At 44.1% G+C, this 142,089-nt stretch overlaps 5 protein-coding genes and 1 long non-coding RNA gene across 12 annotated transcripts in view; 3 read left to right on the top strand and 3 right to left on the bottom strand.

The window, feature by feature from the left end:
- Positions 1-24,844: 24,844 nt before the first annotated feature.
- Positions 24,845-28,851, bottom strand: LOC134513851 (uncharacterized). Its single transcript, XR_010070523.1, has 3 exons — positions 28,775-28,851; positions 28,036-28,127; positions 24,845-25,369 (listed from the first exon to the last, which is right to left on the bottom strand). It is a non-coding gene; the product is annotated as an uncharacterized LOC134513851 (long non-coding RNA).
- Positions 28,852-55,192: 26,341 nt separating this feature from the next.
- On the bottom strand, positions 55,193-73,206 carry URB2 (URB2 ribosome biogenesis homolog). 2 transcript variants are annotated; one of them, XM_063329054.1, is made up of 10 exons: positions 73,005-73,206; positions 72,608-72,775; positions 71,203-71,379; positions 66,778-70,144; positions 64,866-65,026; positions 63,556-63,666; positions 62,403-62,645; positions 61,271-61,361; positions 59,484-59,623; positions 55,193-55,933 (listed from the first exon to the last, which is right to left on the bottom strand). In XM_063329054.1, the coding sequence occupies exons 1-10, from the start codon at positions 73,122-73,124 to the stop codon at positions 55,736-55,738; spliced, it is 4,776 nt and encodes a 1,591-aa protein (XP_063185124.1). In that variant the 5' UTR covers positions 73,125-73,206; the 3' UTR covers positions 55,193-55,735. The 2 variants fall into 2 exon arrangements, with proteins under 2 accessions (XP_063185124.1, XP_063185125.1); XM_063329055.1 differs by having other exon boundaries at positions 73,018-73,112.
- Positions 73,207-73,279: 73 nt separating this feature from the next.
- Positions 73,280-94,601, top strand: TAF5L (TATA-box binding protein associated factor 5 like). 3 transcript variants are annotated; one of them, XM_063329058.1, is made up of 5 exons: positions 73,280-73,434; positions 78,326-78,470; positions 83,346-83,450; positions 86,256-86,980; positions 92,656-94,601. In XM_063329058.1, the coding sequence occupies exons 2-5, from the start codon at positions 78,329-78,331 to the stop codon at positions 93,451-93,453; spliced, it is 1,770 nt and encodes a 589-aa protein (XP_063185128.1). In that variant the 5' UTR covers positions 73,280-73,434; positions 78,326-78,328; the 3' UTR covers positions 93,454-94,601. The 3 variants fall into 3 exon arrangements, with proteins under 3 accessions (XP_063185128.1, XP_063185127.1, XP_063185129.1); XM_063329057.1 differs by lacking the exon at positions 73,280-73,434 and adding an exon at positions 74,057-74,267; XM_063329059.1 differs by lacking the exon at positions 73,280-73,434 and adding an exon at positions 74,296-75,839.
- Positions 94,602-102,877: 8,276 nt separating this feature from the next.
- ABCB10 (ATP binding cassette subfamily B member 10) lies at positions 102,878-130,729 on the top strand. 3 transcript variants are annotated; one of them, XM_063329053.1, is made up of 13 exons: positions 102,878-103,311; positions 114,004-114,204; positions 114,547-114,749; positions 116,022-116,156; positions 117,781-117,927; positions 118,579-118,714; positions 121,189-121,284; positions 124,478-124,687; positions 124,972-125,051; positions 126,368-126,548; positions 126,793-126,836; positions 128,307-128,341; positions 128,938-130,728. In XM_063329053.1, exons 1-13 carry the CDS (start codon positions 103,098-103,100, stop codon positions 129,227-129,229), a joined length of 1,974 nt encoding a protein of 657 aa, XP_063185123.1. In that variant the 5' UTR covers positions 102,878-103,097; the 3' UTR covers positions 129,230-130,728. The 3 variants fall into 3 exon arrangements, with proteins under 3 accessions (XP_063185123.1, XP_063185122.1, XP_063185121.1); XM_063329052.1 differs by lacking the exon at positions 102,878-103,311 and adding an exon at positions 103,384-103,846; XM_063329051.1 differs by lacking the exon at positions 102,878-103,311 and adding an exon at positions 103,620-104,079 and having other exon boundaries at positions 128,938-130,729.
- Positions 130,730-134,110: 3,381 nt separating this feature from the next.
- Positions 134,111-135,758, bottom strand: LOC134513039 (uncharacterized). 2 transcript variants are annotated; one of them, XR_010070302.1, is made up of 2 exons: positions 135,463-135,600; positions 134,111-134,523 (listed from the first exon to the last, which is right to left on the bottom strand). XR_010070302.1 is itself a non-coding variant. In XM_063329050.1 (2 exons), exons 1-2 carry the CDS (start codon positions 135,756-135,758, stop codon positions 134,334-134,336), a joined length of 648 nt encoding a protein of 215 aa, XP_063185120.1. In that variant the 3' UTR covers positions 134,111-134,333. The 2 variants fall into 2 exon arrangements, 1 of the variants encoding a protein (XP_063185120.1); XM_063329050.1 differs by having other exon boundaries at positions 135,301-135,758.
- Positions 135,693-142,089, top strand: part of NUP133 (nucleoporin 133) — a 36,159-nt gene continuing 29,762 nt past the window's right edge. The window contains exons 1-4 of the mRNA XM_063329049.1: positions 135,693-136,002; positions 138,562-138,680; positions 139,497-139,600; positions 140,673-140,780. Of these exons, the coding sequence (XP_063185119.1) occupies positions 135,818-136,002; positions 138,562-138,680; positions 139,497-139,600; positions 140,673-140,780 (516 nt within the window). The 5' untranslated portion in view covers positions 135,693-135,817. The remainder of the gene's footprint in view (positions 136,003-138,561; positions 138,681-139,496; positions 139,601-140,672; positions 140,781-142,089) is intronic.

Genomic DNA, 142,089 nt, shown 5'->3' with positions numbered 1-142,089 from the left:
AGGGTACCATGCTAGCTAGTATTAAACAATTTGTTTCCCTTAAGCCTAAACCGATTACTGTTAAGTATAGTTCTTTTTTTGCCTTGTTGTTAACGAAATTGCATTATTTTTCTCAGGCTCACTGTCTATGTCAGGCTGATATGCCTATAATTACCAATATCTGTATCTTCTGTTTCTCCAGGCAAGCAAGTCTTTCTAGCGTTCCCATGATTTACCAACTTTAATAGCCCACACATCTCCTCATTCAGCTCTTTAAAGCTCTTGCTGCAGCCAGACCTACTGGTTAAAAACAGCCAGCTTATTAGCTCTTGCTTCGCATATTGCCAAGTTACTGTTGGAAGGGAACAGATTTCATCTTCGCCCTCGGTGAATTCTTCATGCAGACTTTTCAAAAAAATGCTTGGAACAACAAGATATATTGAAACTATTTGCCACTTCTACATTAAAAACATGTTTTTACAGACTAGTATCATTGTTAGGATTTTTTGTATTAAAAGACATATAAAAACTTTGGTTTACTGCCATTCGCTGTCTTGCCTTGGGTTTTTCCCTTGTGTCCTGTCACTTCAGTAAGACATTTTCTGGTTTTCCACCCTCCTAATTTATATTCATTACTATCTCTTTTTCCTCTCTCTGTGTGTGTGCATTTGTATTCAGCTACATTTGCCTATTTCAAGCCAGCCGGGTTCTTTTTACTGACGCAACTTTTTTCTCTTACTCAGGCAGCTGTGGGGCTCTGGGGCATGCAATAAGGGATTGTATAAAATTCCCAATTACACTTCCCATTTTAAGACCATGAGAATGGCTGGACAGGGTGCGATCAAAGGCCCATCCAGTGACCCTCCAGCCATGAAGGTGCCTGGAGTACCAACAACTGAGCAGCACAAACACAGCCCATACCTCCTCTCCGCCCCCCATCCCCAGCCCCTACATGTGCCCCAGAGTGCTCCGAGCTGGCGGCGAGGGCCTTTGCATCCCTTTGCAGGGCTTACTGGATCTTTCTTCCATTCTTTTGCCCAGTCACTTTTGGAATCCATATGGACTTTTAGCAGCCACCCAGCCCACGTGACAGGAAACACACGAGTTTGATTAGAGGACAGATAAAGAAGCGTCTCTTTTCGTTCATTCTGTCTTTTCATTCAATGCCTCCTCCTCGTTGAACTCAGTTATTGCCATTCACCTTTTCTTCACCATTGTCAGTTGTATTCTGTCACCTTCCCTCCTCAATTAACTCCTTTCCAAGCTGACGAAGTCTAGTCTATTTAATCACTCCTTGAATGAAATTATTTTCACTGTATGTATGATCACTCTTCTTATCCTGCTCTGAACCTTTCTACTTCTCCTATACCCTTTTCGAGATGCAGGGAAACAAAACTACACGTACTGCTGTGACGCCTTGCACTTTAAACTTTTCTCGAGGACGAGTTGGCTTTTAATAGTTTTCAACTTCATGAAACCGGGCTTTTAAAACACAAAGTTTTTCTGTGTTGCTGACTCGGACTTTAGCTTCTTTGAACATAATAGAGATGCCCGAGCCACCATCATTGCCTTCCAGCAACCGGCAAGTTTCAGCTCCATGCCCAACGCACCCTTCTTGCTGAGTTGATGCCTAATTCAGAGCTAAGCAAGGCTGGATGCAGTGCCCAGGCAGCGAATTGCCAGCTATGGGTTTTGGCAATTCTAAGGAAATTTTGTGTCTGCCTCTTAACAGCAAAAAACCAGAAAAGGTTCAGACAGAAGCTGCAAGAATACTCTGAGATGGGACAGCCTGGCTGTATAGTAAAAGACCAACAAAGCCTAACGTTTCTAGCTTATTTGAGAGAAGATGAAAGGTGACTTGATCCTTATGTACAACAACCATTGTGAAGAGGATTTCTGGCAGTAGATGAATCTGTAATCTGGTGGTGTAAAGGCGTAATAAGATCCTGTGGCTGAAAGCTGAAGCAGGAGAAATTCAGATTAGGAACAAGACAAAAATGTTAGCAACAAGGGCAATTATCCAAACAGCTTAAAGGGATGTACCGGACTCTGTAACACATGATGTTTTCAAATCATAATTAGCTGTTTTTTTAAAAGATGTACTGTTGCTCAAGCAGAAATTATGGTCTCCATGCAGAAACAATGAGAAGAGAGGTTTTAGCCTGTATTAAGCTAGAGGTCAGCCTAGATGATCTTAATGACCCCCTTGGCCTTAAGATCCGTGAATCTAGAAAAGTGGGGATAATGGCATGTATTTAACTATCTTGTATTTTGAATGAGCAAAGTGGGGAGAATTGTTCACAGTGAATAAGTGATTCTATAAATTTAGGCCAATTTTTTGCTCATAACATATCTGGGAACGGACCATTAACTCCTCAAATCTATTTTTCAAATGTGATGGACAGCTATCTTGCCCAATATTTTACTTAGAATTTGTGAGCTGTGCTGCCTAATTGGCTAGCTAACGGGTAATGTGCCAGTTCACCTCTGTGATTGATTAGCATGAAGGCAAAGCAGACAGGCATATTTAAACATCTCAAATTCTGTTTGAGTGAACATGTGTACGAACAAGATTTTGAAATCCATGTTCCTTTAATCAAGCTCCACCATGTCACGGCTACTGAGGAGTAGGCAGAAAACCTGCATAAGCATCACTAAAGCAGATTCATTTATTTTAAATGCCAAGTTCTAATCAAACCATAGTCACAACATTATTTTGCTCATCAGTCATCTGGGTCTAGGTCTAAGGGTGCATTTTGTTTTGAAAATGAACAAACTCCCTAGCCATTTGCTTATGCAGTAGGTAGTCCAGTGAGTCCTTCTAGGGGCTAATGCAATCGAAACAGCAAATACTCAAGATACTGGGTATTAAAAAAGGACTGCTTTCACTTAATGCAGGTCAATATCCATGGGAGGAAGTACAGCATTCTGGGAGACAAAACAAGAGCAGGGGCAACTCACTTATGTTGCAGCTAAATATTACAAAACCAAGACTGGAGTATTAAGACAGGATAACTACAAAGAGCAACATCTGTTAAAGAAAAAAAATGTCTTTCAGAGCAGATCCTCTTTTGCTAGTGAAACCAATTTGAATGATGTTAGGATCGTGGAATGACATCCCTGGTGATGATGAGGAGCATCTGAGAGTGACCCATTGTGGAAAGAAGAGGGCTCCTCCAGGACGGCAGAGCCAGCAAGTCATGCCTGTGACACCGGACTGCAAAGGGAAGGCATTGCAAAAGCAAAGAGGTGGCTGTTCTTTAGGAACACATAGCACACAATGCACTTATTGAACAAGGCTTTTCCTACCAAGCTTTGGCAACCTGTGCTGGTTACCCGCCTGCCTCTCCCCATCCAGCGTGCACAGCTGCACCCACCTCCATCTGCAGGGCTCATCCCACATCAGATCCTGGGCAGCGAGGCCAGGAGTGCTCCCTCCTGGACAAACTCCAAGGGTCGTGCTGGCAACCAGGCCCTCAGCCCACCATTCTGCATCACCGTGAACCAAAAAGACGGTTGCCCTCCAAGCGCTTTCTGTCTCAGGCACATCCACCCCCACTGCCAAGAGGTGTGACTGTCGCACATGCAGACACAACCGAGCTGGTCGTGGTCAGTCGTGAAAGCGCGGGGAGGCACCCGGACTGCCAGCAGGCTTTGACAGCCCACAGTGAAGCCTGTGCTTCTGCAGCATCAGATTTTGCAGCCCAGCCTGGATTACAAGCGGGCTGGGTATTGCAACACGTACTTCCATGCTGTATTCCAGGTGCAGCATGGAGATACCCCACGTAGGAGCCGAACGCCTGCAGACGATTACAGAAGCACAGTCGAGCGCAATTAACAGCCGTTTGGCCTGCAGTGAGCTTACGAAATGAGTACAGTTTAATTGCACAGAGACGTCAGGGAGCAGCAGGGAAGGCTGTGACAGGCAGGAGGGAGTAGCTGCCTGTGTCAGGGGCCACTTCATTTGTCACCTGTGAGATGGCTTCCCTATTACATCTCCAGCCTGGCGTGGAAATTACGCTTGTTCTGTGCCTCTGGTTCAACACCAAATCGGAGGAAATATATGGCTGCCCTACTTCAATGCATTTTCTCACAGGAGGTGTGAACATCAGTTATAAAACTGCTCGGTACTGCCAGCACCTGCGGGGAGTGGTACACCCCTCATGCTCAATAAAAATGTGACGTTTTGGACCAGACTTATCAGTATCAAGAGCTGTAAGAGCATCTGTACTCCTGGAGACACGCCGTGGTATGCAAACAAGGAATAATGCAATAACTTCCCTTTTCCCCGCCCATGAAAACAAACTTCTGAGTCATCAAACCTTTGAGATAACTGAGAAATACACGCGGAGGGCAGTGCTCAGCTCTCCAGTCGAGCACACACCTTCTGCTGCCCTGCCTCGCAGGCAGGCAGGCTGCCTTCTCCACTCCCCAGGGACGGTGGCACACAGGACACACATCTCAGCTGCTTCCTGGTGTTCGGGAGACGCAACATTCAGGTGTCTGAGCCCTCGCTGCGGGAGCCTGTTTCTGCCCTTGCAGAAGGAGACTGCTTTTACTCCCACAGAAAGCCACCCATGCTGGCAAAGTCCCTCCTGTCGTCTCCGGTGGCAGCGTGAGGGCAGACGTGGACCCCCGTGAAAGGCCTGGCTTCCAATTCTTCCTCAGCAAGGAGAGCACTTACTGGCACGTGTGCAGCCTGTTCACTACCCACACGTGCTTGCAGCTCTGGCTAGTAAATGGCCGGGCTGTCAGGCCATACGTCGTTTTATTGCGGTCTGAGCAGCCCGGACAAAAACAACTGCCTCCACGGTGAGGTTCCAGCCAGCAAAGCTGCTCTTCTCTTCCCTTCTGGATTTGGTGTTTGAATTAAGTGGAAGCTGGGTTAATCGCAGCTCTGGATGCTGAGCCACTAAAAAACTGTTTCCTTGCCAAGAATGATGGTCAGGGTTTAAAACGCTTCAAAAGCGCCTGCTCTGCTTTCGGCGGTAGTGGAACAGTGCTAGATTTCTTAAAATGGGCTCAGTCCTAGTCATGACCGGGACTAACCTGTGTAATGAGGCCTCTAAGAAAACAGTCTCGCTTTTCCCCAGCTGTGAGCTAAGCTCACAGGGGGCTGCAGATGTGGGGGGATTTGCGTGATGGGGAGGGAGGACTGGGTGCCTCCATCCTCAGAATGGGGCAGGGGTGGTTTACGGCAGGCAGAAATTCAGGTTCATGCCTAGTCTAGGTCCATTACAGCAACTCCTACCAGTTCTCCCTCTGCATTCATGAGGTTAATGTGGGTTGTCTAATAGGCCAGAAATGGGCTCCGGAAAAAGGCCGCCTCTCCCTCCCTGCCTGCCTCCCTCCCTTCCCCTGTGCTGACTCAGACCTTCAAAGCCAGCCCTCAGCCTTTTCTCTACCACAAGCCTGGGGAGAGCTGGCGGTTTGAAAACATGTGGAAGTTCATGGCTTCATTTTAGGGATTTCGCAGGCTTGTTGCACTTCAGTGAGCTGACAGAGATGCTCAGGCGTAGGTAACTTGGGATCTGTTTATCTACAAAAACAATCAAGCTATTCCCACCAGCTGCCACGTGAAGGCCGAGGAGACAAGAGATACGAACGTGAGACCTGTTCTTTGATTAGTGTGGTTTGTACATCAAGGTTTTATTAGATTTTACTGCCCTACTGACTGCTGCTTGCAATTGCTTCACGCTCGCCTCTTCCCTAACAGCTCCTCTGCTCTCTCTGCTTTCCTTCCCACCACCTTTATGTGGACCTCTTTATTGTCAGCTCCAGTGAGATGACCAAATTTGGCATCTGTTGCTCGACACTTCAGGTTTATTAAATCTGTTTGTTAAAAAAAATCTTTAACTCTGTAACGTGCGCTGGGCTGGGTAGCGGCGGGGAAGCAGAAGGGGCAGCCCCGGGGTCCCTGTGCACACAGAGTTTAGGCTGGCTCAGTTCTGGGCACTGGGGGGCAATTCCCGGGGGTGGGAGCAAGGAGGAGGGGCAGGGAGGTGATTTATGGGCTGGCTGTACACACACACGCATCCATCCCCCTACCCGCCCATGTGTACGGGCCATGTCCGCAGATGCACGCTCCAGATATGCATGCTCACCCCAGAGATTTGTGTGTCTTACTTAATGCCCATGCCTCCTCTTAAGTGTTATTAGTCAATGTACTACTCTCATCTTAGTCACCTTCCCAAAGACTTTGAAAGGCCAAGGTTAAGGTAAGCACTAGGTCACCTCTGTGGTTTCTTCTTTTCCCTTTCTTCTAACCACAAGCAGCTCTTAGTCCACTGTCTGTGAGCTCTGAGGACTCCAGGAGGTTTCTTGCCTTCTCCTTGTTAGTCTCACATTGAGCTTTTTTTCTTGCCTGCCTGCACTTAGACTTCTGCCTTCTGCTGAGCTGCAGAGAGCTCTCAGCTCTCCTCCGCAGGGGTCTGCCTCGCCTTGCTGGATGCGCAGGACCTCACCACCTGACTGCGTTAAATGCTTAAATAAATACCTCCAATATCTGCCTGTTGCAGCTCTTGGACCTTTTTTTCCACAGCCTCCTTCAAAAAGGTATGCGTAGAGCGATTTTCTAATGTGGGAAATAAACATTTTTTTCCTCCTCTTTTCCTCTCCAGCAACTAAAACCTGGAAGAACTGGGATGTTTCGCTCCAGTGTTCCCCGAAATTTGCTACTGAGCTGAAAAGCTGCATGAAACTTTTCACACTAGGAAAAGCTTGTGCTCTAAAAAGTCATGAGAATGTGGAAACGATAATCACAGAAAGTGCTTAAAACTTCACACAGAGTGGTCACTGTCGGCAATTTGCATAATAACCCTGGGAAATAAGCTATTATGCTTCATGACGGCAGTAATAATTAAATGCCAGAGCTGGTCATTACGAGAGTTAACCACTGATTAATTAGTCTGTTTATATTAAAAAACAAGGTTGGCTACACTAACTAATAAATTGCCTGTGTACAGCTGTTACCAAAAAGATCAGTTGTTAGATAATTGCTTAAGTAATTTTTAAATTGTTTTAATTAAGTTTCAGTAATTGGACTCCCCCCAGTTTATTTTCCCTTTTTTATGGAATGGGGAAGAAATAAACAGACACTGTGTGTGTGTAGGTAATATGAGGCAACAGAAGCGTGATTGGAAATCTATACGAAAACAAATACCTGTTGTGACCCTCTTGTCCTCCCAAAGGCTTGTAGGAATCTAGCGAAAATTAGGTTTTAATTTTATTTTATTTACTTCGCCTCATGGAGACTTGGCTCCTACCTCACTCCGCTTGGTGAATTCACAACAGGGACAGAGATGCTCAAGTCAGTAAATCTTTCTGTGCTCATTCAATTTATTATGCATGGTGTTAGCCAGCCAATGGCTATGTTGCAGGGGGCTGTTTATGGCCTGATGATAAAGCCTCACTTAAAGCTTCATAGGGCCAGGTTGTCTCTGGAAACTCACGGTTTGCCTTTCTCTGCCTGTCCTCCAAGGAGGGCTCAGCCCACCCCTGACCCGAGCCTGGGGGGAGGCAAGGGCGGGGGCAGCCGTGCCCAGGGCGAGAGGCAAAAGGGAACCAGCGCCCATGGTGACAGCAACAGGGCTGCCTTCCCCGAACCAGCCTCCTGACATTGCTAACGCGTCAGGTCAAACAAGCCTTGGCACAAGACAGAAAAAAGTTCTTTTGTTCCTGGAAATTCAATTATAGGGGGGTTGCCGTAAAGGGCCTCTTTAATATGTTGCCGCTCTCCACATTACCAGTCATTACTGTATAGCCTGCTCTTAAAGAATACTCTTGGGCATCATTGCACAGGGCCTCTGCATTGTCTCTCCTATCCATAAGGTCGCTTTGTTAATGACTTCATTGATCCATACCTTTGCGTGTTCAATATGCTATTTTCTGCCATGCTATTTCAATGGCGTGGAGCTTAGCTTTGGGGACACAGTCATCCAGGCATGACACTGTTTTGCTGAAATACAGGTGTTTGACAGCTTACTGGCTAAGGTTCAATGTTGAACATATTTGCAGGCTCCAAGTTCAGAATAGGGGTAGGGTAATAAGGCCAGAAAAGAAGGAATAATCACATTCGGTTATCACTTAGAGTTAACTACCTGCACCACACCTAAAATATATATATATACACACACCTCCCTTGCCCAGTACACAAATGAAGCTACCTGATCCATAAATTCACATCAAAAGTTTCCTCCCATACAGAACATTCAATTACATTCAATTTATACCTGTAATCCACCTGTGTGGCTCTACTAATATTAGTCCTTAGAACCATTTTTCTTTCCTCTTAAGAAAATGTGATTGCTTTTTAATTGAGAAACAGTCTCATTGGGGAATGGCAAACACAGAGTTATATTCCCCGGAGATTTCAAAGCAGGCAATACAATCACCAGTGGTGTGAGCAGTGTAAATGTTGAGAGAGCTCCCTGCTAATCCCTGCTTTTTTCAGCAGGTTGGCGTACCCACACTCACACCTCCCAGATGAAGCACCCTTGAATAGAACAACTACGACTACATCAGAAAAACCACAGTTGGGTTTGGAGTGAGAAGGGAGGGAGAATTCAGGAGAAGATCTGAAGGGGCCAGGTACTCGCTCTCCTGCATGAGGAAAATCCCCGCTTACCCTTTACCAGCGAGTGACTCCTGCTCTTTATATTCACCTCGGCAATTAGCGCTGGTGAGAAGCCCCTCGTTCTGGTGATCCCATGCCTGACAAGACTTTTTTTTCTGTTGGACCCAGCCCTTGCCTCCTGGCCTGAGCTGTGACTGCTAGTATGCCGGGGTGTGTTTGGAGGTGAATTTGATGCAATGTCTCATTAGTAATCTTGCTGCGGTTGCTTTCACCTTGTGTGTCCAGCGCATCCTGCCCTAGCAGCAGCCTGAGCCCCTAAGGATCAAAGGAAGAACACTCACTGGTAATGTTATCTTCCCCATCCTACCAGCAGAAGAGAAAAAACAGGAAGGGGGAGAGGCAGGTGACACGGTGCCGCCGTGATCCATGACTGCATCGACAGACCAGTGGGGGAAGTGCGGGGACAAGGGTACAGGTGCGACCGGGTGATCCTGCTGTCCCGCAGAGCACTCCATGTCCCTTGCACAGCAAAACTGCTAACATGGGTAGCCAAGCCCCTCGCAGGACTCCCTCACCCAGTGCCCCCGCTTCTTGACAGACGCTTTTGCCCTCCCTCAGGGTGCTGGTTGTCCTTCTGTTCACAGCACCGTGACTAATCTGTGTCTCATTTCTCCTTCTTTACCAAGCTGCCTTGCCAATGCTCATTCTTACCATTCCTGTTTCCCAGGTCTTTTGCTGACACCCCTGCCTCCAGCAGCCCTGTAGACCTCACACAGAAGCTGTCTAGACAAATTCATGATGATTCGGGAAGCACTTGGATGCCACCACAAAAGGTTAGGCAGGAAAGTTAATGAGGAAATTGCCATCCATTTCCTCCACAGCACAGTTTGAATCACGGATTGTAAATAAGGCGTGAGACGCACTCTGAATAATGAGGAGAAATGACGAAAAGTATGAAATAGCTGATCATGAGATCACAATTTATTTTGGACGGTGAATGTAGGAGAGGTTCCCAGGGAAAAATTAGTATGCAAGTACGTAGGTTCGAGATGAAAGATGGTATCATAATACATATGGAAATGGGAATCAAATGAATATTGCCCAGACAATCCTAAGTCTAACCATTCTTATATTCCAAGAGCTTAATTTTACCGTTTTAAAATCCTCTTACATTCAGAGGATCAAGGCCTTATTTTGTTAATCACTTATATGGAAATGCTTCCAACACGGAAAAGGAATTCAGTGACCAATAAAACAGCTTTTGATGGTTTTTTCTTTTTATTGAAGTTTGACTTGTCTGTATATTGAAGTGTGGGGTTTCAGCCATTTCTTTACTTAAGAGAAAAAGAGCTTTGCTGAGCAAGAAAAAAAAAAATCCCAGGAAAAAAAACCTAGTCACATAAAAACTGTTCTTTACTTTTGGTATATTCAGCACTTTTCCTGAGTAAAGTTCACAGAACACTCACATGAATAAAGCATTTTTTTTTGTTGTTTAATTGGATTGAGCCTGGAGAGAGAGGAAACCAAATAAATCTTTAAGTAGGGGCAGGGAAGGATAGGGGAAAATACTTCAAGGTAAAGTGAGAAATAGGTAACACTCTCGCAGAAATTTCCTGAGGCAGAGTATTATTTAATGCTGGGTTATTTTCCTGGACTCACAGATTTAAAGGCAGAAGGTGCCTGCTCTCATTCATAACACAGGTCAGAGCATTTCATCCAGCTGGTCCTGCTTTGGGACCACGCCTGAGAGTGGTGAGCTGATCACAGGCAAGCTTTGCTCCAGCGGTCCAGAGCAGTGGGATGTGGAGGATCCTGGGGCAGGCGGCAGGACTTCCACAGGGCACATTTTCACATGGCATCCTGGGTTCTAAGCTACCACGATTTTATTGCCGGTCATGTACAAATGAGCTGCATTAAGACTAGCTCCACTCTACCTGTGATGGCTGCGATTACAGTCCAGTAGCTTGAGTAGCTTTGCAACGATCCCTTTTGCTCCTTTAGGTTAGCAACGAGAAGGAATAGATACCTGCTCTGAGTAGCCTTTCTCCATGCTGTCTCACAGCTCAACCTCATTCAAGTGCGTTAAGGAGAGCTGGAGAACGGCAGCCCAGTGCGTAGTTTATGGGCTGGATGTTAAGCAGTCCCACACTCCCATATTTCTTTTTGCCAATTCATTTCAGGGCTATTGACTTCTGTGGGGATTTAACTGCAGGGTCAACACAAGAGCTGGTTGAAAGAAACATTCCTGTTGGTGTGCTCCTGTGCAGGGCTGGGGAAGGAGACGAGACGCTTTAGCGACAGCGAATATCGTGACAGTGTTGGCAAACCCTGCCAGTCAGCAGGCAGCTTTTGGCCCCAAATGGAGCAGGGGGAGTGAGTGTGACTGCAACACTTGCTCGAGTGCTTCTGCACCTTTTAGTTACCACCTGCGAACGAGCTGGTAGCTCTTGCAGACTGGTGTCCTCATTACAAGGATCAGAAGCTGCTGGTGTACATATCATGTTGGTAATCCCGGGAGAGAAATCAGAAACCCAGCTGGAATGAAAACTGCTCTCCTCCGCAAGGGTGGATCCTCCACAGCGGGGTGGAAATACACCAATGGCATGCTGTGATTTGACACAGAAGACACAACCACTGCCCAGGCTGGACGTGAGCTGTGGTTGAAACGGAAGTCAGGATGTGCACTTGTTAATCTGGCGTGTCTCAAAAGCACCATAAAAATAGGCTGGGAGATAGTTTATTTACAAATGAGATGTTACTTTTAGCACTGGGGAGAAAGGAAGTGCAGAACACCGTGACACTGTTCTTCACACTTGTTCATTTACCCAGGCTTCCCCCAGAGAGACCAGCAGCCAACACAGCCTAGTAGAGAAGGTTTGCAGTAGGAGATCCAGTTTGCACAGTTTGCTTATGGAAAGAAGGCCTTTTGTGGCACGCAGTGCAGCACAAAACATGTTGTTCTTCAGTATGGGGTGAGCTATCTCAGGCAAATGCTACCTATTCAACAAGGAGATGAAGAGGACCAGATGGAAAGATGAATTTCCTTTTCTAGGATCCAAGAGAGTGGGCTGATGCTGTTGCAAGCGGAGATGAAGGCTGAGTTGGAGAGTAAGGATCTGGCTGCAGATCTAAAATTTGCTGGGTGGAGGGGGAGAGAAACACTGGGCCAAATGTTCACGGAGAAACAGTAGGATGAAGAAAACTAAAGGTACTTTTAGTGTAGCTCTGCCCTTCAGCACAGTAACACCTGCCTTCCATCTGCAGGTTTCTTAAGCCAAGATACTCATGCCTTAAAAAAACGGGAACACCCCACCTCACATTATGGTGAGAGGATGGTATTTACTTATTGACCATGGCAGTCCAGCTGTCAGAAGAACATCTCCCTGCCAGCACCCAGGCCCATCCTCTCCAACCGCACCTGTCCCTCAGGGGAGGAAAATCACAGCTTACAGCCACACCAGCCTTTGATTTGCCTGTGATGTCCCTTTCTCCCCATCCCTATCTCCTCCAATACACCAGATCTTCCAACCCTGTCTGAAACCCTTGTCCCTCTCCACCAGTGACTTCTCCTTGCCTCTGCACCCTCCTGACATAAGTGCATCCTCGAAATCTTTCCTCGCCAGCTCCTGTGTCCCACTGTGTCCCCACAGGGTCATTCCTATCACTCCTCCCCGGATGAGAAGCATTTCACTCCACTCTCCTACCGACAGGTAGTGTGTCCATGCTGCCCACTGCTCAGCACCGACACAGGTTGGTCTGCTCCCTTCCCCCTCTCCTGAAATAGCTGGGTTTCAGAGGCAGCTGTACATCTTTTTATAGATGGGACTTAATGTCACTTGATGGACCACAGTGCTATTTTTGTGCCAAGTTAACACAGGCTTAGTATTCTGCGTGTGTGAGTGCTTCACCCAAGACTAGTTGCTGAAATATAAATACCACCCAACCAAAGTTATTTAGAACTTCGGTTGGATCGACCTGATCTGAGCCAATTATTTTCCCCGACAGAATTAATTAGACTGCATATAAAGTGAGTGAGATGTGAAAGACAGGTCTGCAGAATTACTTATTCCATTAACAGTTGGTTTGGAAAAAAAAGAAGAGTCTCTGTCCTTGACTTGGCTTTGCCATGGCCTCGTCAAGAAGAAGGGAATCAGGGTTTTCACATGGGAAGCTGCTCTGCTGGCAACCACAGTTCACTTGATGTTAGTTTGCATCAACAAGCTCCCTGCTCTCTTACATTCATGATGATAAGGGCTGGCTGTTTAAACGCTGTCGCAGAATCCAGACTCTCTTCCTGCTCAGAACAACTATTGCTCAGACCTCCTCTGCGGAGCAAATTTATTGCCAAAGAGAGCGAAATGTAAATAGTTTGCAGCAGGTACGTGAGCAGGCCTTTCTTTACCGAGAATTACTTGGAGAAGAGCCAGTTGCTGCCTGTACACAGAGCTGGGGGGAGCAGCTTTTCAAGCATGGGAGTAAAGTAGGACTGGCTTCAAAAGCGATGATTATTTTATGGGAATAACTCCAGTAAGGTGGGGAGAGATAGAGAAACTCATTTTTTCAAGCTCAAAACTCATACTCAGGTTTCCTTGGGACTCCTTTCTCCTCCAGAGCTCAAAACAAAGCGAGAGCAGCTCTGCAGCTCCAGTCCTATGTGAATACTTGATTCTGGGGTGGCATACATCCAGTATCTTAGGACAGACAAAGCCTATTTTTCTTTTAAACACAGACCATGAGTAAAAAGTGCAACTGAGACATGGGGCTGGGGCCAGCTTCCTGTCCTCTGCATGGGGAGAGGAGTTCACGCCGTCCCCCTGAGCCTCCCTGTGCCCATGCCATGGCTGCTCCAGTGCAGCACCTTTCACGCAAGATCACAGGTCTGCTGGCATCCAGGTTTGTAGGGCCTGGGGAACAACCCCCAGCCTCAAGAGCTAACAATTTACACCTCACAGTCAATAAACACTGGCCCTCTGCATTCACCATCCTCTCTGACAAAATCCACCTGGGCCATTCCTGCACAAAACACCATTCCCGATGCTACAGTCAGACATGGGGATTGTCTCCAGCGGCAGATGAGTTGCTTGCACCCTCTTCTTTTCCAAGACCAGCTTCTTTCTGATCTCGGAGCCTAAGTGTCCAGCCTTGTGGGAAGGGAGGCTGGGAAGCCAGTGAAGTCACCGCCTTGTCCCTGCAAACACCTTCACCTTCGACGCAGTTTTGTCCCAGCATGATTCTTCCTCCACCTGCTCTTTGGATGTAACTCCTCATGGGCAGGTTAAAATGAACAAAGCAGCGACCTACAGAGCATCTGATGGTTATAAAACATATTGCGCATAACCCTGCAACACCCGTGTCCAGACTGCAGGGCAGACCCCATCACAGCACAGGGCTGCCACTGCCACCTCTGCCAGGGACAGACAGAGCCTGGGAATTTGCTGTGGCACAGTAGAAATGAAAAGCGTTACTTCCTGTTTTCTGGGGTTATTTTAAGCACCGTTATCTGGTTTCCTGAATCACGCTAATGCTTTGTAGCTAACCGTGCTTTGCGGAGGAGAAATGGACTATACTGTCTCCCAAAATCTCTCCCCAATCCCACGGCCTAGCTTGAGGAGATCAGCTGGATACTGCAAGGTGTTTGACCCCATCCCCTACACCCTCTCGCCTGCTCTGGAAGGCTTTCAGTGAAGGTGATTCTGCAATATCCTTCACACACACCCCACCCCGGTCCAGGGTTGACAGCCTCTTACAGGATTTTTTTACACCCTATCTAAGGATACGTTGCTGTATATTACAGTAACTATTTCTCATCTTACCTGTAGGAGAAGAAGAGGAAAGTAAAAACCAGTTCTCTCTATACTGAAGGTTTGCGATTCCCCTCAGTCATCTGCTTTCTAGACAAAAACAAAGTCCCACTTATCTCGTGCTTTCTGAAACCTTTCCTATTTTTGCTGCTTTGCCCAGATTGTCTCCGACATGATATCCAAATCTGGACACATTGCACCAGGTGGGATCTCAGCAGCGCTGGGTGGAGTGGCATAAGTAGCTCTCATACTGTCTGCCTGCTAACACCTCCTACCCAAAGATTCACCTTTTTCAAAACACCAACATATTATTGGCTTGCTCAGTTTGCGGTACGCCAAAACCCCAGCTCCTGTTCTTCAGTACTGCTGTCTCAGCACTTATTGTGCAATCTGTTTTTATGCATTTGATTTCTATATGCAATACTTCCAACTTGTCTCAAAATAATTCCATCTCACTGGGTCCAGATCATTTCTCCAGCTCATCGAGATCACTCTTTTTCTGATTATGTCCTCCAAACTCATTATAGCTCCTTCCCAGCTTGATGTCTGCAGCACACGAAGTCTTTTCCATCATGCACCCTGATAATGAAGACAGTGAACAGAAATAGTCCCAAGGAAAAAATTCCCCTGTAGAATCCAACTTGAAATGCCTTCTTATTTTGACAAGAGACCATTGCAAACCAGCCAGTACATTTTTTCAACTATGTGAATGCGACTTCATGACAATTTCTTTTCTAATGAAGATTCACCCAGAAAAATCATTGAATACTTCAAACATCTCTTCGTCATGTTTATTTGTTCTCTGTGTCCATTAAGTAGTGGAGTTGCTACTCCCTTTGCTTTACTCCTGCTCCTCATGCATTCAGAAGAACTATTTATGTTGCCTCGTTGCCTTGTTTTTACTCTTTGCAAGATTCCTTTTTTGGATTTCAAGTAATGAAGTGCTCCTGGTGCAGCTATATAGGGTTTACTGTAAACTCTATGGCTTGTCTGCACTGAGACAAGTTGCTGATTTGCTTGTAATACAGCCACCAGCTCTCTGCACTCCACGTAGAATTTCTTCCCAAGAGACTCTGACTAATGCCTTCCGAACTTGCTGAAATCTGCTTTTTTTTAAGTCCAGGTCTTCATTCTGGCACCCTTAGCTCCTGAAATAGCCAGTGATTTGTTCCCCGTCCCCAGTTTCAGCAGAAAATGAAGCAGACACAGAGAATGTCCAATTCTCATTTCATAAATCGGCCTCCTCCGGGACTGAGATGGATGGGCAAGATAATCTGAAAACTGCTGCTCTCTTTGCTGTGCTTGATCTGTAGGTAAAGGACTTTGACTTTAAGAGTTGTAAATCTAGTGGCCTTAGGGAGCACAACAACAAAAGGGGAAAAAAGTCCTATCAATCAAGGGGGTGGGGAACGGAAAGATATAAGGTCTTAGTAGACGTATGAGAGAGTTGCGTTTTAATTTGTTCTTTGAGAGATGGACATGACTAGCAGCAATTTAGGTTTACTGGCTAACTTGGGCAGCTGCCAGGAAGGACAGAACATAATTTGGTACATCCAAATCGGCTATTAAAGGACAGGAAGTTGGAATTAATCTAGTGGGATCAGAAATCATCCAGAGACTTTAACATTACATGAGAAGCATTTATTCTAACATAGGACTAAAATCAGGAATGAAAACTGCAAAGCAAATCAGGAAATTCACTGACCAAGTCCCCTTCAGCTAACTTTTTGGATGAGTGAGCTGAGAGGAGGAGGCACTTAGCTTTTGGTGCCTGATAACGTATCACTGTCATTGCGACAGTGAGAGAAGCTATTTGTTTGGGACGTCAGGGGAACAAGGGAAATGTTGGCTTTTTCTTAACAAATAAGGGTTAAATACTGCAAAAAGAGGTTTAGAAATATTTCAAAACTAATTATAGTATTTTATCAACTTATAGAGGAAAAATTACATACGTGACTTTCTCAGAAATGCTGGCAATGAGCCACATCACAAAAATACTTCTTTGCACATATATCAAGAAGAGACCAAGTGCCTTTATGACACATAAATTCATCCTAGATACCACAGCCACTGCTTAAGTGAGGATCACAAGCCTGACCCTGAAAGCTGTTGGGTACCTACCAATAACTTCAACAAACTTCAAGAAGAAATTTAGACGGTCAGTGACTTAACTATGTTACCTGGGAATTTTTACAACCACTTAGGCACCTGGACACCTTTATAAATCTAGACCTCTTTCTCCATACCTGTAGCACCCAGCTTTGTTCAGATGAGGGTCTCAAACAGCTGATCGGAGAAGGGCTGTTGCACTTGAGGGAGGATTTCAGTGAGTGGAAATCCTCCAGGTTTGGAAATTGCTGCTTCAGTGGTGACAGAGCACCTTTAGCAAACCTATCGGCTAAGCTACAAAGACGTTTGTCAGGTTTTTTCCAAGCAGCTGTACTAATTTGGAGTAAGGAGTAACCTGGCTTTCTGAAGTAATTGCTTTTCTGTTCTCTCTCGCTATCTCTTTTCCAGAGGCCAGGTTTGCAAGCAGCCTGGCCTGTTTCTCATTTTCATGCCAAATTGCTTCTTCAGGTCCATCCCCTCCCCCAGGCTGAGAGAGGAGTATGTGGAGGAGACCCTCAGGCTGATGTTTTCTGCCAGCCCTACACAGCATAGGGCTGGGGGCTTATTGACTGCTTTCGAAGGAAAACAAAGCCCAGCCAAGGCTGCCTTTCAACCAAAAGCCCTGCCTGAAGAGGCTGCCTGCCCAAAGGATTGGGTAGAGCAGAACTGGATCCAGCGTCAGCCTGCTGCTTCCCTTCAATTCACACACTTAACCAGAGCAACACCGGGGGTAAGGAGCTGCAAAAGCTCAGGCCAAACCCAAACCATTCAGTCTGGCTGGGGTTAGGTTGGGCAGCAAGACGTTCCTTCAGCCCAGCTCCTCAAGGGCTGCCCAGAGCCAGACAGCAAGTGGACAGGAGGACGCGCTGCTCAGGGCTGGTTTGAGCGTGCCCTTGGCTACGCTTGCTGCTGGACCGTGCTCGGTCACCAGCCCTGCTAAACTGACTGCCAGCCACACTCAGCCACCATTTCATTTATAATATAGGCAAGGCCACATACACCATCAATGCACACCGTGAGCTACAGTTTTATATTTCGACGACATTCGCAGTGGGTTAGTCTGAGGGCACGGATCCCTGGAGAAGATGTCAACCCATAAGATCACAAGTGACGTTACAGTCATGCGCATGCTTTCAGACTCTGTCTAATGTGAGGTATTTACCTCGCCTTCCTCTCGCCACAGAGTAATGACGTGAATGTGGATTATGACCATAAAGTAACTGATAGGCTTTAAGTTGACTCTCCGGCTTGTTCCCTGGTAGGATGCTTATTTGCCCTTATCCTCTGGGTTCTTGATTTTGGCGGTTGTTCATCTTGTAGAGTAATTCGAATTTTGGTATACATTTTTGAGAGAGAATAATAGCTTTTTACATGTATAAATGACTGTAAAGTACACCAGGGAAGGGAGAATTAGACCCTTATCTTTTGAAAGAATATAAAAAAAACCAGAGGAAACTTTGGACTTGAGCCAAAGGATATTTCCTCATTTTGAATCTAAAATACTAAGAGAACTGTATTAAAAAACGTAATTATGGAAGCAAAAAGCTTTAGCTAAGGTTGTGTTGCTAAATATTCAAAATCTCCTTCTGCACAAAATCCTACCCCTTCAAAAATCCTCCAAAATTAAGATAATATATTCATTACAGCACTCAAAAGACTTCCATTTCAATTTATTGTCAAGGTTGAGAGATTCTGAATAGGACTCCTGGGGAAAAGGGCAACTTTACTATTAAAAAGATAGCACTTTGCTGCCTGAAAGTGATTTCCAAACACTGACTAATTCAGCCACAGAATAACACAGTGGCACAGGACAGCTGTGATTCCCCTTGTGATTCCCATTTCATAGCTGGGAAGCTGAGGAAGTCTTGAATACTTTCTTCAAAGCAACAGTCAATGACAAGTCCTGTCCAAGACTTGGACAGCATTCCTGTACTCCAAGTATGAGCATGTTATGAAGACTCCACACAAGTTATCAAGAACTTTCCTAAATGCCTCCCATGCAGTCAGAACAATCCTTCTGCCTTCTGGTAGTGAAAGGGTGACTAACTGTCTCGGGGGAGGAAGAACGGGTTCTTCATGACTCATATGGACCATTTGGACTCAAGTAGTTTTATTTATTTTTTCGCATTAAGGAAAAAAAATAGTCACCCACACAAAAGCTGTAGATGCCCAAAGAATCCATTTGACTGGCTGCAGTACCCATTGCCTCCCGTCCACTCATGGAGAATACTCAGCCTAGCCCCTGACCAGAGGTTTCTGTGCAATAAACTGTGACTCCTCCTGCGTCTTTGAGCCTAGAAGTGCCAACGGAATGAAGACTGTGGCTCCAAAGGCAGTTCTGTGAGGAGAAAAGGTTGTGAACAGCAGCTCTGGAAGCTGCTGGCTCAGTCCCCTGAGCGCTGGACAATGTGGAGGATGCAATGGAAGTCAGTTTGTCCAAGAATCACACGATTACAGAGCTTTGAGAACAAAACCAATGTACAGATAAGGAAAATATGATATCCTTCAAAACAAGACCTACTATTTCAGGTCAAGACAAAGTTGTGGGACATGTATGAACGTGGTTTCGCCATGTAACCCTCTGGTTGAGGCAAGTCATTTATCTCAGTTCAACTGTTCCTACATCAAGCTGAGGAGGGGAAAAGCCCAAGAGATCCCTCACCAATCTTTAACAATAAAGGACACTTCTGCAAGTGACTGTCCCTAGGGAACAGACTCTGGGTTTTCTTCAGAAACAGGGAGGAGTTTTGAATAAAAACTTCTCATTCTTGATAGATCTGAACCGCAAACAGTGGAGGATGTTGATCTGAGCCAAGGGGATGTCTTACATTGTCTTACTTACGGAGAGGAAGAAAGGGGTTTTCCATCAGCTCCTAGAGTTTAAGGTTGGAAGGGACTCTTCCAGCTGAACCACCTGCACATTGTGGCTATGGATTCTGGCCAGTTCCCCTCTGCTGAGCCTGACCATGTATGTGTGACAGGGTAGGCTGTGTCCAGGTAAGGCTTCAGTTGACTTTTGACATGAAGGAACTATCTAGACAGGCCAGATTTCCAGTTTTCTAGAGGTAAAATGTTGGGAGACACACCCATAGCCTAAATCAGCAGAGACTCACCAGCCTCTGAGATAAAAGTCTGCTAAGAAAATGGCTATAAACCATCAGGACTGGAACACACTGAACTGTGTTTCCACAGATATTATTGTTTAGTCAGATACAATCTGACTTTATAAGTCACCGCCACTTCCATTGTGCAAACAAATGTCCAAGTAGAGCTCTTGTAGAAGTGGATGCAATTCCAATGGCTTCACTGAGGTGAAACCTACCTACCCCAGACCTGGATTTGACTAAGTGCATGAAACATTAATGAGTGTCCTACAAAGAAAATGCTCAGCAGCATTAAATTGTTCTGTCAGATCTATGATGAGCACTCGATCAGAGTTGTGCATGCTTAAAAAAATCCATTGAAAGAATGTTCCCTAACAGGTAGATAGTGCATTAATGAAAGAAAGCATTTTCCTCAAATTATGCCAAAGGAGAAATTAATTACTGGGGGAATGGGGGAAGAAAAGGATCTCCACCTTCTGCAATCTCAGAGTACTGTGCTATTTTTACCTCTTGAAATCTAATTTCCATGAAACATTTCTGCAGAGTGCATATTTTCTGCACATGAATTCCTTAGCAGCCTTGCTAATATAAACACTGTAATTCCAGAATAAAGAGACAGTGCACTGCTCCAAAGGCCTTTGATTGGGAAAGGTTGTATTTCAAAGGGAACCTACAGCTCGTGCCACAGCATTGTAAGTAACCACTGCCCAAGTGGGAGTCAGACTGACAAGAGGGAGGCTTAAACTCCCCGAAGGTAGGTCATGGGGAGGGTGTATATTATCTCCAGTGGTATAGGCTTAGTTCATACCCAGAATATAAATACAAATCCACTTTGATTTTAATGTCCCCTGCTGACTCATGCTTATGCCACATTCTGTTGTAACATCGTGAACGGCATTTTCTTGTATCTGGTTTCAGTCGGCGGAGTTTACAATAATAGTGACGTAACTTGCAGTGTTCCTAGAAGTATGTGTATGCTCTGAGCAGTGCTGCTTGAATGCTTCCTGCTTCTTCAACTCCCCTTCAGTATCCTTTTTATCCCATCTGCAACACTCTTCCGAGCCCTGGCCACCCAAGAGATATCAGAAAAACATTTGCACTTTTCCCAACCAACCCCATGTTCAGAAGAACGAGTGTTTCAGATTGACACACGGAGATAGGGTCAGCCCCAGTGAAACATCCGCCTGAATGTGCTGTGAACACTACCCCTGCAGGTGGGCTGCAGGTGAAATTCTGCCGCTGGGAAGTGGGACCCCGGCTCAGTGTCTGCCCCTGAGACCTCCACAACTGTTGATATGGGAGATACTGCCTCCCACCCCAGTGTATCTATGGAGTGGGCTTGCACACAGACACCCTGCCTTTGCCCCAGGAGGATTGCTGCTAGATATCTGCAGTGAAGAGCAAATCTCCCAGGGATTTTATCATTGCCATCTGAAGACAGAGGGAGATGCATAGCAGAACGCTGTTTCTAGCACTTGTTTTGGGGGGATTTGAACTCATGGTCCTGTCCCACATCATCATCTTGTGGTGCCATCCTATGCCTTCTGCCTTAGGAACGGAGGGGAAGCCAGCACAGGGGAACTGGTATGTGCTTGAGAAAACATCTGCTCATCACCCCGTCATCCCTCACCTTTTTAATGCAGCACTTAAGGCCAGATTGGATGGGGCTTTGAGCAACCTGGTCTAGGGGGAGGTGTCCATGTCCATGAAAGGGGGGTGGGAACTGGATGATCTTTAAGATTCCTTCCAACTTGAACCATTCTAAGATTCTACATGAGGTTTGGGCCTGTCAGCATCAGACCATCTTCTCCCCAGGGGTGGAAGCCCTTCTCCTGGCATGCACAGTATGGCAAGGGGTATGTCAGAGGTGCCAATTTCCACATCAGAAAAGAGAGGCAGCCCTCAGTCATGCCTCAGTCTCTGAAGAGCCATTGGCCAAAGGAGAGAGGAAGGAAAGCCCTCTCCATTGCTACTGCAGGAGCAAGAAGAAAACAGAATTTGGTGGTGCTTGTCCTCTGTGGTTGGTATTACCCCTAGCATGAGCAATCAGCCAAAACTAAGGGCCCTGCAGGTTGTTTCTGTTCTTAGGGGAAGCTGTCGCAGTCTCCTGTGTCTTTGATGGATCCCTGCTCGTCAACTAAGGCCACAGAAATGTCTGGTTTTCCTGGACACCGTAAGACTCAAAAGAGAGGAGACTGTCCTTTGCCCACAGCCTTGATTGAGAAAGTCCCTCGCCTCTGGCATTTCTTTTGGTGCCATGCTCCCAGCACCTTTTCAAGCAATGCTGAAGACTTTCTTTGCTGCCTCCCCTCCTGGTTTCCATAGGCTACTGCTCTCTTCTCCCAGGCACACAAACTCCTCTTGCTCTCACTGTACCCTGAGCGTGCCCTCCATTTTGGGCAATGAATGACCACTGTTATTTCATCTCCTTGACTGTGAAGAGGCATTACCCTCTCCATCAAGCTCTTGGAAGGAACACCTTATGCTCCTTATGCCAGAAGAAACTGTGAAATATTACATACATTGAGTTATTACCTCAGAGGCTCATTCACAGCCTTATTGTAACTGCGTAGTGGTAACCTTCATGTACACAGCAGCACAACTGTCACCATGGGCTATACTGTGCTAAACTTTGCAAATGCAGCAGTTTTCTCACTCTCCTTGACGCATAAACCAACAGTCTCTGTGCAGAACAAACTCAGAGGTAGTGTGCATGGCTGTACCCCAGAGCGCTGCCTCTTTTCTCCCTTGGGGTCAGGGGAGGGAAAACATGCAATAAAGGGAATTACCTGTCCAGATTCATCCGGCCAGTGTGCCACGCCCTCAGAAGCAGCCTCCCACCAGGCTGTGCCAGCAATGTCCTACCTGGTTCCACATTGCTTGTGACCAGGATGAGTCACCAGGCCCTTTGCAGGCACGTTTCCACCCTGTCAGCCAGCCACGGCTCAGGCTCTCCTTAGCACAGAACATTCCCGGGTTCACAACCCTCAGCGTGCAACACCACTTCCTCCCTTTGGGAACAAATAACTCGGTGTGTAGGTTCAAAGTAGGACACTTAAAGGCCCTTCAGTGACTCCTCACATGGCAGGACTGAGCCTGGCAGCTCTAACTCACAAGCAGGACGGTGCAGTAGGTTTTGCGCTCAGACTTTTGCTTTGCTTCTCACTGGGAGGTCCCTGTCCCCACTGCAGATATCTCAGGTGGCCCTGAGGTGGGTCCTAGGCCACTGTAGCCCACACACAAAAACATGAAGGAGAAACAAAATGGGCATCAGAGTGTAAATTGAGTAGGAACCTCCTTGGAGAGGACTGTGGTGGAAGGTGAGAGAGAACCAGATGTCCCGAGGACACTGTCCTCACTCACAGGTCAGGGCCCTCGCTGAGAGCAGAAGTGATAGCAAGGCCCCTGTGAAACACTCACAACATTTCTAGTCTTCAAATGTTACACTTTCACAGTTCAGTTTCCTGCAAACAACCTCATTTGGAGGCATGAATTGTAAAGCACCAGAGGAAGGTTGTTGGAAAATAGGATTTTTGAATTTCAATGGACTTTCAAAGCAGACTTACTGTTCAAGCCAAACTCACACCTTTTCTCCACTGAAAGTTAAATTAGAATGAAATCCTGTTGTCAGACAGGCAAGTTGGGGTGAAAATCCCCTCAAACCCAGAAAGCTAGCCCTTAGCATCGAAACTGCCCACAAAAGTACTTTTATTTTTCTTTTCTTTATTGTTTATCTCAGCTATTAACATTCTGCTGGTACCTCCAATTAGCATATGGACTGACCGTGTCCCTTCTTTTAAATCTCTCTGCAGAAACAAAAGAGATACTCTTGCTCTTGGTAAATACAGCAGTGCAGGTGCTCCTTGCAGATAAGGTAAAAAAGCAACTTCAAACATTAGTAACAACTTATGAAGGCCATGGCTGAATTTTTAGTGGCTGAGTACCAGAAAGTCCTGGGATATGAGTACATGTTTCATATTTGCCTTTATTTGAGCACAAAAATCCGGGTTCAGAGACAGGTTAAATGGAGGGATTTCTGTATTGTAAGAAAAGATGGTACTGAGGTTATGTTCGGGTCTGTCGGATGTGAGCATCTGGTTTGTTTCGTGTTACAAGATCAAACAATATCAAAGGAGATGTCCATTTTGGGGCTAGCAGATGAATTCCAGCAATGGCAATAGGCCACCAGAGAACAGTCTCATTTCTGAGAAGACATAAAAATTATTGCTCTGAATCACTCAATACCTTGACCGAGGCAACGACCTGTGGCAGGCTACAGGGATGCCACAGCCACCAGCCAGATCACATGCGCCCGGCGCGGAGGAGCAGCACCAAAACCACCCTGCTCCCCCATCCCACCTCCTCCCCACCAGATAAGACAAACCCCAGTATCCGCAATCTCACTGGCAGCGCTTTGCCGCATGACGTGAGCGCTGCCGAGGCTTATTCCCACTCTGAAGGCGGGTTCTGCAAGGGGGAGAGCCAGACCCTGGCCCCTCGTAGCCAAGCTCTTCCCACAGCACCGGTGTGGGTCTCCACTTCCCAAATTGCTCAGCGTCCAAGTGTGGTAGGCCACACACAGAGCTGGCGGCTCGCGCAGTCTTAGCCCTCCAGGAAAACCCCTCAGTTTTTCAGAAATGATGCTGTTGTGGAAACCTGGCTCTCAAACCCGACATCCCTCTTTCCCACATCTGGGGGAAGGTGAGGGGCAGAGAGGCTCATTAGGTGGTTTGGGGGGATACAGAAGTTTAGTGGGTTACAGAAGTTTAGTGCAAAGACATCTGCTTTGAAATGTCTCCCTCAGGGCGACCAGGAAAGCTATCCCATGAATGACTACAGCACTGCTTCCCAGTCCGGTCCCTAAAGGCACGTGACCAGGAATTTTTAAAACTAATTAGCTATGATTAAGTGTTCCACATTTGTGTCAGCCCCACACATTGAATTATAGTTTCCCAGATCTTTTATGTGTTGCAGTTGAATTTCTTTTTCAATATCAAAGACTGCATTCTTTCTCTTCGTAATATATTTTTAAGAGTGACGAGAGATCGATAAAAACATGTAATTTAGGGATCCATAAAACCCACACAATTTAGCTTCATATACCATGCTTTAATAAAACAAGACAGACCAGCCAGTCGGTTTGCGTGCAGGTATATACATCTATGTCCCTGGTTTGGTTTACGTTAGGCTTTGTGCTTTTAAGCTCTGACAGCTATTTAACACTTTATTAGGAAAACCAAAACACAATTAAAATATTGTAATGTGAGTCTCCTCTCCTCAGCTTAAATTAAAAATAACGGCCTGCCCCAATTTTTCGCATGGGAAAGAAAGAAAAGGAAGTGTTCATCATTCCCCATCCTTTGCATTTTTTTATGGGCATTTGTTGCACTTAAACAAACGAGCAGTGTTTTTCTATAGACTTTCCTCTATAGACCCAGATGACTATGACAGACAGTCAGCAATCAGCTTCAATTATAAATAACTTTTGGTTACTTAACATGACCCTGCATGGAAAAGGGAAAGCTGTGAAGCAGGCAGCCCCGGTGCTCTCCACGGGGATCTCCTTCCCCACATAAAGGACAGAGCCGCCAGCTAGACAGAGAGCTCCGAGCTCGACAGTGACTCCGTGTGAAGAATCACCTGGCCACACGAATATGTCCCTCGATCGCAGCCACAGTCACACCAGGCCAGTGGAAGAAGCCAGGAGAAAACTTTCCTTCTGTAAAAGTGAGTGGCAAGCTGCTGAATCACTCTGGCAGGCAGGAGTCAGCATGTCTAGGGGAAGGGAAAGTCAATGTCTCCTGGAGGGAATATTAATAATAAAAACCAAAGCAAGGACATTCAGGACTCAAAAGGATCTTTACATTTAGTAAAAAAACATTCCAACAGTGGCTCCATGCACAAATTAATATTTCAGGAACCATAAAACAATATTCATTTTATATTTATGATACAACATTATTCATCCACCAGGGTTTCGAAGTATTTTACAGCCGAGAACTAAGAAAGCATCTCATTTGCTGTGAAAAGCAGCCACCTTGTCAGAGGAGCACAGCAGCTGACAGGACTGTCTAGGGCACAAGGGAAAAAACGCTGCCATCAAGGGAATTTGACAGAGCTCAGCACTGCTGCTCCTCTTGTTTAAATCTAGGATGGGCCTACGTATTTGCAGGAGCTGGGCTTAGGGAGACAAGACAAGTGGAAAAATTAGGTACAGCAACCACAGTTGAATAGAGAAGTTTTAGACAACTCCTTGGTGAAATCTGAGTGGTCCAATGCAGGTAAATAAAGACGTCATAACTTCTGCAAAACAAATTTTATTATGCTTCCTCCCAGTCAGGTCATAGCAGAAACTAGCAAGGTTTGTCAGGAGCAACTCGTGTTTTGTAACCCAGGGCAAATCCACAGGAGCCACCACCACTGCAGCAAGCGAACCACCGGTGATCCCCTCCCTGCTGAGCCTCATCCTATCCTCAAAAATTGGATGGGGTAGCCCTCCGTTTCTTCTTCACTCCATCCCTGGCAGCCTTCCCCCAGCAGAGGAAAAGGGATGCAAATTTAACCTTTTGTTTACTGGGGACATTCAGAATTCACCAGCCCATATGTATACCCACCCTATAGATTGAATTTATGTGAACAGTTGACTTAGAGAGTTACAACCAGTAATACCCTTCAGAAGAAAAAATGCAGAATGCAACACCTCTGCCACCAAGCTAAATAATCCTCTGTGCATAAATCTTCTTGAAATACAGAATTTGTATCAGAAGCAACAGAAATTGTGATATGGGATGTGTTTTGTTACAGTCTGGTGTAGATTAAAAGTCAAATAATGCACTCTCAGAGACAGACACGGCCTCAAATCTAATTTTCCTCTCAAAATAGAAGTACAATGAATAAAATAGGCAGCCAAACCCATCTACGTAACTCCAAGCAGTGCCGTGTGCTCGTTTTTTTGTGTGTTTAGATATATATAAACATACATACCCATGTACATATACGCACAGTTAAAATATGAATTTATATTTACTCAGAGACGGCGTTTGCTTTTGGTCTCTCTATGAAGGTTGAGCATTTCTAAAATAGCCATGAGAAATCAAGAGAGAAAGGAAAGGGATAAAAGCCTTCAATTTTCATTTGGAAAATGCTTCTGTTTATTGGTAGGGCTTCTCTTTGTTAAAAATTTGCTAAGAAAAAGAGGAAAGAAAATGTTGTCTGCAGCTTACCTAGTGCAAACGCAAGCACAATTTGATGGAAATGTATGTTAACGGACATCGAGGACTGTTGATTCAGAGCATGGCAAAGAGCACACAACCTCCTACAGCTCTTTGAAAAGACGATGACAACCAACATGAGCCACCAGAGGGTTTTCAACTGAGGTACGCAGTATTTTACACAAGCCTTTGTAGCTGCGTATGATATCTCAGTCAGCACTTGTAGCTTCTCGAGACAGACCCCAGAGCCCCCTAGGACAGCAAGTCAGGTGCTAGGTGTTTTACAAGCTGGGGGAAGGAGGCTCCATGGAAGGACTTGTCTTGACAAAGCCTCTCAGCAGGACCCTGCCAGTGCTGGGGTCAGTAACCTGCTCTCCCAAATCCCTCCTCCTCCAGTCTAAGCATTGCCATGGGCTTGCTGCCCCCCTCACGCCTGAAACAGCTCGTAATTTTGTGCCACTGCTTCTTTCTTTAAACGTATACTCAACACACACTTTCCGAAAATGTCTCCCCTTACACCTCTGTGTACACTGGAGTATCAATCATGCGAGCGCTCTGCAAATGCTTGCAGAGCACAGTGGAGTATTTGGTGTAAAAATATTTAAGAGTCCAAAGGTGAGTTAGAAATATATCAGACAAGCAATCCAGGGGAAGAGGCTAATTCAACAGAGCTTAACTGGGACTGTGCAAGCATCAGAGAGAGATTCCAGTTGTATCTGAGCTCCTGGCAGGATTAACTACTTAGTCGTATCATATTGCCCCAGCAAATTTCCATTGGCTACTCATGCCTCAGAACTTAATATTATTTCCAGTTTTATGGGAAAATAGTAGTTTTGGTGGGTGACAAACAGTAAAACTTGTGTGTATGAGAAAAAGGATCGGGAATGGTCTAGCCCATTTTTTATTCCCAGTCCCAGAACCTCTGATAAATAATAGGAACATGCATTTTCCAGCTCAGCGCTGTGATACTCTGTTACCTGGATGCATACATTGTCATGACACACACATATCCAGGCACCTTTTGTAAGATGGGTCTTTTGATTCAAACATGAAAAATCTTTTAAAAGCAAGCCACTTCCACTCTATTATAATAGTGTTCTCTGCTAGTGAATCTAAGACAAGGACTCTGGGGACAGTGAACACCTTAATGTTCTTGGAAAGTCATTTAACATCTGTCTTTTTCTATTTAAACCCCGCTGATCACTCCATGGACTTAATTTTCCCAGCCATAAAATGAGCCAACAAGATCTACTTACCTGGTCTGTGGATAGAGACGTTTGCAGTAAAGGACTTGAAGAGAGAAGTAATTAATGAAGATGACCTTCCTGTCTGCCACAGGGTTCACCATCTGTGTGAGGACATGGTGTGAAGATCAAGTTGAGCAGCTGAGATATCCGACAGACTGATTTACACAGACAACTAAGTCAACTGCAGGCACAAGGCTGCTGTCGAAAGGCACGGCGAGTCAAGGGGACATCCGTGCACTGTGTGCGACAAAAGGATGAGGCGGATGGGATGCAGTGGTGGGAACAGCCCCTCTCTGCAGCACCAGCACTAGGGCTTGGGAGAAGGCTTGATTCAGGACAAGGCCCCCGACAGGGAAGCAGACCAGAAGTTAGTGTTGAAGGACAAATCATTCCCCTGTCTCAAGACAGTCAAAGCTTACACCAACATGAAAAATGCCTCCATCCCACGCTCCCTGGTCAAGTTGCAACACAAGCACCATAATCCAACCACTAAGCATCTCTCTACTGCAGCTGCTCTCAGGGCAGGGGTGTCTCTCTCCTGTGTCTCCTGGGGTAAGGGCAGGAGCAGGTCTGTGCTGCTCCCCTGACCATCACAGAGCCAATTAAGGACTGCCTTTCAGTGCCACAACTCACGCAAAAATCAAGAGGCCACATTTCACTCTAAGTACCTAATTGTCTTTTCCTTACATGGTGCTTAATTATCAGTAATTACAGGAATAAAACATTAGAAAGGACAGCTCTGGCATACCCAAAGAGCTCTCTGCTCTGGTGTCAGTACACCAGTCCTTTGCCATTCCCTCTCCTTGTTCAAGCTGTCACCCCTTCCTTTAGGGCACAGAACCTCACACACCCTTATCCTCCACTGCCCAGAGCTGCTCCTGAGCCTGGTCCACACAGCCACCAACACAGGCGGCAGCCTGCATCATTGCTGGGCTTTCTAAAACCTCCCCCTCAAGCACAGGACGAGTGCAGCTCAGCTAACTCATGCCCCTGCCGAGGCACCGGATGCCATCCACCAGCGTTTATACACTCTTCAGAGGAGGGAGAAGGCCGTGTAGAATGGGCCAGGATCCCAGGTAGGTTTGGTGTGGGACTGGTCACGTGCAGGGCCAGATGGCACCACAGGACTCTTTGCAAACATAGATCCCCGCACAGACTTTCTGGTTATCCAACAAATAATTACCATGTCCCTTTAGGACGTGTATAGCATGTGGCAGCCCAATTACAACACATGGAGCAGGAGGGGCCGGTGCCATAAAACAGCAGTCAATAATGAAAATTAGCCTGCGGGGGGGCAGGGAGGGAGAGACCTTAACTCTTCCTTTTCTTTTTTCCTTTCCCTGTCTTTAGTTCCTTTCACTTCCTCTCCCTTGGTTTCTTTTGTTGTTTTTTTTTTTCAATCATTGCACAATTTTTTCACAGTCAAATATTTTCAGTGTTTTCAGTTCTTGATGGGTGCAGGCTTCTCCTTCTGCCAGGCAGGGACAGAAAGGCTCGAGGGCAGAAGCGCTGCCCCCTTCAAGCCAGTCACCCATGAAGACAGCTCCAGATGACCCACAAGCTCTACAAACCCAGCCCCATCTTGGAGCCTCATGCTCTTGTAAGGCTGCTTATGGTAACAGAAACCCAGCATTCACTATGAATAATCACAGATCTTATTTATAGTGACAAAACGAGAGGGCCTTTTATGCAATATTCACTCAGGTTACCCAGGTCAATAGCAGCCTAGTCATAGTGACTCATACTGTGGAATTAAATATTTTAAACATAGCACAGTTACAGTCTGAGCATGGCTTGCCTTCAGTAACTGCCTTGATCTCATTTTCTCCCTTTCCTCCCCAAAACAGACTAGAGAATTCAAAGTATCCCATGCAATACAGCACCTGGTTCTTCTTATCCTGTGTCAGACATGAGTCAGTCATCAAAGACACAGAAATGGGTGCTCACGCTGCCTCTTGGAAGACTTTTGCCCAGTGATATGTAGGAAACAGGGGCACGTGTGTGGGATGGGGCACCTCAGAGGCTCCCAGCTTTGGTGCCAGGGCACCATCCTTGCAGGGTCAGGTAGTTGCTGCTCTTACAGTATGGTCACTGGAGGACCCAGGCAGGCAAGCGGTACATGCAAGGTCATTGAGAAAACCAAATGAAAGAGCTGGGGATGGAATTTTAAAGCTCCGAGTCCAAGGTCCCACCAGGAAATTGCCTGCAAGTTTTTACAATTTGGACAACTGCAGGGAGAGCGCTGCTTGCTGAAGCCCTTTGCCCTCCCTTGACACACAATAAAGGACTTGTGCCTTTGGTCCAGGCACAGCTCCTGCTATCCCAGCATAGCTTCAAAGGAGATGTGCGAAAACATCCCCCACTGAAGGTGCAAGTTTGTCCAAGGACTACCCTAAAGCCAAGGCTAGAATAGAAGCATCAGAGAAATAGCACTGTTTGGGCTGGAGGGCTTTCCCCACCTCGGACCTGAGAGTTCTGCCATGAAAAGCTCAGGCCAGTCGTCAGGGAGGATTTGAGCTCTGTAGGATCAAAACCCCTAAAAGCAACTTCAGTGAACTGCAGAGCACTGGTGTGTCCCCAGTCCTGGGAAGATGCACCCAGCCTTGCCCACTAGGTAGGAACAGAGAGGAACCACTGCCTAAATCCACCAGAAATGCCAGGAAAGAAGGAATGTAATGGGGGACACAATTATTTGTGATTATAAATTACCTTCTCTACAAGCTTTCATGCAAAGAAAAATTCCCTTATTTTTTATCTTACGGGGTGAACTTTGGCTCTCACTGAGTACGTGGACCCAAACTACAGGCCTGAAACACCTTGTGAGTCAGGGTAAATTGGGAATGACTCTGCTGGAGGCAACAACCCTGCTGGAGGCCGCAGTGCCGTGACTCGCTGGAAGGCAATGCAGACTCTGGTTGCCTCGCATCGCGTTGGGTTATTGACTCACCCCTGCGCTGCCAGCACACCAACCGCTCTCTGGCACAACAGGCACCTGGGCAGAAAGCTCAGTGGCCACATCAGCCCCGGGAGGTGACGTGTGCTCTGCTACTAGTTTTTAAATATGCCGTTCAGAAGGACTCCCGAGACCACGCAGCGTGCAAGGTGCTGCCATTTTTCACATCAACGTATTTTCAGGGTGTCTTTTATTTTTCCCCACAATAAAACTGGCCAGAAGAGAAACTACACAGAAACGCTAAATCACTTTGATTCAAGCCTTTCCCATTTGGACGGGGCTTTATCAGAACAATGGATATAATAAAGTGATGCTTGTTTACATGACTTTTCCATTAGTAAAGGAGAATTTGTGGGAGGTGTAAACTTTTCCAGACATTCAATTTGAGCTGTTTAATGAAACATTTTAACTAAAGCATCAGGGTATAAAAGGATGATTTACCACAGCTTATTGCTGTTAGAGTAGAGGAGAACATTTTAAGGAAATGTGAGTAAGAGATCGAGCCTGGAGTCTCTTTATACACATCACAGCACTTAACAGCACATGCGAACTTCTCTGTGTTAACACCCAGTTACAAGCCCAGACCACGGTCACTATTTCCACTGTGTCCACAGCAGCCCCACTAAGTGTGCGCAGGGAAGGAAAGGCTTCACTCAGCAGCATCCAGTTACAGGGCTGGGTCCTTCAAGGGCAGCAGTGTCTGTGCTGGTGAAGGCACCATTGCTATTTGTCACGTAGCATCTTTGGCCTGAGCAATGGAAACTCTTTTACTAAAAAAACACCAAATGTTCAGCTAAAGACTGAGGTAATCCCTTCCCTCTCCAGCACAGACACTTCACCAGCACGGAGGTGCAAAAGGACTACCTGTTTACTCTGCAGCCGAGATGTTGTTTACCTCTGAAGGAGCAACAACTCCCTACAGCTGTCCTAAATGTGGCCAAAGGGGTGTAAAAACCAAACTTTGGTTTAAGACTTGAACCACAACCTGTCACCCGCCGTCCAGGGACAGGGATTTATTGTGCTCTCTTCTGTCCAGCCAGACCTGTTTGGCTACTGGGTAAAGAGCATATTTGGGGTGGATGTAATAGCAGGAAACAGCTCTCTCCTACAGCAACAGCAGTCGTCTTACCAGGCATGACTGCTTTCATTGTAGGGAAGGATGCAAAAAGCCAGAGGATGTTGTGGTTTCACCACATTGATAAACCTGTTGACAAGCCAGCATGTTCTAGAGGAGCACAGTGCAAATGGAAACGGAGGTTGGAGTTGGTAAGGACGCTTCCCTAATGGTCTGAGTATCAGAAAGCACTGTGCTGCCACGTGAAAGCATCAATTGCTCTACATCGGTTATTGATCTTTCGTACAGCCCTTTCCTGTGTAATTATGTCTCTAGAGAAGATAGGGGAGAAAAATAACTTAGGAAACAAAAAGTATCAATAGCTGCAGCTGAGGTTCTGAAGAGTTTTATGGATTCTGGATGCTGGAACAAGGACCACGAGCTTCCCTAGTAGAGAAATGACATTCTTACACACAAAAAAAAACCCCACCTTGGATTCAGGTTATGGTAACTGCCACTTCAAATGGAGTTACGAAAGGGAGGGATTTGTACCCTGGAGTTCAGCCTTTGGACATATCTTTATAAATAACAAGCTCTGCTGGGGATATACTGGGCACAGCTGCCCATGGCTGGCCCTGGTCTCCCAGGAAGGGCAAAGGTGCTCTGCTCTAGCACTAGCAAATATTTTGGACTCTCCAAGCAAAAGTTCTAGGGCCTCTCTCAGTCTCCACTATTGTAACGCACTTCTAATAATGAACTTGCACTACATCATCACCAGGCTGAAAAAGTGTGCATTTCTATCCTAAAAACCCCTGCTCTTCCACACCAGTAGGCCAGCAGCACTAATAGCTTGCATTAGCTGATAGCACTTGGAGCATCTTTATGGATCAGCTGTGAGTTTCTGCATGACATCCATACATGAGGAAAGAAGCTCCCTGTACATGAAATTGTTTCTAAAAAATGTGAAAAAGAAAACAACACTGGAGAGAAGACAAATACGAGAAATACAAGTGATTAAATGACACCAACATGGCCAACGCAGTACTCGCAATTTTAAAGGACCTAGTGACCCCACAGTTCTTACATTTGGCGTTACAAAACAGAGAAACTCTGCCACAGGAAAAAATCTTAAATGCAGTAAGATGTCCTCGGAGTAAATGTATGAATAGCTTGATTTGTCCTGATGGATGGATAGACATTGTCACAGTTCACTTCATCTGACAGGACTAAGACTGATACTTGGTACGAATTGATTCAGAAAAGAGAAGAGTGACACGCGCTATTACTGTTACATTTGATCATAACAACTATGTACTATAAACAGATTTCAATGCATGGCTGCTCCAAGGGAAAAACTGAAGAGAAGACCAGCGTATCTTGTACAAAACAAGAATCAAAAACTCTCTTGAGCACGCTCCCCTTGATAGAAGACGTTGGAGGGTGGGAAGAGTCAAGTTCAATCCTGTCCTGCTTTCCCCCCTTTGTCCTCCCCATCCACCCCATCATCGCTTCACTTGATGCTCCTAAAGGATTTGCTAAAGGCAAGGGAAGGAAGGAGCTCTATCTGCCCTGCGTGTGGCTTCCTGATGTTGAATCTAAGCACTCTTACAGCTGTTAATTCTTCTTCTCCTGCCCCGTTTACAGGAGAAACCCTGGTTTTGTTTATGCTGCTGTCACGCACAAGCAGGACTTTAGGATTCCTGCACGCTCCAGCCACTTGTCACAGTTTCACTGCCTGGACATACAGAATGTCTGCGTCTCTGAGAAAGGGGAATTTAAATGAGAAGAGGTATCGCTGAAGAGTTAATGTAAAGCAGTTAACCCTTCTCTTGAATACAAAATTTAAAAAAAAAAAAGAAAAATAGACAGTGATAATGCAGAGGCCTAGGTGGCATCCTCTGTTTCCTTACACACCGTGCAGCACAACAGAGGCTGGACAAAACATTCCCCAAGTCCTGTAGCCAGCGATGCCAGCTCGCTGCCGGGACATTCTCCAGCCAGATCAGGAGAAGTGCCCATCCTGGCACGCAGACCCCTGCGCTGTGCCCGAGGAGAGAGGACTCTGTCCCCTGCCCTGCCCAGCACTTGCAATGCAAGCTGATCCTGGCTGCATCAGTGCCTGGCCCTTCGCCAGCAGGAGAGCAGCCTCCCATGAGGAATGGGGGCAAAAAAGATGCATTTGTTTACATGTGATCAGTCACTGAATATATTTGCTTTTTTTGTTTTGTTTTTTTTTTCATGGATGGCTCTTATTTCTTCTCGGGTACTTCCTGCCAACAAGAGGAGAAGGGAAAAAAGATACAATCCGGGCGATAGCAAAAGTCACCCTTTGCAACCAGAAAAGCACTGAACATCTTCCTTTTCTTTTTTCTTCCTTTTCTTTTATAAAGAAAACAATCAAATGCAATCCACCAGGGAGAGTGATTCATCATAAAATCTCGCTGTCTAATCAGCATGCCAAAGAAGATTTTTGTCTTCTTATAATTGCGAGGAGCACAGAAGTTTTCAGGAGCGCTCCTTCCCAACGTAAACGAACCGGGCGAGAAATCCCTTGGAGTCCCACAGCCCCTTATCTGATGGGCAGCCTCGTTCTCTGCTCACAAAGCAGAAGTTAAAATTGGTTTCATTACTGTCAAGGGCAACCAGTATGATACCAGATTATCACACTTCTTCCCACTTCCTTCTCCTCTCCTCACCCCAGCACTGGTGGGCACAGGCACGTGCGCGTTCGCACACACTTAGCCCGATTTCCTTACCCGTGTGGCATATCACCGGCGGATTTTGACAGCTATACAGGTAGGGGCTGTGAGCTGGGTATCTTTACCGAGAAAAAATATTTAGCTGTAGCACGGCAAGCTAGAAGGCAGGGGAATTGGAAGGACATAATGAAGAGAGAGGCAGCAAATGAAAAGATGGAGAGGATAAGTAAAGAAGAAAGAACCTTTAACAAAAACGCACAACAAATAGAGGAATGCGAAAGATTGTTTCTATGGCAATGTAAGAAAGACTGCAAAACTGCTGTCTGCAAGCAAATGTATTTAAAATGAAACATGAGGTAACTGAGGTAACAGAGTCTGTGCCACTAATGGCAAAGCAATTTCACAGCATTGAGTCTCCAGCGTCCCCCACCCCCTTCACCACCAGTTGCAACGTGAGAGCACTGCCCCAGACCTTGGTGTCAGGGACATTTTTTGGGGGGGGTGTAGTGTCCCCCTTCAGTGGCCACAGCCGGGGACCACCACTCAGGCGGCAGGGCCGCCCCTCCCTGCCAACGCATGGCCACCCAACGCAGGAGGCCTCGGGGAGCAGAGCAGAGATCCTTGCCAAAAAAAGCCACCCTTGCCCGGCTCCCGCTTCTCCCCAGCAGAGCCCTGGAGGTCCCCATGGCCTCCAGCTGCACAGGGGTACTGGGGGTGTCAACTTGGCAGCTTCAGCCAGGTCTGTCTGCCCTCCTTCCCCGCCGTCTCCATCCACCACACGGGACAGCCAGTCCTGCAGGTGGGACCCGGGCTCCTCTCAGGACTAACTGGTGGCCTCCTGGCCAATGACAGATTTTTTGTCAGGAAGGTGTGAATCTGGGGAGGGGATCTGGAAAGGGTTCAGCTGGACCAAGGAGGGGGAACGAGCTGCCATATCCCCCTTCAGAAGCCTTTTGAAGCACTGACCTTAAGAGGAGGCAGGGGATAGGATGAGGTTTGCCTGCGCCGAACTGGGGACATGGTGGGGAGGCAGTGACGCTCGCGGTGGCGTTTCTCAGGCAGAGGAGGCACTGAGGCGGCTGCAGGAACAGACAGGAGCGAGGTCTGGGCTCGGCTTGCTCAGGAGCACCCTGCTCCCGCAGGACCCGCAGCGGGTCCTGTGCACGTCAGGTAATGGTCACCTGCTCTGCCAACCATCTGCAGAGGCAGGCAAGGGAAACGAGTCTCCTCACACAGAAGCCAGGCTCATGGCTTGGTCCAGCTACACCACCTTGAGTGCTCCCTTCCTGCACAGGTTTTGGGCAATCTTAAAAATTGAGCGTTTTAGACACATGCTGAACTGTGTGATGGAGCTTGCATCATCCTGGTTTGAGCAACACAGGACTAATTTCTCTTCTAATGCTTGGGAAAATTGCACTTTTAGAAGACTCTACCATCTGAATTTGTGGAAATAGTTACTTTATAGCCAGCTATGGTGCACAGGTTTCAAGGTCTCAGTGTTTTTGAGCTCACCTGGTACGGGGATGAGGAGAAGCGAGACCCGGACACTTGACCCAAGCCGGCCAACAGGATTTTTTCATACCATGAATGTCAAGTTAAATATAAATTAGAAAGTTTGCTGAGGAGTTCTCTCTCTCCCTTGATGGCTGAGAACAACAACATGATCCTGAGAACTCCGTGCCCCAGTGCCTGACCCCTGAGCCCTTCCCTTCCTCCCGAAGCCGTAGTGCTCGCAGCGTCTGACATTTGCTGTCCCCTGCTGGGAGCGCACAGCTTCCTGCTGATAGAGTGGGATAAGTATAATCCTGTATATTTTATATTGGTATTGGGATCAATACTGGTTCTTTAGTGTTATTCGTGTTAATTATTTAGTAGTATTCTATTAAATCTGTTGTATATTTCAACCCTCAGGTTTCCTTGTTTTTTCCTGATTCCCCTTCCCAGGCGGAGAAGGGCCATCGGGTGATAGAATAATTGTCTAAATGTCAATAAATTGTTGTGGGTTCCTCAAACCATAACAATCCTCCTGCCCCCTGTTTCAGCCAGACCGCTGCCTGCGCCCTGCCCTCGGGGCCAGGGAGACTTTTTGGAAAGCCAGCCCCGTCACAGACACAAGATGCCTCCCCTGTCACGACACCAGTGTCATCAGCTCGCCCGTGCCCTGTTGGGCCCTCCCTTTAGCCTGCCTTAGGTCGGTGATGAGAGCTTGTTGAAGATCTTGAAGCTGTATGCTTATAATATACCATAAAGCAAAACGCTCTACTTCATATATGGTAAATTAGAACTAATTTTTAGGTCAAATAGAGTGAAATGAAAGCTTAAAATAGAGGGGAAATGAACTCAAATACAGCTACCTGGCTAATGAGCCTGTTCCTAATCTGTTTGCCGCAGATTAGGTGAGATTATTAAAAGGCAAGATTATTAAAAAAGGAACCAGACCTTTCTTAGACACCTGGCTGCTCTCTCCTGGAGATGTACCAGACCTTCCTTTCCAAACCAGGACTCGAATGAGAAACCGTCCAGGCACCTGCCACCCTGTGGAGGCAGGTGGCCAGCTGCCAGCAGCCCCAGCTCTCCCAGCCTGGGAGACCAGCCCCTGTGGCTCAGCCCCAGCAAGCCATCTGCGTTATACCAACGTGAGAAGCAACAGGCCAAAGATGACAGGTACGCTTGTCTAAATTAAATGTTGCTGAGTGGTTCTCAAGCAAAGGGCTCACGGCAAAGCGCAAGATGTAAATTGATGTGCAAAGAGATTGCTTCAACATACGTTCTTATCAGCTTTGCTGCTAGATACCCCTCTTTCAGCTATGTGGCATTTCAGTTCCCTAACTCTATTATGCCCTATTTATTTCCATCTTCTGAACAGTAAAAGCTGTAACTTAGCACCTCAGGCACTGGGCTGAGGCTTTGGAGAGTTGGGTCTGGCTTGGCACCATGCATGCAGCCATGGCAATGCCTTTATTGAAAAAACAGGGATAATACATCCATGCTGCAACTAAATCCAGGGTATAAGAGACTCATATGAGGGCCTGTTAAGTGCTGAGGGCTTATGCTGCTACACGTATTGCCTTTGAATGAAACTGGGCTTTTTTTGCCAACGTAAGACAGATTATTTACTCTTAGTGCTTTTATTTGTACTATGGCACTGCCATTTATCAAAATGTAGTTGGTGGCAGCTATATTTCTCTGCTGTCAACCTGAGCAAAACAGCAGTGAATGAGGCCCTTTCCCTTTAATTAGCCACCTTTGTTCCCCCAAAAAGCTGTATCTGGATACGGTTGCCACTATATTAACCAAGTGGTACAGAACCTTCCCACTGCAGCCCCTCTCTCCGAGACAATGCATGGACACCACTAAGTCATTTAATTCTGGCTGTCCCTTTTCTGCTAGTTACAGGAGCATGCCCATGACCAGCGGCGAGTTATGTATGCAAGGCAGGGAAGTCACGCTGCTGCCCGAAATGCTCTCAGGTCACGATACCTGCTTTTATTTCTCAGTGATCCAGACTTCACTTCACCTGTACTCTTCCCTCCCACCTTAAAAGGCAAAGCTACCCTCAGCCTGCTCCTTAGACGGGCTGAAAGGCACCTTTCCTGTTTACAACAAACACCCCAAAGTCTCCCTTTTCCTCTCCCCTTCAAGTTCAAGGCTTGTTTTGGTGGTTGGTTGGGTTTTTGGGGGTTTTTTTTGTAAAAACAGTCCTTGTGGAAGCAGCCTGCCTTGACAGCCCTGCTGGCTAAAATCTGCTGTTTATCCACAGAGCGGGAACGGTTTGTGCTGCCGAAGCTTTCTTATTCTCATCACCTACATGCTGCTAGTCTGCTTTGAAGAAGCACCTCTAGGGGTGAAAGCATACTTCTGTCTCTAAGCTAAATTCAATCCCTGATCTCTTTGCAGAGACTAACAACAAGGGAGACATTTGGCATGATTGATGGTAGCCAAATGAATAATTCATGGCAGATCATTTATTTTGATGAATTTTAGCCTCTTTTTCTGTTTGCAAATTGTCTGCAAGTAGCTTATGAACATCTCAAATGTATATGGGATTTGAAATTAACTGCTGGATACTTTCCGCAAATAACTCCTAGCCTGTGGATTGCTCACGAACCATTCAGCGGAAGCATTTGAAATTCCAAATTCCAGCCACGTCGATTAGCTTTGATTGCTCTCATGAGCCAGAAGCTCATCTTACAACGCTGGTGTAAATGCAGAGGAACTCCACGGACGGTGCTGGGGTATGACTCCAGGTTGACTTTGGTGTTACCAGCCTCAGAATCTGCCCAGAATACATTTCTTTTCTCTAAGCAGGTAGGTAACATTTTAAATCAGGTGTCGTCAGTGACCGGGAGAGGAGAAAGTAAAACAAAATAATTTTATGTTTACCTTTATTTTCCATGAATCATAAAATTTTTTGTTTCAGTAACTCTCCCTGCCAGTAAACACCCATATCTTTAATGTGCCTGGCTATCAGTCAGTAACCTGACATTTCTTACCTGATGCATTCCCATCAGTTACCATGACATTCCTGCTTCTAGAAATCCATTAAATGAGTTTACTAAAGCAAATGCAGGACCAGACTCATCATCAGGCTGTCTCTGCTCCGTGCCAGTGTTGCTCCACTGAAGTTAGTAGTATAAAACTGGTGGGATACAACAGAGGAAAGCAACTTTTGTTTTCATATTTTAACAACACTCTTTCTAGTAAAGCAGACCAAGAGAGGGCTTTAGGTGATGGGATGCTATTTTTGAGAAACAGATGAGGGATGTCACCTTGGACTTGATAAATCTGGATACACGCCCATTTAGTGAACGCTTAAGTGGTATCCGCCTGCGCCCAGTGGTCCTTGTGCTGAATTCCTGCTGGCTTTTTCTAGGGACCACCATGCCTAATTTACACAAGGCCACAAATGGCGAAGCAGCTGGTACAGCCTGTCACGCTCTTTGCGTGGAGTACATCTGAACAAATGCCCCAGAAGTGAAAGACCAAGTCACCAGCCCCTAGACCTGCAGTTGTCAGCTAAGCAGGCAGATAGATAAGAGTCTGTCTTAACTTAAAGCTGAAAATCTGACTGAAAATCCTCTCTGATCAGGCTCCCTGGCGTCAGCAAGACCCCAGCTACTCAAAAGTCAAGACACACTATTGCAAATATCAAGACACAACTCGTCCGAGCTCTGAGTGACAGCAGGATATTGGTTTTCTCCAAACTACTCTGTCTGCAAACAGCTGCAAAGCACAGTGAGGGAAACTGGGAACTCTTCTTCAACGTGAACTAGCAGCTGATGTGGCTCCTTCTTTACCTTTCCACACCCCTGCCCCTGAAACCCCCGATATCAGACCTGCCCCCAGCCTTCCAATGCTCTTTCCGTTTGCCACGGCTGTGCTTCGCCAGGCCTGCTGCATCAAACTTATTTTCTCACTCCGGTCCTATTGCATCAGAAAGCCCGGGACGGAGGAGGAAGCAGGATGACAAACACGAGCATCCCTTGCTGCAACACCAACGGAGGCGGAGGAAAGTGCCGTGCCAGGGTTGGGGGGGGGGGGGGGAGAGGGGGGGATGGCATTTCCTCGGGGCAGAGTGTAAATTGTGTGGCACTCCCAGCCCACCCCACATTTGTGTCAGCCTTTTGCTTGAAATACTTGTAAGCCTGTCATTGCTGAAGTCTTTTTGGCAGCCGAGTCTTTAAATATAGACTCTAATCACAACTGCACATGTTGTACAATCAGCCTAAAAACTGATTAACTTTTATATAAGCTTATGTTCAAGGGGCAATTCAAGATGTGGGAGCTGGCACCAGCTCAGGGTCTGAGTCTGTGTCTCTTTGCCGTGCATACCATAAAAACAGTGTATGGCGTACTAAAAGAGAATTTCCAATTATATATAATTGGAAATTAAGAGGAAGAACCATGGAACAGCCCTCATAAATTAGGTGGACCATCAGGCTATATTACATATACGTATACATATAATCCAATGGAATGAACTGCTGTGAAAATGCTTATTTTACTGAAGAGTCTTCACATGTTTTATTATTCAGCAGTTTTATTTCATCAACAGGGGGGTTTTCATTTCATTTTGAGAAAAGTGCAGAGGGAAAAAAATAAACCACTCCAGCTCACATCATCTCTGTAGAAGGAGAGGGACGGTGTGGGAAAAGGAGGTATTTGTCAGCGTACGTATCCAAACCCATCACTGAGGTACGCTGTGAGTTCAGTTCAAACACATTATGGTAGATGTCCATAACACAGTTAATGTCATTTGGGACAGCTGTCATACCTCAGGACGTAAGCTAATCTACAGCAAGGTCTACCGCTGAGGTACAGAAAAAAAAAAATTCTACCTCTGAAATTGAACTCCAGAGAAGACTACACCTTTGCTTGGAAGATTCAGCCCTCACCGTGCTGGAAGGCACAGAGTTTGACTTGGTGGCCCTTTGATCTTTCCTGGTCCTTAAATTGCACACAGTGAGTTTCTGAGCAACTGGACATTATTTTCCATGCAACCTTTCCCTACAAAAATAATCCCTTTATTGGTCCGTAGTCCCTACTGGTCATATTTCATATCCCAAGTTCCCAGTGCTTCTCACTGACTCCTGGTGCACCGAAAGTGAACTGTAAAGCAGCTAGTGTTTGAACAGCTGCCAGGAAGTGCTCCTACTCGCAGGGCTACTGGCTTGCTTTCCCAGGCAGTGGGTGCTTCGTCTTTAAAATCAATCTGATGCACTGGCACAAGCCCAGAGAGTGTTAGTCCATCTGCTGCCTAACTCTCCCAGTTTGTTTGCAGAGTCTTGCCATCAGCTGTTCAAATCCCTCTTTTTTTCCCCCCCTCCAAGGAACTTCCTTTTTTTCCTCCCCTAGCCTCCACCAGGATCCCAATAATCCCCACTTTATCTATCTTAATCAGCCTCCAGAAAGCCATGGAAAGAAGCTTAGGAGCACACAGTGCAATTAACACTACTTCTCATTTAGCTGGCATGGCAAGCACTGTACAATGGGGTAGGTGAGGCGGGAGGAACTCGGGTTTCCGAGGCAGTGTTCGGCACAGCCAGTCCCCAAGCCAAACACCATTTCCCTGTAGGGCTAGAGAACAGGATTCTACTTTCCACCCTTTCCTCCCGCCTGTTGTGGTCAACAGCAGACTGCAAATCACTCCTGGTAAGAGGCCAGAAGACCCCACCAGTCACCTGCTGCCTGGTGGTGGTCTCAGACAAACTCCCACCGCTTTGGTACTTGTGATCAGAAGTACGACTACTGCAGTCAGCAAGGAGGTTGGGGACTGTGGGGAAGATAACACTGCTGGTGGCCACAGCAACTTGTTCTGTGGCTGCTAGCCGGCAGTCTGAGGGGACATGATTTTGGCAGCCCGGTCGGGGCACGGAGTCCCTTGGAAAGAGGCTTTCCAAGCCCCATCCCTCTGCAAAGAGTGTTAAGCTGAATGACAGATTCAGTGCTAAGCCTGCCCCAACAAAGTCTGGAGGGGGATCCCATCCACCACCTAACAGCTGCCTGAACTTGGGTGTCTGCTAGAGGAACAGGGCTCTGCACCACCCTTCACACTCTGTCTCCACCTCCACCCTCCTCACCACCTTCTGAAGGCCTCATCTATGGAGGAGGCCCTGTCCCAGCCAGGTAAGATTTAGGGCTGTTCGTTCTCTTGTGTGGAGCCGCAGCTAGGTGCGGGAGCAGGGTGGCACCTTGTGCATGGCCTGGGTTGCTCCTGCCTGACCCCCCACAATAGTCCTCTGGGAAGAGCAGCAGCCAACCCATCCTCCTCTTCTCAGTGCAGAGGTGAACGCCAGCACGACAGGCACTGATTGTAATCCCATGGGACAGCCACTTGAGGATGGCACCATTTTCCCTTTAGGGCTTCCCAGGGTCGCTGAATACCTCCCCCGGGACCCGAGGAGAGACAGGGTAGGCTTTACCAGCACTCTCTCCCCCTCCCCTCTCGTGCTTGTGGCCACACTGTACGACACAGTGCTTCGGTCCCGACTTGCAGGGCTCCGGCTGCTCCAGCCCCGAACAAAGACGGCCATTCAGCCCAGACCGCGCAGCGGTTTAATGCTACAGATGAACATCTACTATTGTTGCCAGCACTGCAGCCCAGAGAAATTAAATGCAGATTGCCTTTGTTCCCGAGCACAGACCCCCATTTCTTCAGCCCCAGGAGCCAAACAAACCCCCTCTGTGCTCCCCATTTGTTCTCCGCGTATCACCTGCTTGTCAGCTAATACCCGGCGAGGCTGCAGGATTTAGCCTTGGGCCTGCTTGTGTGCAACAGCATACAGATAATCTTTTAGGGCTGTAGCTACGCATATATCTTGTATAGTGGGATGCATTTCCAAATAAAACCATCAAAGATCAGTCAGTGGGTCAGCAGGCAACACAGCGGGTTTCCCGCTCATAAGGGAAAGGCATCACCGTGTCGATGCCTGGCCATCCACAACTCCTCCACAGCTGGGGCAACAGCGATACCGTGCCTCCAAACCTTGCTGCAAGAAAACCTGCTTCGCCTGCCATTGTCCCTTGTATTCAGGAATAAGAGGATAAGACTGAGCCAACGAAAGTCAGGCTTGAGATGAAAGGAAAACTTCCATGACATTAATCTTTAAAGGTAAGAAATAACTTCCCGAGGATACTGAGAAAGCTCCATTGTTTGGAGTGCTTAATCCTAAGACAGAAGAAAACAAACAGCATGAAGAAAACCTCAACTTTTTGACAGTACAGGTGACACACCATGTAATTTAGTGAGCTTTGTTTGCCAAGACACTTCTAACATAGTACAGGCACCCATCCTGTGAGGCCCCTAAATATACAAGTCCCTGGACCACCACCCCCCTGCCCCCCCCAGAGCTCCGCTATGGTCAACTAGATTTCCTGCAAACACAGTCCAAAGCCCTGACTGCTGCAGCTTTGTCTCCTTCTTGTGGGTGGACTGCAAACACAACTGAGACAGTTCGGTCTCGTGATAACAAAGATTGGCCCCTCAGCTCACAGTTCAGATACTTGATCAGTTGCCGCAGCTCAAGAAGACGTCGCTTACCTGCCGAGGTGCAGCGGCAGACTGCGCACACACTTAGCCTATCACAAAAGTGAGATAAAAAGGTATTTGCTTAAATCTTTTTCATTGCGGCTTGTGCAAATACACTTTGGTCACAGTGCACTTGCCTGCCTGAGCCTCCAGCTCGTAGCAGGTTGTGCTTTTAGATCCACAAATCCCAGGTTCAAGCCTAGATGACGATGATGCCGCCGCCTATGGCCATGATGTTATATCAACACAGAATAAGAGATCTGCAGAGACCTGTCGGCAAGACTAAGGTTTGTGTTTTATATCAGGCTTATCACCATGGTATCTGATCAGCTCTATACGCTACCAGCCATCACTTACCTCCGTAAAGCAACAACATTCAGGTCACCAGCTTTGCAATTTGTGAGCAACGAGGCAGACAAATCTCCGATTTCAAATAGATGACCCTCTAATTGGCTGAGGCATAAAATGAGAAGCTTTATTTAAAATAGCCAAATATGGGTTTTCCCCCCACATTTAGAAATCTTCATCATCCGCACATTAGCTCACTAGCTTCCTCAAACACACACACATATTCACTCTACCAACACACTGAGGGAAAACTCCATTTCCATGAGTCAGTTCCTGGTAGAGAGCACAGAGAGCTGGATAGTCCTCTGCCAAGAGGAAATGATTAAAGCCACAAATCAGTCAAAACCATATGGCAACAAAACGTTGGGGTTCCCTTCCCTCCCCATAAGGGCAGAGCAATGTTCTTGCAGATGTTAAGAATTTTCCTTGTCCCACAAAATGCAGATGAGCCCATTTGATCAATTCTTAGCTGTGGAAACACCCAACCCAAGACAGGAGGAGCAAAGGGATCCACACAGTAGCATGGCTTCACACAGACAGCACGTAAAAGAAAAGCAGTAATCAGACTGACAAGTGGCAGCGCTTATGATTTTCATGCTGTTGCAGAAGACCCCTGGAAACTGTTGTCAGCAGAACCGGAGAAAAAGAAGGCATTTCAGAAGATGTGCATTGAAAATGAGAGTTGAAAAGAGTTGAAACGTTTAGAGCAGGTGAAGCTGGTCAGTGGTCCACTACAGAGGCTGGCTTCCCCTCAAGTGGTCTTACACACCACATTCATTTCTCAGACCAGTTTAACATCTCAGAAGCCTGAGAATTACGGGCAGAGTTACCACATCTGACTGGGGGAATATTTCACACTCAGTACTGAGCTGCAGCTCTGCTTTTCTTTAACAATCACAATAATAGCCTGCATTTCTGGAACATAAGGAATGTTGTACAGCAGGCAAAAATTATTTCTGTAATCGCTACGCAAACAGAGGAAGTGCACGAAGGGGTGAAATACTGCAGATGCTGGGATACAGCACTTAGCAAGGAGAATAAGCAGCTTGGCAGAGGTAACCCTGCCCAGAACCAAGGATTAGAACCTGGGCAAGATGAAGGCTCATGACCCTAGGTCAAAAGCTGAGCACAAAGCCACCTCAACCTTTGATCAGTCAAAGGGCAGTGGAAGGCATAACCTTATATAAAGGCTACAACACAAGGACCCCACACTTACCACATCCCAGTTCATGCTGCCACTGCCAACAGGACACGGTTGGGTAGGGCTCACATCCAATACTGAACACCTTGACAGGGAAGAGTAGTGTGTCCTGTAGGAATCCAAGGCAAACAGAACCAGCCAGCCACCCTGTAACACCTACACGTGTAGTCTTCAAGACCTGCTTTTTAAAGCTCTGGAAATCCACCGCTCCAGCTAACATCCGTCAGCTGCAAGAAATTAGCCTCATTTGGCATTGCTCACCTGCAGTCTACATTGGCTCCAAAAGAAAAGGAAGAAGGTGCTACCATAGCTGTGCTTTTTTGTTTTAACCTGTCCTGTTGCACGCTGCAATTCCCATCCCAGCTGTCTCTTGTAATAACAAAATAAACACATTCTTGAAGTACTATAAATAGAAACAGCGGGGCAGTCCTTGCTTTGAACTGAGTTGCACTGGGGATTTATACTTTGCTGTCTTCCTGCATGCTTTCCACTTGAATGCTTCCTACTAGCTTTGAAACAACACCCCAAAACAGGCTTGCATCTGAACTTGGGAACGTTTCATTTTAAGATTGTCCCAAAAGGATGGACTCCCAACCTTTTTGGTTCCCAAACAACAGGGTGTTGTCATTGCACCTGAAAGTAATGAAGCCTTAGGGACTCATCTTCTTCTCATTCACTGAGCCAGGCTGAAAGCTCCGTTCTGACTACAGAGAGGAAACTGCATCACAAGCCCTGCGACCATAAACTTCCCTCCAGTCCAGTTTCCCTCCCTCCTTTCTCTCTCTTGCTGCAGAGTCTAAACAACTCCCATGCTGCCATAAGAAAGAGAATCCATTCTTGTGCTGAAGCCCAAGACAATGTTTTAAAGCCACGGCATGTCTGCTTTGCCATTAGAGATATGACTGCAGTGCTTCTGGCTGTGCTTTGGCCAGCAAGGTAGTTGTGATGGCAGTCACCTGTGGTGCCAGGGTAATACAGGCTAAAGGGAAGACAGCATCCCCACCCAAGGCCAGGTAACCAGGATCGAAGCCTGACTTTTGAGCTTTGGCCCCTGTGGGAAACCAGCCGAGAGCTAGTTTGTTTGGTGGTGCTGTGAGCGCCTCCATGTGCAGCACGGCCACACCACTGGGCAGGCTGGGAAGTTCAGGATGGGGCTGAGCTTCACCCTGAGTGTGCAGGACCAGCAGTGCCCTGGGACTTCAGGAGCAACTCTGTCAGAATTAGTTGCTTCCCTTTCAGGTACTACCTTGAGCGTCACCAGCCATATTTGTCCTGCCTGTGTGCCGAGACCACTGCCCCACAGCAGGGAACGGCGAGAGCAGAAGTGAGTTGGCTCCTCAGCAACTTGCTATTTTATTTTAAAGCGTCCTCCCCAGCGGTTTGGGGTAATGGATCAGGCTGGGAGTCGCAGGGTCCGAGGTGAGGCCGCAGCACTGCTCCACCAATGCTGCTGTGGGGAAAGTATCCTCCAACAGGGTGCAGGTAGATTGGCAAGGCCCTACACTGCTGCAGTGAAACCAGCTGAAGCTCCTCCATCCAAGGGCAGTGAGAAGTGACTGCCAGCGGTGGTGTTGGTCGCTGCTCCTCTGGCAGCAAATAAACTCTGGTCACTTCTCAGGGCACCCTTTCGTCTCCCCCGCTCCCTTTGCAGCCTGCAGGCAGACCGTGGCAACCTCTTACACAGCCAAAGGTGCCACAGGGAAAAGATGAGCTCCTCTGACAACTAGGCAGGTGGTTAAGAAAGATCCTTCCATTCCTATGACACTGTCCTGTCACAAACGCTTCTATTTTAAGTCAAGGTTTTCTTCCTTCAATATTTCAGACTAGGTTAGCTTTTTCAGTAAAAGAGGATGCTGACAAACACCTTCCTGGTCTAACAGAGCTCGAGCAAGGCTGTGGGAGTGTCAAATCCACATTAGCTGAAAGAATTCTTACCAAAAAAAAAAAAAAAAAAGTATTTGCTCCATTTGGCAAGCCACTTTTCACCGAAGTCGCACAAGCAGACTACTTGAACCTTAAATTGGGAATTAAGAGATATAAGAACAGGGCTGATTCTCCATGTTTAATAAAATCTACATTTCAGACTCATAGCATTTATCCTGTGTGCCATGAGCTGTAACATTTTACTCCCTTCCTGCTGTATGGAGCTCAAGAACATAACTATTTGCAACTTACCCCAAATCTGTGCTGCTGGAGAACAGCTCTTAGCTGTGTTGGGTCTTTTTTGTTACAACCTCCTCCGCTGCATTAAAGAGCCTTCCCGATACCTGTTCTATTGCCCTGCAGAAGTATTTGCATACTGGAATTGAAAAACCACCTCTCAGTCTCCCTTCTAAAGGCTACAGTTCATATATAGTGGCTGGCTTCACAGTTTTTAAAAAAAAAAAATCTTTGCGAGCGTAACCAATAAAATATTAATAGATTTCATTATAATTAACATTATTGGTATTACCCTTTTTGTTGTTTTTCTTGGTGTTGGTGTCGGTTTAATAACACTGCTGAGAAGCTCTACTTAAAGCATGGATAGAACATAACTCCTGCCCTGAAGAGCTTAATGTCAAAAATTTGGCTTTGTGGAAGATATGTTGCAACTACCCACAGGTTATTGGACTTGCTTCAGCAGTAACTATATCAAGCTCAATGGACTGTGATGTGATACGCAAGAGGTCTGGTCAGATGATCTAGTAGTCCTTCCTGGTCTTAAGCCCCTGAATCTAAATAAACAAGACAGGAAGAAGACAGAGGTGAAATCACTTAGCAAGCGGCAGAGCACTGCCTAAGATGCAAATCACTAAACTCACAGTGCAGCCTCCCAGCCACTAAGTTACCGAGTCTCAGAGCTTTTTTGGGGGTGTGTCCTTATTCCGAGCAAACATTTTATGTCTTTCCACCAACATCTACTGCAAGAGCAGGAGCAAAACAGCATACATACGGCAGCATCCATAGCCCATGTTATTTGTGTGTGCTTTGAGGGCACAACAGACAATGCTTGAGCGGTAAAGATGGAGAAGGAAATAAAGATTTCATTTGCTTTAGAATAAAGTTTTCAGTGCCTTAAACCCCCTGACACAGTCTTTCATGACCTTCCTCCACCTCCTGGGTCCTGCAACTTACCCCCTATGAAATACTCTGCTAGATTATACTGGTTCTCATAAAAACTCCTAAGACGTTGCACGCGTCCGTAAAAGCCAAACTTTCATTATAGGCTCTCTTCACCTTGCAATTGCAAGCTATTCTCCCATTCTCCTTTCCTGCAGGTCGCAGTCATCCACGACCTCCTTTTATTTTGCATTTGTGTGTGCTAGCATAAATATTGCATAGATGTGCAATTACACGTAGCTTCGAGGAGACAGAAGCAACCAAGGCTGCACAGCTGCCAGCTGGGAGTCGCAGGGGTAGGTGGAGATACACCTAGAATGAAATTGCTCCCCTCCTTTCATAGTGCAGCTTTATTTACCTCGGTCTCCTGTTCTTCTCATCATTCCTGTTCCCTTTCATGTCTTTGCTATTAAAGTTATTAGGAAAATTATTCATTCAATTGCTTGTAGAAGCTGCCCAAAGATAAATACATTCAGCTTAATAAACCTTGTTAGCAGGAAGGAAGGGGAGAATGCCTAATTAATGCATTAATGATTATAATGCACTTTGAAGATGAAAAGTGCCATGAGCTCTAAGGGCACGTTTCTGCCCTCCGAAGTCCCTAGGAATCATGTGCAGAAGCTAATTCTAAACATTACTGCTACCACAGTGTGGCAGGGGAAAAGATGCACGTACCACAACTACTCCTTGATGCCCTGGATCTGCACGGAGAGGTTGATCCATATTCCAGATACCGCCTGCGTTGAGGCAACGCAGCTACACATTCTCCTGCAAAACCAGGAATGGAGGAGAGCCAGGAAGAACCACTTAATGCAGCTCATCCATGCTCTGTGGATACGCTGCCCTGCCAAAATACCATTACGCTTACCTAGAAAGAACAAATTGAAACTTCACACCTTGGAAGTTAAACACTACCATTTCTCACCACTCACACTAATGGGTTTTCCCAACCCTTAGTATGCTAAGAGTCCCCCTTCACACAAGAGCTGCTGGGACAGTCCCCTTGCTAATAGACGGGATGCAACAGGTCTGGTGATGCTTTTAGAGAAATAGCAGCTTAGGGCAGAAGTGCGGGCAGAAATACCTTGACAGATGATAATCCCTAGCTACTGCAGTGAAAGGGCACGTGGGTCGAAGGAGATTTCCGGCTGGTGGAGTTTCCATGGCTCAGGAACAAAAGTATTTCTCCTCTCCAGGTTTCTCCTCATCCAGCACAGGCTGCAATCTGAAGAACAGATTTGCCGCTTGCTGCAGTAAGAATTCTGCCTTTACAGCAAGGGAAAATAAGTTGCTTAGAAAGTCTCTTAGATGTCACTGCATAAACAAAATACGAGCTGCTAATAACAGGTTTCTTAGACGCACATTTCCTTTGCATGTGGTGCCAGGAGGCACATACTCTAGGCTCTTGTTACTATGGGCTTAGGTTATGAAAACTTTAATGAACATATTTTAAAATGTCAGTCTGAAGAAATCAGGTACCAGTAGCTCACATTTGCATAGCTCTCTCCTGAAAACACTGAACAGTCTCAACAAATCCTAGAAAATAAGAAAAATACACACTAAACCAATAGCAAGTTTCACATACGTCTGGTGGGAGGACAAAAGGGGTGGAAATTATGCTGTCAGTCTACATACTTTCTGGCTATCACTTGAGATATTGTGAATAAATTGTATCGCTCACCTCCGTAACATTAAAAAAAAAAAAAATCTCAATTCACGTAGGTACCCACAGAGCATTAAACATTCTGCAAACTTCATGAATCCCCTACGGGGAAGACTCAAGTCTGTGTCAGAGGCCAAAGAAGGTAAAGCCTCAGCAACGCGAAGCACACAGGTGACCTGCGGCAGACGCAGGAACAAAGCCCCACCAAAGCCCCCAGTGTCACTCCCAGCCGGGGGGGGGGGTCCAGAATCAACCGCGCCCCTGCAGCAGCCGCTTGCACTCGGACAGACCAGCAGTGCTCAAGTGGCAACGTTTTTTGCCGGGCTAAAATCAGCCTCTGTTTGTTCTAGCGTCTCTTCTCAAGTGATAAGCACGGATGGCCACCTCCCCTTCAGGGGATTACGGGCTGACAATGACTGACTGGATGAAGAGTAATAAATCAGCCTTCCCCCCACGAGTTAATACACCGTCCGATAAAGCTGAGGCTTTGTTTGCACGGGTCACATAATTTACTGATGGCGGTAGTTGATCAAATTGTCTTTTTTTGGATTGATCCATTTGTGCCCCAACATGAAAATTTCACTTTTTTTTGTAACGTGGTCATTTACTCGTCCTTTCTTTTCCTGGGATATTAACAAAACCCAAAACCAACAATACTATTCTGTGAGGTTACTGAAGGTAACTCCCACAGGCTGCTCTAAAACTGGCATGAAAAACTAACCACAAATCAATCACTTCTCCCTGCAATGTTGCTTCTTCTCCCACCCACCGTCTCTCACACCTGGCAGTGTGTTAGGACAGCAAGTGCCCCCTCACAGTTCACGCTGCTGCACACATGGAGCACCGAAAGAGGTTTCTAGGTGCTTGTAGTACACCAGATAAAGCAACGGATTTTTAAGGTGCACTGAAAACCAGGAACAGCCTGGTTTTCAAAGCTGCTCTGCTTTCAGCTACCAGGAGCTTCTTCCCTTCTTGTAAGCTGCTGATTCCCACTTATTAACAAAGTCACCTCTCATCACTGGCCATGGTCTGACTCTATCCCAGACCTCCATTCCTGCTCTTTTTCTTCTCTCCTTTCCTACAGCAGAAGCAGCCGATGGTCTGAATCCTCAGGACAGCAATGCTCAGTTTTGTGCGCGTTCCTGAGAAGCCCCAGCACAGCTCTGGGAAAGCCTGCAGAACCAAGCCCTCGGGCGGAGGCCGTAGAAATAAAAGCAGAGGTGCCTGAACCTAACCGGAAACCCTGCTCCTGAATGAATTAACAGGGGATGTGTTCCCGATTTCCCTCTCCTTTTATTCTTTACTCGCTTTCCAAACCCTCCCCACCAGCTACCAGCAGAAAGATACACATCATCTGTTTGTGGGGAAGAGCTGAAAGGCATTATAATGACTTGCCTGCTGGAAAAAGAGGGCTCAGGCTCTGTGTGGCAGCCTCTGCGAGATGATGTCTAGTTCAGAGCAGATCATCTGTGGAAATTCTCCCTTCAAGAAGCAATTCTGAACCCAGCTCCCACAAAAAGTAATCAAATCAGTGCCAATTGCTTTGGGGCAGCGGTTGGTCTCCACCAATCTTAAAAGCCCCAGAACTACGTGTCAGAATAAGGCTCTTCTGACACAACTCTACCTAGAGAGGACTGAGCAGTCCAACCTTAGGCTGGACATTAGGAAAAAATTCTTCACAGAAAGAGTGGTCAGACACTGGAAGAGGTTGCCCAGGGAGGTGGTGGAGTCACCATCCCTGAATGTGTTTAAGACTCGTTTAGATGTAGTGCTAAGGGATATGGTGTAAGGGAGAACTTTGTAGAGTGGAGATGATGGTTGGACTCGATGATCCCATGGGTCTTTTCCAACGTAAATGATTCTATGATTCTATCCTGTTGGCTTTCTTAGCCACTGCAGCACACTCTCTGCTCACATTGAGCTTGTCCACCAGGATCCCCAGGTCCCTTTCCACAGAGCTGCTCCCCAGCCGGGTAGATCCCAGCCTGTGCTGCATTCCTGGATTACGTTTTCCTTGTATTTGTCGTTGTTGGACTTCCTAAGGTTCTTGTCAGCCCACTGTTCCAGCCTATCCAGGTCTTCCTGCTGGGTGGCTCTGCCTTCCCAAGTGTCCGCTTCCCTACTTAGTTTGATATCATCGGCAAACTATTATCACTGTAGGCATTTAATGGTTCAGTAATAATGATATAGGAATCTCTCAAAGTACTCCTTTATTCATGCTGTTACGTTTTAACCCACAAAGGAAGCTTTGGAAGGAGCCTTCTGTTATCCAGCAGCACTGGGCCCACATCAAGAAGCAAACAAATAGGAAGTTACTCATCCGTTTCAAACTCAAAGGAAAGTACTCAGTACGTTGTCTCCTCCCAGCAGGTAAAAACAGGAAAAATAACTTCTTGCTAAACTAGAAAAATAATTTCTACCGTCTCACACCATCATCTTTTTTGGCATTTCTATCCGCAACAACAAGATAAATCAAACATCAAGCCCCACCCCCAGCCAAGTAGAAAAATCAGCTGGTTTTCACAGCAGCTACACAAAAACAAGGGATAAATAAAAGCAACCTGATCTTTGCTAGACATGACTGTTCTTCTTGCCCACCCTGTCTCTTACTTTGTATTTGAGCTAGTCTTGGCACGGCGGACTTGGGCAGTGCCTGGGCACCAATAACTACCACCACACCCAGCGTCACAGGCTGAGCCTGCGGCACAGCCAGCAGGACCCTGACATCCCAGCCTGCGAGCTCTGCCTACGGGAGGTATTTCTGCTAGTGCAGCAGCAGCAGCGAGAGGAGCCCTCGGAAAAGATGCGCTGCATCAACGCTTGGAAACCTGGCCCGGATTAACTGTTGCAGAAGCCTGCAAGGACTGTGCTTTTAGCTTCACTCGCACGAAGCTAATGCTCAAGTGAAACAAAGGTTGCAATCCTGTCCTTTAGCCCTGAGATGGTGCTTCTTCCAAACCCTTTACCTTCCTGGTGCTCAGAGCTCACAAGCTGACCCAGCCTAGGAGAAAGGACTCCGGAACTCCGACTGCAGGTAGTGCTCTTGTACCCTTGCAGGATGGCGCCATCGTGTGACAAGAGAGGAACACTGCACCCACGTGGGAATGTACTCAATAAAACAAAGCCTGCTTTCTCAGCAGGTGGTCTGCTGCCAGTGACTTAATTTATTCTAGCTAAAAAAACCCAGAGCAGTTCTTGGACAAAGACCTAGGATTAGCAAGTGAAACACAGCCTTCTTTTTAACCCCTTTGTAACTTCTACACAGAAATGCTGCTTTGCGTTTCAGAACTCCGCTGCTTAGCCTGGAGAAGGGGAGGGCTGTGGGGTAAGTGGCAGTTGCACAGCATACTTGAAATAAAGATTTAACTGTGGCAGGGTTTCAGTTTTTCATTCATTCAAGCACTGTATCCTTTTCATAGTAGGAATTTGTTATGTCCCTCATCCCTCTCCATGTAAGTCAGCTACACGTTTTCATTTCCAAGCCAAGAAGTTAAAATTGATAAAATTTTAAAAGTTATTATTAATGAAATAAAATTGTTACCAACTCAAGTAGTTTACCTCCTTTAAAGCGATGCGTAAGATGTTATTTACTTTGTGGTCTACACCCAGAAGCTTTTGAGCTATGCGTGGGGCTTACAAGCATATAGCTACATCAGGAGAACCTTCACACTTACACGCCAGAGATGCTACCTCACTTCCACCCCTGCTCCAAACCTAGCTCTCCTTTTTTCACTGTTCTTTCCAGATCTTCTCCGAACACTTACAACCTTCCTTCGTTTTACCAACGTATTGACTGTCTTCACCCTGGAGACCTCATCCCTTTGGTGCGCATTTGGCTGCACCCAGCTCATACACGTTTCCCTTCTGGGACCTACCAGGCACTTGAGCGAAGCACAGCCTGGTGGGGCAGCAGTAATTGCCCTTCCGAACGCTGGGCCACATCAGCTTTTCACCTTTGAATACAGAAATGGCACAGTTGTGTACAGGGTCCAGCTTGGATGGAGTTACCTGGCTTCACAGCAGCCCATATCGTGCTGTGCTTTGCACCTGTGGCTAGAAGAGTGTTGATAACATACCCCTGTTGTGGCTACTTCTGCACAGCGCTTGCACAGGATCAAAGCTTTCTCTCCAAGCTTCTTGTTCAGGACATGAGGATCACCTCCAGTCCAAAGGACAAAGTTTAGCCAGCACAGGAGGCTCCACAGGGCAAAGATGGAGAAGGTGAGCACACATCAGCATGAGTTGCGGAGGCAGCAGCCCCAGGGCCAGGGGTAGGCACCTGGCACCACATCCTAGTCACCGTCCCAGCGGAGGTCTGTGATGTGCCAGAAGTGCCCTGCCAGGGCCACAGCCAGTGGGGCAGTGCAGGAGGAGCAGGAAGGCCTTTATGTCAGACAGCGGCTGCCATGCCATACCCCTGCCCTGCCTACCTTGAGGTCCAGCTCCACCTGCCTCAGCTCCCCCACAGCCCTGCTCACCTCCGCGGAGTCTCCCGCCCCAGCCAAACTTCATCCTTTGGGCCTTGCTACGAGGCAGATGGACCCACTAGAAGTAGTAAGCCACATTCCAGTCTTCCTCTGCCCACCCCCTATCTGTAGATTAAAGCAGATAATCACGTGAGAGTGTCGAGTTCTTACTATTAACTGCATGCATGTGTGAAGATTGTTTTACCACTTTTGTAGAAGTTTGGATCTTTAGTCTCTATCATTTTCAACAAAATAAACTGCTGTAGTTTGGCTAATGAAAGGAGCTATTTGATAAAGCTTCTTACAGGCTCAAATATGATTAATTTACCACAGCTTATTAAATTACTGTCAGCTGAGCTGCAATAAGTCCAGGGCTTGCTCTTAACCTACAGTGAACGCAAAGCACCAAGGCTCAGCTTAGACCAAAGAGGTCTCGGATAGGTCTTGGTACTTAGCATTTGTCACAAGATAAAAATGTACACTGAGAGCAATCACAGCTCAGATGACTAAGTGTAATTGCTTAATGACAGTAAATCGACCAGAGCTCTAAGTAGTCAGAGTTTTTGATTATCATGAGATCACAGGATAATTCAGTTGGGAAGGAAATTCAATAGGTCAGACCAGGTTGCCCAGGGCTGGACTCAAGAGCAAAACCAACCATGCAAAGAGATACAAACTTTAATATTTTTTACTGTATTTCCACAGTTTTGCACAGTAGCCTACCACACAGCTGTGTAACAAATTTCTTCAGTAACAAAATGTAAAATAACAGGGTACAAAAATAAGCATTTTAACTGCTTTAGTTCTGCTTACCACGTAAGCAAGAGTACGAGTTATAACCTTCACTGGGTTTTACACCAGGCTATTGCTTCCACAGAAAAGCATCATGACATGCCAAAGCCTGAAGCCCGACATCTGCTGCCAGACTGCAGCGAGCTCCCCGGGGCTCCCAGTGAGTTCACTGGGGCCAGCACAGGTGCAGCAATTCTGCCATTTGTGGCACACAGCAGGACCAGGCCTAACAGCACATCCTCCCTTCCCGTTCCCCTTTTCCCCATTATGAAAGCTGGTTGTATAGAGATAGATGCAATCCATGTTTAGAGCACCCTCTTCAGATTTGATCTTACTGGTCATCCCAAACCAAACAGCAACTGAGGATTTTCTGAGCACTGCAAGATCAATTCACCTGCAGGATTCATCACGCAGTATACTTTTCCTCCCCCTGTTTTTTTGCTTTGTGATAGTGGTTGTAATCATTATACAGATCCTTAAAGACCTCCCTTACACCTGCTGGTAGCGACGTATTTAAGAACTTGATGTCCCGTTCAATGCAAAGGTCAAGGATGCGATATATCCCTTCTGTGAGATGTTTCTTAACAGCCGGGTGCAAAGTGACCTACGAGAAGAACAAAATAGCATTTAACTTGAAGACAAAAAGGCAAGAAAACACCATTTCCACAGTCAGCATACATTAAATGCTGACAACGTGTTATCCAGTGCATCAGACTACCTGGAACAGTCCATTACATAAAATCCAAGATTTTTATTTGTGCAATATTTTCCTGATTTTTGCGAACGCGTTTTGCAGAACAAGCACTCCCCTTGCAATAAAATGCACAAGAGTGCTGCTATACACATTGCTATGGAGGCAAAAACAATGATAGTCTTGGAATCACATGAAAATTCCTCAGAAGAAAAACTGCAGTTAAAAAACCCTAAAATACTTGCCCTGGATTACACATTTCAGTAGATTCTATATGTCTCACATTAGTTGTATGCTACTAAGTCTCATTTTCAAATGAGCACTTCCTTTAAGCTACTCTCTAATTTACATGGGGCAGTCAATCAATTTTACCTTATCACTTAACAACTTGATATTTACCTAACAATTTGTATCTGAGGACTTCAAAGTATAAGCCTTAATAAAAGAGGCCTTCAAAAAGCTCAGGAGATGTGCATTTCCTTGATCTGTTTTAACATCATAAATCAGGCAGCTTGCCTGAAGCCATGAAGGAAGCTGAAAGAATACAATGAATGACCCAGGACTCAGTGCCCTGCTCCTGCCATTACCCTTGCTCAACCCCACAAGTGGCAGAAGCACCATTACAACCAGGAACATCAGTCCTCTGGAGTCCTCAGGTGCTTCAGGCTAACTGGAATGTGTCCCGTGCTCACAATCACTTGCTAAATACTTCACTGCCTGAGGGGGTGCTGGCCTCTGGCATAATCACATTATTTTTGCCGCAGAACCATGTCTTATCTTTGCTGAATCCCAAAATTAGCTTTATGCCTCCAGACCTAAGTCTCTGCACTCCAGGCCTAATGAAAATTACATAAAAAGCTGTCATTAAAATTCAGACTTCTTTCTTCCTGAGGCAACTAATAAACTTTCCACTAATGAAGTGCACTCCTAATCACTGTGACAGGCTCCTGCTCTCTTTCTGCCCTAAATGTGAAACAGCTAATATATTTTATTAGACCTGCTAACATAGCTGGGAAAAACATAGAGCAGGCATTAAGGCACATAAGCCTTTATTTGGAGCTGTCATCCTGATGAGTTTGCACGTCCAAAAATTTGTCGGTTTTCCCCTCTATGTCGGTCTATCTATTGGCTGGTTTAAAATGCTATTTTAAACCGTGTTTAAATGATGTTATTTCTCCCTACACCATGCACTAAAGTAACAGAACAATTGAGCATCACAGCTCCCAGTGAATGCACTGGGCTGGCCTCTCCTAGGGCAGAGAAATGACTTCAGAGAACAAGGACAGGAAAACCCACAGCTATTGACAAGATGGACCAGATGCCTCACTTGGGATAAGCAGATACCTCAGATAATGGAACTCAATCCCTTACATCACAAATTAATCTGGACCCACGCCTTATTTGTACCATTCTTGCTTTGCAGTGCAGTTTCCTATAAACATCCTCCATTAACACTATGGGAAGCAGAACCAAAGATTTAAACAGCTGCCACTACTGGTTGGCAGTTAATTATGCCTGTAAGTGTTTTATGGTCTATATAGTTAGCACAACCAATTTGTCAAGCATTACGGAGCTCTTGATGTGAGACATTAAATGTGTGAAGAGGTATTTTACTACTGCTGAATTAAGCAACGGCTCATAGACAACAAGGGAAAAGCACTGTCAACAGCATGAAAGAGGTTATAGATGCCACCCACTTCAGCAAGGAATCTTTCTAGATTAACACAAAATAATTCACAAGGATATTTTATTTCCTGGATGAAAAGGAAGCACCGAGGGAACTGTTACACAACTACTTTAGGAGTAAGTGACTGTTTAGACCAGTACCTTTCATCAGTTCTAGTCTGCAGACCCTTAAAAGTGTGCCAGTAAGTGTGCAGATGCCCATATAAAGATTTAAATCTACCAACATGTTTTTCTCGGTTACCTTTGACAGACCCCCAGGGTCTTCAGATCACAGCCTGAAAGCCACTGATCTGGACTCAGAAGAGATGAATGGTTAAAGGAGTTTTTCTCTCCCTCTGCAGAGCAACATGAAAGATGTGTACGTGCCCCCTTAAGACAGGCATGCTGGGGCCTCCCCCTTCCTCCGATATCCATCAATTCTCACCAGCAAATGAGCAAATAAATCATCACCTACTTGTGATCTATCTATTCTGTCAGACAGAAAACGCCCCTTTGTCACAGCGTCTGGTGGCTCACTACACCAATTCCCCTTTCCACGCCCAAAGGTTCCATGCATACATTACTGATCTGTGGTTTCTGCTATCATCCATCACTTTCTATTTCCCAGTGATAAGTATTGCACAAAACTTTCCTAGAAGTCTCATGAGACTCTGTACACTGCTAATACCGTGTAAGTGTCCTTTTAACTTGGAAAGGTCATTTGACAATTCAAGTCAGGCTTTCTGAGTAAAGGCTCTACATCCAGCAATGAACAGATTTCAGAGATAGTTCAGCAAATACTAGGGACAAATTACTGTTAAGACTACTGCTGCTCTATTTAACTACTATGTTTACTGTATAAACAACAACCAGCTTACCGGGAACATTAAATAACATGGCTAAAAAATTACATATCCCATTGTTTTGCCCCCAAACCTTGGAAAAAAGCTGGGCAATAGAGAAAGACCTGAGTTTAATAAGCTATGTAACAACCTTCATGGTTGGTTACATTGGTTACGTCATAATCCTTCAGATTACTGGTTAGGGTATTTTTGTGGTAAGAGCGCCTAAAATCAGAGACTAAAATTCCTTTTTGTATTTCATCCCATGCCCAGGCCAGAGCCACAAATAATCAATATGCAGGTACTTGCAACACAAGCTGCATTCAAACCCTGGTGAAATCTAAATCCATTAGGCTGAACAGAATGACAATTTTAACTTAGGTCTGGATGTGAGAAACTACTGACCTAGCTCTGGCATTCATAATAGTAGCAGTAGATGTTTTCAGGAGGATCGGAATGATAGTTTTGGTATGGAAGGAGAATTACTGAAAAGCTAATAATTGCCTTGGTAACATTTTCTTGATTCACTTAGTCATTTAGACAAGAATGAAATTCTATGGGAATTTTTCTCCATTACTTTGCCAGATGGGGCTCTAACTGCTATCAACCCTGGGCAACTGAGACTAGCTGTGAGAAGAACCTAACTACCACATGAAGAAAAAACAACACCCAATGTGACAGAAAAGCAAAGTAGTTCTGTAAACAGGCATTGCATTGTTTTGCCTTAAAACCACAGCCCACACCTTTAGAAAGTTTTCAGGAGCTGGGTAAGAAAGATTCTCTGGAACTCTTGCTCAAAATAACAGAGAGTCTGGATCAAACCTCTATCCCCATGAGGCACAGCAACTTTTATAACTTCACATATTTTACAAAACTTAACACAGCTGCCTTTGGAACAGGAACTCCCAAGACAGCACAATATCATGGCACTTTCAAGATGGCTGAGAACACATTACCTTCTGCAACTCAGTCACATACTGAGCCACAATGAAAGCAGAAAACACAGTGAAGTCCTCCATTTCTGCAGTGATATGAGTATACATCCGTTCCACTAAGCGTGCACACTTCAGTATAACTTCAAACTCATCTGTGTTGCCTAAAACAGAAAGTGAGATACGGTCTGGCATTTAAGGCTTAAAAAACACTAGGAAAAAAAACAAAGAATCACCCAGTCTTCCATATGATTCTTGAACTACGTGAAGCCAACACCAGCTTGTCCGTTTTATCTTCTTTTCTTATCAAGCCACAGCTGAGAGGCCCCCCAGATCCCCACAACACCATATGCCTGTCTTCCAATGGTTATTTTGTAAGAACACACTGATTCCCACCCCACATGCACTGCAAGGCAAAAAGTATTGGTTATATACGCTGAAGTGCTAGAAGCTGCAGATACGGTCCCTTCCATGATTCAGTCCCAACTAGCACCGCGGAGGAGAAAACCAGGAGACTGGAAAATTAAATTCTCTACCTACAGAAAGTCAGAAGAAATCTCTTACAAACAGCATAGTAAGAAAGCCTTCTGATGAGATTTATTACATGGAATACAGCAGCAGAAGCCACAGCATTGGAGATATTTAAAGTGAGACTGCAGAGATCAACCTGAGAATTTAACCTTCCAGTAGGCAGTGAATGAAGAGAACTAACACAAACAAGGGAAGGGAAATCTAAAAATTACTTTCATGTTATCTGTTATGAAAATGAAACAATCCTGCAAAGATAAACATCATGTTTTTAAACTTTAGGACACCATGTACCCATAAGTTTCCTGTGACCTTTGCCTTACGTAAACATATTACAGAAGCTAGTAAATTCTCAAAGTTTGGCATCAGTTTAACATACCTTTTCCACTAATATTGAGATTTTGTTAGTATATTCCTCCATGATGCATACACACACTGACATTTGCCCACAGCTGTGCGCAACATATCAGCTGAGATAATCTGAACACGGAATAAACTGTAGGACATCAGTGGAAAGCTGGGAAGCAAGCCCATTAAGTCAATTTGTCTCAAAAAGTCACCACTATTAATGACAGGGTATTTGTGTCCTGACCAGCATAAAGCACAGGAGGATTACCTGAATCACTGTGAACATCTTTGACTTGGCTACTTTGACAATGCAAATTCTTCAGTAACTTCCAGTAATATATCTTTTTTTTTTCCTTCCTTTTGAGATACTTAACTACACTAATTCCAAATCCTTGACCATACAGAGACATCATCTAATCTCGATGCTTTAGATACGTGTAATGTTCTGGCTTTATGCTTAGCACAGAATGATGACAATTCCAAGTCCGTAGTAAACATAGTTCCAATCTCACGAAGCTCGATTTAGTAGGATCTATTTGGGTCTATAGCTCAGACATATTAGCATGTATGACCAGAGTTCACAACCACCATGCTTTCAGGCACAGGGGTTGATAGGAAAAGCAGAAACTGGGCACAGCAAGCCTTACCAGTTCCTGTCTACTTGCCAGCCAGTCAGTGAAGGCTCTATTCACCTAAAGCAGTGCTGTCTGGATGCAGCTCCACAGAAGCCCCTGTTATCTTCACAAGCCCACAACACTACAAAGCTCATCCTCAATTTTACATAAACGATAGATAGAGCTAATGGTTTCAATGCCACAGATAAATTTTGAGGACTTTGCTTCTGCTGTCAGACTGCCCTGTTCTGCATCTCCTCTTCTAGAATACACGAAATTACAGTGTGTACATATCATGCAAAAGTGGAAAAGATATGGTACCTTTGTCTCCTTTCTGACGTCCTTCATGCATCACAGAAACAACCAGACGATGGAAACTGTTCAGAAAAGACGGTGCTGCTTTCAACAGCACCTGCAAAGACGTGAAATAAAAACATCTGAGATTATGTAGTAAAGGGAGTGGAGAGGGTAGAGGTGCACCATCCCATAGTCTGAGGGAAGTCAGTTCCTGTGAAGGAAACTATATAGCTTATACAGCTGTCAGGAGCAAAGACTATTTTTCATTCTGCATCCATACAGTATCTAGCACACGAGAATCGAATCCTGGAGCAAGACTGCAGTCCTGGCCATATTCAAATATAAATAACAAGTAAACATCATAATAGAGTTACTCCAACTCTCCAAAGCAGCATTTGACTTAGTACCCTAATGTCTAGGGAATTTCTTCTTGCTGGTAGAGAACCTGTGTAGCCAGACAGATTCACAGAACGCACGGTCCAGTAACACTACAGATCACTGTGTGAAAACAGCCTGGATTAGGCAGCTTTCTACCATTTTAGCAATGTGTACTGCCTTGGTTTTAGAATTTGCCATATCCCCATCTTTAACTTTCTTCACTCTCAGTCCTAATACAAATTCATGAGGCCTCTCCTTTTTTCTTCGACCTCTGCCTACACACTCCATGTAGGAGTACCTCCAACCCTGTGCAAGTCCTGGCACATCTTCACCTTCCCCTGCCAGAAGGCTGACAAGAACACCAGGATGGTACAATGTTTGAAGGTCACCAACTCCTAATGTCTAAGCCCTGATTTCAAAGGACTGCAGAATCTTGATCTCCAGTGAGAATGATGTCCTAGCATCTGAGTCATTTGTGCTTCTAGAAACCAATCATAAAAAAGGGAAAGTTTTATTCTAATCTAGCATCAGATGTTGATAAGCAAGCTGCTGCCAAAGACCAACAATGCAGGCATAAAACAAAGCAGGAGAGTAACTGAAATGATGTGATTTTGAGATTCCCAGCCTTTTAAATAACAAGTGGTAGGTAGAAAGCACTTCCATACTATCAGGACAAATTATTTCAAAACCACTATTAAAACAAAAATTTCTCATCACTGGCCTCTGCATTGGTTCCTTCTACCTTTTTTCCCCTCCTCCCACCCCCTCACAGATATACCTTTGGATGACATTGCACAATAGAGAAGAGCACTTCATGGACTCCCAGGAAGATACTGCGATAGTCTTCTGTCTTCAGATGATCCAGAGGAACCGTTAGGAGAATGCTGAAAGCCAATGCCACATGGTGTGGATTCAAAATAACCCCTTCTCCTTGCCTTAGCAGAGCTGCTACGGTCTCTAGAATAGGTACAACTATGGTGGGAATCAGTGACTGGTCCTGACAGGCCTCTTTGGTTTGCATCTACAAGAAGACAGGAAATAGATAAGGAGGAGTACACCAGCGACCTATCACTAGCATTCGCACACCAGAGAACCATAGTGCTCTGACTTGAGTCAATGGAACTGGACTGGTACAAGTTGGACTGGCAGGGAGACTCCTGCACTTTAGCCACTTTGGTGCAACTGCACCCTGGGCAATATCATGCATTTCAAGCAAGCACTGCTGTGAATGTGGAATTGTAACTACTCCCCAGTCCCCTGACAACCAGCACCTCTTTGCACCTCCTCATATGAATGCATTGATGCAGTTCTTTCCTTTACAAGCATGCAGACATACCAACCAAAAAGGCAGAAATTGCATGCTCGCAATCCCCAGACACTGCAGAGCCAACATGGGACAAATTCTGGTCTAGCGACACCATCACCATAAGAGAAGAAAAACCTATAATACTAAGGTTTGTATGCTGTACAAACAAAGGACAGGAAACTTGGGTTTGGTCACTTTCAGTTAAGTTTCCCATTCATAATTCAGTGAATTTATATTATTATTTTTTCAATATGAGCACTTTTCTATTTTTGTTCTGCTGCTGTTAACTTCTACTGTGACATGTGGTTGACAGGAGGAAGGGCAGGAGACTCAGACTCTCTTCTCTGCAACCTAACAAGCTTCTCCCAAGCTCCAGAATACATGCTGCAGTCCCAGAAAATTACTGATAATCAGAAATGGATGACCTACACACTGCACTCACAGGAGATTTACTTGAGGAAGGAGAAGAAAAAGGGTCTAGACAAAAAAGTGCAGGTGAATCTGGTATGGATTCATCTAGTATCCACAATTTTTTTGTTTCTGTATGCCTCTGTTAGATGTAACCACTACAGACTCCAACAAATAAAGGGGACAGGTAATGAAGTTACAATAAAGAGATACTTACAGCTAAAGCTGTGATTATCTGTGGGCTGGCAAACCAGAAAGCTTTCTCTTTGTCTCCACGTAATGGGCAGCTGAGCAACAATTTCATTAGCGTAACAGCCGACAATACTTCCTGCAGAAAGCAGATTGATGATCAGTCGCTGGTACAAGATGCACTGGCTCCTTTCAAGTACAGAAGAGCTCTTTCAAGGGCAGTGGCAGTTTTGAGCATTACCAGAGCCCTGACACATGAAAGTCCTCCCACCAACAGATCTCTCTGGAAATTGTGAAGTAAGCAGCAGCACAATAAAATTCAGTATGCTGAGCAGCACTGGCCCAAATGTACTGCACGCTACATTTATTTTAGAATCAAATTACTATACAAAAAGGCTTATGTGATTTTTAAGAAAGGAAAGTCTTCTCCTTCAACTGTCACTAGAAAACAGGGGGAAGCAGGGGGAATACAGGGACACCAGTACACTATACGCCAAGAATGCTGGATTTGGCAGCAGGGGTTTTTGTCCACTTGCTGGCTGTTATAACAGACTGATTAAAGAAAGATCTTACAAGCTATACTCCGGTGGCAGGAATTATAAGCATAAAGACATATCAAGAATTGATGCAGCATATCCATGTCTATTTCTGAGAAATAAGACAGAGCCAGAAAAACCTCCAAGTTTCATTCTCAAGTTATTGAGCTTTCTATGGAGGGTACAGCTGGCTTTTTTGACTAAAGTGTTCCATATGCCACCACTGCTGCTTAAGCTGCTCTGAAGAAAGGCATAGTATATAAAAAGCTCCTGAGTGGTATCTGATTATTAGAGTAAAACTCTTTATACTGACAAATACCAAAAGCACAGATGCAGTTTCAGTTTTACTTAAAAATGCCACCATTTTAAAAAGTGCCTTTAACCCTGTTAAGAAGAGCCACAGAGAATCAGTGGTTAAGCTCACTGACTGCTAGTGTCTGCCGTGCAAGAGCTCTGATTGGCAAGCAGAAAAAAAAAATTCAGCACAGCCTGTACCATCACAGCTGTGTGGTTTCTGTTGACAGCACATGGAATTAAGACTGCTGAGTCTATGTCCCTAAACTGGATCTAAAGTTTTTTCCAGTAGGATTCCATGATCTTTCCACCTCTCTCAATTTATGTCCAGGACATATCTCAGCACAGTCACCAAGCCCTTAACCGTGTAAATTAATTTGACCCAACCATTCAACATAAAGCAGGGAGAGGTAAAAACACTTATCAGATGCCATTCAGCTAACCAATCTTTTTCAAGATACAGAAAATTGGAGGAAGAAGTTGGCAACAAACTAAGTTCCTTCCTTACTTTAGCCTTCTGTTGCCAAATGTTCTTCATTTCCAGTCCTTGCAGCACAAGCCTCATTATGGTATAAAACTCCTCAGCAGAGCAGCTTCCCAGCAGCTGGACAAGTACCTCTGTCAGCTCCGTCTCCACACTTTGGATCACCTGGGTTGTGACTGCAGCACCTGCATAATCAAGAGACACAAGCATGTCTTAATCAATGCCCAAGACAGGGACTTCCACAGGTAAGGACAGGGCGAATCAAACCTTAAAACAGCTCTGTGGGTGGGTACCTTTTTAACACTCAAATGCAAAGAGGGCCCCATGCTTTCCCTTTACCCACACCCAGTGCAATGAATTGCTCTTCTCAGGTTATTTCCTACCCTCGGGTTCGCAGAGCAGTCGTCATACAGTTTCATAGTTCCAAGCATGCACAAGATTTGTGGCAATGCTTAAAGCCTTCTTCAACAGGAATCCATATTTCATCTTATTGAATACTTTACTTATTCATCACAAATTCTTAAACCTTTTAACAGTGATTAATTATGTCTCCAGGCTAAAGCACTTCACTAATCTTACACAACTAAAGCGAGGCACAGCATGAGAGACAGAAAAGTTGGCAGAAAAATTACAGTAATTGACATTTTCTCATGGTCCCTAGGTCTAGAGTGAAATCCCTGCCCTTACAGTGCCCTTACTGAACCCCACAACTGAAGGGCCAAAATACAGGACAGAGAAAAAACAGACTAAGCCTATATCTGTGCGTAAACTCTAGCTCAAACTCAAAATCAGATTTTCCATGGAGAACTGTGCTCTGTTCTTAAGTACCTGTTGCCAATATAAACATTGAGATCATGACTGTAGTTCACTTGAGCAGTAGTTTCCAAAGTGAGGTGCGCACGCCCCAGGGTGTGCACAAGACAATCCACTGGGGTACAAGAATTATAAATAAAATACCTTTAATAAATAAAATAAAATGTAAAAATAGTGTTTATTTCATCTTTATCTCATGCTTTCTAAACTATTTTTGTGTATCCTTTGTAATGTACACAGCATACTAGTAGACTAGCACACGCATATAATTTATAAATAAAAATATATTGGGAGTGTTTGCTCAATTATTTTTTTTTTACTGGCAGGTGTGTGCTATCAAAAAAGTTTGGAGACCACTGCACTAGAGCATGTTAGTAGTAAGTTCCACAAATTCCAACTGTTCAGAGAAGTCCAAGAGAACGCTACGTCTACGCTGTGTTTAGTTCACCTCGCTTTCTGAATGAGACAACATAAAAGAACCATTAAGTCACACAGCTGGCAAGAGGTTTTTCATGTCATTTCTAGCCCTGGCTTTTTATTTGATGGAGATAAAGGGACTGATCTGCCAATCTCCCACAGAATTTATCAGAATTACAGGTGTTCAGCATCTTTAACATTTAGGTGACTTTCATTGTTTTATAACCTCGCCTATCAGATACAAAAATAGACAAGTATTTTACTGTAAAGTCCTCAGAGATCCTCAGATGACACCTATCAGATCTGACCTGGTGCACATCAGCTGCTTCAGTGGTGCCTACCATACCAACTATGTGAGTAGGAGGACACTGCACCTTCAGCCCTACATCCAGAAGTATCACCACATTCCAGGTAGTGTCAAAAGGCTCTACAGTTAACAAGTAACTGAGGACCTCAACTTTATTAAGATGTTTGCATCTTCCAGGAGAAGATCATTACCAAATTAGATGGTGGCTGTGGTCCAGGTACCATGACATTGCCTCCTTGAAAATTTTCCTATTAAGCTTTATAAAGGGATAGCCTACTGCTTTAACACAAGTAAATAGATACAGACTTTTCAAAAAGCTGTATGTTTTGCTAAATGGCTTTTAACTCGCCTCTGCGGTGCAAAATTAGCAAAGGAAGTGGAGAAAGGGAGTTTTCATACCAGCAAGAAGCTTTTTTATAGCAAAAACAACCGTGACCGCAGTTTCTTCTCCAGGATACAGCTCTGGCACTGAGCAGAAGACTGTCAGGAACTGCAATGCAGACTGAAGGAACTGCAGATTATCTCCCGCGCAGGGCAGCTCTCTCAGTATCTGGGAGTAAAACTTTTGGTACAGTTTAATACGGGGTTGCTCTAAAAACCCACTGGGCTCCTTCTGCCAGTCCCTCTTGACAGCATGGCTCAGATCTGCTTTGAGAAGTGTAGTGACAGATGGTATGAATGTCACAGGCAAAGGCTGGTTTTGGGTGTTACTCTGAAGACCCTGTTCAACAGTTCTGACCATCTGCAGAACTACAGGCTCCAACAGAGCAGACAGTACATCCGTAGACTGCAGCTTCTTTTGTGGCAGCTGCTCTAGGTAGAGTGTGATGACTTGACACAGTGTGGTGAATGCCATGAGCAGTAACTGCCCGGCTGCAGGATTCCAGTTTTTCCAGCCTTTGCTTTTGGCTGCACCAATGTCTGGCTCGCAGCTCATCAGGAAAGACATGAACTTTTCCAAGTTGAGCTTCACACTTTGCCTTCTCTCAACAATCATCCGAAGAAAGTCTTCCAAAAAGGCTTGGACTTCCTGGAGATACTGTGCCCAATCAGGAACAGTCAAAACATCAGTGAAGAATTTGCTAGCTGTAAGCTGGGATGTCATGACAGTCTCAAGAACATCGCTGGCATGAAACACCTTAAAAACAGAGTTGGCATTCCTGCCAGCGTGCAGGCACCTCAGGAGGTGGAAGCAGGTACTTAAAAACTTCAGCAATAAGGGTTTGCTGCAAGAGGCACTAGCCCTGGTATTAGCTAGCAGGGACAGCAGCACCAGAAAACACCGGGTACAGTCAGAGGGAAGAAGACTGTCTAGTTTCAGAAGGGAAGCAATTTCGAGCAAACCCAAGCAGCTTTCTAGCTGGCTTTCTTTCAGGATGAGGGGGCGGCCATTTTTTGCTAACAATATTATACATTGGGCAACTTTCTCCAGTGTTTTCCGAGACAAGCTGACCTCATCCTTCAGCAGTTTGTTTTCTGATGGTGCTTCTAACGGGTCAACAGGTCTGCAAGAAGCCAGGATTTCTTCGTGCCAAGGGATATTACCTGCAGACAGCTGCTGAAGTGGCAGATCTACTGAATCCCTGGCAGCAGAGGGCAGCACCCTAGTGAACCGATGAATAAGACTGGTCAGAAAAGTACAATGCAGGACCATCATTTCTGGGAGAAAGGAGCTATGCATCAAACCAAGTGATATCTTTCCAATGCTGATGGAAGGCTCCTGGTCTGCAGCCGCTTCCTGAGCTTTGGCCAATACTAACGTCTCTAGAAGCACATTTGCAATATACTCTACATCTTTCAGGGAAAGATACGGCAACAGGATAGTCAGGTTGGAGATGACAAGGTGCCAGTGGGCCGTGGGATAGGTAAGATCACTTATCGCGCTGATATCTCCATCCCATGGTTCAGATTCTCCCCTGCTCATGCTGGATCTCCCAGACTCCAGGATCAAAGCTGCAGCATGCTGCAAGGCCTGTAGGTCAGCTTCGGTCTGCATTAAGATCATCTTAATTTTCTGAAGCGTGAGCAGTTCTAAGCAATATTTACTAGTGGAGGCAAAACTATTTGCAAGTTCCACGACTCTCTCCCAGCACTGCTCTTCCACACCAGAGAGGAAAGCTGGAATGCCCCAGCGCCTTGCAGCAGATGCAGTAACAGCACCAGCAATTTCAGCTGCTGGAGACACATATTTACTGCAGCTAAGACGAAACAAAGTGTCCACCTCAACCCAAGTGTAAACAAGGAGGAGAGCAGAGTCACTGGCCTTTCTTAGCCAAAGGTCTGACTTCTCTTCCTCTCTTCTAGGAGCCTGCAGCAGCTCCATCAGTGGCTGGATTATTCCCTTCTGCATCTTTGACAGCAGACTCTGAGTGCGAAGAACCACAGGGGAAGGAGTGATATCATCTAGGCTTCTCATGTTGAACAGAAAAGCATGCAGCACTGAGCTCAGTGAGAGCAGCTTCAAGGCCATGTCAGCTGACCTTTCAACAGCAGGAATGATAAGGGTCTGGCATTTCTCCACACAGAGACACAAAATGTCCAGAATCTGGTTGGGTGGCAGTTCAAGGAGGCACTCGCGAAGCTTTCCTGTCAGGCCAGCAGAGAAGACAGGCAGCCTCAGTTCATCAGCAGCTGGCCGGCAAATGACTGTCAGCACCTCCTCAAAGAGCCGTGGGAACTGTCGCAGCTTGGAGTAAGTCTGAAACATGGTGCTGATGAGAGCCTCCTGGGGCTTCTTCGTACGTGGCTCGGAGACCTCAGCATCAATCCAAGCTGAGGCTACTAAGGCATCCAAGTCTGGCTCTATTATAAGGTGGTTTAACGACATCAAGAGCTTGAGACACCTGAACCAAGCAGGGATGGAAGCTTGGGAGTGACTCACCAACATCTGTGCTAGCTTGCGGTAAAACCCAAATTGTATCTCCTTGTGCCGGATACGGTCACTGGCAACATTATAGATATCACTGCTAAGCACCAAGTTCAGAAGCTGTTCCAAAGCAAGTAGCTCTGTGCTCCAATCCGCAGGGGAGAGTATTCCCTGCTGTAGGGCAGGGAACCTGAGACAGCTAAAAAGCCTGCTGAGCATATGGAAACACGCAAGGTGGTTTTCTGCCTTACAGTATGAGTCCAGAAAGAGCTTATATAGCAGGGACACTGAACCAGCCACAACAGCTCCATGGAGGGCAGGTTCACAAAAGCCACTGCTCAGCTTGGTCTGCACTGTATTGACTGGTAGCAAAAGACTTTTCAAAGCTCCTTTCTTCTTCACTTGGAGTTCCTGTTCTGGCAGCAGCTCCTCTTTGTAAGATGATAAAAGCTCAGGTTGGAATAACCCAGCCTGCAACAAAGTTTCTACTTGGTTTCGTATTTCCCTGCTCAGGTGCTGACGCACGTGGTTGTCATCTGCTTGTGTCCAGCTCCTCACAGTCAGCAAGTGCCTCAGGAGCAGACATGGCTGGAGCAAGTGACTTGTCACTTGCCCAAACACACGATTCGGGTTGGTTTGCTGCCTCTGGATCAGGAGGTACTGAGCAAAGGTAAGTTGGAGGACACTGAACACCTGGGAGCCCACGGTGTCATCAGAAGCCAGCTGCTGACATGCCAGCTTGGACAGCTTGCTGAGGAGATCAACCAAGAGCTCACACTTTGCTGTGTAAATGATGGAGAGTGACGGAGTAGAAAGAATGCCACTGGAGCAACTCAGCACTGTGCCAATGTTTTGCTGTGTTTTTTGAGAACAGGCCTGCGATAATCTTTCATTTATGACCTGAAGAGTGAAAAAAAAAATCAAAAACCAACAACAAACCCACAGACAATTTTGCATGCAAAGACAAAAGATTATCATAATGAACCAACACCACCTTCTGTGAGCTCTGTCTGCAAGAAGGAAGCAACAGGGACCCACCAACAGCAGCTGCTGGCCCTCTCATATTGTGAGTCTCAAACTAGAAGCTCCCCTGGCCAGAACAGCGTCCCTGCATTTCTTTGCACCACAGGATGAGTAAGGAAGCCCTCCTTCAGTGTGTGTGCTACCAGCAACAGCAAAGGCCAAACATCCTAACAGTTGATCCTGCAGAAAGGGAGTAGGGGTAAATTCACTCCCTTCTTGCAAGGTCCAACCAAACAACAAAAAACCACACACAACACTTTTGTGTTGCCATTTTGACTGTCTTTGTAGCCATACACTAATTCTGCTATTTCTGTAACCATGAAGCTGAATAAGAAGTTATACTTTCTCGTTCAGTTCTAAACTATAACTGAAGTCTCCTCCATCCACTTTCAGCTGAGGCTAAAAAAATTATGTGATTAAGATCAATAATGATTCGGTGTCGCCACCATTCAGAGTCATCATAAGAAGCTGCAGGATCTGCTGAACCACACGTCACACTGCACAAGTACTCAAGCCAAACACACTGATGAGCCCCACAGTGAGGGAAAAATATCTCTCCCCCTAAGACTCCCAGGCGAAATGGAAATATAAGCAGTAAATAATATAGAACAGCAGGATACGGAACTGAGCCTTTACTTACCTACTAAAATACTTAAACCAGTTCACTCTCTGATAGTTTCAAGAAGTTAAAGACAGAGAGGAAGATTAACTCTGAGGTTATTGTTAGAATGCTGTGCCATTTTCAGCCTTAGCACTGCACAAATACAAATTGTATCACAGAACAGAAACAGAGAAGTTTTTACTAGAAGTCCTAAAAGCCATCAGATTAATTATTATATATTTCACGTAACATGCTACACTGTGAGGAAATCACGTACTGTAGAAGATATACACTGCTATCCGGCATGTTACAAAATATCCACAGTTTTAGTTACCTGTGCAATTGAAAAACTGAGACCAATTGTCTTCCCACTCTTTAAGAGATTCTGTAGTCTTCTACTATGGATAACGTTGTCTAAATATGCCCAGAGTTTCTCAACAACTTCCTCCTCCAGTTCAAATTTCTTATTGTAGTATGAAACCAATGCATGGCTTACCCAATCGAGTAATACCTGTTAACAAAAAGGAAAAGAAGTAATCTTTAATAACCCCCAAGTGAGAACAAGACAAAAGTAGAACCTTTTCACAATTACAGCACTCGTGCCTTGAGAACTGCTCTACATCTGAGCAGAACAGCCTCTGAATGAGCAGAGAAGTCCAACCTGGTAGATTTTAACTAAGATCTAAATTCCTAAGAGCTTTCATCCTAAATCCAATGTTGGCCCTGTGCTGCCCTGTACCCTCCCAAGACAGCTTGCAAGAGTCAACATCCTAAGACCCTTTCATCAGGGTGTAATTCCGACAGTAGATACTGAGTAACAAACATAGTCTTTTACATCAAAACTTAATGAATCAGATGGTTTTCACTTTATGACAATTGGTAATCCTTTCACATCCTTCTCCTGGTATGTTTAAATTTACTACCTAGAAATTCAGGCCTAGGAATTTAAATACGTACAAATTGGAAAAGGTTGAAACCTATTAATTTAAATTATTGATTTAAAAGTAGAATTATGATGTATGGTTAGGTTTAATATTTTAAGTAACTGAAATAACCAGAACTCAAAACAATGATCTCAGATGGTGCAAACACTAGATTCCACAATACTAGGCTGGAAAAGCAGCACAAGATGCCCCTCATTCGGGAAACACTGAACAGACCTTCAGGAAAAAGGGTTAAACCACAAGATCTGAGGGGAGGGTGGGTTCCAGGCACCTTCCAAGGAGATGCCAATGAATCCAGAGTGTGCTCTTTCCATGCGCACGAATTTAGAGCACTGGGAAACACACATGTAGCTACAGTCAGTTCTCACTCTATCACCACTATGTGATATACCACTATATCACACTATCACCAGAAGAATCAGACTTTAGAGTGACCTGTACAGGCTATAATAGACAATGCTAACGACAGCTCTGCAGAAAATAGTTTCTCATCTATCCGGGAGGCCTGAACACACACGCTACCCTCCCTATATGAAAGACTCTTCCTACCCTAACGCAGATCTTTCTGCTGAAGATAACTGAAAGGTGATGTTACGAAACCATTTCATCCAACCACACAAAAATCAAGAGCTGCCCACAATTCACCATCAGAGCTACATTTGCACCACTACCTAGGGTCAAAAGCTTAAGCAACTAGATCTGAATTTTATGAAAAAAGTTAATCCTCAACAGCAATTAATTATTGTGATTTATTTATGTTTTTTCTTTTGCTGTTTACCATTTAAGAGTACTTACTTGCTCTTTATTAGGCAGAACGCACTGGTGAGAAACCCAGGCAAAACGGGCTAGTTTGATTTTGTCTTCCCATGGAGTCTTGGCGCTTTTCAGCTTCAGGTAGATGCCGGAGTAGATCGCCGCCATGGGGAGACGGCACAGGGGGCCCCCGCGGGCCACGAGGTGGGACTGAAAGGCACGCCGAAGAGAAGGCGGTGTGACGGGAAGGCAAGGCGACTCCGCACCCCCGGCTCAGGGCCTAGCCGCGGCCCCCCTCCCCACCGCGGGCCACACCAGGCCCCACTCCCTCGCCTCCCCCTCAGCGGGGCACACCAGGCGCCGCTCCCCCGCCCTCCCCAGCGCCCCTCTCTCCCCCACCAGGCGCCCGACCCCCCAGCCCCCCTCGCAGGGATCTCACCCCACACACACACCCGGTACCGGGCCGCCCCTCGCTGTTCCGCCGAGCCCACGCCGCCCTCTGGTCCCCGCCAGGCAGCGCCAGCCGATCGCCGATCCGCGGCGGGAGCTCCGCGCCCATTGGCGGCCGCAGGGCGCCTGCGCGCTGGGCGGCCCCAGCCCCGCTCCCCCCCCCTCCACCCGTCCCCCTCCGCGCCCGCCCGCCCGCCGCGGCGTGTGTCAGCCAGCCATGGAGCGGCCGCCGCCGCCAGCCGCTGCCGGACCCCGGGCAGCGCCGGCCGCGCCAGCGCCACCACCGGCACCGGCACCCAGGGGAGGCGGCAGCGGCGGCGCGCCCGCCGGCAGCGCCTGGCTCCGCTGGGCGCAGTGACAGCGCCCCCCCGGCCCCGCCGGCCCCCGCCTCCCGCCGCCGCCGCCGCCTGCGATGCTCAGTGAGTGCCGGGGAGCGGCGCGGGGCTGCGGGAAGCCTGAGGCCCGCGGGGGTGGGGGGGGGCGGTGCGCGGCGCCGGCCGGCGGCGGGAGCGGGCCCCGGGCGTCCCGCCGGGCCGCCTCGTGGCGGAGGCCCGCAGGCCCGGCCCGGCCCGGCCCGGCAGGCGGCTCCCGGGAGGCCGGCGGGCCCCGGGGGGGGGGGCGCGCCTCGGGCACGGGCGCGGCCCGCGGGGGCAGCCCCGGGTGAGGGCAGGGCCGGGCGCCTTCCCTGCGCCTGGAGGTCGCGGGGTGGGCTCTCTTTATTATATATATATATATTTATCCCCCCCCCCTTAAAAAGTGCGTGGGTTTAATTAGCTGTTTCTTACCGCACCATCTCTCTTCCCTTTTTCCCCTTTTTTTTTTTTTTCATTTTTAATTCTGATGGGGGAATACTTTCACTCTCGCGTCCCCTCAGCGAGTGCCCGTCCCTCAGCGCCCCGAGCCGTGAGCGGTGCCCACCCGCGGCCGGGGCGGGCGAGGGGCTCCGGTGGGCCCCGGGCTGGGGAGGCTGTTGGCGGGGCCTAAAGGCGAGCGGGGGGCTGGGTCCGGCAGCCCCGCTGCGGGGAGGGCAGGAGGGCCGGGTGGGGGAGGCTGGGGGCGGGCGGTGGGTGCTGGGGGCAGAGGGAAGGGTGTCCGGCCCGGAGAGCCCGCAGGAGCTCAGACGGGGGGAAGCCCGGCCTTTGGCTCTGTCCTCGGGGCAAAACCAACACTGGAATTGGCAAAGGTTCACCCGTGGACGCTGAGCCGAATCTAGGTGCCGTGGAAGTGGATGCAGGCTCTTCTAAAGTCACAGGTGTTTCTTTTCTGCTTTCCTCACCTGATCGCCGCCACTGCTTGGGCAAAAGCCTTCTCCATAGCTCTGCTGTCCTATTTTGCACCACCACCGCGCCGAGTCTCCATGTCAACTTGCCGTGTTTGCTTGCCTGCATTTCTGAATGGCAGCTGCTGCGTGTGTGAAGCCCCTCAGCTCTAGGTTCTGATCTTTGTGTCAGTTTATCCTTATCTTGTTTATTCTGCAATTTTGTAAACCTTAGATCGACTTAATGTCACAAAATTAAAAATTCGGTGCTTTAGTATTGTTGGTAGACTCCAAATTTCACCTGTAGGAATAATGGATAAAAAAATGGTACTTTTCTTTCCACAACTGAGGCCTGAGATGCAGTTCCCAGTAGAAACTATTCAGTACTCAAGAGACTGTGCTTTTGTGGGTTGTTTTATTGTTGGGTGGTGGGTTTTTTTTAAAGATTGCTTGTTCTTGGTTCTTCTCTGATGCTCACAGGTCTTTCCTCAGCCTGTTGGAAGGAAGAGACTGCTGCCCAGCATCAGGATAGGAAGGCAGTCTTTAAAAGCAGCTTTTCCAGCGCTAGTTTTCAAGCTCTTTTTCGTGTGTCTGTACTGGTAATATTTCAAGGCCGTGGAATCTGCCTAAACCTGTACCTGAGATATAGCATGGGCAGGAAGTTAATTTCCTTGGCCCAATGCTTGGCACACAGCTAACTTCCAGCTTTTCTAGGAAAGAGGAACTTGTGTTTTGTATGAGTGGCCTCTCCTCTGGGTTTCTGCAGTGGCTTTGGTTCCTCAAAAAAATTAACCTAATATCTTTTTTTGTGTACGTGTGCTCCAATTTGTGACACTGCAGAAGACGCTGCATTGTAGCTCTGCAGACTCCCGATGTGATTGATTTTTCTTTTCTCTTTCCTTATGTATTTTGCTTATCAGTAAAAACAGTTAATAGCATTAGTATTTATTGTTCTCTCTGTCTGTTTGAGAAGAACGAGGCATCTGGGACTTCTGAACAATTCTTTCAATCTTTCTGCAGGCCTTTCTGCAGCCATGGACAGGGAATGCTATATATGTTCAGTTTGTTTCGTGTTTTGGAGACTTCTTCAGCAATGAGAGCGAGAGTCCTAAAAGTGTCTGGAGGTTAAAATGGCAGGCTTGTCCTTTTTTGCCTTTAAGTTTTGCATCGTTGACCTGTTGTGAACTAGCTCAGCTTGAACACAGTTAAAGGCATTTTGGCAGGCTGTCCTTATGTTTATTTTATGATATGCTCTAATTTTGAAGGCTTGATAAAGGATATTTGTAGGAATGTTGGTTTTGCTCTTCTTGCACTTCTCATGAATGCTTTCCCTGCCCCTGTGACATTGCTCTTTGTAACACTGAAGTATAAACACAAAGTGAATGAAAAAACAAGACCTGAAACGAAAGCAGGGGTGACAGCGTGTCTGATGCCAATGGGTGTTTCTTGGTGAAGGTGCATTTCCTGTAAGGTAGTTCCTGTTCTGTCACCTGGGAGTGGGGAAAGATCTCCTTGAGATACTGCTCGTAACACCCACTACTCTGACCGCCGGGAGGAGTATATAAGGTATGCGAGGGGAGCAAGAAACTGTACAGGTTGCATAAAGCAGCTGCAAATACCACCTTGCTAATTTTGGCTAAAGAAACTGGGGCTTCCCTGTTATCCTCAAAGCTCTGAAAAAGCTTGGACTTGAATCAGCTGCCAGCGACTGACTGCTCCTTTCCCAGGCCCTTCTCTCTTGCTGCTAAAATGTCTGATCCTGGTGTTAGAATTTGAGACTACTGGGTAACTTACTGCCTTTTTTTTTGCCTATTCTTTAACATTTACCATTTTCTATGTTGGTCATCTGCTCATTCAGCAGCTTAAAAAGGCTGATTTCAGTGCTCTCTTGTTTGTCACTGTCATTTCAAAGGGTCCTCTGGAGTTCCGCATCTTTCACGCACCAGTTTTCTATTTCTCCGATCCATTGTGAGTTGCTGAGGAATTATCTGTGCATGCATGCTGTGCCATAATGAATAAGGGTTTTCTCCTCAAATCTAACCTAGCGCAAATGGATCCTGTAACTGAAGCAAAAAAGTATGGGCAAGGATATTTCTAGATTCTCTCTCTTTGCAATTGAACCACAGACCTGAGGCTGATTTGCACAGTTTTGACTGACTAAACCACTTCAGAAACATTTAGTTGAATCTGTTCCATGCCGTTTTGGGAGTGAGTTTCTTTTGGGTTATAAGCCAAGTACAACAATCGAATGCAAACTCTCCAAAATGGTTTCTAGACCTGAAATAAGCATCTGTGAGAGCATCTCAAATATAATTAAGTTGCTGCCCAAACCTAAGCTGTATGGCAGACTGCATGCAGAGGCAGTAGTGTGGACCTGGGCAAGTCCCTTGTGTGTGAGTCCATGCCGCTAACTGAAATGCGGAATGGCAACGTAATACATTTGTGAAGCTTAGTTCAGGGTGTGTTTTAGGAGGGTGCCAAGATGCTGGTCCGTCCTGGTAGCCACCCTTCTTCATGGTCTTCATTAGAATTCTGTCTTTCCTACAACTTTGTGAAGGAGAAGAGGTGTTATATTTGAGGCAGTGTAAGTCTCAAATATAATTTCTTTAATTGCAAGGAAGATGAAAAGGAAGTTTGCTTTTGGAATGGATAAAGTTGTGATTGAAACCCATGATTTTAATAGGTCTGTCTGGAAGTGCTTTGAAAGCTCCACAGCTGTTGATGCCCCTTCCCCACCCTCAACAGTTATTTCACCTGTGAGAACGAATGGAAAATAAGGTTTTCCCCAGAGCATATGGGCTTGCAATTCCCCATATCTGTTTAAAGTAACTTGCTGAAACCTTGCATCCTGTCCACTTGGAACCCCACAGAGGGCTTATTGTTCTAACAAGTAGGATAAGCACTAAAGTGTGCACGGGTATTAGAAAAGGCTCATTTATGATCATATTTTTAAAGCTGACATTTTGTTAGAAATATGGTTCTTACAAGGGAGAGGAATGGGCATCCTTGCCTGTCTCTGAAAATTTGTGTTTCATTGGATTTAGCTACTCAAAGCATGTGCACTTGTAGAATGTACGCAGGCCTTGTGGCAGAGGGGCTGTAAGGTATAGAACTGTCTCGAGGCAGCCCGTACCTATTATTTTGACAGAATAAAGTTGTTGCTTAGTTCTGCTTTATTTAAAGCCTTTTAGGTTATCTAAACATCTGTGTAAAATGGATGGGTATTGCAAAGGATTGGTGGCAGTCGGGTACTACTCAAATAGCAGGGGAGCTATTGCATTCATCTTGCTGAGGTTCTTTTATTACAAGCCAGAGGCTAAAATCTAGCATCAGGCTCCTTTTGGTGTTTGTGAGGATGTCTTTCAAAACTTATATAAAGGAAACTTCAAAGAAATTTAAAAAAAAAAAAACTTTGTAGGAGGGAGGCCCTAGATATAAGGCAGCAGGCAAAAAAAGCAGAAGGCTCTGCTTTTGTTTTTAATCCTCCCCCCCCTTTTTTTTTTCTGGGGACTTAGCTGACTGAAGGGCCAGAAGTGTGGCTCTAACCTTTAAGTTCAGGCGATAAGCTATTGCTTCTTGGACTCCCCAAATAGGTAAAAAAGTTGTGCTATTTAAAGCATTATGATTCTGAAATTTCCTTCCTGTATGTTAATTTCTCATTCCCTTGACTCTTTTGGTATCATTTTGTCAAGCAGAGGAATCAGAAAATGACTGAAGAATATCCAAACTGCTACTGTAAAAAATCCGTAAAATTTTTTTGTGAGTTAATTTTTCACAAAATCAGATACTAAAGCTGCAGTGGTGACCTGAAGTCTAGAATCCTCAAAAGTATTTTGGATTCCTCTGTGAAATTAGTAGAATTAGGCAGCAAACTATTTTTGTGGATCTGATTTAAAGCGTGTAGTTACTGAGAGGCACATGCCTAAAGATTTTGTTTCATACTTCAGTATTGAAGTTGTTTGACTTCAGCAATGAAAATACTGAGCCGTTAGTTCTCTGTCAGCTTTAGCATATACAGCAAGAGCCCCATCATCTCTTTCTTTTCTTTTGAGGTCATGAAACGCGTACGCACAGAACAGATTCAGATGGCAGTGTCCTGCTACCTCAAGCGCCGTCAGTATGTGGACTCAGAAGGTCCCCTAAAACAAGGGCTGAGGCTGTGTCAGACTGCTGAAGAGATGGCAGCTAATCTCACAGGTAATCCTATCATATTTTCCATCTATGCTTCTTGGCAGAGTTGTGACAAGTGTGAGTATGTGTATTGGTAACTATGTGAATTTGTCTGCACGTATGGACAGCACTTCTTTCGAAATAAAGAAATTTCCCAGTGTGAAGTTGGTGTGAGTTACAAATTTCTGAAGAGCGAAAATGTGGATGAAAGTGTAAAAAGGTGAGATTCGTGGTCTGTGAATCAGCAGACTGAAATACCAGGTTGTGGTAGTGGAAAATGCGTATGTTGTATTCCAAAGAACATGAGGTCTGGTGAGTAGTGGTGCTTTGGGATGGGGGTGAGAAGAACGTACATGAGGAATTAAGTAGAAGTGGGAAATTCCATTGTACCTTTGTACTCCAGGAGAGCTGTATCATCTGAAATGGAAGTGATACATACCGTTTCTTTCTCTGGCCTTGTTTGCTTTCTAGTTGTGAAAGCTCTGCTCTGTCACTTGAAAAAAACACCCCTTTAGTGCATGAGACAGTTTATTTCCTTCCATGCCCTTTCTTCTCTTTCCTAAAGGTTTCTGACTACTGCTACGCTACCTGCTTTTAAAATCCTGTCTGCGGCAGTCTTCATTGTAATTATTATGTTGTTATAAAAAACTATGCTACTGCTTGAGCACACACAAATATTGAAAGGATGCAAGCAATGTGGAGGTTATAAAGATTAAATTTTCTTGTGAAAGTAGTAGAAAATTCTGGGCTGACCTTTGAGTGAAAATGCAAGGAGGAAATGTTTTCTGATAATGAAACTGCCTAGATTGTGACTAAGACAGGTGGAGACGTTAGTTACTTGTGATACAGCTTGATTTGACAAAATGTCAGTTGCTGTATAACTCTGTGCTTGTAGCTAGATAAGACTGGATGCCAAAATAGCTCTTTCCACCTCTAGAATATTTTGCCATAGTTAGAATCCAGAGATGAGTGACTTGTGGGTAAGTGTCGAGGCTGACACTCTCAGGGGCCTAAAGGAAATTGGGTAATATTTTGTTATTAGAAGTGACTTGCATCTTCTTAGTACTTTTAGTTTTCTTGCTGTTTTCAGAGTAACTATTGGAAGTTTGTTACAGATCCCTGAAATAATACTGGGGCAGATGGGGAAAGAATGAAACCAAAGTAAAATGCTGAGTTGGTTTTGATGGGAGATTTTACGGAAGAGGTCGGTAGAAAGGTCAGTGTTGAAACAGGATTAGAACTTGGGACCAATCCATACCAGGAGGACACAAGAGTATCTGAAGTAAGAGAGATGAATTGGATTGCAAGACCTTGCACTCACATATGGCATCATGCAGGGGAAAAAAAAAGTTTCAGTAAAGAGTGTGAATGAGTGTGTGATTGGGTTTTCTCTTTTTACTAATCATCCACCAAATGTTATTACTAAATTCTTGTTGTTAGTCTGTATCTTCTTGCCAGTGCAAGGGTTTTGTGGATGGTGATTCAGAACTTAGTCATCAGTTTTCATTAGAACTGAAAATGGTCTGCTCTCATGTATTCGGCTGCTTACTAATTCTTCTTGTCAGACATGCTCGTAGTAAGCTGTCAGTGAGTATGCTGCAGTTCCATGAATGACTGTTGAAAAACGCAGCTTGTACTTATTCTGATGACAGAGTCTGAAAATACTTTCTGCTGCAGTCATCTTAGTTTTGTAAACTGGATAAAAACTGACAAGATTCTAAAGCCTGCATTGCTTTATTTCAGGGAAAGTGATCAAATATTTTTTTTCTGAAGATGTTTTGCTTGTTCCTTAATAAAACTCACTTTGCTCTTTCTGTTCAGCTCTTTTCTTTTGTTTGACTTTTAAATTAATCAGCCCATATAAATGGGAGAGTTACTTCTGTTTTCAATTCTGTGATTTCTTCCTTCGCAGTGAAAAATGTCCTCTGGTTTTGGTTTTAAACAGTTTTCTCAGTTTTATCTCAGCATTTGTTTTTGTCGTCTTCCAGAGTCTCTTCAGTTCAGCCCTTCTCCATTGCTTCATATACTTGCTGTATCTGCACAGGTCTGTTTTCACAGAATCTAGAGCAGCCCAGGTTGGAAGGGACCTCGAAAGATCATCTGGTCCAACCTTTTGTGGGAAAGGGAGCCCAGATGAGATTATCTAGCAGCCTGTCTGATCGCATCTGCAGTAAAATACCCCACAGAGCTTCCTCGTGACTAAGCCATATTTCTGTAGAAAACTAGAAGAATATTTGAGGACAGAATGAGTGACTAAGAACATGTTCTTCTAATACTGCCCATAGTATGCTATCAATACCTAGGACTATCTGAAATAATGTAAAATTATACGTCGTCACACTCACGTAAAAGAGGAATCGGTTGCTGTTCAACAGCGTTTATAGTTGGCTGCACATTTGTTAGCTGGAAGCAATGCTGCCCACAGCCAGTGCACAAACCAGGAGGGTACCGTCGATATCCCTGAGTTAGGAGCGAGTTCCTTTGAATTTGGTATCAGGTCACATAGCTGGCTGCAATTACTGGAAGTGAAGTCAAGGAGCAGATGTTTTCAATAGATGTTTTTATGACCACCGAGGAAGGTGGAAAAGAAGCTATGGTAGATTTATTAATGTATAAGAAGGGTATGGCCAGTGTTTTATTTCAACCAAGAGGAAAATACGCCTGAAGTCTTACTCTTGTTTTGGAATCAGTTGAGCTCTTGATCCTTTTTGCAGTTCTGGTTGGTGTAAAGTTTTGGGAAGGAAAAGAATGGGAATTTGAACTTGTTATTACTGTCTGGTATGTACGCTTCGTTTACCATTTGCTTGATGGTATCATTACTGAAAAAGTTAGGGCACAATGATTGCCGAGTCAGACTGTTCCAGGGTAGGTAGCCAAAGGTGATGTTCTTCTTTGTGAAGCATGAAGAACATCTTAATTTTTGGAATTAAGTTGCTTGTGCAGAGAAAGTTTTATAGGTGGCATGGAGGGAGCACTTCATAAAGCCAAGGACGGTAAATTGTGTTTGCATGGCACGAGCAAGGTAGCAAGTCACTCCCATTCCTGCTGAAACGAGGCCACCAGAACTCTGTGAAGAGCTGACCCTTGTACATAACCTTGTGACGTAGCATAAAAGACAGGCCCTCATATTTCTGTTTTTCTCTGCTTTTACAGTGAGTAGTATGAGTGACACTGAAAACTGTTACTAAGCATTTTTGAGTTAGTGCATGCATGTGGTTTACTTTCTCTTGCTGAGTATCGATTATATTAAATTTTCAGTCCGAATAGCAGAGTTTTTTACTTGAGTTGTTAAGTAATATTGTTATGTGAGCCTGGAGTTATTACCAGCTTTGAGTTTCTGAAGCAGCCAGGCTCTAAAAAGCACAGCGTATCTGTACCTTTCAACAGGTTGTACTTGTTTATTTCTAAACTGATTTGAGAGAAGATAGGGAATTGGTGCTGGAATCTGTATTTGGTTTTTTCTGGTGAGGGGATGATGAGCACAGCCCAGCTGTTTGTTTCCAAAGCTCAATTCAGGTTGCCCTGCAGAGTTGGTAAACATCCCTCCTGTATTTCCATAAGCTCCAGGAAGATAGACCTGTGTCTTACCAGAGAGAGAGAAGGCAGGGAGAATAGTGACAGGCTGCCTGAACGTACACCATGTGCTGATCTCTTTCTAATTAGAAGCATTGAGACAAGCTGGAGGCTGGCCTATCTCTCTTTAGCATGTGAACATTTGATGATGTTGTTTATAGACTTCCAAAGCTGTCAGAGTTGTGCTTCTGTGCGCGAGCCAAATGCTGGAACAAAAAGCGATCAACTGGGAGTCGGAAGGCAAAGAGAGAGGATGGAAAGCGGTGGGGGGCAGGAGAGACTGAAAGAAGTCGAGGGACTTGAGAGTAATGAAAATAGGTTTTGTGGAGGGGAAAACAGTTATGAATTGGAAAAAAAAATTAGGAAGGGAAAACAGTGAAATGCCTTGCCTTGCTTGTTGCTCTTAGAAGAGCAGACAAATAAACATTAGTTATAATTTTGTAACTTGTGTTTCTAATCACTTGTATTTGTATATGCGTAGCGTATGTTGGTGGGTGGCTGTAAACTCACACAAAATTCCCTGTTGGATTCTGAGAGGTTATCAGAAGAGTGAATGTTTGGTGCCAGAGAAGAAGCAGCCAGTTCCTTTTCTAAATAGTTCAGAACCACTTTTATCAGAGTTGATACTGGTTCTGAAAATCAGTTAAACACCACCTCAGGAGACCATAACAACTGGGTTTGTGGTCAGACACCAGCTGCCCTTTAACCTAAAATCCTCAGGGAAGAGGACACATTTTGATTAAAAACTACTAAGTGTTTGCTTAGAGATTCAGTGTGTTTTCACCACCACCTCTGGGAGACTAGTAAATGACACTGATTGGGACAAGGAATTTCAGACTCTGAAGTAGTGTCACTGCAGACATTCTGTCCATGGTGGTTGGTGGGTCCTGCTGAAAAAGAAACTTTGTTTTGGAGAAAGTTGTAGATTGCTTTCTTCATCTTTTCTGAGTGCAAAGTAGTAAAACCACTGAGTATGTTGTAAAACTGTTAAGGGATCTAGGACAGTGTTACTCTGAATTTCTTGGGAACTTACAGTTGTGTTTGAGAACTTAAAAATGTATTCTGGGGGGAGCAGGTGAGTTGCTTGAGGTTTTTAGTTCGGGTTTTTTTTTTTTTTAAGCTTTCAGTATACTTTCTCATTCATGATCTGTGTAGGTTGTTTAATGACATGTTTAGGTGCTTGGGACTATGTCATCCCTGGACAGTTTGAAAGATGAAATGTTGTTTTGGTGGCTGCATTACCTTGAATTTTATGAGATGCTTTGTTTCCAGACACACATGCAAAACTCCTTAAATCCCTATTTAATGTTTACTTATTTTATTTCACAGTCCAATCTGAATCTGGTTGTGCCAACGTTGTGTCTGCAGCTCCCTGCCTGGCAGAGCCACAGCAATATGAAGTACAATTTGGACGATTACGCAATTTTCTCACAGGTAAATATCAGGAAGCAAGGAAGAGGAAAGTAGATGATTTTTTTTTTTGTCATTTCAAGAAGTAGAGAACAACTTAATAAAATTTAAAATCATGTCTCTAACAGTCTTCTGATTTCTAGTTTTGAGATTTCAGTTACTGCAATTAGAAATATTTAAATTCTTTTTAATTGTTTTCTGCATGCTGAGTACCTCTGGCTTTTGTAGATAGCTGACTGTTTGCCCTTTCTTGTTCAAGCATTTGGTGTTTGTAGATCTGGACAACCACATACATATACAGGAGAAGAGGGAAGATGATAATGTTTTATGTGGAAGGCAGGAAACTTAGAAATGAGTGTAGTTCTCTGCTGTCTCCTAGTTTAGGGCTTTTAATTTTATTCATAATTGGCAGATTTTTATGATGGTCTAGATTTTTAGGGGAGAATTTGTTCCCTTAAATTTATCTGTACTGGCTTTGAGACTGGAGCTCTGTGACTGAAAGAAAAAAATTCTCATTCTGTAGTGTGATGCAGAAGAAAATCACAATATTTTTTAAATTATTTTTTAGTAAATAAATTTTTTAAAAAAAAGGATACTCCTGGGAATGTCCTTATTTCTTCTATGAGTCCCAAATGTGGGAAACAGAAAGCAGATAAGATTTTCAGATAATAGTACCAAGGAAGGTGAGGTTGCCACTCCTCCAGCCTTTGAGCACATCTACATTTATCCACTGTAGGGATTTGATCCCAGTGTGCATAACACTAGGATTAATATTCCTGATAGTTGTGGAAGGGAAAGGGAAGGAGGCAGGCAGGAAGGCAGAAGCAGAAAATAGTGAAGTCTTAGCCTTGCCACCTAGAGCAGTTCAACACCATTGCACTTTAGTATTGGAGGTGAATCTGTATGATTTAATAGATTTTTGAGAATTATGACTGCTCTGTTCAGTGGCTTAAATACCACTTGGAAGTGCTAAGCATGTTTTTGGTGTTCAGGTCAACTGTTTTCTTATTTTTTTGTCCCTCTTGCTCGCTTTGATTTCTTACACATGTGAACTGCTTCTGTTCCTGCAAGGGAGTAACTTGCCAGCCAGCCACAAGGCACCACAGGACACTTCCCATTTCTGTGATGCCTGCTGCCAGGGGCACTGAGGAGTGGGCAGGGGACTAGGACCACTGAATAATTTAGGATTACTCCAGAGGTCTGTAGTTCAACTAGCTGCTCAAAGCAGGGAAAGATCAGAGTTTGATCAGGTGGCTCAGGGCCTTGTCCAGCCGGGTTTTGAAAAATCAGAAAGTGCAGAGATTGCTCTGCACCTCTGGGCCCCAGCTGCAGGGCTGAGCAATTTGGTGAGAATTTCCCTTGCAGCAGCTTGCCTCTTGTCCTTTCACTGAGCACATCGGAGAAGAGGCTGGCTCCTTTTCCCCAATAATGTCCCACTGGGTACTGAAGGCAGCAGTTGGATAGCCCCCTATTCTTCTCTAGGCTAGGCTACCCACCTTCTGTAACCTTTCTTCACATGTTCCTCAAGAACGTTTTCTTTGTTCCTGTTTCTGACAACTTCCATCTCTTCCCTTTTTCCCCCACTGCGGAGTGAGGTCCTTCCTCTTGTTGCATTTCTGGACTAGAGCAGCTGCAGAGCAAAGAGCACCTGCTGGCTGCTTAGAGCTTTTACTATACACAGACCACTGGTTTCACTAGCTCTGGCCCAGTTTCAGTGGGACAGAAAGGAGAATGATGCCAAAGTATGCAAATATACGCACTGCACTCTCACTGTAGTTACACCTATAGAAATGGGAGAGAGGCAAAGTGTGGACCAGAAGAAGTCTGAGAGTGCTCAACAGGAGAGGAAAAGTAACCTAATGGAAAGGGGGGGGAAAAAAGAATACGTGTTGGTGAGTGGCAGGAGGGAAGAACAAGCTGAAAAGAAGCAATGCCGTTTGAGGACTGGCAATGCCTATTTTGTTGCAGTGATTTGGTCCTCTGGTACCTTGTTATTCTGTCCCTGTATGCTGCCGTAGCATTTTGTGGCAGGGCTCTGCTCCTTAGAGCTCCCTGCAGCTGCCTGAATGTGGGGGGGAAAAAGCCCAAAGAAGCTGATGCAGGAGGGGTGGAGCTGTTGCACAGATTAATCTCTGCAAGGTACAGCACAGCCTAATCGGGAGTTTGTTACACTGTGTGCTAGGAATTACTGCTGGGATTTGCCTTGGCAGAGCGAGGGGGGGGGAGAGAGAGCATGCACATGAGCAGGCACAGAAATAAAACAGGAGCACAGCATACTGCAATACATTTTTGGAAACTGTAGCTTCATTTCCACCAAAGACAAATCGTTTCCATCCAAAGCATCACATGCAAGTGCTATTGAAGCCAAAAGGAAAAAAAGCCACCAAAGTTCAGTCCTGCAGAAGCTAGGTAAATAATTTTGACTTAAACATGTTAAATAGTATTTTAAACTTCTAAAGTCCATCTATTGCAATAAACAGAGGGCATAAATAAATAGGGGAGGAATTCAGCTGTCATGTAGTTTGAGGTGGTAATTTAATAGCTGGCCCACACCTAAAAAGGGTTTTGAAATCTCTGCATTTTGTTTTGACAGCATACTTCACTGACTTGAAAATCTTTCTTTGGGTCTGTAATAGGAACTGTGTATCCCCTTTAGGTGACAGAAGAGGTTCATGTAGATGAGCGAACAAAAGTCTCCTCTTGCTTGCTCTCTGATGCCACTGTCAAGGCTTTTTGCAGTAATTGTCCTTGCTCTGTTTTATTCCCAGTAGAACATGGGTTGAGAAATCGTTCAAAGTTGTTTTTCTTTTTTGATTTTTTTTAATATAGATTCAGATTCTCAGCACAGCCATGAAGTGATGCCTCTTCTGTATCCCCTCTTTGTCTACCTCCATCTGAACATGGTCCAGAATGGCCTAAAAAGCACAGTGGACAGTTTTTACAGCCGCTTCCATGGCATGTTCTTGCAGAATGCCAGCCAGAAGGATATCATTGAGCAGTTGCAGACTACCATGACTATTCAAGATATCCTGTCCAACTTGAAGCTCCGGGCTTTTCTGGACAACAAGTATGTCATCCGCCTTCAAGAGGACAGCTACAACTACCTTCTTCGCTACCTCCAAAGTGACAACAACAACGCCCTGTGCAAAGTCCTGACCTTGCACATTCACCTGGATGTGCAGCCTGCCAAGAGGACTGACTACCAGCTCTACGCCGGTGGGAGCTCCTCGCGCAACGAGAGCAACGGCCTGGAACCCAGTGACGTGCCGGCTTCCATTCTGCAGAATGAGGCGGCGCTGGATTTACTGCAGGACAGCATTAAACGTGTCAAGGATGGGCCCCCCTCGTTAACGACCATCTGTTTCTATGCCTTCTATAACACGGAGCAGTTGCTGAACACTGCAGAGATTTCACCAAATAGCAAGCTGCTCGCTGCTGGGTTTGATAATTCATGTGTGAAGCTGTGGAGCCTGCGTTCCCGGAAGTTAAAATCTGAGCCCCACCTCGTTGATGTGTCGCGCATCCGCCTGGCTTGTGACATCCTGGATGAGGAGGTCTGGATACTTTTTTTTTTTTTTTAACCCTACCCTTTCTGCTGAGGATTTGGGGCATGCATTGTGGAGTATCTAGTTATGTCTTAAAGGACTGTGAGGCTGTTCCACAACTTTTCTGCCTTGATGCACAAATTCTGTAGCCTGCTCTCATCCTTGTTCTTTCCTGCAGTGGTTGTAAATGCTGCACTGAGGTGCAACGAGTTTGTGCTCGGATCATAGTTTGTTAGTCCTGGGTGCTGATGTCCTTCCTACAGCTGTCCTTGAACAGATGACAGTACACAGGCAGCTCAGTAAGGACAGGTGACTAGACAAGGCTCCATTCCCTGAGGAGCCTTCTTATGGATGGGAAGATGAAACAAGGAAATGCGAACAGTAAAAACACACTGTGGTGGAAGAAAATTAAAAGGAAGAAAATTAAAAGGAAATTGGCTCAGAACAACCAGTCAGAAGGGTGGAGAGAAGGGTAGAGAGGCAGGAAGAAGAAAATAAAAGACAAAGTAAGAAAAGAGACAAAGGAGGCTGGTCTGAGACCTCAGGAAGAAGGAGGGATGCCTAAGTGCAAAACTATATTTAAGGAATCACCTGACCCGGAGGTGAAGAGTTATCATGGAGAAATTACACAAAATGGCTCTGTTAAGGAATCTGTGGTGTAGAAACTTCAGAGGCTTCCCACTCTGGACTGCTGGAGACAGGGACAAGGATGTGTGTGCCTTCACATGCCAGGCTAGATAGCATCTTCTAGTTTGCTTTTTTTTTTTGCCTTCTAGTCACGCCCTTCCTCCCCTTTCGCCACAGCTGCCCACGTAGCATCTTGTATCTGGTTAGAGATCAGAATTTGTGACTCTTCCTTTGTTTAATCACTCCCTTCTTGAAGAAGAAAAAAAAAAAAAGCCTCATTTGTTCTTGTGTTGAGCATTTAGCAGGAGAAACATCCTTTTTTCCACTGTTTTTTTCTTCTTCTCATAAAAAATACCTAGTGGCAGGGTTCTGTTTATTTTGGAAGGGTGCAGAGAGCTTGCTGGATGAAGGGATCTATGGTTAGGGATTGCTTTGTTAGTCAGCTTGAGAACGAGAGGCAGGCATCCAGGTGAGATAGCACAGTGGCATGCTCACCTCTTCCCAGCTTAACCCTTTCTGCAGAGTGAGCAGGAAAGTGGGTCAGACCAGCCCGACATGGATCTATGGACTTGTTTTCATTATAAGCTGCAAGAGTCCATAGGACACGTGACTGTGTGTGCTGCCTGTCATGGAAACCAAATGTCAATAACCTGTGACAGGAGAATTTCTCTGGTAAATCAGCAGGTCACCTCCTTTGGCTCCAGACTATAGAAAAGTGAGATATTGCCAGGTTATCAGGAGTGTGTTTTAGCTTTCTTTGGCACGTAGGCACATACTTGTATATCATACGTGTATTAAGAAACAGCTGTGGAAGCTTGAGCACAAATGTCTCTCATTGGCTATTTAATATTTCGTGTATCCTGCAGTATTTATGCACAGGTCTAAAACCAAAAACTGGTCAAAGCCCAGCACAGATCAAAGTCATTGCCCTGAATAACTTCACCACTGACAAAACAAATAGTGACCTGATCAGGAGTTCAAAGTTAAGGGAGGATACCAGCCTGAACACACTGCTGGTTATGTGTCCTGAATGCAAATGAAAGCCTATTGACTACAAAGGAAATAAATTCCAGTATCTGGAAGCCCTCAGTGAAAATACACAGGCACCCCCAGGGTCGTAGGTGGGAACAGACCAGCACCCGCTTGGGTGCTATGGGAGTAGAAGCCACAGATACAGAATAACTTGTGAGGATGTTAAACTTGGCTGGGTTTCTGTAAGATTTCTTCATATTGTTTGTTTTAGTTAATTTCTCTATTGTGTAATTAGCTTTGGATACTGTATTTAAATAGTAGTGCCTGAAATAATTAATCCTCAGATTGGTTTTTGATTTGCTGCAAGCAAATAGATCTGTCTGTTTATGAATATATAGAGGTCTAAAAGTGAGAGTTTCAGTGGTGGCAGGTTCACAGTGGCATTACAACTAGACTATTGGGTTTATTAACTCTTTTTGTATGTATATAACAATGAGGTTGAGACTTGGCAAAAGTGTTGGAGAATGATGCGTTTTCCTAGTCTCTGTAAAGCTTTTGTGTCGGTAAGGTCAAAGTCATCTACTGGGTGTAATTTTAATGAATTTTGCTCAGTGTGATGCCCCAGTGCACTTCACGAGTGTTGTGTTGCTTCTTGGAAACAGGAGAGGCTTACTCTTTGGGGATAAAGTAATTCCGTTTTCTTTATAGTGGCATCTCACAAATGCCACTTTATAGTCTGCCTTACTTTTAAGGTCCAGTATAAAAATGCAGTTTTGCAGCTGGGGAAATGGATGTGCTGTTTGTCTCTTTGCAATTTTGCCATTCTTATCACTGGTACTACATAAATGAACAACGGAAAATAATACTCTCAAGTATTGAGAGTGGCCACCTTTAAATTCTGTGAAGACTAAGACTTGACCCCATTCAGCTCTGCTTCTAAGATCTGCTTTTGAGTGGTAGTGGTCCTTCAAGTGGTAGTGGGCAGGGATGATGCTGACACCTTGGTGGATGGCAGATGGGAGGGAATTCTGGAAGGAGCAGTAAGAAATGTCCTGTAAAGAGAGCCATGGTATCTAGTCCCTTGTATTTCCCTCTTAGATCCCTACTGTAGGCAGGTAAGAGGTCTTCCCTTTTGACATCTGAAGAGCACTGCAGGATGAGAGAGGTGGTGACACCCAGGGAAACCTGTTACTAGTTAGGAAAAAAAAAAAGCGGGGGGTGAAATTTTTTTTGTTTGTTTGTTTTGCTTTTTTAAAAGTTATCGTTACTTTTTGAGGCTCACTCATTCTCTTGAGATTTTTGCTGAGTGGAAGACCAAGATAATTTTTGTCAGCTAGATAGTGTTTGCTGCTCTCAAGGTTAAATGCATCAGCAGTAAATTTTTCTGGGTCCTGATGGCTGTCATGCAAAATCCATTACTGATTTAAGTAATAGCTGATGAGTTGGGCAGTCTGTCCATAAGTGTATCATTTGGAAGGTGTCCTGTGTAACAGAATATGATAACGTTTTTGTTCTTTTTAGTTTCTTAATAATACAATTTTTTGGAATCTTGTACTTGCTCAGGAAGATTTCCTGTTCACTGTTGAAGAGTAGTATTTTTTTTCTTGGCTCATTTTAGTATGTTGGTAGGTTTTCCAGTTCCGTTCTATTACTTAAAATCTGTTTTGATAGTTCTTCTTTTCAGAATGGATATCTGTGTAGTGCCCAGTGGTATGTTATATTCAGGAAACATATTCAGTGAGTGAAACTGGAATCCTAAAAAAATATGAAGAGAGATTCCCTGCCTCCCTGCTGATTTATAACACAGGTTGTAACCTTTCTATAGCTGCTGTAAAGGCTCACCTACATGGTAGTAGCTGTGGAATGCAAGGAAGAGTGTGCTTGATCTGACAAAGAAATGAAGCTTCGTTCTGCAAGGTAGTAATTTAGTGGCTGAACTTCCAGCTGCTTTGTTAATCTGGTCAGCAGACTAACTTGGATAGGGAGGAAACGGAAAAATTTAGTGACTCAGAAGCATTGTAGGTATACTGTCTTTGGTGATCTGTAACAGCAGTGTGCAGTTGTTACGCTAAGTGGGTGTCAAACAGAAGTCGGATAAGATTTGCTACCTGTGACCGTATAGGAGTGTGGTTTTGAATGCTGCAGAAGGCATTGTCAAATAAGCTGCCGCTGTAATACAAAAAAAGAAGAGTAGGTCCTTGTAAGAGAGAAAGAGTGTGTGCTTGCAGACAGCCCAAGAAGCCCTGTATGAATTTGAAGGCATAAAATTAAGTACCTGCACTTGCAGAATTTACAGAAACTGTAGTATAATATAAGTAACTTGAATGGGCTTCCACTGGTAACTTGTCAGGAATCTTATGGTCATAATTAAATAGTATAAAATGCTGCAGGTATCAGCCTCTCTCCTTTAATGTGGTAACATAGCCTAGAGATGCTGTGGATTCCAGCAAGCAGTGCTCTATCTGAGGTAGAAAAAGCAATCTGAATAAGAATGGGGCTTTGCATGCTAGTGCCTGCAATTTCTCTCTGCCTCACCTCCATAGTAGAGATGAAGTTGGCTGCCAGCCACATCATAAAACTCCCACGGGCACTGACTGCTCTGAAGAGAATTAGCATTGCTAAACACAGCTTGCTGCCTACCACTAAACACACAGCTGAGATGGGAGGAAGGCGGCAAGCTAGCTAAGCCAGAGTTTGCTTGCCGATGTGAGATTTGAAACCACTGGAGGAGAAGGGCTTTCAGGGCTATTGCTAAGTCTGAAGCAAAATTGTCTGCGGGTCCTGAGGTCGGAGGGATGGGAGATGTGAAGTCAGCCAAGAGAGCTGCTCACCACGAACTGACTTCTGCTGGTCGTCAGCAGTCCGGCAGCCCTGGGGAATTGGTTTCCTCTCGGGGCAGGAAGTGCTCCTTTGGCAGGAAACGGGCCAGTTTGTGATGATAAAAGTTAAAGGGGCTGCTCACAAACAAAAGGGTGTTGTGTTGAATTTGATGTGCAGAGATTGTCTGCGGATGAGTGTTACTGATTCAGTACTGAGGAAAACTGCCTGCCTGACAGCCCTGAAGAAAGGTGGTCTCAAGCTTAAGGTCTCACACAGGTGCACCCCAAGCCATGGTTATCCCACACTCTGTTAGTGAGACCCCAGCTTTTTGGGCAAGGACACACGCTCTCTTGAGATTTGTTGGAAATTGTGCAGTCTGTAGCCTTTGATTGTCAAGAGTTGCTACTTCAGTATACTTTCAGAGACTGTTATGCTCCATTGGGAGATTCCTTTAGCACTGAATAGTCTTTAAATGTGAAAGCCTTTACTTGTTGACTATGTCCTGGTACTTGAATTGGAGAATTACAGGATGAAAATGTTACCAGTGCCATCCTTTCTGTGATTATTCATCTTCTCCTACCCTATAAATAGATCCTTTCACCTAAATAAGCTGCATACATTTGCTGTTCTTGAAGGGTGAGGATGTGAAAGCATCCAGATGGATCTTGCATGGATATAGATGTTACGGCCTTACTGGGTTTCTGTTCACATGTGGGACTAAGAAGGAATGTCCGGCAGACAGCATGTCAAATATGCTTTGTCTTTCCATCTCCTGCCTTTTGTTTAAGACATCTGTGCTTCTTTTTCTCTGCTGTGAGATTCACTTCCAATAATGACCACACCAAAAGAGCAGATGCCAAGATCTGTTTCGACATTCTTAGCCAAAAGTTTAGTAGAGAGCGGATAGGGAATAAGCATATGTTTTAGCAAGTGGAAAAATGTCATAAAGTACTAGGTTTTTTTTTTCTTTTTTCCTATTTGCTTACAATCCCAGGTTAAGGTGCCTTCTGGAGTGAGCACAAGGCTACCCACAATGAAAATAAAACCTCTACATAAAGTCTTATCTCCCCATCTCTTTCAGTGTTAACTTGGATGTAGCAAACGTGCTTGTAATGTTTGTATCTTAGAGTTGCACACAATGGGCCATGTCTAAAATAACTTCTTCAATATTAATACTTGCCTGTTTTCCTCATGGTGGTTCCTGTATTTGTGGAACAGATAAACATGCTTTCCTTTCTTGTTTCTTTTTCTCCTCCCCCAACCAGGAGGAAGAGGATGACAGCGCAGGCACAGAAATGAAGATCCTGAGAGGACATTGTGGACCCGTGTATAGCACGAGGTTCCTTTCAGACAGTTCAGGACTCTTATCTTGTTCTGAGGACATGTCCATCAGATACTGGGACCTCGGAAGTTTTACAAACACTGTGTTGTACCAAGGACATGCCTATCCTGTCTGGGATTTGGATATTAGCCCCTGCAGCCTGTACTTCGCCAGTGGCTCCCACGATCGCACCGCAAGGCTCTGGTCATTTGATCGGACATACCCACTGCGAATATATGCAGGCCATTTGGCGGACGTAGACTGTGTTAAGTTCCACCCCAATTCCAACTACTTAGCGACGGGCTCCACAGACAAAACTGTGCGCTTGTGGAGCACTCAGCAAGGCAACTCAGTGCGTCTTTTCACTGGGCACCGTGGCCCCGTGCTAGCGCTTGCCTTTTCTCCCAATGGTAAGTACCTGGCATCAGCAGGTGAAGACCAGCGGCTAAAGCTGTGGGACTTGGCCTCAGGAACTCTTTACAAAGAACTGAGGGGGCACACGGACAACATAACCAGCCTTACTTTTAGCCCCGACAGTAGTTTAATTGCTTCGGCGTCGATGGACAATTCAGTCCGGGTCTGGGACATTCGGAACACTTACTGCAATGCCCCTGCAGATGGGTCTTCCAGTGAACTGGTTGGTGTATATACCGGACAAATGAATAATGTACTGAGCGTACAGTTTATGGCCTGTAATCTTCTTCTAGTGACTGGAATTGCACAAGAAAATCAGGAACATTAATTATTATTTTTTTTCTTAGGGAAATGGGTGGGTGTATTGAATGCCAGAGTCCATCGCAAGCTGAGATTACTGACTGTGAAACACTTTTCTTCCTCTGCCCCCTTGAAAGGCATGTTCAGAGTGATGCAAATGCTTTAAAATGTCTTGTCCGCAAAAAGGCTGTGCTGTTGAATGGAATAAGGAAAAAAGGAGGAGTGAGGAAAATACATATACATTCTAATCTTGTACTTGTAGGGATGGGGAAAAGGGGAGGAAATCCAGTAGCTTGGGGAAACCAAAAGCCTGGTCCAAACAAATGAAACTGCCAACCAGATAAGCTGCTGACCTGCACTTAAATATCCTGCATTGATTGATGGGCACATCTTACCTACTGTTAACTGAGGCTTGAGTGTGTGGAGAACTACTGGCCCAGTGTTTTTTGTTTTGTTTTGCTTTTGTTTTCCTGGTATTGCAGAGGACCAGCATTTTAAGACCCTTATATTAAAAGAACATTACGTATTTTCTACAGTGATAGTGGTCCTAAATATTACAGCTCCCTATAGCATTTCTGGAATATTTTGGACTAGCTAAGTAGAAAATACCATCTTCCTTTTTAGTAAGGGGATGAAAATCTGACCTCAGTTGGGGCCCATCTCTGCATTGTCATTTGGGTTTGCTTCCTGGTACTAGCTGTGATATTTGTATTTATGTTCCATTAATTAGGAATCTTTCTGAGTCTGGTTGCACTGTGTTTTGAGGACGGGAGGACAGTGGGGGTAGAGCAGTGGCTTTAAGGGTAATAAACAACTTGCCTTGACTGCAGGGAGGGCACAATAGAAGTGGCTAAGTTTGGACGCCTAATGGAAACGGGGCATGTCAATCCACCACTGCACCTCACAGAAATATTTCCATAAATGGAAGTTGGCAGTCTAGGGAGAGGGGGACAGGGAGAGACACACAAAGTGACATGGGAAAAAATAGTATTACTAAATTATTGTGCATACACGGAGGCAGCTCTGCCAGTGTTGGATTTTTCTCAAAATGTTGCAATATCAGTTTCATGAACACTTTGTGAGATAAATCATCAGCATTCACAACAAGGATCTATGGAAAAAGCACGTTCTAGTTTGTCATTTGGAGAGATTAAATATTTCTGCTTTCTGGAAAGAGTTATTTTGTATTTTGTTTTCTATTAAAAGCATTTAGTTTAAAAAAAAAAAATGGTTTGGTCCCTTTCTGGGAAACTTGTTCTGACTTGCATGGGAAGGAGAGGGCAGGAGCATGCCTCTCCAGCGCCCGCTTGGCACTTGGAGGCTGAATCTGGTGGTCTTGCTCACTTGGTGTGTGCTGTTTTGCTATGCCCCTACTTGCTTTCCACAGAGCTGACTTGGCAGGTCATGGAGTAGGGTATTGACACAGCTTTGTAGGTCAGCTGAAATGCACATGGAGGATCTGGTACCCCTTGAGGTTGATGCTGTGCACCAAAAAGTCTTGTTCTGTAGCAATGCGTGACATTTACTCTGCAGTTTGACAGTCTGAAATGTCTCTTCCAAGCAAAAGGACAATCCTAATGTTTTCTAGGTAGGCTCTCGGTATTAAGTGATAATTCCCTTCAGTTTCCCTCAGACCTTCTGGACTTTCATGAGAGGTTTCTCTTGAGAACGTTGAAACAATCTAAGAGTTTAGATGATAGCTCACAATTGCTTCTTTTTTTTTTTTTCTTTCTTCCTCCTCAGGTTGGTAAATAACCAAAACCTTCTATCAGAAAAGCGTTTGACCTTTCTGAGATTAGTAACAGTGTGTGCTGTGGCTCAGGTCTGCGAGTACCAGAATCCCCTCTGTACGCTTGGAGTTCAGTGGCACTGCTAATCTTCTGACAGCTGGTTATCAAAAGTGTGAAGCAGCTCAACAATCCCAGACCAGGATCAGGCATTTTGAAAAAAAGAAAAAAAAGGAAAAAAAAAAAAAAGCAGTGTGTGAGATGGTGGTATGGCTGATGTTTTGTGCTATGCAGGTCTCTAGAGACACCTCCTCCTCCACCAGTGATCACTGGAACTCATTTTGCTGTTTGTTGCCATATATCCTGAGCAGTGTTTAGATTTAGAGCAGCTGGGCTTTCAGTCCTGAAGTAGAGCAAACAGCAATCAAAAGGTGGGGGGGAAATAAAGGTGACATGGGCAGAGAATCAAAGTTTCCCTTTAAAATAGTACTTCGGTGGAATTGAGTGAAATTGGGCTTTTTATTAGTTGGGTGATTCTGAAGTATTTTGCATACAAAAGCAACAAGTAATGCAACTTAGGAAGCAAATTCTATTATATATAGGCTAAAAGATGTAAAAGTGATTTCTGAGGTGCTGCAAAAATAATGTCACTAGTTATGTGCTTCAAACCTACAAACTTTAGTGTATTGTGTGGACAGTTTTTGGTGCTCATGGAATGTAAATGTTTGGAGGCAGGAAGCCAGGAAATAATCTAGACTATAAGAAATGTCTGCAATTGATTGACAGGCTGAATTTCAAGGCAGAATTGGGAGGACAGTATGAGCGGAAGGAAGGAGTACCATTAAGTCTACCAAAATTTGGACCATAATCTCTATTAACTGTGTATATCAGAAATAAGTCTGCATTTGCACAGACCCCTTCCTTTTTCTGTTTTAAATATATATCATAAAAAACACAAAAGCATTTAAGTTATGCACTCAAATATTAATAAGTGTCATAGCAGGGACTGTTGCTGCTTGTGAGTCTGTGTGTAAGGCAGTTCTCAGTCACGTAACTGGGTACTCCTTCCCCTGCAAAGCTCTGCTCGCTTCACGCGCCTCCTGGGCGATGTGCAGCGCACCAGGTCCTGCATGGTATCAGGCAGTGGCTAACAGGAGATGCTCAGAGAAGGAGGGCATATAAGCAAACAGTGATACTTCCATGGTTTACGCACTCCTATCTTCTCACAGTTACTGTTTGTTGTTTTGGGTTTGTTGTTTTTTTTTTTCAGTAGGCCTCCAGAGCTGCAGGCTATGTAATCACTGCTGATGGATTTAGTTTCCATTAATTTTGTCTCATCCCTCTTATTAATGAGCCATATACTTGTAGCTTCCACAGTTTGCCACAACTTGAAGTTCTACACCTTGATTTTTGGGGGGGAGGAGGAGGTATTTCCTTGTTTTTGATGTCCCTAACCTCTTGAATTGAGAAAGGCATTGAACAGCAAAACACCCTTTCAAAAGGTGTCAGGTAGTCCAGGCCACAGTAAATAGAGGCAAAGCTGAAGTACAAGTCCATGCTTAGTCACTGAATACTGATGAAAGGAAAGGATATTTGCTCTAACAAACAAACTGCTCTGCGCATTCACAGGTCTATGTTAAAGTTGCCCTTCCCACTTCTAACAGTGGCATCTCCTGAGCAGCGTGCTGCCACGCTGTTCAGTCTGAACGTCTTACTTCCCGAACGGTGAAGTTCATCCTATTCCTCCCCGTTCTCGTTCCTTTGTGAAAAAGCTGTCTCTGACAAGTGTCTGAAGTCTAAAAATATATTACATAAATGATATTTCCATTAACAGATCCTTTGGGTTCGCCAAGAAAAATAAAAAGGACTTCAGGCCATTTTGCTAAGCTTGTTTCAACTGGGACTGACTGTTTGTTAGTCCTCCAGGCTCAGTGGGTTCTTCAACAAAGTCCTGAAATGGCCTTCCTTCTGAGCGGTGTCTAATTGCTCATGGTGAGACAGGCTCTAAAACTGTACCATTACAAGACACTGATGTGACAGTTAAATTAACTGCCTGGATGTCCCTCGCCAAAGACTATCCCGTCATGCTGCACGTTAGCTATGGGATTTTTTTAAAAGTACTGGATAGGAGCCCAAACTGACTGAAATAACTCAACAATGCTCACCATGCACAGTGCATTTCAAGTACAAAATACTGGTAAAATTTGTCTCTGGACTGGTAATCTTTTTTTTTTGTTTTTGACAATTTTAAATGTGCGTCTGGCTTTCTGTTTCCTGGACGCTGCTATGTATAGCAGCAGTTACACAGAGGAGATGGTATCTTCTCTTTCAGTGCCTAGTTTAAGTCAAGGCATTATCCACTGCGTCTGTCATCCTGCAGAAATGTTCTTTTGGAACAGTGAAATTCTTGAACAAGGCAGCTGTGGCAGCTATTTCTATAAGTTGATATCATAGGTGTTACTCTGTAACTAAAACACGCATCCTCTTTTCAAACAGGAGAAGGGATTGGCTGCATTAAGCTGAGGGTTAGACAAGGAAGACGACTTCAGAGCTGCGCTTGCTGTATGGGTAGCTCTGCTTTCCTACCTAGTCCAAATCTTTGCAGTTCTGTTTAGGATAAAATTGTCTTCTCTTTGAATAAGTTTGTAATGTTCAGCGAAGTCATGGTCTTCTGCTTATGACAAGCCTGATAACAAAAATATTTTAGCATATACAGCCAGGGGATCAGCCAAGAACAGGACTTGATGGTGTTTTGGTGCTACATGAGCATATCAGTTATGACATGGACAGTGCTCTGCTGACACTGCCTGAGAACAGGAGGAAGAAACTCTCTCTGAATACCTCTACCTCACTGTTGAAGGGAGAGGCTGTACCAGTATCGCTACCCCAGCTCTGAAGAACAGGACAGGAGATGGCACAGAAGGGACTACAACCATGATGGTAATTCTTTGCTACCACTTCTTCCCCCCACAGCCAGTAGCAATGCTTCTGTTCACACTGCTACACATCATGCAACACCACCAACCCCAGCAGCTCTGGCAGGATAGCAGGGCTGGTCAGGCAGCTTGTTGAAATAGTCAAGCTGCCTTCCTTGCACATAAATTTCTTGTAAATATTTCCTTAATCAACCGTGTTTGGTTTTGCTGTTTTGTTTTGGCTTTCTTGATTTTGCTCCCCCTCCCCCACGGCTTAAAATTGTTTAACAGAGGTAGGCTGTAGCATACTGAACTACGTGTTTCCACCTGAGAGAAGCCTTTGATCTTTGGATATCTGGGGGATATGCTGAACCTCCTGCCCCTAATTTGGAAGGTGCTAGATAAGACTCTACTCTATCTTACACTTTGGTAAGTGGGGTACCTAGAGAGAAGCAGTGAGTGCAATGGCTCCGTTCAGTGGCACAGTAATGCTCCCACTGATGCGTCCAAAAGCTGGGTTGCACGTGAGTCTCAGGAAGTTCCTAAAAGTGACGGATAGAGGAGAGGTAGGTGGGCGCTAAGGGGAATGAGGCAGCTGGATAACAACCCACTCTTGCCAGAAGCAGTTTGTTTGTCTCTGGACAGCAGTGACAGTGCCTATCCACTGCCTTAGGCTAGCCCTGGACCTGGCTTTGCAATAGCTAGTGATGCTTCGTAGTTCGTGGAGAGGGAAAGGACAGTGCAAATAAGGGCAGAAACTGCCATGTGCTTGCTGCAGTGATAAACAGGGGTCATGCTGTAAGACAATCCCAGGCAAACCAGTGCTGACCGCATCTGGAGGACAGCCATTTGTCTGGCATCCAGAAAAGCACAGCAAAACTCATGTAATGACAATTTGCCCTTTAGAACTAGCACAGATCCTTCCGGAGCTGCATGTAGTTCAACACCAGAAAGCAGCCAAGCCCAAACTATTAGCTCAGACATCCCAAGGTCTGGAGTTGTGAGCACACACACGACTTCGTAGTATTTTAGGTTAACACATCACAACTTCAGCCCCTTGCTGGAGTTGAAATGAGGCATGTTTGCACAGCTTTTGCTCATTTTTATTTATTTTTTTTTTGTGTTGGTGAGCAGCTTAGCTGGAGACTTATGTGCTGGACTGCTGTTGCTTTTGCCATTTTTGCTTAAGGCAATAGCAGAGCAATCTGCATGTGCTAAACAAACTGGAAAAGAATACTCAGAATTTTGGCGCTCTCTTCCCTCCTGGCAATTCTACTCCACTAGTGCAAATATTTCATGACCACTTAGGATGACTTTATAACCATCTGTGAGTTTGGGGTTTGTTGTGTTTTTTAATACTAGGTTTTTTTTCCCCAGAAGCAAAGGCTAAAACAAACTGGAATGTAAAGCCCTGCTGCACCTAAATATCTCATCACCTTTGCCACTCAGATCTCCTTACCAGGGCAGAGGCAGGGGGTGCCTGGATTTCTCTTTTCTTTTTTTTAATTACTTATCCATAAGTATTTAGTACTTCTCCAAAGTCTCTCAAGTGAAACTCTCTTGTGTTCTCCAAGAGCTCTCATGCTGTAGCCAGCGCAGGAAAGACAGGAGTGCAGAGAACCTGCCTTCTTGAAGCACTGTTTGTTTCTGTATGGATTGTTTTATTGCGAGCACATGGTGTTTACCTGCAAAAATTTTATCCAGCAATCACCTTGCGCGTCTCAGTGACATCGACATGCAGGGATGCCAGAGCCCCACCCTGCATGCCTCGCTGCTCCAGCTGCCCGTGCTCCTCCAGCTTGGGTGCACTGTGCACCTGGCAGTGGGAACTGCATGCTTCAGTCAGGTTTAATTTTGTGATGGAGATGTTTTGGTCGCCTTCACATGGCACTGCCAAAGAACATGCATTGTGAGATTTCAAAGCACTGTGTTGCTTTTGTACGGCTTGCTTCGCTCGATGCAAAGGCTTTTGTCCTGCAGTGCCTGGTTGTTTGTCCTTGCAGGTGCAGAACAGGCTAGAAAAATATTTCAGCATCAAGCAATGACTGAATATGAACCCAGCATTTGCAACCCCACCAGCTGTCACACACCCAATCAGATAACCTGGGGACAGTGCAGGCTGGGCAGGACAGCCTGCAGCAGCTGAAGCTCTTCTGAAAGACAAACCCATGCCTCCACAAACTTTCCTGAGCTTGCCCTTCTCACAGTGCTTGCACCTTGCCTCCCTTTTGCCTATACCCTCCCCTGCATTCACTGGGTTTCCCCTTCACACCGTCCAGCAGAGGAAGGGGGACTGAGTATGGCAGGCTTGGCAAGAGCCCCAGCCCTCGGTATCGCGCCCAGGCCGGAGGCTTGCTCTCCGTACTGCCTCCCACACCCCAGTTGCTCCCCAGCCCCTGGATTTGGGGGGTGGCCAGCCTGGGGCTGGTGTGGGGGGCAGGGTGTGTCCCAGTGGCCACAAGGAATGGTGCTGGCCCCCGGGGATCACCACGGCATGCAGCCTGCAGTGGTGTGCAGCTCCTCGCAGGCCCCAACAGGCTCAAATAACCATCCCTCCTATTAAAAAAAGTATATTTTATTGGGTCTTTCCCCGTTTTACAGGCTCTCTCGCAGAGTTTTGCTCCAAAAAGCCCTTTCGTTCAGGACACATGGGTTTGGCCGGCCCACGGGCACTGACCGGACCCTCTCTGCGCACGCGGGAGGCAGCAAGCGAATTAACCTTTCCAAACGGCGAGCGAATTAACCAGAAACACTGAAACCGCCCTAAAACTGAGGGCGGGGGCGGGTAGTTCAGGTCCACGTTCCCCTCCCGGGGCGGCTCCGCTCAGGGCCTGGCTGCAGCCGACGCCTCTGCCCCTAAGGCCGCGCCGGCCCGGTAAAGGGCTGGCGGGCGGCCCGCTCGGCCCGGCCCGGCGCGGAGCGGAGGAGCTCCGCCCCGTCCCGCCCGCCTCGCTCCCCGCCCGAGGGATCGATTGGTCGCGCCTCCGTTTCGAGGGCAGCTCGGGCGAGCCGCCAGCGCCAGAAACGTCCCCCGGGCGGGTCTGGCCCCGGGGGGGGAGCGGCGTGAAAAACCGCCTCACGCTCGGGCGGGCGGCGCCCTGCCCTCTGGCGGGCCGGGGCCGCGCCGGGCGCTGAGGGGAAGGTGGAGCAGCGGCCCCGTCCCTAGCGGGGACGGTGGGCGAAGCGGCAACGAACAGCGGGGCCTTGCTCGCCCGGAGCCGGTGAAGCCGCTCCCCGCCGGGCCCGTGGAGCCGGTAGGGGTGAGCTCCCACACGGGCACTGCTCCCAGAGGCCTTGGGCGGGCGCAGGGTCAGTGGTGGCCTACGCACCCGCTGTCACAGTGTGATGGTTTGAGGAACCCACAACAATTTATTGTCATTTAGAAAATTATTCTCTCAGCTGATGACCCCTCCCCACCCGGGAAGGGGGATCGGGGAAAAAACAAGGAAACTCAGGGGTTGAAATATAAACAGGTTTAATAGAATAAGACCAAATAATTAACATTAATAACACTAAAGAACCAATATTGATCCCAATACCAATATAAAATATACAAGATTATACTCAGCCAGTTCTATCAGCAGGAAGCTGTGCGCTCCCAGCAGGGGACAGAAAATGTCAGACACTGCGAGCACTACGGCTTCGGGAGGAAGGGAAGGGCTCAGGGGTCTGGCACCGGGGCAAGGAGTTCTCGGGAGCGCCGCCATCGTAGAAGAGAGAAACTCCTCAGCAAACTTTCTAATTTATATTGAATGTGACGTTTGTGGTATGAAATAGTCCTGTTGGCCAGCTTGGGGCAAGTGCGTGGGTCTCGCTTCTCCTCATCCTGCACCTGGCGAGCTTGAAAACAGTGAGACCTTGAAACCTGCGCACCATAGCTGGCTATAAAGTAAATATTTCCAAAAATTCAGACACTAGAGTCTTCTAAAAATGCAGTTTTCCCAAGCATTATAAGAGACCTTACTGAAAAGTAAAATTACTGAAAGAGAAATTAATCCTGTGTTGCCCAAACCAGGGCACAGGCGCAGGCCTGACAGCGGTCACCCCACGCCATGGTGCCGGCCGCAGCAGGGACAGCCAGCCTTGGCGCCCCGCTGTCCCCGGGCTTTGTTTGCTTTGGCTCTGAGAGGCACCACCCGCCCTGAGAAATGATCCCAGGATTTCACCAAAATACACAGTTGCTCCTTGCAGCCTTGAAAGGATGGCACCATAAAGGGCAGGGAGGCCAGGTATGGAAAACCAAAGATCTCGGGGGAGGCAGCCATGCCACTGCCCTCGCAGCATGGGTCTCACCATGTTTCAGCCGTCACGGGAGGGCTGCAAGGAAAGTTTATGCTAATTTAGGCAAATACCGAGGGAAACAGCTCCAGCAAGGTGGTGATTTTCCCAGGATGAGGCTCCATCCCTCAGCACGCTCTCCAGGCGTGCTAACCCCTCAATTTCCCTAAATACTAGGAATTTGACTATAGATAGCATTTGTGGTAGCAAAAGACTGCGTTCGTGTTTTCTCCTGATCTTTTGATACGATTTTACTCATTTGCAGACTTTGAAGTCTGGTTGTTCAAACAGCGCTCTCGCAAACAAAATCTCACGAGCTGACGTTAACCAATTCACACAGAAGCTTGACTCAAAATTTTAAAGGTCGAGCATAGGTATCCCTACATAGGATATATAAGGATATACCTTATAAGGATATACCTTTTACATATATATCTCTGTGTGTGTATATATATAAGGTATATAAGGATATACCTTATATACAGGTATCCCTATACCGGGCCATCCAGTGGGGAAATCAGGGTACTGGTGTCACTTCCCTGCTCTGGCTTCCAGGACTGCGCAGCCTCAGGGAAGCTGCATCCCCGGGGACTCAGCTCCCTTTTCTTAAATCAGGGTTAGGGGGAGCAGATGCTTTGGAAGAAGGCCTGTACCCCAAGCAGTAATATGTGAAGAAAACAGTAGCAACGGAGGGCTGCTCATATGGATCCTGCAGCCTCCAGTCCGAGGATGGGCAGGTTCAGCCTGCTGGCATGGATCCCGCAGCCGCCAGCCTGAACGTGGGGTCGGATGGTGCCTCTGAAGGGCTGGAGCTCCCCTCTGGCTCTCCTCCTGCCCAGACCAAGACCAAACCGACGGACAAGAGGCCACCAAGGCCAGATTGCCATCCCGAGATGGCCTCCCCTGGCATGACCCGCACTGGCCCGGGAGGGAGGAACAGGAGAAGGGCCCAAACTGCTTCCCGCGGTCGGGTCCGAGCGAGCCGGGCAGAGTCCCCCTATTCTTTCTACCGGGGTCGGCCGCCTCAGCCCCCATTCCCCTCCGCGGTGGGACCCTGCCGCTACCGGGCAGGGCAGGCTCGGGCGCCATTTCGGCGGGCCCGGGGCCGGGCGGCGGCAGAGGGCGCTGGCCGGGTGCCGAGGCGCGGCCCGGTGAGCGGCAGGAGGCCGACAACCGCAGCCTTATCAGCGCTCCGCAGGCCGCCTCGGGCCCGGGCCGCCGCGGGTCCCCGCTTGCCGGCCCATGGGCGGCGGCAGCGGCGGCTCGGAGGCGCCTCCTCCTGCCGCAGACCCGCGCGGCGGGGACCGGCTGCAGCAGCAGCAGCAGCACCAGCACCTCCGCCGCTGCTGCCGCCTGGGCTCCGCCGCGCCGGCCGCATGGCGGGCTACGCGCCGCGCCTGCCCTGGCTGCTGCCGCTGCTGCGGCGGGCGGCGCCGCCCCCCTGGGCTCGGGCCGCCGGCGCGGCCGCCGGCCTCCGCGCCCTGCCGCGCCCGGCCAGCAGGTGCGGGACCCTCCCCCCCCCGTCGCCGCCGCTGCTGCTGCCGCCGGGCGCTCCGTGGTGCCGCCGCCGCCTCCTCCTCCTCCCGCCCGCGGCGGGCAGCGCTCCGCGCCCCCTGAGCGCCGCCGCGGGCGCGGAGCCGCCGGCGCCGCCGCGGGGGTCTGGCGGGGCCCCGCCGCGCTTCGAGGCTCGGAGGCTGCTGGCCCTGGCGCACCCCGAGCGCTGGAGACTGACAGGTACCGGCCGCGGCCCGGGGCTGACCCGCCGCCGCGCCGGGGGGCCGCCCTGGGGCTTCGTCGGAGCGGGGAGGGACCGGAGGGTCTCGCGGGGCCGTTGCGCGGCCCGGGTGGGGGTCCTGCCCCGCCGCCGGTGCGGGGCGCGCTGCCCGGGGGTCACGGCCCGGAGCGGCGGCCCGCCGCCGGGGCGAAGGAGGAGGCCGTATTTCCCTCCTGACCCGGCGCGTCTGGTACCGTCAGAGCACAACGTGACATCTTTACGCCAGCTTTTGATAGGTGTAAAAAGCTAAAACCATGCATTCTCCACCCCCCTTGGCATCTCTTAATTTGTTTCGAAGGGAAGGCAAAAGTTTTGGAAGTTACAGAGCTCTGTGTTCCTCTAGTCCCTCTCCGCATGTTCAGTGCTGGCTTCACAAGCAGCCTGCAGTTAACTCGGGCCTGAGTCTATGTGGAATGAAGTAGAAATGGGAATCCTACGGCTTTTTTTTTTTTTTTTTTTTTTTAAATGTAGTAGATAAATTGGAGTTCTGTCTCCTAAGCACTTCTTGCCTGGAACTTTTGTAAGTTGTTTCGGGAATGAAGTTATTTATTTATTTTTAGCGTCTATGCGGTGAAGTCAAAGAGCATGGTCGCATAAATTGCGCCCTTAACGGAGTGATATTATCTACAAAGTTTTCTTGACACTGCTTCTCATGGGGATAATAGGATAATAGCTGTTAGTAAGAAAACAATGTCAAATTATTATGTGGTTTGGGTTTTGTTTTTTTTATTGGCGGACAGCACACGTGCTACCGTGGCAGTGTGAGGCCTGTAAGCCTTTGCGAAAACTTGGGTAATTCCCACGGAATGGGTAAATGGTGCTTGAGAGAAAAGAAGTGAGGTAGGTAGACTTAATGTAAAAAAGTGGGTTTGAGAAACATGAAGTACTTTACGATATTTTATTCACAGTGGATAGTTAAGAGTTTCATCCCGTATTGGCATTACAGAACCAAAATAAATTGGATCCTAATTCATTTTTGTAAGAAATTAGAAGTATTTCTGTGCTGTGGACACCTGTTTCATGCAGCTAATACCACCATCTTGGTTGTGCAGAACAAAAGCAGAGGAAAATTGAGGGGACAGGGCTGGATGGAGAGGAGAAACGGTGTAATGTTCAGTAAGGCTTCAGCCTTGCTCAGGATTCTTTTTCTTCATTGGCTCATGGATGGAAAAGTAAAAAGCCCTTTGCCAGTAACTAATGTTTGGTATGTTCAGATTTTGGTGAAGAAGTGAATATCTGATCAGACAGATTACCTGCTGATTTTACAATGAATTTCTTTTGGTTTCCTATTGATATTGAAACAAATCGGTTATTTTAAGGATGCCTTTTAGGAACTTAAGGCTCCTAACTAACTGAGAATTTAATTTAGTTCCCTTTACTAGGCATTTGCTGTTGGCTTGTTTATCACAGGCAGGTTACAGTATACTTGTCTGTAATTGTGTTTTGAAATAGGGCTAAGTATCCTTAATCTGCGCAGTCTGCTCATGGTTTTATCTAAGTAAATCGACTATCACAGTTACTAAAAATAAGCTACATGCAGTTTTGTCTTTTGAGATAACAAAATGTCCCGAATTAAAGTTTAAAAAAAAAACCAACCCAAAACCAAACAAAACACAACACAACAACTTGATAGTATGAAATCATGAGGATGGAAAAAATATGCAAATGTAGTAACTGCTTTTCAGTGTTCTGTTGGTCTTGGTTCTGAGAGAGGAGTAAATTTATGTAAAATTTTTCGTCTTTATTGATACCCTACTTAAGTGAAAACTTTTGTTGTTAAGTTGTAATTAAGTTGGGCGATGGAAAAGTAACAAGGAAAATACTTTGGGTCATTATAAAGTGCAGGAATAATAAATGTGGGCAAAATGCCTTGTAGTAGGGAAATCACATCTGCCCATTGTATTTAAAATATGTTGCGTTTTATTCCTGTTATATCTTTGTACTGAGAAACTAGTCCTTAAAAACTGAGTATCTCTGTTTTTCTTGCACTCAAAGAAAGAGGAAGGTTAAGGGTTTCACTGTATTCAACAATGAATCTAGGGTAAAACATTTAACTTCCTCCTCAAGTCCCTACAAATGGTAAGCAAATGCCGTGGGATCTCTTCAGAGGCTTTACAGGTGCAGTTTTGTTTTGCAAGAAAGTTGAGCTCCTGCAGGTCTTTTACATTTTTATATAACTGGTAGTTGGTAGCATAGGTGTATAGCATTACCACTGTGAAGTGAAATATACCTTTTCTGTGATTCCACGTGGCACAGGTCATGATGTTCTGCTCGTTGCAGCTGAGCACTGAAATTCACAGTCACAGAAGACAAAGTAGATGTAATGATGACAGTGGAGGCCTGGGGAGCAGAGGAGGATGATTTGTGAGGATGTTGAGCAAGACTAGGATCACCCATCTTGGTGTGGTGGGGAAATGGTGACCGCTGAGGAGGTGCAGGTACTGAGGTGAAGGTGACCTGCTCCAGTGACTGGCACCAAAAGAGACAGTCGCATCTTGTTTTACACGGGGCCTCTTCACCATCCGCTGGCTCAGGAAGAAGCGGTGTGCTCTGGCCAGGAATTCCAGGGTGCTGGCACGCAGCACCTCTTGCTATGCTCACAGAAGGAGGTTTGGACCCTTTAGAGGCTCTTAGGAATGAAAATAAATGTACCAAATATCATGCTGTCCAAAGAAAACCAACAGGGGGATCAGTGTAATATGTCCCATGGGTAGAGCTGTGAATATATTTTAAACAGACATGTGTGTTAAATTTTATTGTTCTTATTAAAGGTGGTAAAAAGATGGCTAAATACCATGATGGGAATATACTCTCTTAGTGGCCACAGTTTTGTGTAGTGAAATTAGGAGTTTGTAAATTCTGAAATACCTCAAAGGAGGGAAGTAATTTTAGGAATTTTTGGCTCGTCGTGTGCAGTCAGGTCAGGTAAACCTGTGTCTTCAGTTAAATTCAATTCCCAGGGAAGAGGACAGGGCCATTGTTGAAATTATTAAATCCTGCTGTCTGTGTGAGGCCACAAAAATGCCTTTTCAAAATGATCCCTTTTATTTCCTCCTGCCTCCTTGGTTCTCCCTGTGAGAAACTGTCTGTTGCACTTTATCCAAACCACACTTGAAGGAAACAATAGTCCTATTGAATTGTAAAGTAAGCACAAGGAACTCTGAAATTTTTAATCCAAGAGCAAAGTGTGCCCTTTCCCTGTATAACACTTAGTGTGCACTGAGTCAAAGTAAGAAGGTTTGGTTTGTACACAGGTTTTCTCTAGAGATGTGCGGGAAATGTTATTTTATAAGTTTTACTTTAGAATTTGGGGTGTAATTTGTAATAGCTGTTTTCCTATAAGTTAGAATTTGCTGTGAAATCAGAAGAGCACTGGTTTATTCATGATCTGACTTTTCTGTACTTTGAAGTTACACCAGGTGATGCACTTTCTCGTTCTTGAATGAGCAGTACTGGATTGCTGGAGATTTATCTTTTGTAGTTTCTAAGAAGGAATAAATCCCTATAAAAACAATTCTTAAAGAAAGACAATAAAAATAAGTTATACCTAAGGCTATCTGAAATATTTAGGTATATTCTCTGTAATGTAGTTCAGAAACTATTTTAATAATTCCTTTGATTGGGGATGATTGAGGTAGGGAGCAACTTGATTATTTTATTATTTTTTTTTTGTACAAGATGCAGATAGAAATGTAGAACACATCAGCTGTGAGTATTGCTACTAGAAAGTCATGCTTTCAGTTATTTATACTTGTACGAGCTGACATTTCTTATGTTAAGTACTTGAGTAGGAGTATCTTTGAAAACTTCAGTTATTTTAGGAAATTAAATCAAGCAGATAATGTGTTTAGTTTGTAGTAACATTTAAATGGTTTAATTTTGAAACTTGCACTCTTCCAAGCTTTGTAGCGTGAGTTTGAACATCAACAGGCAACCCATGCATTGCTAAGGATATGCTTTTCCTCCCTCCATTTAAAAATTAGTTAAAAGTCAGACAAGTGGCATCTCTGAAAAATGAGTTTTCAAACACCCATTCAGACCTTGACAGTGAGTCAAATTTGTTCTGTAGTGTGCGTAATGGGAAGAAAGCTAGCAGGAGCAGAGAGGCTTACAGGCACTAGAATACCCTACTCTTCAGAGCGTGGTTTGAACCCCGGTCCTGTAAATCTTGCTGCTCCTGTGCTGTCACCCAGTAGCTGGGACATTCCTGGCCAAAATTTTGGTTCACCTGTCAGGTTCGTGTATGTGGCCATTGTTTTTTGTTACTGTATTTAGTTACCGTAAAGTGGTTCTGCTTATCCCATAGCAACTCAACAACCACACTTAAATTACTTGAATTTTCTGAAGGTAATTCTTGTGGTTTTAAAATCGTAATTCCTATATGTATGGTATTTACAGGGGTAACTTACTGATTGTTTTCTCATGTGCAGTGTGCCTTTTGTAGAAATCAAAGAGGCTGTATGGGGTGGTTTTTTTGTTCTTTCCTCCTCTAGTTTTTCTTCTTCAGTGTTTGATATGAAACGTACAAAAGGTCCGAGCAGCCTTGTAGCTTTATCACAAGAAGTTTGTTTTTCCTGTGGCTAGTTGGTGACAGTTCCTTATTTCAAATTGTTGGTGAACTGGTAATGAAACTATTTAGTTAAGACATTGCAGAAACAGTAGCTGCTGACCACTGTGATCAGTTAGGTGCTTATAACATAGTTTCTTTGGGGAATGTTTTTGCTGTGCTATTTGTGTAAATTTTGAAAACAGGAGGAATAATAGCTAGATTGATCTGACATAAAGATTGTATTCTACACAAGATCAATATTAATTTTAATGACATGGTAAAAAAAAAAAAGTTGTGTTCTCTCTTGGTTTTGGGTGTCTTAAAAAGACTAGCTTGTAGTACTGTTTGTATTGATAATAACCAATTGTAAAATAGAGATACCATCTTAATTAAGAGAAAGTGAAGATACTTGCTTGCAGTCAGAGTCAAGCCTCCATCTTTGCTTTCAGACAGAGATTTTGCACCGCTCTGCATTGGCCTTCTGCCAGGCTGTGCGCCTTGCTACTTCTTCCTCCTTCTCTCACGTGCAGAGTGACAGTCTTACTCACTCTTCCCTTTCTTGGGCTTCCTCAAATCACTGTGTTCTGCTCTGCCTGGAAGGACACGTCTCCTGTTAAATACCTTCTCTGAAAGCTCTTCTGACAAACCGTCTATAGCCTATTCTGCAAAGGTTCCTTGATGTCTTGTTTGCTCCATAGCAAAGGACTCCTGGCAGGTCTGTCCTGTTTGATCATAAGATCCTCGCTGAGGATGATTTCTGTCAATTCTGAACACGTCATGACTCTAAAGAACAGACTTTCTTCAAGGTGATAAGACTTCTTCCGTAAGTTGCATTGTGTAAATGTTCTGAGCATGAGGGATACTCTGTGGCTCACTCCTGTGCTGGTATCTCGCCGTGCCCTCCAAACTCTGGACACTCATCTTGTTCTTGAGATATTATCTCAAAGGTATTGCCTGTCTCTCCTGTTTAATTCTGTCCCACAGCAATCTTCTGCAGCTGTTAATTTCTCCAAACTGTTATATAATCCTGGTCAGTCAGATGACCCACAGTATGCCTGCCTTTTCATGAGCTGTCTTGAAGATATTTTCAGGAAGTTGTGCAACTGTATTGTTGTTGTACCAAAGAAAATAGCATTTGCTGTTTGGAAACCCAAATTGCTCTTTCATGCTTAAAAAAATAACAACAACAAAACAGAAACAACACCACAGACTCAATAACCACATCAAACTGTCTATAGAATACTTTTCCAAACGTTTTCTAAAAACTGTAGCCATCACTGTAAATAGTGACTTGCAAGATTCAGTATATTTGCAATACCTGCAAAATAACACAACTCGACTCAAAAACCTAGCAGCTTTCCAAAATACACCAGGAATGCAGTATACAGTGGTGCCATCAGACATGCACGATATTTTTTTTATGCACGCAGTATTACAATTGTTCTTAGTAACGTAAGGAAGATAATTGTAAAAGGTTCTTCTTGCATAATAATAGGTGCAGTCCACATATCACATATGAATTTACTGTAACGTGGAAAGAAAACCACACCAGTCAGACCTAACCTAGAAGTATACGGAAGATCTTTAAGTGCTTACGGTGTACTCTGGAAGAAGATTCTATATTGAAATAAATATTTGCAGAACTGACTCCTCGCAGGGTTGGTAACAGTCCTTCAGCCAGTCCAAAGCAAATTCCTTGTAGGTCAGGATTCACCAAATGGAAATGGACTTTGCCTAACCAACAAATATAGAATTTATCAGTCCATCTTCCTACCATAAAAGAACGAGTGAAGAGCTCAATCCCTGTGCATGCGTATCATAGAATACAGTAGTCTTCATTCGTCACTCCAAATGCCCTTGTGGAAATTCAGTGTTAAGCTAAAAAAGTCACTGTGTATTAGTATAAAACTGCACAGGTAACTGGTAAAGGACCGACATTCTCTGTTACCAGTAGAAGGGTACTTCTCGCAAATCTAAAGCTTGCTTTCTGACCTGCTTGCCCTGATCTTCACATGAAACCAGTAAAATACTTAAAAGATTCTGGGAGGTAACATTCATAAGCTTACTGAGTAGTAAAAACTAGGTACTGTGACCTGTTGCTCTGTTACTGTGCACTGCCAAACATCATCATTACCTCATTTTTTTGTCCTTCATCCCTGATTGGCTTGAACAATCTTAATTCATCTGAGGTGAAATCTTTTTGTATTTGTGTTTAAAATAGCTCTTCCCCCCAACAGGCTTGCAAGCATTTTTTTTTTTTGGCTTTGCGCTTTTCCACATACTGTACTGGGTGAGAAGGATGCTCTGGTAAGAACCAGCAAAATTAGAAACTTTCACTCTCTTGGTGTTCTTTTTTGCATGCAGAAAATTGGTTTATGATGCTTGGGGTTCACTTATTCCTTGTTCGGAAGAAAGATTTTTAATAACTCAGCCTAGTTGCTGCTGGTAAACATCCTGGTTTATCGGTTGATGACGAATTCCTTGCCCCCAAATACATTTACTATGAAATGAAATTGCAGATCTTCTGTCAAGAAGCAAGCACACGTTAACCTTAACAGAGTGTGTTGATGGCAATAGCGATGAAGGCGTCACTTCGTGCAGCGATCTGGATTTCTGTCTGTGCAGCTATCTGGATTTCTGCGCAAGTTGACAAGCAAAATGTTTGCTTAACATTTCCAAGGGGACTGCTCAGCTGCTGCTGGAGCCAGCTTGCCTTGTCTTTGCTGCTGTTGCCACTTTGATGGAGCCCTGGTTTTATAAAAGTTCCGTTGATCTGCCTCACATTTTCTTTATTTTCATCTCAGAGCCTACTAAACAGATTTACTCTAAAAAATAAAGCTTCCAAAATGCACTCTTTTGTTTGACATAATTTTCTGGGTAGCAGAGTAAGCTATATGAAACTAATACTATGAAGTTTACTCTGACCTTTTTTCTGTCAGTAGCAACCTCAGCGTCACTGAAGTGTCTTCATATCTGGTTGCTGAACACCTCATACTCCTCCCTGTAGCCAGTTATCACAATGACAGCTCTTCTTTGAATGGGGAGATAGAATGAGTGTTTGCTGATTCCTATTTCTTCAATTAGTCAAAGGTTTAAAATAAACAAACAAAGAAAAAGAGCAACAGCCTGGCATGTGTGCTATTTTCTAGTTGTTCTACTGGTGTAATCAAAATGAGAGTTTCAATTAGGCAACCTTATTTTGCATACGGCTTGTGATTAAATTAGTATAGACAGGTACGTTGCTTAAGGGGAAAATTAAAAGTGACATCTGGATTATATAAGCTTTCATCTTCAGGACTGCATTGTTCCAATATATTACTGAAACTTTGTCTGATGTTTAGTAGTCTTGCGTTTGCTTTATGTACTAGCATTTGCTTTTAGTTCAGTTAAGGCTGTTGGAAGTAATTATGGTGAAACCTGTGCTAGTTTGAATGAAGAAGAGCTGAAGGCAAATCCGAGCCAGGGAAGCCGTACCTCTAGACAGAGACATACGGGATTTTTATCTGTCCAGTCCTCATCCTTCAGTGGATATTTATATATGCAGTTGTCCAGTTCCATCCATAAGTGAGAAATTGTCTGGACTAGCGGAGGCTGAGCTGCCATGCAGCACTGTGCTTATAAGCAATGCTTTTGACCATCTCCAGCTGCCTTATTAGACCAGCTTTTCCTGACAGAACATGACCTAGCTTTTGTTGGATTTTTCACGCTGTTTCACCAATGCAGCCAGCCTATTAATAAGGTCACTCATTCTTAGGAAGTTTTAGCTAGTAAATAATATGCTCATGAGGTATGTTTATGGCACGGATCACATAAGTCTGCAGCAGAAAGTCTTTCCCTTTCTACTCTGGCTTCTTATAGTTTCTACAGCTTCAAGGTAAAGATGTGAGTCCTTTATCTCTAACGTGCTTGCTGGCCTGAGTGTAACGCAATGGAAGGATTGCAGACAAATCTGGAATAAGAAGCGCAGGCAGCAGGTTGGACACAAACAGCAAGGAAAAGGCTTGTTCGGGCAGTGCGTGGAGCTCTCCCAGGACTGCTCTGGGGCACTGCAGTGAAGGTGCAGCGAAGCGTTTGCTTCAGGTGGTGGCAGGCATGCATTTTTTCTGTACTCTTTAAATTCTTCATCATAAATGCATGGCTGTATTTATGCTCCAAGTACAATCTGAAACAAAGCTTTCCACGTGTGTGTGTGGAGGTGGCAAGAAGCATCAAACCATCTGTGACAGATGTTAGAAATATTGCTTACAGCAGTGCGCTCCTGGGAGGCTCTCTGCTGTCTTCATCACAGAAGTGATACAAAAAGCTCAGTAGAATGTAAGTAAGGAAATTTCAGGATTTTTAGTGCAGCGTCTTTTTGCCTTTAAAGGCATTATCTGCTGGTAGTTTTGTAGCAATCCTATGAATGGTTCCTTTAAGTGTGGGACTGGCTGTTGAAAAAATTATGCTGTATAAATGGTGTTGTTTGTTGTGGTTCAGTGGTTTTCATATCAAGTTTGTTCAGTTTTCAATTAAGAGGCTTTTTTTTCTAGTTCTCAGACTTCCAAATTTGGCTTGCCTTTTCAGAATCAAGCTCTATTCTTGGCTCAAGAAACTTCTTTGCAGATTAAAGTTCAAAAGACTGTCTTAGTCCGGTGCGATTTTTTTCATACTCTGTGGTACAGCTTCAAACAGTTACACAGGTTGTTCCATGGGTGATCTTGCAACTGGAATTCAAGAGCTCTGCTCATCAGCAAACATACTTCCATTCCAACTTATACTGTTTTTCTTTTATACCAGCAATAGTGAAACAATAAAAATGTATGTAAATTTTGTCAGTCAAGAGTAAATCAATTGGAGTTTTTTGTTTGGTTGTTGGTTTTTTTTTTTTTTAAATAAAATTATGTGGTTTAGACAGTTCTTAGGTCAGATCTTCAGTCCATTGCTATCTCAGAAATAGACAGTTGGAAGCTTTATTGTGGTAGCAAGCATGAATAATGGAAAACAAACCCAAGCAGGAGTGAAGGACTGTGTGAGAGAATGAAGACTTGCTGGCTGTGAATGCTCTCTAAGGATGACATCTGTGCAGAGTTAACTTTGTCAGGTGGTCATGGGGAAGGTTAGACAAGAGAAGCAATTCCAGGACTGTGATTGTATACAGCATCTTTCAGGATCTTAAAATGTGCCTTACCTAAGTTAATTTATGCAGTGACTTAAAATGTCCCATTCAGAACTGGGCCTAAAAGAATGCTGACGCTTGCAAGCTTAATAGAAATTTCAACTAAAAAATTATTTCATATGTACTATTAACGATCTTGCAAATTCAGAAGATTTTTTCCTTTTCCTTGTTGATTTGCAGCTGCTGTTGGCTTTCTGACAGTTTCCAGTATCATTACCATGTCAGCCCCTTTCTTTCTGGGTAAAGTTATTGACGTTATTTATACAAATCCCAGTGAAGACTTCACTACCAGCCTGACCAGCCTGTGTGCCTTGCTGAGTGGAATCTTTTTATGTGGTGCTGCTGCTAATGCTACTCGTGTCTACCTCATGCAGACTGCAGGTAAAAACAGAAACAAAAAGTGCTACTGAGAGTGATCTTTTTTCACAGAGCCAGGATACCTAATGATCTGAAATACATTCTTAGCATCGGCTGAGAGACCCTCTTGGAATCAGTAGCTTTTTTTTACCAGATCAAAGGTAAACTACTAGTGCAAAGATAAGTATGCTGGAATAATTGTTCATTTTTATTTACTGTTATGTGACATCTTAAAGCGCACTACCTTTTGGTATATTAAAACTCTGTAATGTGACTTGTTCGGTGCTGCGTAATCCTGTGATTTTTATATTGTTGGTGTCTGTATAGTCTTGTGCGCCATGCTTGACTGATTTCTCTTTCTGACAGGACAAAGAATCGTGAAACGTTTGAGAACAACCATGTTCTCCTCTATACTGCAGCAAGAAACCGCCTTCTTTGACAAGACCAGAACAGGAGAGCTGATAAACCGCTTATCTTCAGATACAGCCCTCTTGGGCCGTTCAGTGACTGAAAACCTTTCAGATGGGCTCAGGGCAGGAGCACAGGCATCTGTGGGGGTTGGAATGATGGTACGGTGGTCTCTTTCCAGCTTGTCACTTCTTGTAGTTCCAAGTTTGTTTCAGTTCTGTTAGGTAATGTGTGAATGTGATTCTGTCCAGAAACTGTTGTGTGTTCTTGGATACAAGTGTATTTCACTAGTTATCCTGGTATTACATTGCAATAGATGATGTGCCTGTAGCCGCGTGGTGTTTCCTCAGAAGCCAAAATACGGAGAACAAGAGTCTGAAATGAACTGCTGTTGCTGCCCGAATTTATCAAGCAAAGTATATTAGGCAAATAGCTTAGCTCTATTCTTACTGAAGATATTAAAATCAGTTATAACGTTCCCATGGTTGTAGGTAAAATAGGGTGTGAAGGGCCTGACGTAAAAGTCACTGAAGTTGTTTAATTCCGGTTAAGGCCTAGGTGAGCAAAGGCAGCCCTGAATATCAAATTACTGCTAAGGATTTTTTCAGCAAGTGTTAGTGTTTCTGCTTTAGTCTGTCAGTAAAGAATATATGTAGGTAGGAAGCATGTTAATGAAGGCTTCAGTGCAGTGCATCAGTTAATATTCCTTGGTGGTCAGTTGGTTTATATAAAAATCTGACTTCCCTTGATGGTTTTTGTGGCATTAATTTTTGTATGCTTATCTGAAGAAAGATTTTCAATCCAGAAAGCAAGATGAAATGAAAACACATTAGATCTAATTTCAATAAATCTTGTGAAAATAACTTATTTGGGAGCTTTGATGATTGTTATGAGTGATAAGGTTTTGCAACAGTAAATTAAATCCATTATTCCAGGTTATGAGCATTTGTGGGTGCTAGGGAGCACTTGTGACTCCATCTGTTCCTTGGTTGCCCAGAAGTAGCATACAATATTTTTCTACTTAAACTTTCTGTGTTACTCCATCTATTTAAAAGTTGTGAAAGCGCTTTAGAAACTATATAATAGCTTATGTCTTTCAGCATCCCCAAGAGATTTCCTGGTAGGCCTGTTTACTGGCAGGTTAAGATACTAGGCTAAGACCACACAGCAAACCAGTGAGAAAGCTAGAAATGAAATCCAGACCCCTTTGCTTATAATCCTTTGTTCTAACCATGGGATACATTCCCCAAATGCTGTGGAGGAATGGATATTTTGCCTGGAAGTAATAAAACATGATAAATGAAAGCATGGCAGCACTAAATTACAATCCTACTAGTTTTAGAAAACTCTAGCAAGGGAAGTTACACTTCAGTACTCCAGTGGTTTATTTTTAATCTGAACGCTAACCCTTCACACATACCTTTTTCTTCTAGTTTTTTGTGTCTCCTAGCCTTGCTGCATTTGTTCTGAGCGTTGTGCCACCTTTGGCTGTTCTGGCTGTGATTTATGGAAGATACTTGCGAAAACTTACTAAAATGACCCAAGATTCTCTTGCAGAAGCAACACAGGTAATCTTTTAACAGACACTTTCTAGTTAACTTCAAAGTTGCTTTAGTGTATTTAGGTTAATATCTCTGAAGTACAGATCTTCTGAAGATAATTGTACTGTTCATTGCCCAAAGCCATGCTGAGCCTGTAGTTTTGCACCTGAACAGTATGAAAGGTAAACTTCAGTAACGCTCATAGATCTCAAAAACAGCCGTGCTTTGTAAAGAGCTGTCCATAACAATAAAATGTGGAGGTACCAGGCCTTGAGAATTTGGAAACATAGTAAAGCGTAAGGAGGTTAGGCTTTAGCTGTGTGAGAGCATAAAAAAATGAGCCTATGAAATCCTGTGTAACGTGGTACTCAGGTCTGAAAAACACTTTTCTCGGGCTATGGTTATGAGTCTGAAGCCATCAGAAACATCCTAGATGGATCCATCTTTTAAGAAAACTTTGCTAGCAAGTCCTTCTCTGGAATGAATCCTTGACATTTGACTTTTTTGTCAGCTCTTTAGTGTTTATGAGGCTTGACATTTTTTTAAACTTTTCTGGGCATCTCAGCACATACTCAGATACTTGGGAGAAAAGTAGACGAAGTTGTTCTAAAGAGGCTGTTGCAGAGGGGTCTTCATTGTGGTTGCTGACTGTACTGAAATGTTGCAAAGCCCTGTCAGAGAAATAGTAGTGATAGTGACCTTTTTCTCACAGGCTGAGGGTGGGGAAACATTATTAAAATGCATAGAAATATAATTAGGAAAGACCCAGTTAAAATAGCCACAGTTGTCAGCTGTTTTAAACTTGAGATATCCTTTGTAGGACTTCTACAAATTGGCTGTGCAGAAGGAAGATTAGCCCTCTTCTGTTTATCTTCCTCATCCTGTGTTGAAGGGAAGTTCATGCCTTTGTAAACCAGGTGTGGGACTTCACATGAAAAAGCAATTTTAGTGTTCCATTCAAATTTTCAGGTTGAATGGGTGATGGAAGAAGGAGAATTACATTTTTACATCATACTTTTACTCACAAAAGGGGGCCTTGTTTTTTGTAAGACCGTCACAGTGTTTATTAACAACTTAGTCTAATTGGTTGCAATTGAGGTAATTTGGGAATTAATACTTTGCTGTTTAGAAGTTAAAATAAAATACTGAGTTGAAATGGGACATTAGTAGTTGAGCTAAATTAATTCCCAGTGTTGCTTTGATCAAATGAGTGGAATTGTTTCAGGAAATAACTGCAGGCGTTCTTGCATGATTTAGTGTAGAATAGAATAGTCTTTATTTTTCCCCTTTCCACGTTGTTATTGCAAGTTATTGTGAATAGTAATTTTCTTAAGTGTGTTGTTCACATAAAATTAGGGGTTTTTTTAAGCCTACTTTTATATTTTTCTTTCTCTGCTAACCCTTAAGGTAATCTTGAAGTTCTTTTTAAACTGCCTGGGCATGCAGTTTACTTTTAACTTAATAGAATTTAAAAAAAAAAAGGGGGAGGTGGGTGCAGGGAGGAGGGCATGAGAAATTTTCCAGTGGTATCCAAAGGAATGTATTTGGAGATTAGTGTAGTGATACTGGTTTAACTTTCAAATGTACTGTAACATGAATGATCCAAATTGTGTGTCTATGTGTATTTGTTTTGTTCTTTGCTTTAATGCAGTTAGCCGAGGAGCGTATTGGAAACATAAGAACAGTTCGAGCTTTTGGGCAAGAAGTGGCTGAAATGGAGAAGTATACAAGTAAAGTTGATTATGTGCTACAGCTGGCTAAAAAAGAGGCACTAGCTCGGGCAGGCTTCTTTGGAGCAGTAAGTGTGTTTTGATGAAAGTAAACCGTCCATGTTATGCCAAGTATCAATTATTTTCAAATTCATGAGGATACTTATAAATCTGCAAATAAATGATGTGAGCGTAAACTGAACCTACATGAAACTGTGGGAAGACTGGACTGAAATCAGTCTAAATTGCTGTGAAACTGCACCTCAAGATACGGTGGAATGATAAAGCCAGTTTAAGTTTCTATTTCTGCCCCACACCCCATAGCTTGGTACTATTTTTCTGAGCCCATACCTCTTATTCATGGAACTAAACTAGTGGAAACCTTCCCCCATCCTTAGCATTTTACAGGTGTGGCTTCCTGATGAGATGAGCGTCAGTGCAAAGGAAGCAGGGGAGTGGGCAGGTGAGGGAAGGAGAGAGGGATTGCAGTTTTCCGTGACAGCTTGCAGTGAGTTTGCTTAATAGTATTCTAAAACTGCAACGTAACTGCAGACTATCAGTTCTTCTCCTTTAATGATGGTTGAGAATTGATTTTGTTCAAATTTAACTCAGTCCGCTAAAAATCTAGATACCCATATTGTGGCAATACTTTTGTTAGAAGAAAAACTCTGAAACACCATTTTAGACGATGAAGTTTAAGATGTATGTGACAAAATCTGCCTTTCCCTCTTTTTCCTTAGACTGGCCTTTCTGGAAACTTAATTGTCCTCTCAGTCTTATACAAAGGAGGATTACTAATGGGCAGTGCCTACATGACAGTTGGTGAACTCTCATCTTTCCTAATGTATGCTTTCTGGGTTGGAATAAGCATTGGAGGTATGAAATGAGAAAGTCGGGTTTCTTCACTTCAAAGCTTTACAGTCAGTATGGGGGCGGGAGGGAAGAAGCTCTTAAAAGATCTGGCATTCTGAAAAAGTCTCTTCCAAATGATTTTCCCAAGAAATTATACTTTTTTTTTTTCTTAAGAGTTAATGAAAATAATAATTTATAACTTAATCTCAATATAAGCCTTCCATTTTCCCAAAGAAATACAAACGTTATTTTTTCAGTGTGTGTATGTGACAGATACGTATTACTTTAATTTTCTTCGGGTCTAAATTAAGATACTTGGTATATTGTATAAAGAACTAATACCAGTATTACATTTTTTACGAAGTATGTGGGTCTGTGTTAAACATAATCTATTTAGAAAGGCACGTAGAATTTGGCTGTAATTCAGTATAGAGCGTCTTGAGCTGGAAGAGTGAGCAACGTGCCAGCAGAACTCGACACTCTGGTGCTAACCTTTTGTTTTTCCTTACTGACTGACTGCTCCTTGAAGCTCAGACTCTGTAATCTACTGGCCCAGAAACAAACTGTTCATCTTTTTGACAGCAGTCTTCACTACTGCATACAGGCAAAAATGAAGATAAGGTACTTTGAAGTTTGACAACTGATTGGAAGGGTTCCTTTTTTTAAAATGAGCCTGTTAACTTCTGATAGACCAGCAGAGTAATGCAGCTCGTCTGTATGCTTCTTTTCTAAGACTAAGCCTGTTATCTTGGGAAGCACAAAGATGTACTTGAGGGTAGAATTCACAAAACCTGCTTCCTTGGATATCAAAATTCCAGTGGCACCCATTCCAATTACCAAAACCCTCTCTTCTCTGCTTAAATCATTCAGGCTTGGTCAACAGCCAGATACCTGGCACTTTGAAAACATGGGACAAATTAAGGTTAAATAAATGAAAAATAAGGTTAGAAACAGTGATAAAATGTCATTGAATTAACTTTTATTTGTGATGAAAACATCTCTTAAAATTCTACTTAAGATTATTGAAGAATATAGTTCTGCACAGAGCTCGTTCTCATGGGGACTCTGAAGTAAAGGGGTCTTGCCACAAGAGGCCTGCCTTCCTTGATGCCTACAAAGCATACAGATCTCCAAAGTGCTAAGTCTGCTTGGTATATTTTGTCATCGATACATATAGGAGCTTATGCAATGAACTGTGAAGTCCACTGCATAATTTGAGACTTTGCCTCATTTTGTTGTAACAGTTTGCTGTGTCTTCGACCAAATACTGAAGATGGGTTATGGAAATAAAAACATTTTCTAATTAGTATTTGCTGTTCATATTAACTGATGGTTTTTTTATGAGTCGTTATGAATTTGCAAACCTCAGTGTCTCAGTTTCACTCGGTGAGGCTCATGCATTCTCCCCCCATGCCCTGCTCTCGCTTGTAGATGCTTTGGCTCTTTTTTCCAAGCAGACAGCTTCTCACCATGGCTAGTGCCTTGCGTTGCAAGCTTTCAGGTAGTCCTCAGCGGCAGCATGATGAAATACCCTGTCTACACTTACAGACTCATGACCTTGTGCTGGGCTTGTGCTCTGCGAGAATAAACCAGTAAACCTATTTTAATATACCTTGGGTTTTCTCCCCTCCTGAAATCACTTTTAACACTATACGCATTTTAAGGTGGAAGTGATTTATTCTGTATGTTTATTCTGTTGGAATTCAGAGATTTTGAAATTGGTTACTCTATTGTGAAAGACACACACAAAAAAAGAAGAAATAAGACATTTTATATTTATGTCTTACTCCATTTTTGGATCTACGTTGGTTTCTATGTTTATTTCAGCTGGAAAGCCCTTCAGCCATGCCAGCTCCAAGATGATTCACATAGCTGCTAAGAGCTGGGACCCAGTACTATATGCAAACCTTGTCCTTAGCTTTTCCTTTCTCCAGTAATGTTTGAAGCACGCTGACTTGGGATACATATTTCTTTACATTGTCCATTATCCACATAGCTTCTCCAGCGTTAGTTCAGCCCTTAGGTTTCCTGCCCTCCCCCTCCTGTGGCTGACTCAGCCAGGCTCTCCTATAGTAGTGTAATGCTATCTGACAAAGAACAGCGTTTAGAGTGCTCCATTCTACTGAATGATTTTGAAAATATAGCTGGCTGTATGCAAGGCTCTTTTTCTAAAGTTGCGTGCTGTTCTTCCTAACAGATGAAAAGAGTTGCTTTGCTTTTGAGTATATGCAAGCTTACATGTATTAATTTTTTCTATTTTTTTCTTCAGAATGATTTGTTTTACGGATATAAATAGGAATGGTCAATAATGGTTATTGGTAGCTCTGAAGGGAGACTAGGCAGGGTTTAAATCAACATGTCTGATAGTGTGTTGGAGTAAAAGATCCCCTACGCATCTGATGCTTCAATGCCAGTGGTGAAAAGTATAATGCAAATTTAATGTCTCCTATGTCTTCCATTCCATATGGATGCATAACACTGGTCTGCTTTTTGTTTAGGTCTAAGTTCCTTTTATTCTGAACTAATGAAAGGGCTAGGTGCCGGTGGACGTCTATGGGAACTTATTGAAAGGAAGCCCCAACTTCCATTCAATGGTAGGTCCTTGGTTTGTTATTGCTCATAGGTTGATTTTTCTCTTATTGGTCACCAGTACTTCAGAAAGAGGCGTGTAGTACTTAAAGGTAGTAGTACCGCTCACATTCTTATGAAAGAAACTAGATACAGTGGTAATTCTGTGACTTTTCCTAACTTTGAAACAGATGATGATTTCCTTTAATCAGAAGTTTTAGAAGATGAAAATTTGCTGGGTTTTTTTTCCTTTAATGAGTTCAGAATATTTAATAATATTTAAATACAGTAAATAAGAATACCAGCAACACCTTATTTACAGCTTTATTGTTCGGAAGCTAGACAACACCCTCTCTTTGCCTGTCTCCTTCGAAGTAGTTCAGTGAGCTGCTTGTAGAAGATACTTTCTGTGTGAATTGCTGTTTTATTTAATGAGCTGCATCCCACTAAGTGACAATCATACACGAGTTTCCACCAGCTCTGTATGTTGTTAAGAAATGCAATATAGCAAAGCCCAGGTGAGCTGTCAATACTGTAGCGTGCCTCTAAGTTTTGTATGGTCCTCTAATTTAGAAACTTTTTAAGGGCTGCTGTAAGAGGAGGAGTCAGAAAAGAACATCCAACAGACCTAACAGATTTTTTTTGAGTGATCTCTGGCTTTAGGGAATAGAATTTTATCTTTTGAGTTGGCTGATACAGAGGGGTTCTTTGGAAATGCTGTGCTTCAAATTTCTGTTCTGCTTTTGTCTCCCTACACTGGAATTCCTCAAATTCTTAATCTGATGGACACCAAGTCACAGTCTGTCTGATTTGCCTTCACAGCTGCAAGCCTGTCTGTAGGATGCTTTCCAGCCTGCTTAGGCTTTACATAGGCAGTGAAAAGTAACGATGTCGTCTCCAATGGATGGAGGCAGACTTAGAATAGCAGCCATTTGTCCAAAACGGTAACCACCAACTGGCTAATGAAGGGATAGCTACACACTCTTGTCTTTAGCAGTGAAGCTGGCTTAAGCTTCCTGCCATGACTGACTATTCAGCGCCACACTGCAGTTTCCTATGTCCTTCATAGACCTAGTGCAACTGTTGATTTCATCATCATTTGGATGTTGATTTTTTTTTTTTTAATTTTTTTTTTTTAATCTGGATTATTTCAGTGGTCTTCATCTTTACGGCGGCCCCAGTGCAGAGTAAGCAGTAGTACAGGGGCAGAAGTTGCCTGCCCCATGGAAGGTATTGAATTGTTCAATTACACCAATACTGATATCCAGAAAACAATCTTCATTTTAAAGACCAAACATAAATCGGACAAATTTTCAGACATCCATATAGCACAGGCGTACAGAAAGCTTCTTTTAAGTTTCCTGTCAGTATAATCTAAATACACAGGAAAGGATATAAAACTTTGTCTCAGAAAGCAATTATAGTTGATGTCTGGCTCATCAGACAATAAAACCAAGGGACTATTTCTCTAATGTCTAGATCCACCTGAAACATCTACTCTGCGCTACTTAGGTTGTATATTCATGGAACTCTAGCAGTTGTTGGTGACTACAAATATCTCGGGAACAAATTATAATGTCTTTTTTTCCTGTATCTAGAATCCAAACAAGAAATGAGCACAATCCTGTATATACCTTTTAGATATTTTTACAGTAATATATAGAGGAAGGACTTGTGGTACCAGACTTCCTGTATTGCAGTAGAGTTCAGTGTTTCAGGCCATGGAATAGACTGTGCAATAACTCCAACTGAGAATAAAGATAAGTGATTACTTGTTGCTTTGACAATAGTAAGGATTACAGTGCTAGCACAGCATTTAGCAAATACGTTTCTTTTCCCAAAGGGAGGTTTAGAGACCATTCACCTAACAAACACATTACAATGTGTATGTCCGTGGATTAAAGTAAAGGAAGGAGTCTGAAATTGTATGCTCTTGCCTTTCCCATTTCTATGCTGCTACCATTAAACTGAAAGCCTAGAGAAGGGGAGGGAATCTGGGAGAAAGAAAAGCAAATTAAATTATTTGCTCTAGCAACAGCAAGACTAGTGAAATCTTCATTGCTGCTGATGGATGCCTGTGTTTCCTGTCCACAGTTACTGCTTAACCAAGCACGAGCCTGTGCTGCCATGTGTTGTGGCTAGTTGGGCGTTACTCATGTGCTGCATCTGAAAAGAACTAAAGGTTTTGAAAAGAATTAAAGGCTTTAGCATGAACAAGAACTACTCAGGTGTTGCTCTGGGGCTGCCAGTTTTCACAAAACTGGTAGGAACTTCGTCAGTGAGACGCTGCCCTTCAGGAATGCAGCACCACTGTCCAGTGAGTTTGCTTTGTATGGATGTCTGTCGCTGGGCTTTGACAGGGCTTGAAGAAATGGTGTTTCTTTGTCTTACCTGTTCATAAGCTTTTTATAGTACCGGTAGTCTTTTTAGATAATTGCTTAAATCAAATGCTGTGCTCCAGAAGGAAGCTGGTTTTATTTAACTTTGGCAGTCGTTCATTCATGATGGTTTGTTATAGTATTTCACAAACTGAAATTTTAGTTTAGAACTGTTGCCTAAGAGTTATGCCTCTGATTTGAATACACTGTTGTCCTGAATTTATTAAATATACTTTTCACTTAAAAAAAAATTTAAAAATGGCCATTGATACAACAAACATAGCAGCCGCTTTACTCCAGTGACAGCCTTTGCTTAAAAGCTACACAGTTAATAGGTAGTGGAGAGGGGACTGCGCTTGCCCAAAGGGGGAGGTGTTTCACGTGACTTTTGTGGTTCGGTGAAAGGGCAGCAAGTGATTAGCAATGTTTATCTTTTTGCATCTGTTCTGCAGCAATGGGACTTTGGCCTTCAACAATGCTATTTTATTTCATTGCTCCTAATTGACAAAACTTAACTTGTTTATAATATGTTTAAAAATTCAGATAATTATACTAAAGTTAATATTGTTAGGTGTTAGCAAGATGCAAATTTTCCCTCTTGCTTGTAGGTAGCCTGCAGGTTCACTGCTGGTGAGCAACTTGAAATTGCATTCAGGAACGAGTGGTGTACCACACTGATTCAGTCATGGCTGAAATGTAACGCCTGTGGTCCTGAATTGTGGCTTGCAGCTATTCCTAGATTTAACATGGAGATAGGTATTTATGTCGGGTGTCCGTAAATCAAGTTCTAGGAGATGTGAGATGATTTTTTTTTTTCTGTATTTTATTCTTTGTCATACAGAGGGAATCACATTAGGCAAAGACACATTCAGAGGTGCTTTGGAATTCAAGGATGTTGAGTTTGCATATCCAACACGTCCAGAAACATCTATTTTCAAAGATTTTAGCCTTTCCATTCCAGCTGGCTCTGTTATGGCTCTGGTTGGCCCAAGTGGCACAGGGAAGTCGACTATTGTGTCCCTTCTGCTGAGGCTGTATGATCCTATCTCAGGTATGTTTTGTGTGTTGCGCTCATTCATGACAATTGATGCTTTGCGTCTCAGATACACCTTATAAACAGTCGGGGTTCCTGTGCTTGAGGTCCTGGTGTGATTGATTGCTCCATTGATGCACCATGCTTCCCTCTGGAGTGTATGGTTACCTTGCGGTGGTGCCTGCATAGCTTTGCATTTCTGATCCACCAGTGTGTGATTCCTCAGGGGTTGTTGTTCTCAACTGTCCTTTCTGCCTCAGTACTTGTCAAACACACTTGACTTTACGATTTCTTAATTTAAGGTACTATCACTGTTGATGGCTTTGACATCCGTCAGTTAAATCCACTGTGGTTCAGGACAAAGATCGGAACAGTGAGTCAGGTAAGGAAGAAAAAAAATTTCTAAGTGGATGAAATTACTTTGTGTAATCAACTAGCCGTGCCTCTCTTTTCATCTTTTTAACTGTAACTGCTGTTGTGCTTTATTCTAAAAATAAGTATTCAGAGCTAGTCCTATTATTTTGTGGTTTGTTTTTACATAATCATAGAGATTCAAAGTGTTAGCTTGAGAGAAAAGCGTGCATACGGAGACCGGAAAGTTCATCGTTGCAAACTGTATAGGTATGACCATCTTGATGTTTGGTATGATTTGTTGAAGAAAGTAACACAAAGCTTAAAGTTTAATCATGTTTTGTATTAAGGGAAGTTGCGCAATTATATTTTACGCAGCCATTTGAAAAGTGACCTGTGCTCTGTTTTGTTTCCAGGCAAACACAAATCCATTAGGAAAGCATAAAAATACTCCACTGTTGGTGATTACTCTTGTAGCGCCCTATTCTTAGCAACCCCTAGACTTTGCAAGTACAAAGAGATGTTCAATGGTCTCTTTATTTAAAAGTAAACTGTTTGACTACTTAAACCATGTATGTTCCTTCCCTCGTCTCCCCAGATGCTTCACAGTGCAATTAACTGTTAGGTTGATATTCTGATTAAAAACATAAGGATAACTAGGTATATGTTGCATTTCAAAACATCTGCTTTATGTAATAATGGTACCAAAAGCTTTTGTGCAAAAACTACTTCCCTGTGGGCACATTAGCATTTTTCTTCTTGAATGTATGTATTCTACTTGAGTTACCAGTAGGGGATTCATACTGGTATTCATACTATAGCATGCCTCTCCTTTATTTTATAAACAGAGCAGACTTACCTTGTTTCAGACATTTTCCCATTGTACATCATTTGTCTTATCTGCCGGTCCTCTTCTCTGTTTTAAGATTTAATGTAAATTAAACGCACAGAATGCCGTGAAATCTGTCTGAACATCGCTAAGAGAAGAATCATCATTGTTGCAAATGGTCATATGTAGTAAAGTACAAAGGGCAAGTTTTCTGATATTTGGATGAATAGCTCTTTCTGAGCTCTTTCTCGGATATTAGGAATTGAGAGTTATGTCATGTTTTCTCAGTTGAAAAAGCAACTTATTTTTTAATTGGTTTTGACTGCCCATTTTGGTGTTGAGAGGTTTTTATTTGTTTGGTTTTAATTCAATTAACTCTAGCTTACATGTTTTTTTATATAGATATAAAAGAAATTAATGCTGGGTCTTGTAACTGGCATTTATGTTATTTGAGGTATAGGTAATACATGCATGTAATTACAGAGCTACCATATTACCAATGTTTTTGAATTTATCAGGAACCAATTCTGTTCTCCTGTTCTATTGCTGAAAATATTGCCTATGGTGCAGAGGATCCTTCTACTGTGACTGCAGAGGAGATTCAGAAAGTTGCTGAAATAGCTAATGCTGCTAGCTTTATCAGAGATTTTCCAAAAGGGTTTGACACTGTAGTCGGAGAAAAAGGCATTCTGCTTTCAGGTACATCTTTATATTCCTTATTTTAAAAATCTTGATAATGTAGAGTGAAGTAAAAATTCTATTATTTTTTGTTACCAGTTTTTTCTCCAAGGTGTAGCCTGCCATAAGTATTAAAAAAATCCCCCCTTCATCTCCACTCCCTCCCCTAAAGTACGTGTGCCTAACTCGGCTCAGCCCAGGCATTCAGTTAAAATTACTTCACATCTGTTTTCCTATTTCAATTTACTGAGCTGTTCCCCCCCAGGTGGACAGAAGCAACGAATTGCGATTGCTCGAGCTCTGCTCAAGGTAAGCCAGCACCCAAATAGCTATGTCATTACTTTGTGGGGAGGCAGGAGGGGTTAAAAAGGAGGAGGTCTTTCAATGGGAGAGGTAGAAAAATATTTTTAAAAAGAAATTTTTACATTAATGAGGAAGTTTGAAAGGGCTGTAAGTGCTCCTTCCTGTCTTTCGGTCATGTTTTTCAATAGTTCTTGCCAAGACTGATGGTAAATCATTGTATAATGGCTCACTTTCATAAGACCAGGTCAAGGATGAAGACGACTTGAAGAATGTGGTGCTATTAAACTCATATATGACACTTCGGTCTCTGTGCTCAGATCTCTGTCACTCATGGGTTGATTTTTCTGGGTTGCTGCTTACCAGCACTATAGATGGCCTGTCTTGGCTTTGAGGGGAGCTGGTCTGAATTTGGCATAAGATACTTTTTCAAGCACAATGTTGTATTGTCAGGTTTTTTTTTTTTGTCTTCAAGGGTTGGCATGGGTCTAGCTTTAGGACAGGCTCTATGCTGCACAAATTTGAGGAGACTTCCAAGGATCAGAAGGATGAGGAATTTGGTTCGGGGACGGCCGTGGTGCCTCACAGGGAGGCAGTTTGGGACTGATGCTCAGCTGGAAGTTTTGAGCTTTACTGAACCTAGCTTACATTCACATTAAGCCGTACGGGTTAGCATCCTAGCATGCCCAGTTCATCTAGATTGCTGGGAATTTTTCATTATATCAGTTCTTTTTTACCACAAATGCTGAAAGCTGATTGCATTTCCTGCCAAGTACAGTTGGAAAAAAAAAAGTTTTTAAAAATAAATGAGTAGTTGATATATATGTGATTGGGGGTGCAGTGGAGTCACATCTCTTCCAGATGAAGTCTGAAGCTTTTACTGTCAACTTCATCAAGCAAGTTTGGATTATGTGCTGTAATTGCGAAGAGGCTTCTTAGGGATTTGAGTGGTGGTGATCTTTTTTTTTTTTTTTTTTTTTTAATTATTTTTTATGTAATTGGGAAGAGTTCATAAGTACTGTGTATTTCATCTGTGGGTGAAATACTGTTTGGTACGTTTTCGTATTTTTTGTTACTAGACAGTTATACAGCGCAGACTGACTGCAAGCAGAGGGTAGCTCAGCCTCTGTGAAAGATCCACGTAAGAGCAGTAAATAGGAAATCAGACTTTTGACCACAGTGCTGCCAAGCATGCATTAAAAATCATTTCCCACCTTTAGTTTGTATCTTTCAAACAGTGATCTGGTAATAGTGTTCTTCAGTTTGCGAAATTTGAAGGTGGAAGAGTGTTGTTTCTGTTCTGCCCTCTTAGTGTTTAGACTTCTTAAAAGAAATGCTTTGAATGTCACTCAGTTCATTGGATGAAAGAAGTAAACTTACTTGGAATTTTAAGCTGTATGAATCCTATTCTGTATTGATACAAATATTCAGATCTTGTCTGATTATTATTGTGACCAATTTGACTTTTTTTTTTTTCAGAACCCTAAAATTCTTCTGTTAGATGAAGCAACAAGGTAAGAAAGAAAATAAATAGAAGCTTAGAAATCACCTATCTGTAAAACTCAGATATGTGAAGTCGTCGTCTTTCTTTCTCTGCATGCCCTTGCACAAATTATCTAGTCCCTTTATTTTTCGCTACCCATGAAAACAATGTGCTCTTTAGAATGTGTGAGTTGGTTAGGAGACCTGTGATAAAAGCTTTTTATGCAAAGTAGAAAGGATAACTGGTACACTATGTTTAATTTTATGTAATATGTAACTTGATTTTGAAACATCTACTTAAAGCTTTTTTGTATCTTTAGTTGAAATGAATGTCTTAGAGATGGTTATACTGCAGTATAATTTAATTTTTTTCACTGAATTAATTTAATGTTATTTCTACATGCATATTTTTTTTTTTTTTGCATATGAGAAAATGTAATGCCTAAACTGGGATGTGTGCACTAAGCATATTCACAAAAACTTTCCTGCAATTCCATTGGTTCATCTTCACCAACAACAGCAAGGGTCTAAAGTTTTAGTAAAATAAGCACAGTGCATACAAAACTAACCTGTCTTAAAATAACAAATATCCTCCTCTCTCCCCTCCCTGCTTCCCATTTCTTACTAGTGCTTTGGATGCTGAAAACGAGTATCTAGTGCAAGAAGCTCTGGACCGGCTGATGGAAGGGAGGACAGTCCTAATTATTGCTCATCGTCTGTCTACTATTCAAAATGCTGATTTTGTTGCAGTCCTTGGCCAGGGTAAAATTCTTGAATGTGGAAAACATGAGGAGCTACTTGCAAATCCAAATGGACTTTTCAGGAAACTAATGCAGAAACAAGCTTTTCTTCAGAACAGTGATACTTTTGCATTAGATTTACAATCCAGAGAAAAGGATGTATTAAAAGAAAATGTATGAGAGAATGTATGAATAAAGGAAGCTTAAAAACTACAAAGAATATAACTTATGTTTCAGTTATGTAAAGTAAATGTTATATTTTTCCAAAATGTACAAAATATTCTTTTGAAACTTAAACGTGTTTAAACTTTTTATTGAACGCTTTTTAATAATTATTGCAACTTTTTAAAACATCTATCACGTTGAGATAATGGCAGCGAATAGATTTTTCTGCTTTGTGTTATGCTAATTGAGACCTTTTAGAATCTTGTTTGCTGTAATGCACTGTATGATGATGTGCTGCATTCTTAAGTAAATTCAGTATTTTAAGGGTAATTAAATGACAATCTTACCATTTTCATACCATTGCCTCTTCCCTTGTCAAGGAACTTTTGCTTTCTGGGCTTGTCAGTAGTCTTAAAATGCTGGAATTCAAAAGTGTGTGACACTAAGGTACTCTGAAAGTTCTGTCTGACTTCCACGCACTGTTCTTTCAGTTGCCGTTTGTTCTGAAATGAGAAGGTTGATTATGATCCGCCATCTACAGTTACTGTAGAGAATTACATATGAGAACACATTTTGGGAAGTATGGAAGCATGAGGAGTTGGAGGAAAGTTCCTTAAAAAACAAAATAAAACAAGCACTTACAAAAAAAGCAACCAAACAAAAAACCTAACTGACTTTACGTAAAGGAAGTGTATTAGTATATTAAGACAGCATAGGAATATCTAAAATGTGTGTGCATTTCTTCCCTTCTCTATTTTCCTAGTTCTTTAGTTTCACTTTCCTTCTAAGATGACGTCTAAAACAACACACTCTTACATGTGTAAGTTTCTGTCTTTTTTTTAAGTTGGGGTTTTTCTTTTGTTAGAAATCCCAGGTTTTGCCTAACTACCTTATTAGGGACAACTAGTAAACCACCTTCTCAAGGACAATTACTAAAATAATAATAGTATTACATTAATTTGAATAACTGCAGGAGGGTACATTTGGCAATAAAGAGTAGGCTTCATGTTTCTAATTTAAGAATCTCTTCCAAGAGAATATCTTTATAGACTTTCTGAAGATGCAAAACTCCGCAAGATGATTTCAAAAAGCTGGAAACTTTCCAGGTCACGTTAAAACTCATCTATGCTAGGAAAACATGTTGCTGGAAAACTTTATTGGAAATAGGTGAGATACCTAGTGCTGGGCAAGCTTAAAATGTTTATCTATTGTGCCATTAATGGCACTCTGTGAACATAGTGAAAACACTAAAGAGCACCCTGTACTAAGGAATGAAAATAAAATTACATCCAAATGTCAGTCTATCTGCTGATTATAGTTTTACTAGAAGCTGTATTAAAGATATGCCGAAAATACCACTGACCCAATGTTTAGTTTGTGTTGACTACCAGTTATTCTCTTTGTAATGTAATGTATTTAGAGGGGCTTGAACTTTAATCTACTCATATAATCTCTCCTTATGTGAGGTGCAATGAGCCCCTTTATTCATGTGTTTACGAAGGTTACAGGAATTACTTGCAGCCAAACTGAACAAATGTTTTATGTCTTCTGTTCATTAGTTGTTCTGGCCAGTGTTGCAGTCTACAGAAAAGTGTGAAAAGCGATAGAAGAGCTCTAGTCCACAGAAAGGTGAATGTCTGTCCTAACAGGTACATTGGATAACAGACTTCATTCGGGTTAGAAACACAAAATATTCCTTGGAACAAACCACAGACCTCAACAAGGTGAGAAAACAAAGTTAACTGGTAATTTGCAAGTAGAAATCTTTGCTGGACAACTTCGGTTTTGTGGTTTACACACCTGCAATGCATGTGATGTGTGGATGTGGCACACTGTATATTCCATAGCAGCGCTAGTCAGCACTGGGAATGCTTGCATTTGGAACTGTAGGAGCCCCAGTAGCTTAATGAAGGGAAAAAAAGGTATGAGAAAGAGAAAAATTAAAGCATTGCATTCTTTTTGTTAGAAGAGTTGAAGACCTTCCTGTCAAAGGTGAAAACTCTTGGTGTATCCCTAACAATCCTGATAGGTGTCTTTAGCTAAGGACCACGATTTCATGCTGCTGCCTTGTGTAGTGTGGTCCGGAGGGCAAAAAGGGAGCCACGCAACATAGAAAAGACTTAATGTGAGAGTGTCTGACTGTGCATCAGAAAGAAGTACAAACTGAGCTTTCTTACACTCACTCGCTGTATTTTCCATCGTTACCCCTTCGGTTTTTAGTAACACTGTTTTGTTTTGTTTAAGCTTCTGTTAGTGGAAGAGGTTCATTTCCATGAGGGATGGTATTAACAGCGCAAAACACAGCTGTGCCCCTCCTGGTGTATTCCAAAGGCCAAAAGGTACTCAGAAATGCTTTTGATCATCGGTAAATACAACTTAAGTCAAATTAAACTTACCCCATATTTCCTGAAGGAAAGGCCAGACCTTATTCGGAGTTGGCAGAGGTTTCAAAGTGTCCTTGTAGCCCTGGTGCAGCACACTGTATAAGCCCATCTCTCTTTTATGCTGCACACACTGGTGTTCAGCTTTGGTCTAAACCTATCTTCCCTGTGTATAAAAGTAGTAAAGATAATTTCCTAGACACTCAAAAATAAATGTAATTAATTTTACATGCACCCACATATCTCAAACATGCAATACAAACATTTTCCAGTTTCTGTCACGTGCTAGTTGCTGTATTTTAGTTGGTACCTGTGGGCATCATTTTGAAGTCTTTTATTAATGCTGCCTTTTTCACCCTTGCCTCGGAGGCCAGAACTATGTCCTTCCTTAACTTTTGCTACCCGGTCATGTCTTTTGGGGCTTAAATACTGTATCTGATTGCTTTCAAAACTACCTTGCTAAATTGTATTAGTTAGGGTTGAATATTTGGAGACTTGATGATTAAGGTCAGCTCTCAATGTACGCTTAATCCCTTTACTGTCTTCCTGATTAGTTTTCTGATTCTTGACAGCATGAATATTTTCCTGAGAGAAGACACTGAAAATAAAGTGTCTTGAGTAACTTTATTACTTAAACTGCTTATTAAACTATTTATTTTCATGTTTAAATAGAGTACTGATTACATCATCATCACTGCAGTGAATGACTGGCATCTCTGAAAGAGCGAATTTTTTTTTCAACTCAGGTTTCAAGGAGTTAATGCAATTTTTTGCTTTAATCTTCTGATACAGAGCGCCTCTTTTTTGTCCATACTTTCATCTTTGAAAAGGGAGTGGATGCCAGTTCGGGGAGTAATAGAAGAGAATATCCTGTCTCTGTGATCTCTCCCAATTCGGTCTTCGCATTTCCACTGCTCAACATTTTCGGCTGTCTTGAACGGGGAGAATTGTTTGCAGTTGCTTAAGGGGTCTTGAACTCACAATGCAATGATCCAATAGATCAGTACTCTGGCCTGTTAGGGAACTCTGGATCCTGATGAGTAAGACACTACATTTCTTATGAAGAAGAAAATGGTACTGATCTTTTATAAACACCTTTGTTTAAACACCTGCATAGTTCCGTAAGGCAGATTCAGTTAACCAGTTCATGAGAATTTTGTTTGCTCTGCAGGTGATGGAGTGTGCTGCTGTCCTTTCAAACTAATTTTTTTTCTAAATAGGTTGGCACCTATTTGTGGCTAGGCTACCCAAGCAGTATTTTCTACACTGTTTTTCCATCCATCGATCAATAAATAAAAACAGAAGTAAAAAGATTATCAGTCCTGTATATTTTGAAGTTGTAGCTCTAATATAAATCCACTGTTTCCATTCTCTTAGTTCAAGTCCCCACTAGGTCAGTATTGTCAAAATTGCCTGCTGGACATTCATCTTTTCATATGAAAAACAATACCGCAAGAGTTCCAGTTCAGGAACTGCTGAAGTCTCTAACCAATATCAGTGTAAACTATTTCTGGGTCAAAAATGAGATTTAAAGGTTGAGTTGCATCCTCTCTGCTGAAAACGGAGCTCTTAACGGAGGGCTGGGACAGCAAAAGGAGGCTGAATAATTCCCTGAGGAAGTGTATGCAGTGTATGCAAAGTGTATGCAGGATTCAGAAGCAAAAAATGACTGCTCACACTGCATCATCTTAAAACTATTTTAGAAGCGAAATGTGAAGGGGAGCTTTCAGTTTTTAAATAATCTGAATGTCACCATTCGTGGATGTGGGAATTGTGGATGGCAGCTTGAATTTTACTGTTTTCCCCCGTTTGCTTGTTTGTGTGTGCATTTTGTGGTTTAGTTTGTTTTTCTAGATGAAACAACAGTAACATGTTGATTTATCATCACTACATGGTGTATAATAGAGAAGGCTATCTAGAAGGATACTACATTAATGTAACAGTATAGTGAAGCTTCACTAAATGTTTGTATTTTGCTTTTCACAGAAAATCAAAGCAAAAGGAGAAAAAGTGAAGTTAAAAGGCAAACCACTGGAACAGACAGGTGCGTCTTATTTCAGTACGGCCAGATGAAGCATCTCAAGTTTATCTCCTCTGCCTTTCAGGTTCAGTCATATTGGACCACAATCCACACAGAAAACTTAATAGCCATAAACACTTTTTAATCAAAGAACATATTTTTGGGAAATTATGGGAAATTTTTGAATATTCTGGTTTTAGTTAATTTTAATTTAACTAATTAGCTTCATTGATAATATATGTCCAACTCGACTTCTTCCCCAAGTAGATGGTACATATGTACCTTCTGAAAGCTTTTTCGTTCAAATGCAGTTGAGTATTTTCTTTCAATGAGAAAATGTAGTTCCCTGTTAAGACTAAAATCTGTGTCTGTACCATTGAATAGTTGTAGTGCATGACGGTTATTTACCATAGATGTGAAATGTACCAAGGTTTGCATGGATGGTTTTTTTTATTAGAAATTTAGGGACAAACACAGGTTACAGTACGTGCTATTTCAAAGATTAGGCAACTCTATTGGTGGAAATCACATCCTTCCAAAAGAGTCAAACAGCTATTTGCAATTTTCAACAGCACTTTTTTGAGTGTAACCAGACATCTTTCTTTGCTCGAGTTGGTTAGCACCAGAAGTGCATGAATTCAGTGAAAAATGGTTCCCAAATCCAGCTTTGTGCATCCCTCTGGAAGAGTCCTGAAGAACCGAGTGCATCCAGCCTTCCTCAGGAAGACCTGGGTGAGGGGACTCCTCTTTCTGTGAGACTATCCCACACTGACGGCCACCCGAGCTGCTGGGTGAGAGAAGCAGCACTCAGGCTGCTGTGCTGGGCAGGAGGGCATGGTAATACCACCATCCTCCTGATGTCACGACACCCCCGTGAGCCTGAAGCCGTCTCCTTCTGCTCTCCCCCTCTGGAAAAATCATAGAATGGTTTAGGTTGGAAGGGACCTTAAAGTTCCCACCCCCCTGCCATGGGCAGGGACACCTCCCACTAGACCAGGCTGCTCAAAGTCCCATCCAGCCTGGCCTTGAACACTTCCAGGGATGGAGCATCCACAACTTCCCTGGGCAACATGTTCCAGTGCCTCACCACCCTCATAGTGAAAAAATTCTTCCAGATATCTAATCTAAATCTGCGCTCTTCCAGTTTGAAGCCATTACCCCTATCACTACATGCCCTCTCAGCTTTCTTGTAGGCCCCTTTAGGTACTGGAAGGCCTCTGTAAGGTCTCCCTGGAGCTTGCTCTTCTCCAGGCTGAACAATCCCAACTCTCTCAGCCTGTCCTCATAGGAGAGGTGCTCCAGCCCTCTGATCCTCTTCATGGCCCTCCTCTGCTCTGGACTTGCTCCAACAGGTCCATGTCCTTCTTATGTTGGGGGCCCCAGAGCTGGACACAGTACTCCAAATGAGGTCTCACGAGAGCAGAGGTGTAGAATCACCTCCCTCGACCTGCTGGCCACACTTCCTTTGATGCAGCCCAGGATACGGTTGGCTTTCTGGGCTGTGAGCGCACATTGCTGGCTCATGTTGAGCTTCTCATCAACCAAAGCCCCCCAGGTCCTTCTCCTCAGGGCTGCTCTCAATCCATTCTCCACCCAACCTGTATTTGTTCTTGAGATTGCCCCAACCCACATGCAGGACCTTGCACTTGGCCTTGTTGAACTTCACGAGGTTTGCACGGGCCCACCTCTCAAGCCTGTCCAGGTCCCTCTGGATGGCATCCCTTCCCTCCAGCGTGTTGATCGCACGACACAGCTTGGTGTCATTGGTAAACTTGCTGAGGGTGTACTCAATCCCACTGCCCATGTCCCCGACAAAGACATTAAAGAGCGCCGGTCCCAGCACTGACCCCTGAGGAGCGCCGCTCCTCACTGCCCACCACTCGGGCATCGAGCCGTTCATTGCAGCCCTGAGGCACGGCGGAGCCCTGGAGCAGATAAGGTAGAAATTGAACGTCTGTCCGTTAGCGCCCGGGCCTGTAACCACGACGATGTGTGCATTTACGAAAGCAGCTTCCTGCCGCCGGTAACGCGCCGGCGCGCGGCGAGGGCCGGGCTGTGCCGCCGCCGGAGCGAGTGGCTGCCGCGGGGTCTGCGCCGCTCCCCGGCAGGGGCTGTGCCGCGCCGCGCTCCGCAGTGACGCCATCAGGCGGCGCCCGGCGGGAACCCCGTGGCGGCCCGCGCCTCTCGCCGCTCTCCTCAGCCATGTTCCCTTCGGCCCCCGCCTCCCCCCGCACCCCCGGCGGGTCGGCCCGCAGGAACCTCGGCGCCGCCGCCCCCAGCCCTCTCTCCCGCCCGGGCGGCAGGAAGAACCTGGCCGTCGCGGCGGCAGCCAGCTCGCCAGTGCTGTTCTCCCCGGTGGGGCGGAGGAGCGGCTCCCTCTCCGCCCGGTGAGTCCCTCGGCCGGGCCCGGGGCAGGGTCCAGGCAGCCGCCTTGTCCCGCCGGGCCGTTACCGAGCCCTCCCGGGCCCTTCGGCCCCTCGGACGGGCTGTCTCCCTGCCCCAGGCGGCAGAGGTGGCGTCGCCCCTGGCTGCGGGGGAGGGGAGCAGATGGACGGCAGCTGCTGGCGCCTGCGGGAGTGCTGGAGCGCCGCTCTGCTCCGCGGAAAGAGTCTCCTCACGCACCGTGAGGCTGCTGTCGCCGAGGGTCCGAACAGACGGGGTCTTTGTTTGCTGAAGTAGCAGTAATTCCTAAGGGAGCTATTAGGAAGCTAAGCTAGTGATTTTTTGAAAAGTAGCAAAAAAAGTATCATAATTAAAAAAAAAAAAAGCGCCAAGTTTTCAAATGCTTGCTGTCTGAATCTCTATCTTGAGTCTTAAACACAGATGCAGACACAGACCTTTAGTTAGATAAAATAATTTGACCTTACCGGAGGGGGAAGAAGTGTCATTTTGTCATGTCTAATAGTCAGCAATTAGATTATATTGGTCCTGTGCCTCAGTAAATGTATTAAGGCGTACTTCTAAATGAGCCTAATGAGGGGGCTCTGCCTGAAAGCTTTTGCTTTCAACTATCTGTACAAGAAGGTTTAACAAAATATTTCACCTCTCTTTGCAAACCCTGCCTCATTTTTACATGCTCAAGTCATTGTAAGTTACAATATTGCTGTTTCACAAATACTGCTTTACCATTTGTTTTTCTGCTGGAATGTATTGTAAGATATTCTGTATCTCTGATCATCCTTAAATCTCTTTTCAGTAGTTTTTCTACTATATCATTTTGGGATGTGTGCATGCTAGGTCATCCTAGTACTCAAGAAGCCATATGTGGAGTTCTCATGATGTTTTCTGTTTGCCTTTTATTCTGTATTTAGTAACTCAGATATTCTGTTTGCTGTTTGATTGTCCTGAATAACATTGTACTATCAAGACACTGTTATTCTGGTAGTTGTTTTTTTTTTATGACTGTGCTGAATATTTTAGATACCAGTACAGGTTTATAGAATGGAAACTTCCCTGTGGTGTATAAGTTAGCCTTTCTTTCCTCTGTATTGTTTTTGCTTATTGCTTTCTTTTATACGTGGTTTGGTTCTGCAGTAAAACTTTTCCTCATATCTCCCAGCTTGATTTCTTTAGGAATGTTTCGTAAGGGTTCTTTTTGAAAGATTCGGGGAAATTTAAGTACGCTAATATTGTCTGGATTGTATTCACTGACTTTTTTTCAGAAAATTCTGATAGAACTATTAGGCATGACTTTTCTGTATGAAAAGGAAAAAAAAACAACTAGGAGAGTTACTGGTCTGTGTTTACTCATTTTGCTCATTTACTTTCCCACAGGAGTAGTAAGACTTTATTAAGTCTGTGGTTTTTCAGGTGCTCTCGGATTCTTTGTAGGATATTGGATATACTCTTCTCATGGTAACAAATTCAGACTGAAATGTTTTATAGTTGAACAGTTTTAAGGCTCTTTAAAAGTGGTATTGTACATTAAAACTATAAATACAAAATACCACATTTTCACTGTTATAAGTCTTATTAGCATTTGAATTCAAGGTTTCCTCATATGTATCCCTAGTATAGGAAAAATAAGAAAATAATAATCTCTGTATTTAAAAAGAAGGCAAAGCAGTCAAAGTTTAGGCTTTTCCCCCCTCAGCTTCCCCTCTTCTGCCTTCCATATGAATCAAGATTTAACAGGGGTTCATAATCTCTTTTCTCAGAAACAGTTATTTGTTGTTGAGGTAAACAAGGTTTCCTTTTTTCATTTTTGTGGACCTTTTAGTTCAGGTCTGTTTAATATGGTATTTTTCCAAACTGGGTGTCAGGCTTGTCTTCTAGCTGTGTGTCACCGTCTTTTGGCATTTCACGCTGGGAAGGTCTGAGACATCATTTTACTTGTGAGGAGAAATAAAGACGGCAGTATTTTCTAAAAGCAGAGAAATTTACCCACTTAATCATGTTCAAAAGACAAGACAGACCTCTGCTGTTCCAGAGAGAGAAGGTTGGGGAAGATGCAAAGCAGCTTTTATAAATTATATTGTGAAACAAATAATGTCTGGAACAGATAAGCACTGTAGTCTCCACAGTAAGACAAGGGCCGTAGAAGTGGTAGCTGATCCAAGCTGCCGCAGGTTTCAAACTGTTGCACAGCGCGTACTGCCCACCAGTGTTAGAACTAGGGATGGAAATAGGTCCTGCGGTCAGGGAATAGTTTCTACTGAGCTTCTCCTGGCATTGTGGATTGCTGTATTCTATAAATAACCAGAATGTAGAGAAGTTGAAAAGTTATTTTGTTGCTGGGGGATGAATGCATATTCAAAACCAGTTCTTTAAAAAATAAAATAATTTGATGACAGCTAACAGCTTGTAAGGAGGCCACTAGATTACTGCTTTAGATGGTGCTCCCAGAAGGCATAAACCTATTTCATCACATCTATTTCAAACAGATACTAGTGAAGTAAATGTCTGTTGAAGCTGATGAAAAACTAACTATAACTTTTTGTTTTAAGAGCAACTCCTACCAGAGTTATACAGCATCCCTCAGCAAGTGAGACTATTAATTATGATGTTAAGGCTTTTGGATCCTCTCTGCCTGTTAAGGTTATGGAAGCCCTGAAGAAGGCTGATGGTAAGAACTGATTTTATCTGTTTTTCTCTCATGGAAATTGACAGGTGACAGAAGTATTAACATGTTGTTAATGTCATTTAAATGGCTGACTTCACAGTGGAAACTGAAATGTTTTTGCTTTTGTTTGAATCCAACTTGGTTAACTATGTAACTATAATTGTAATAACACCCATGTGGGTATGGATGCATGTAAGTATCCTTCAGGTGCTGTCTTAATCAATATATTGTAAAATCCAAGGTAATAAAACCAGTAGATTTTTTAGTAACTTACTTACCGGTTCTTTCTCACCTTCTTCGTTTGTTTCGATTCTGTTGTGTCCTAGAGTGGACGCTCTAATGTTTTTTTAAATTATTTTTAATCCACATTTGTTGTCACTTCTAAAAGCCCCAGTGATCCAAACTTTTCCCTGCATTCAAGAAATTGGTCTTCTAAGTAATTTTTCCCCGTGGATAAGTTTTCTTTTTATAGTATGTGTAAGAGGAACCAAAAATGCGTGTCTTAAAAAATAACTTTAAAAATTGTTGAGCAATTTACAAATCTGCTGTAAATTTACAATCTGATGTAAATTGATGGAAATAGCTTCTAGTATTGGCTTGTTTCTCACTCCCAAAAATTGAGTGTTTGTCAAATGGATTTCTAAACTACATGTAGTAATTTGGTATCTTAATCAAATACATGGAAATTCTAACATGCAATTTAATTTAATAGAAAGTATATTTCTTATTTTCATATAAGAATGAAAGTTTGTTGATTTTAAGGTTACTCTGCAGTGCTTTAAAGATCTGAATGCTTTAAAAAAATTACTTTCTATGTAGCTGATGACCAGCTGAGCGTTCAAGTGGATGAAAGTGGATGGGCCTGGCTAGTCCATAAAGAGAGGCTGATTATTTGGAAGATTGGTCAGTCTCCGATAGCTAAGGTAACTGAAATATCAAGATGGAAAGAATTCTAAATTTTACGCTAGTTGAACAAGTTATTCAGTTGTGGCTTTTTAAAGCAAGAGGGTTTTTATAAATTGATTTGTCTGTTTTCCCCCAAAAGCAGCGGGGTTGGTGTGAAGTCATACTAACAACAGTAACTGAAACTCAAGCTTTTGAGGGAGCTTAATGTTTTTATATTCCTCTCTTAATTTTTAATTGTCACCTTAAGTCATTACAGTTAATTCTTTGCATTTTAATAGGTGGGTCTCTTATGTTAGATAGTTTGATAAACCTTATTTTAATTGCTAAAAACTAGTTGATATGTTATGGATTGTCTTAGATTATTCTCAGACTGATTTTCAATTTATCCAAAAAAAAAAAAAAAGTTAGTTTCAGCTGTGCTGAAGACATGTTTCATCTAGGTTTCTTATATCAATAATTTTTTTTTCCTTCTGGGCAGCATTTCTTTCAGCATCGTTTCAGCGAATAGCAAGTATGGTCAGAGGAAACCTGTAGTTACAAGATCAATATCTTTCAATTAATGCAATGTCTATTAATTATACAGAGTGCACTTACAGTGGAGTGTCATGTATACGCGTTCTAGTACTTGTAGAGATTTTTCAAGGGATTAAAATATTTTTCATTGTTTAACTTCATGGGGGGAGGGAGAAGCATTTCCCTTCTCCACTCTGTTACTACCTAGTGAGCTTTCTCAAGCACTTCTAGTTTAATTTTGATCTGCTGCTTTGTTAGCATACTGTGTTAAAGAATGGTCAAATAATTGCACTTCTGAAATAAATAATTCAATATATAGTGTTGTGAGAAAAACTCAGAAATAACTAAAGAGAAACAGTACTGTTTGAAAGTGTACAAGTAGGTGTTTTTTAGCTGTTTGGTTGTTGTGACAACCTTGATGAAAATGTCCTGGGACGTTCTTTTGGTTCCCTTACACAGTGTCTGGGCTAGTTGAAAATTAATTTTTATCAGAGTCAAAAAGCCTAAAGACTTTTTGGCAGAGGAATAAATTCTTCCAATCTCATAGTTATTATGGCATCTCTTTCTTTCTTACAGTTATCTCTGTGCAAGGAACTGCAGTTGCCACCCAGTGATTTCCAGTGGAGTTCTAGTTTAGCAGCTATATCTTGTCTCGGTTCCTCAGCTGACGCACCTTCTCTGCAGGTGATTGACTTTTAAATTGTAGTGTTTAAAAGTAACTTTTAGAGTAACTTTGACTATATCCTATTTTATCCAGTACTTATTTGAAAACTGCGTTTGGTGTTGTACTCTCTGTTTAAAAGGTCAGGATTGATAGCTTGTAATAAATGTTTTGAAATAAACAAAATTCTGCTAGTCTTTTCAAGTTACATCATTTACATGTTACAGGATTAGATTAAATAATAGTTTTCCCAAGGATTACTTGGTGTGCGTTCATAACAAACAAAAATACAGTAAACTAAGAAGTATTGTGTTAACAAACACCAGGGCAACCAAATAGTCAGTCTAAGCAAGTGCAATTTAAATGCGTGCTGGCTGAAAAAGTTGTTCAGCAGTGGTTTAATTCTGAGTACAAGTGGATTAGAAGCAAACACCAGCACCCTCCCTTGGCTGGTCTTTATAAGGAAGCTGGCGCTGTGAGGAATATGATTTAATTTCTCTTGACTGATTACTTTCCTAAGTGCCTTTTCATAACATACTGTGCTAGAGAGTGAGGTTTGAAGACCAGTTAAGTTTTCTGAAAGTATGTTAATGTGTCTGTTAATATCATTCATGAAGAAAAGAGGCTCTTGTTTTCAGCTTGGGTGTAGTTTTAGGTTAATATATGTGGTGCTCTAATGAAACTGGATAAGCACTTGTCTTTGGAAGTAAGAAGCAGCACAGAATATGTAATAGGATCTTTTCTTTTGATTTGTTATTGTGTTACACTTCCAGATGATGAAAAGCATTCTTAATACCTCGTGATTAGCTCATAAAACTCTAAATGCTCTATGACTTACTCATACCCAAAGAAGTTTAAGTAATCCACCTAAACCAAGATATTTTTATTTTATTTCATCTTTCAGCAGTTTGTGAGCTATGCGTGGATACTGTGATTTTATAGAGTGAAGTAGAAACACTACCAGTAGATGATATTTCACTAAAATGAAAATTATTAAATAAGGGGCAGGAATCACAAAGGACAATACATTCTATGGTGATCTTCTAATTGTTGTGATGTTCATTAGCCAACTACTTTCCTTTTGTAAAGATCTGTGTCTAGTCAAAAATTAGTTAGAAAACTCCGAGGAGCTCAATAACAACTCTCAGCTACAGTTTTTCTATTTTTCTGTGATTTTTTTCTCAAGAACCAGTAGATTAGGTATAATGCTTTCTGTCTAAATCTCTACTTGAACACAGTCTCTTCCTTAATGCTTTGAATTTGGTATGTGACTGATTTCCTGAGGTAGAGGCGCTAATGTAGGCACACCATGGGTTTATGAAGAGAACAGCC

This window comes from Chroicocephalus ridibundus, chromosome 3 (assembly GCF_963924245.1).
Source record: "Chroicocephalus ridibundus chromosome 3, bChrRid1.1, whole genome shotgun sequence".
Classification (NCBI taxonomy): domain Eukaryota; kingdom Metazoa; phylum Chordata; class Aves; order Charadriiformes; family Laridae; genus Chroicocephalus; species Chroicocephalus ridibundus.
The sequence above is the reverse complement of the archived record's forward strand: the minus strand, read 5'-3'. Positions and strand labels throughout refer to the sequence as shown.

Coding starts and splice junctions, on each gene's coding strand:
- TAF5L (XM_063329057.1), top strand. CDS start 74,244: ATGCAGGCTCTTCTAAAGTCACAG. Junction 83,451..86,255: donor ATTACGCAATTTTCTCACAG/GTAAATATCAGG, acceptor TTTTTAATATAG/ATTCAGATTCTCAGCACAGC. Junction 86,981..92,655: donor GTGACATCCTGGATGAGGAG/GTCTGGATACTT, acceptor TCCCCCAACCAG/GAGGAAGAGGATGACAGCGC.
- URB2 (XM_063329054.1), bottom strand. CDS start 73,124: ATGGGCGCGGAGCTCCCGCCGCGGATCGGCGATCGGCTGGCGCTGCCT. Junction 72,776..73,004: donor GTACCGGGTGTGTGTGTGGG/GTGAGATCCCTG, acceptor CGTGCCTTTCAG/TCCCACCTCGTGGCCCGCGG. Junction 62,646..63,555: donor AGATAATCACAGCTTTAGCT/GTAAGTATCTCT, acceptor GTCTTCTTGTAG/ATGCAAACCAAAGAGGCCTG.
- ABCB10 (XM_063329051.1), top strand. CDS start 103,722: ATGGCGGGCTACGCGCCGCGCCTGCCCTGGCTGCTGCCGCTGCTGCGG. Junction 104,080..114,003: donor CGAGCGCTGGAGACTGACAG/GTACCGGCCGCG, acceptor GTTGATTTGCAG/CTGCTGTTGGCTTTCTGACA. Junction 116,157..117,780: donor CTCTTGCAGAAGCAACACAG/GTAATCTTTTAA, acceptor GCTTTAATGCAG/TTAGCCGAGGAGCGTATTGG.
- LOC134513039 (XM_063329050.1), bottom strand. CDS start 135,758: ATGGCGTCACTGCGGAGCGCGGCGCGGCACAGCCCCTGCCGGGGAGCG. Junction 134,524..135,300: donor GACCTGGACAGGCTTGAGAG/GTGGGCCCGTGC, acceptor TGATTTTTCCAG/AGGGGGAGAGCAGAAGGAGA.